This window comes from Saccopteryx bilineata, chromosome 3, assembly GCF_036850765.1.
Source record: "Saccopteryx bilineata isolate mSacBil1 chromosome 3, mSacBil1_pri_phased_curated, whole genome shotgun sequence".
Classification (NCBI taxonomy): domain Eukaryota; kingdom Metazoa; phylum Chordata; class Mammalia; order Chiroptera; family Emballonuridae; genus Saccopteryx; species Saccopteryx bilineata.
Genome location: NC_089492.1, coordinates 148,101,593 through 148,223,559, shown reverse-complemented (window position 1 = coordinate 148,223,559; position 121,967 = coordinate 148,101,593). Strand labels below are relative to the sequence as shown.

The window sequence follows — 121,967 nt, the reverse complement described above, 5'->3', positions numbered from 1 at the left end:
CTCCTGGGTTCCCATGAGGGTTCCAGTTTCCTGGGTGATGCCAAACGGCATGGCTCCCCTCAGATGCCAGGCCCCAGGGAAGACAACCTTGTCCTGCCTCTCTTGCGAAGGGGAGAAACGCGGAGCATGCTGTTCTCAGAGCAGCAGGCCAGCTCCTGCTCTGCCCGCCCGGCCAAAGACATAGGACCAGAACCTGCACACAAAGCAGAACTGCAAGGTCTGGGGCTCCGGGCCATGAGGCCCAAAGATGCCGTGGTTCGTCCAAGGTCAGAGGGTCAGAGCCATAATGCCGGTCTTCCACGCTGGCCTGGCCAACACAGAGACGGGCAGGGGCAGTCAGCTGAATGATAAGAAGCATGTTTGGCCTGACCTGTGGTGGCGCAGTGGATAGAGCGTCGACCTGGAAATGCTGAGGTCGCCGGTTCAAAACCCTGGGCTTGCCTGGTCAAGGCACATATGGGAGTTGATGCTTCCAGCTCCTCCCCCCTGTCTCTCTCTCTCTCTCTCTCTCTCTCTCTCTCTCTCTCTCTCTCTCTCTCTCTCCTCTCTAAAATGAATAAATAAAATAAAATAAAATAAAAAAAAAAGAAGCATGTTTACCGTTCTCTGTAAGTTTGCATGTGCAAGAGGTTTTGAGAGGGAAGAGTAAATTATTCCACTCAACTTTACACCTAAGGTTATACAATTTTTAAAAGAAAAAAATTTTTTAGTTTCATGATATGTTGCTGGGAGGAGAAAAGAAATAGGAAAGGCTGGGGTGGCCTTCATTCCACCCCCTCTCCCCACTTCCGCTTCCCCATCCCGTCTTCCTCCCCTCTTTTCTCCCCCACCGGATGGTGTGTGCCCCAGCACAGCTCATCCTGGTCCTGCTCCATTGGTCAGTGTCTCTCCAGCCTTCTTCTTCCCCAGCTCCTGATTCCAGACTTTGGCCTGAGGTCCTCTCCTCAGGCCATCAGGACCTGGCAGCCTGCCCCAGACATCTCCATCCTTACCATTCATTGCCTTTCTCGATGCCCTCCTGAACTCTGCTGATGTCTTTGCCATCTCTCGCTGCCCGCCTTGGTCCTGGGGCTCCTCCTGACCAGGGAAAAGAAGGCTTTCTGGTGAATTGACAGCCGGCAAGTTGACCTTAGTGGGATAAAGAGCCAGGGGAAGGCCTTTATCTTAACAAACTCTTAGCCAGCAGGTTAAACTAAGATCTCTCCCTCTCCCACTATCTCTAGCTTCATCTCTATCTCTAACTCTATCTTTATGTAGTGCTATCTCCATCTCTATCTATTTCTATATCTATTTCTTACACAGATGCACACACACACGCACGCACACACTGCACAGAAACCCCACAATATTGCCTATTTCCCATGGTTGTTCTGGGCTTCCTCCTCATCTCTCCAAAGCCAAGGGCACTAGCTCCTTTCCCTCTGCTCTAAATTTCCTGTCCTTAAAACCCCAAAATAGCCTGACCTGGCGGTGGCTCAGTGGATAGAGTGTCGGACTGGGACGCAGAGGACCCAGGTTTGAAACCCTGAGGTCACCAGCTTGAGTGTGGGCTCACTAGCATCAACCCAAGGTCGCTGGCTTGAGCAAGGGGTCACTCATTCTGCTATAGCCCCTCTGTCAAGGCACATATGAGAAAGCAATCAATGACCAATTGAGATGCCACAATAAAGAATAGATGCTTCTCATCTCTCTCCCTTCCTGTCTATCTGTCCCTATCTGTCCCTCTCTCTGTCTCTGTCACAAAGAAAAACAAACAAAAAACCCCAAAATACTGTAACTCTGACCCAAACCACGCAGCTTCTGCAAACTGCAGCAGGAAATAGAAGAGACATTTGTATTCACGTCCATGTGCTCCAAGCCTTCAGTACCCTGACCCTACAGGCACCAATGCCATGGGGTGAAGTGTCCAGGGGAACAGGGCTCAGTCCAGTGAGTGTTCTGGGCCCATTTTGGCCCTCTCTCACTAATGCCCAAAAGGCCAAACTTTTCAGAATTTGGTAACAGATTAAAATCCAAGCCAAAAACAACAGGAAGAGATGAGGGAGAGGAAAGCCAATGAAATGTTAAAATAAATTGAGCAATACTTGCATTCTCATTAGCAGGAAGATGTGAGATGAAGCACGTTATGTTATTAAGCATCCTCGCGATTCAGTAAACACAGCTGAATAAATTTATAAATATCAGCATTAAGCGAGATTTAACGGGAAGCTGTTTATCTTCTCCCTGTCAGGCAGGAGGCCACGCTCTCCAAGAGTCACTCTTCAGCCCAGCGTGTACTCCCCGCCTGGCCCAGGTAAGTTCCCCATAGGGCGGGGTTGCTGAGGAGGGCTGTGTAGGGAGAGTCTGAGTCCCAGTTCCCCCAGCAGTGCTGCGAGGGTCTGGGTGACTAAAGCACACTTTATAACCTCTCTGAGTGAAAACTCCTTCACTGCACACTGAGAGATCATCACCTAACTCAAAGGCTGCTGAGAGGACCACAGGAGCTACTACAAAAGCCTGGCTCCTAAGAGGGCACAGCAAACAGCTTCACTGCTCCCTTTACCTCCAGAGCTGGGCCCTGGGGCTTTGATAGAAAGAAGACAGGCTGTGGGCAAAGGGAAATGGCAACGCAGCCACAGGGGCTCACGGTCACGGGAGCCTGGTGTGCATCCTACTGGGCTGTGAACATAGACAGGTAGGGCTTTGTTCCTATCAGTCCATCTTGCCAAACTCTCTGTTTCTATCTGTTGTATCCTTATGTCCCTCTGATGCCAGAGCGCATGTGACAATGGCCCAATAAGACATTAAGTGGTGAGTATCAAGTGTCAGAGAACAGGGACTGAGAGACTTTATGTAACAGGAGAGGCCTGAACGTTAGGGAGATGGGACCCTGTACCTTTGTGATGCCTGCCCTCACCTGCAGCCTGGACCCCCTGTTTCTGGGCTCCGGGCACTCCCTGGCATTCCCTGAACACATGTCCTCTCCCGGAGCTGTCAGGGCCCTGTGCCTGGGCCTCAGGGATGCACACACACGTGCACACATACACAAATAAAATTAATTATACTAACTTTGAAATAAAATAACCCCATAGTCCTGGTCTGTCTCATTGCACATAAACAGCTGTACCAAGACAAGGCATAGTACAGGCCCCAACAGAGTCATAAATGCAAGGGTGGGCGAAAGTGGGGTTACAGTTGTGAGTACACAAAACACAGAGTCCATTTTTGTATTCTTTATTAGTTATTGTATTACTTATTTGTATTACAATTGTAAACCTAGTTTTGACCACCCCTGTATGTGACTGACACTGATTTTCTGCCCAACATCACTTCCTTTATTGAAAAAGGACATAAGATCCCAACAGAACATATACTTGGCACATATGTTCTGAGAACAGAACATATACTTGGCAACCCTAAACACTTCTTGTCTTCCCTCCTATCTTTGCTGAGCCCTCCAGACCCCAAGGATCAACCTAGAACAATATCCCTAAAGGTTTCCCGAGATGTCTTGCTGCTGGGCAGCATGTCTGCAGTCCTGTAGGTGGATGTCACAGGATGAAATGTGCAACGTGACTACACCCCGACATACTGAGGCTGGTGAGATCATAGAGGCCCCCTCTGCCTGTCCCAGGAATAGCTATCTGAGCCCAGTGTTATTCTTTCTAAAGAGGAGGTAAATAAAGGCAGGTAGCATGTAAGGGGACCACATAGGGGGTTTGGGAGAAGTCTCCCACGTCTCAGAATGGCTGCCTCCTTGTCAATGAACCAAAGGGGTTGAAGCAGGTCATCTCGACAGTCCATTCAACCCTGAATCTTAAACATCACCATTATTATGCTGTCTGGCTGTGCGGGGAATGGAGGTTCTGGGCAGCTTATCTGCAGAGAAGCAGCATCAACTGCTTATTTACAGATCCCTGAGTGCAAGTGGATTGGGTTTATGGCTGAGATTAACACCCAGGAAAATTCCATTACACCCTCATATTTACAGGGTACCAGCTATATGTGTGGCACTCTACCAGAGGCTCTGAGAGAAATGCAAAATAAAGTGCAAATCTTATATTCAAAATCAAACAGCACATGAGAGAGGAACCCTGGGCCTCCCTGGGACTGAAACTAAATTGTCTGCACTTTATGCCTTTGCTATTGTTGCTTTGAGAGTCTCCATCAATAGGGGCAGATGTAGCCCAGACTTCCCCCGTTCTCAACAGCCTGTGTGTAAGATGGGGTCACTGTCTTGGCAATAAGGCACATCTCACTAGATTGGCTCTGCCCACTCTTTTGGTGCCTCTTCATGTTCAAAGTGCCACAGTATTTCTGGATCATCTTGGAACAATTTCACAAGGACTTACATGGATGCTTGAAAAATAAAGATTGGGAGGATGGTGGTATTTGTATGAGTAATAGGAAATCCAGGAGGAGAAGCGAGTTGTTTCTTTGCTCAGGGGATGTGTGTGTGTGCGTGTGTGTGTGTGTGTGTGTGTGTGTGTGTGTAAAGAGGATATGTTACGCTTGAGATATGTTGCCTTTTAGGCTCTTCAGTGATTTCCAAGAGGCAGTGCTTGCCTTCAGCTTGGGAGACAGTCAGGCCAGAAAGAGATATTTGTTATCTACTTAGAAGAGAGCACTGGAGCGTGGAGGCTGGGAGCTGCCCAAAGGAGAGGGTGTTGAAAGAAGAGAACAGGAGCGAGTCCCCAGCACTCAAACGTACCTCACACTGGAGATGGGAGGGAAGGAGACGTCAGAGAAGGCACACCTGGGAGATGGGAGAATTACCGGTACACGCAGTGATGTGGATGCCTGCGGGAGGAGGAGACAAGGAACCATGGCAAATACTACAGTGCAGTCACAGGATAGGGACTGAGGAGCCATTGAATTTGGCATTGGTGACCTTCAGGGCACCCTGTGAGCAGCAAGGTGTGGAAAGAAACCTGATTACGAGAAGCCAAAGAATGAGCTGGCAGTAAGAATATTTAGGCAGTGTTATGGGCTCAGTTGTGTCCCCCCAAAAGATACGTGCAAGTCCTAACCCTATGACCTATGAATGTGACCTGATTTGGAAATAGGGTATTTACAGATGTAATCAGTTAGGATGTAGTCATTAGGATGGGCTTTTAATTTAATAATTTCAGAGCTGGATCCTGGAAATCACTTTTTGGACCCCTTCACTATAAAGATGAGGCAACAAAGGCCTGCATGGGAATTAGGGATGAGCAACTTACAATGGCTGGTTAGTGAAGGAGTCCTTTCTCAGTAATTAGTATTTTGTGATTTGTGTGTGTGTGTGTGTTTAGGAACAGTGTGAACACCAGGTGAAACCCTATTTTCTCAGTTACACACACCCATGGGAAATCACCTCATGATTGCAAGACAGGCGCTTCTCCCCCTGGTGGCATCTACATGAATTACAGGCAGAGTCCAGCCAGTAGAAAAAAACTGGGGAACAGTGTCTGGGGATCCCAGGACAAGTGCCCACACCTCCTTCACAGGCCCAGGCCAGCTTCTCAGGGACTTGTTTTTTCTTTGACTTAGTCCTCAGGGACTTGAGGAGTTTGTTGCCCCTTCCCCTCCCCATATCCCAGTTTGTGCTCCCCCTGCCCCAGCTCCCTTGTAAAAAATATAGGAACTAGGGAAAAAGTAACAAGAAACTGAAACTTGATCAGTGCTGATTCTGGTCTCCACTTCTTTGAAGACTGTGAATGGAAGGACCACTCCCTACACGCACACAGATATGAAATGCAGGGGTTGTATTTTCCTTCGGCTTCCGCCCCCACCCCTGCCATTCTTCCTACCTCCTGCCCAGGAAAGACTCTGTGACCCCTCTCTAAGGATGACCCCTCTTCTCAGCCAGAATGTCAGGCAAAGCAGAATAAAGCATTGACTGGACTCTGAGGGACATCCCTGATGTCCCCAGACCAGCTGCTGGGAGGATTCCTTCTGGGAATTGATCGCAATCACATCTAAAATGCCAAGAATGAATTGATGTGTGACTCACCACACCTCGATGCCAGCGTTAGAGGCCGGGTTAGAGCCTGAAGAAGTCAGTTTAGGACGAAAAAGAAAGAAGTTCTACTTCCTGCTCTAGTGCTGAAACCATTCTTGGAGCAGTCTGCTAACAGTACATTCTTATGACTGAGAGTAGAGCTTCTCAGAGCAGCTGGGGAGAATGAGTCTAATGCCAGTTATCTATTGCCATGTGACTAAGTACCACACACTTGGAACAACAGACATGGAACATCTGACACAATAGCTGAAGGTCAGGAACCAGGGGCTTCATAGCTCTGGGAGATTGTCCACAGCTGGTGGCTGTGGCTCAGGGTTTTTCATGAGGTTATAGGCAAGCTTTCAGCCAGGCCTATGGACATCTGAAGGCTTGACTGAGGCTAGACCATCCACATGCAAAATGTCTTTCTCACACATCTGTCACCTGGAGGCCCCAAATCTCTGTCATGTGGGCTTCTCCATGGGGATGCCTGAGTATCCTCATGACATGGCAGCTGGCTTCCCCTAAGACAAGTAACTGAAGAGACAGCAGGTCAGAGCCTCACCTTATAACCTAGCCTTGAAAGTGACATATCACTTCTGCTGTGTGCCAGTGGTCATATTACACCAACTCTGTTGTCATGTGGGAGGTGACCATACAAGGGTATGGCTATCAGGAGGCAGGGGTCATTTGGAGACCATCTCCGAGGCTTACTGCATTTGAGATGGTTAACCGAATGGAACTTGTCACTCTGATATATGCACTAAAACTAAAACTTGAATTATTAACACTGTTCATCAGTGGTTCATCCAAGCTCTCCTCTAATTGAGGCACCATGACTCTGAGATTTATGAAAACAAGTATTTTCTTGGGAAGAGTATGATGGTATTGATCCAAAGGCCCATCATTTACTAGCAAACACTGGGCTGTCAGGGGGAAGACAGTCTTCAGGAGAGGAAGCCTGGATATTCAGGGGTCTTGTCCAGGCTCCACTTGCCTGTCAGACAGTCTTCCCTAACCCCACTAGTCTCTGGAATCAGAGGGTCTGGGTCCAAATCCTGACCTCAACACTCAATCATTAGGTGATTTTGGGTACATTATTGAGCCAACCAGAGCCTCGCTTCGCTCACCTATGAAATAGATCAACGTTAACCTCGTCAATTGCTCATAAGGATGATAGGAGACAATGCTACTGAAAAGTGCTGTGCAGGTGGTAGTTTCTGCTATTGTCCAGGGCTATCTCTCTACCTCCCCCCATTCTGCATAGCACTCATAGCAAGGGAGATGGAGAAGGGAGGGCTCCTTCCATTCTAGGGCCTGTGGCTGAGAAAATGCTAATGAAAGACTGCCATCTTCCATTTGGCAGGGAAGGGGATAAGGTACTGAAAACACATCTCAGCACAAGTCCTCAGAGAACCTGTCCTCTCCTGGGCCTAGAATAGTGTTTCCTGAATGTCTGGGACCCTAGAGTCCCAGTTCCAGAGGCTTCACATAATCAAGTGAGAGGGCAGGTTGCCTGTTTTCCTCTGGAGATTTGCAGGAGGGGCTAATGCCATCTAGCCCTGGTATCGCCACTTGGGAAGAATACAGCACACAGCCAGCAAATAAGGGGTAGGAACCCCTTCCACATTGGGTGTATCTTTTTCCTCTTCTGTCTTTAACATGGAAAGCTGAGTCTAGTTCTGAGCCCATTCATTCATTCATTTATTCATTCACCTTCTTGAGACTAACCCACATTATCCAGTATTTGCTAATAAGTGATAGGCCCTTGGGTCTATATTATTATACTTTTCCCAAGAAAATATTCATTCATTCATTTCACTCATTCATTCATTCATTATTGGTTTTTCATTCTACATCACACACTGTGTGGATAAAATCACAGTAATCCTAGTACCCTACCCCATGGTGCCCATCTCCCAGTCTAAGGAAATGAAAAGGGATTTGTAGAAAGGAGGAGATAAACTGGCTCATAGAGGTCAGGATGTGGGTCTCCAGAAACCATCTGGGAAAAGGGACAACAACATAAGCAGAGATAAAGAAATGCTCTCTGCACCTCCTCTTCCTCATCTGAAAGAACTAAGCTGTTGATTCTGCTCTCGTCTCTGTGGACTTGAGACATTGGGGCAGCTGGAGGGCGGTGGGCATTGGCTAGGTGATGGAGGAGAAAGGGTGGGTAGAACACTGGGCAGGCTGGAGGAGGTCATGGAGAACACTCCAGGTCTGCTGAGGAAGCCAGGTTCTGCTGAGGTTGAGATGACTGGAGTCAGAAGCAAGACCCTGATCTAGAGTCTCTCAGGCCTGTGTCCTGCCTGCCCTTTCTCTAGAGCAGAAGCAGCTGGAAGGGAAAAAGGGTGGTCTCCTCAGGGAGTGTCCTTCCTCTCCTCCTGAGTGGGACAGGGTGGCCTGGGAGACCAGATGGCCTGTGTTTAGACCACTCATCTGACATGTGTGAATCTTCCTGATTTTCCTAAGCATCAGAGTCTATTTAAGGTGCTAATAAGAAGGGTCTGGTGCGACTGGCAGTTTGCATCCTGCCCTCCTATGAACCCCAGAGCTCCTCCAGGTGAATTCTTACAGACATTGCAGTTCTTGGTGTAATCTCCAGTATTTTGTCCTGTCAAGGTTTAGTTCCTTCCAGGAGTGACTTGTGACTCATCCTGAAATACCCAGGAACTCAGTTCAGTGTCCCACAAATGTAGGTCATTGGAAAACACCCGCCTTCTTCGTGGATGCAGACATGCACAGAAGACCTGCCCTGGCTTTGCAGGACCAATGAAGATGTGTCTGTAAAGCGCTTCTTGGAGGAGATCTGGGGTCTGAACCAGGTGGGGGCTGAGGAGCTGGAGACGCAACAGGCAGCTCTGCCCACCCCGCAGGTGCTTGGGGCACACAGGGACCGTAGCACTGCTCAGCAGGGCTGTCCTGGGATGTGAGGCAGCCACGCTCAGTGAACCTCCGGGCTCTTTCTGAACTAAGGCTGCATAAAGAAAAGGATCCCATTCAAACTAAGGCTAAATGTTTTTAATTAAAGGAAGGAGCCTGTGGACCAGCTGGTGTGAGGAGGGAACTGGAGCAGGTCACACTGTACTGCCAAGAGGGGTGAGGTGAGGAGCTGGGCCACAAGGTCACCCTTTCCTCAGGGCCCTGCTTAGTTGCCTCTCCTGCGCAGAGGAAAGACAGCCCACCTTTGTGTTGGCAGGAAGGCAGGGTGGGAGAAGAGAGAGCACTTCTGTGCTTTGGAATAGTTCTGACATGGCAGACTGGTCCAGCGCCCCAGAGACCCTCTCTCACACCGGTTTTGACATTGTCTGGTGGAAGCTTTTGGCCCCAAGTGACCTGGCAAAGTGAGAAATAAAATCAGGCTCAGAGGTGGATTATAGCCGGTTGAGGCCCCGGGCACAGAAGAAAATATTAGGCCCCTTAAAAAAGAGAGAGAAAGAGAAACAGGGAAAATAAAAATACATGTGAACCATATTTTTAAATAAATGAAAATATTATGTACCATTAATGTTAAAATTGCACATATGAAACCAAACTTGTTGTCATTAGAAAAGAGTGTAAAGTTGGGGTTTTACGGGGTACTTCAGAAGTCCAGGCCCAGGGCGCATGCCAGGTGCGTCCGCCGTTAAATCTGCCTCTGGTCAGGCTCCAAGTCCCAAGTGGCAGTGAGGCCCAAGGTAACATCTAGAGGAGCTTTTAGAGCCCAAAATACTTCATTTTATCATCCTCATTCCTAAAATTTATATAGCCTTTAACATCCCATCTCACAGGTGAGGCAACTGAGGCTTCCAAGCTATTGGAGAACACTGGCCTTCCTCATGAATGCAGACATGTACGGAGAACCTGCCTTTGCCTTGCAGGACCAGTGAAGATGTGTCTGTAAAGCACAGTTACTTGGGCAGGACCCACAGTAATGACAGCAGAGCCTTCAAGACCACCCAACTCTGAAGTCCAAGGTCTTGGGGCCTTTTTTTTTTCTTTTAGGGATAAGGGCAGCTAGGATGGTGCATGGTGGAAACAGTGTACACACAGCCCTTGGACAGCACATGTAAGTGGTGCTCAATAATTGTAACGCCCTCCCTCACCCAGACTTCCTTTCACGTGGTGGTGGTGGTGGTGGAGGTGGTGTGTGTGTGTGTGTGTGTGTGTGTGTGTGTGTATGGGGGGGTCCCTAAAGGATGATTCTGGGAAGACAAAACATGGAGCACAGAAATCACCTGTTGAGCCCCATGGGCCAGGCTTATAGGCAAGAGCATCTAGGTGTCCAGGTCCTGGATTTTGGACCAGCTTCTTTCCTGGAGGTGAGGTGAAAAGGTAAATGCTATTTACTATCTCCCTTTCTCTTGTGAAGAGGTATACTGAGAATCTGGCAAGGCAGAACCTCTGATGAGTGCCCAGCGCCCAGGTGGTCCTGTTTGACTGCAAATGCCTTGATTCTATGGCCAGCAAGCTGAATGCCACCTCATTGTGCCATCTCCATTAGAGTCACCTATAATGACAAAAATAAGTAACTCAAGCGGAGAGGTCGCTTACAGTCACTGAATGGCCTATAGAGTGAAACCCATCAGTGAGTTTTGCCTGAGGGTCTGCATAGTGCCAAGTGCTGTTTAACTCCTCACTAAAAAAAGGACAGTGACAGATGCATGCAGGTTGTATGGGGCCCTATGACAGACATTGTCATACCCATTTTATAGCTGAAGACACAAAGGCTCAGAGAAGTAAGGTGGTCCAGGGTCACTTAGCTTAAGGTAAAAAAGTTGGGACATTCTCCCTGACAGCTCAGTTTGCCTCGTTCCCAGGCTTTCTGAGATTGGAAGGGTTACCTGGAGTTCAGTGGCCAAATGTTTGCATAGTAGCCTGTGGGAGGATCAGTTCTGTTAAGGAATATCTCCTTCCCAGAATGGACTTAGTGTGAATTCCTGGAACCGGTCATGACAGTAGGAAAATCTTTGGATTTCTAGAAAAAATCAAAATCAGTGATCCACAGTGTTCACCACCCAAAGCAAATTTTGGAGGACAATCCTTTATGTCCAAGAGTCACATAGTAGTGGTCTTATGGTGTCTGCTGTTCCTCAGGCCTAAAGCCAAGACGGGCTCATTGTCTCCTTCTCCTGCTTACTTCTCCTTGGGTCTAGGACAACACACCCTCCTCCAGGGCCACTGGGACAACACTGTCCCCAGTTTGGGGCCCCTGTAAATCAGGGTTCCAAAAAGGTCTGGCAGTGATGGAATGGGGTGTGGCTTGGCAAGGGAACCTGCGTGTTTAGCACAATGACCTGATTGTGCTGCTTGTTCCAACTCAGCAGTGCTCAAATGGTCACATGTCTCCTGGGCAGCAGGTGCTGTGACCTTTGCCCAGAGTTCTGGAGCCTTCCGTGGCAGACTGAGTGCCAAAGAGGAGGAGGGTGGTCAGGCTACCTCCCACTGTTCTAGGATTTCAGAAGCTTATTTTATATCTTGATCAGAGTCTGAGCATACCTCCCTGCCCCTGATTTTATTCAGAGGGTCCTCAGCTGCCCAAAGCAAAGAAGACACAGGCAGACACCATCCCCTGGTTAATGCTAAGGCTACTGAGTTTCTGCTTCAACCACCAGTTGCCAAAAACCAATGAGGGGAGAGCACGGCTGAGACTTTGGCCCAGCGTTTGTCCTGTTATCTGCTGTGTGCCCAGTGCCTGGATGCATGCCATCACAGTGAGGTCATCGGGTTGTCCCCGCCATTCACATTCCTTCCATCAGACATCAGTCTTGCCAACACAAAGGTTTACCAAGCACCGCCTGTGTAACAGGCACTGCTCTAGGCACAGAGGACCCAGAAGTGAGCAAAACTGCCCTCAGGCCCCTTACTTACCTGAGAGGAAGCAGGTGATAAGTGCCATATTTTTCGCTTCATAAGATGCACCTGACCATAGACACACCTAGGGTTTTAAGGAGGAAAATAAGAAAAAAATATTCTGAACCAAATGGTGTGTTAAAATAAAATACCGTATTTTTTTGCTCCATAAGACACACAGGCATTTTCCCCCTTCACTTTTGGAGGGGGGAAAAGTGCATCTTATGGAGCGAAAAATACGGTAAGTGGCATATATAACAAGTCAGATGGTGGAGAGAAGTAAGTGGAGTTACAGGGGAAAGTGTATAACAGTGGGGCTGGAGGATCACTGAAAAAGTGAGTTGAACTAACACTTGGAGGTGAGGGGCGAGCACTAAGTCAATGGGAAAGAAGCAGCAGCTAAAGGTCTGGAATGGGAGCAAACCTGGTGGATGTGAAGACTGCAGAGGCTGGTGTGGTTGTAGCAGAATAAAGAGGGGAGAGGAGACAGACAAGGGGAGTGAGTGGTGTGTGTGCTAGAGCAGGACTTGGGAGGCAGGGGAAGAACCTGTCACATTCTTTGAGTGCTAGGGAGACGATATGAAATGGAATACACTAGCATTTCATGCCTGCCCTAATATATAGAATAATATATTGTATTATATACAGTATTATATATTATTATATGAGAGACACAATAGCAATACATAGGAATTCGCATAGTGTGTATCAGTCTATAGTATTATTGCAACCTATGGGGTTATAAAGTGCTTTCACACACAGGAGTTCACAAGAGCCAACCTAAGGAGATAAGAAGGAATCTGTCCTTTAGCACTGTGGATGGAAAATGAGAAAATATGTGGAGATCATGCTCTTTGTTCAGGGCACAGCTCTGGGAACTACTCCTCTGCACTGTGACCTGAGAGCCAGGACACTGTCCACCTCCCACCTCCATCTTTATAGAGTCAGGAACACCAAGGCCCAGGAAAGGTGAGTGACCTCCTTCTGGTCCTGAGCCTGGAACTCTAACCCCCTGGCTCTCAACCAAGACTTTTTAATATGTCTTGTGTAACTTTCCACCCCTCCCTCATCCTGGTCAGCCTCTCTCTGTCGCTTAGCATTGGGGGCTGCTGTCAGTGTTCAGGCCGGGGTGGTATATGAAATCTAAACCTTGGGCATCTTGACACCCATCCACCTCCCCATCCTGCCAGCTCATCTGTGCAGCCTGTGTCCCGGACAACACCGCCTTCTTCTTTTGCCTGAGCTGACCGCGAGCAGACAGAACTTCTGGGCCACTGGAAGAAGAGTGAGATCAATCAGCCTGCAGTGGCTACCGCCTGCGAGGACACAGGGAGATCGGGCAGAGCCAGCACTTCACGGCACTTATCCTTTACCTAGCAGACCCAGGATGACTTCGGAGGTCCAGGGCTGACTATGACAACATTTCCTGCACCATTGTCATCATCACTTCTCCTGCCCCCGTGCCTCCTCAGCCTGCAGGGAGTTACGGGAACACAGCTTCCCGGCTGCGGGCCGTCTCCACACTGCAGCCAGGAAAATTTTCTAAACCACATGTCTGGTGGTTCCCTTCCCCTGATGAAATCCCTTTACACACTCCTCTTCGCTTTTTAGGTTGTTTAGGGTGAAGTCCAAATTCCTTAACTTGCCTACGAGGACACTTGGGATCTAACCCTGCATACTCTCTCAGTCCCACCTCTCTGTCCCCACCATACCTGTGCACACATGCATCTGTGCACATGTGCGTGCATGCGTGCACACACACGCACACTCTGTCATTGCACTATCATGAATTCAGTTCCCTAAATGTGCCTGGTGTTCCCTGGCCACTGGACCTTCACACGTGGTGTTTTTTGCTTCCCATACCAGAATATTCTGTCTTCACTTCTTCCCATTCTTCTGTTTGCCTGGTTGGTTCCACTTCTTCCTTCAGACCTCTGCTTTGAGGTCCCTTATGAATAGTGAGGACAGTGAGGTGCCCTGCTCTGTGATGTGGGGGACGCCTCCACTGTGGGGGACGCCTCCACTGTCCACTTCAACCCTGTCACAGCATGGAGCACAACCCCTGCAAGAACTGGTCTGTTTGTTCCATGATGACGTGGCTCTGGTTCTGGTCACCACAGCGTTCCCAGGTCCTAGCAGAGTGCCCAGCACTTAGAAGATGTCCAATAAACATTTGTACAATGACATACGTGGAAAGGAAGGGAGGGAAGAGAAGAGGGAGTGAAGAGGAAGGAGAGAAGAGAGAAGGGCTCTGCTGGTGAGAAGGCCCTGGCATTATACTCCCGTCATAATGCAGAGTCAGATTGCACACCAGGCGAGCGCCCTGGGCCTGACTTCTGAAGGACCCCACAAAACCCCAACTTTACACTTTTTCTATTGTAAATGGCCCAATATTTTCTTCTGTGCCTGGGGCCTCAACTGACCTTAATCCACCTCTGCATAATGGCTCCAAATTCTAGTCCCAAACATTTCTTCATTTCTCAACAGTTTGCAAATCACTTTCACACTACCCTGATGATAGGGTGTGAATAATATATGCCTTTAAAAAACAACAACAACTGAGGAACCTGAGAATCAGAGTGGGCGAATGAATGACTTTCCTCGAGTCACACAGCTCAGAGCAGAGCTGTGTCACAAAGCCAGGTCTCTCTAACTTTGAGTTCACAGGATTCTCAGGTTCTGGAACAGAGAGACTAGGTCCCAAGCATGGGGATCTGGCTCTCTTTTGAATCCTGAAGGAGAGACTATAGTGCTAAACTCAGTCATCCAATTTGACCTGTGAAGGTGGCTTGGGGGTCTTGGGGGCCAAGGTCACCTTTTCTTTATTCTCTGGTTAGCCCTGGGCAGTCAAGGATGATCTTGGGGTAAAGGGTATGCCCCCAGCAAGACACCTGCCCTGAGTTTCTGTGTTCCGTGGTCACTGCCCGGAGGATTGCAGAACCTCACCGGCTCCTCTTCTAAGCTGCCCACCCTGCTTACCTGCAAAAGCAATGAAAAGAGAAGGTGGGCGAGGCTGAAAGAAAGCCCCTTGTCCTATTCTAGAGGTGCCCACCTTGTACTCCCACAATTCCATTTCTCATTTCCAACTTCTCCAGGAAGATATTCACACATGTGCACAGAGTTCATTGCAGAACAATTTTATATTAAAAAGATGAGCAATAAATATCCATAGAAATGGGAACAGTTACTTTTGAGATATTACATCCACAGTTTGGGTTCTGATGGAGAAGTTGAAAGGAACAAGCTGTATGTCCTGATGTACAAAGATGTTCAGGACATTGTAAAGGACCTAAAGCAACTTGCAGAGCAAGACTCTTGTGCGGGATGCTACTGTGCGTGCGGAACGCATGCCCTGAAAACACAGTCCTCGTTTCCATGGAACAGGGGAACAGACATAGGATATGAATAGGAAAGGTCTACAAGGGACAAATACCAAATAATAACAGGGTTACCTTAGGCTAAGGGCTGAAGAAAGGAGACATTTATCACCACTGTGAATTGTTTATGATGTATTATAAGCTAAACATAAATGAATAAAAACAGAGAGAAAACTGGTCCCAAAGACCAGTTTTCCCAAAGACCAGTTTTCTGGCTTCTCAAAGAATCAGAAAGTGGCAGTTAGGTCAAACATCACCTATCAGGGAGCTAATTCCTCATACCCCCACTCCCAAGAAGGATGTAGCATTCTGACCCCACCCCCTGGAGCTACAGAGCAAGATCTGGGAGGAGAGATCTCCGGCTGAAGAACTTGGTAGCCCCTCCAGGCAGAGAGCAGAATTTGGTCCACAAATATAGTTTTGGGAACTCTGAGGACAGCTGGGTGCGTGCCCACCCAGAGCTGGGGCCAGGGGAGTGCCCACCCAGAGCTGGGGTGAGGCCTGGGATCTGTTCTCTGGATGTCCAGGGAACCCACAAGTTCTGTTCTCCTCCAACTCTGTCCCCTGACCCCACTGTCACTTTTGGAAACCGTCACTATTTCCTGGTGCCCTGAGTATGGTAACAGTAATACCACCCCTAGGTCTTCGAGCAACACTCTGTCCTCTTTATCCCGTGGGGCTAATTTTACTTTCAATCATTAGCATTTATGAGCGCCCATGTGCTCTGAGCATTGGTCTGCTCAGCCATCCCAGTATAACACAAAGACCACCACTATCTCCATTGCTCAGTTTCAGAGAAGGCAGGTGTCACACAAGTCACACAGCAGGACATGCTTGAGCCAGGATTCCACCTTTGATGCCAGATGCCCAGCTCCTTGGTCAACAGTGACTACCGGTTGTGATGCCCACACTTTCCGCGCTATGGAAGGACAGGCGTGCCGGGACCCTCTCCAACGCGGCCCTCCCCTCCAGTGATCCTGAAGGAGGTGACTCTGCCAGGGTGCAGAAGTCACGGGGCAGATGGGCTCAAAGTCTGCAAGGTGACAGAGTCTGTGGACTAAGAGATCAGAAGCCATGAGGGCACAATGCACCGCGAGGCTCAAGGGCAGCAGCTCAGCACAAAAAGAGGAACTGCTGCTGCACGAGAGAGACGTGCCTGGAAGCGCAGCCTTCTCAAACAAAACTTAGGAAAAGGGACGAGCTTAAGGTTTGAGGGTCTGATGTAAAACGTGGTGCCCGCCACTGATAACATCGTGTTATACAGTCGAAACTTGCTAGGAAATTAAAACTTAAATGTCACCATTAAAAAAATGACAAGTCTGTGAGGTGATGAGGTGTCACTTAACTAGTGGAAGTGCTTTCACACTGTGGACACACATCAAGTCACCATGTTGTACACTTTCAATATCTTACAATTTTTAATACCTTATTTTATTTTCCAATTTTACTTTAATAAAGCTGAAAAATAACAACAACAACAAAAAACATACATGTGTATGAGTCACGCACTCTGCCTCAGAAGGCTGGGTGTCTAAGCTCTGCCAAGGACATGGGGACTCAGTTTGGGGCAGTGGCTGTGATTTTCTTTCATCCTTTCATTCACCTGTCCTCTCTGACAGCCTAGGGCACCCACATCTACTTGTCAAGGGTCAGGCTTCCTCTAACAATCCACTGGCTTCTCCTGAACCTAACAAAGAAAGTTATTTTTTTAGTTTGTTTTCTAATTGGTTCCAATAGCTTTCTTACAGCTATTACTACATCTGCGCTCTGGAAACATCCCATGGTGGGGAGAGGGGATGCTGGCTCAGGGTCCGGATGAGCCTGAATTCAGATCCTGGCTCTACCAGCACTGCAGGGACCCACGGCAACCTCTATATGTCCCAGTTGCCTCAACACTCAGCTTCCCTGGGTGTTGTGGAAAACAAATGAGGTTATATATACACAAGGCACTCGACAGCACGTGGCATTTAGCAATACTTAGTAAATAATGTAGAGATAGCTGCTCAGAGTTCCCTCAAGGTGAGGTGTGTCCATCCTCATATCGGCCAGCCATATAGCACCGAGCATGGCCCTCTCTCTGGGGCCCGGAGACAGAAACTGGGCATGAAGCCCTAACTCCTCGGGGCTCCTCCTCCCGATGCAGGCAGGTAGAGCCGCTGGTCTGCAGCAGAACACAAGATGTCTGACTCGGAAGAAAGCCTAGACCCAGGTCACAGTGTCAGATCTGGAGCCTTCTTTCTGGGGAAGCCACCAGGGTCCTGGGCCTTTCCTCAGGTCCCTGGACACTGCTGAGGATCAGGGGAGGGCAGGCTCTATTCTGTGGTTTGTGCCAAGAGCAGGAACCTCTGGCATCCCAAGGCCATGGAGAACAAAGCCAGGCCTGAGTCCGAGGAAGAGCCCTGTGCCGCCTGGGTTTTTTCCTTGGCACCTTCCCATGAACAACTGTCAGGAAGGCAGCCCACTCAGGTGCCCAGTGTTGGCCTGGGGGGATTCCTGAGCCCCCGGCGTGGGTACCGGGAGGGAGTAATTAGCTAAGGAGAGCAGAATTCCCAACATTTAGCAGGAGGCCTGGGTCACTAGTGCTCAATAGGACTTTGAGTCATCCACCCCCTCCCCCCCCCCATCCTCCCCCAGCTAAGATCCCTGGTGCTTATTTTTCTGGGGCTCTGTTTTCTCATTTGCAAAATAAGCTGCAAAAGGATCTAGCTCATCATTTATCACTTAAAAAAACAACAACAACAAACTACTATTACTAGAAAAAAAACTGCCCTGTGTTACCCACTGTCTACACTGCCCCTTCCCTCTCCTCACCTTCCCGCAGGCTCCCTCCCACTAAGCCTGGAACGGTGGTCTCCCCCAGCAGCTCAGGTCGCGGCCACCAAGGGGCAGCAGGTGGGCAAGGGGCTCCAGAGAGATGTGCCCAGGACACCTCTTTAACCTGAAACCAGCTGGACAAGTGCCACCAGTGGCTTTTTCCAAAGTGCTTTCCGCAACTGGTGGCCCTTTCCTTTCACCTGCCAGGACCTGTATTTCTATTTCTGGGTTTTGAAAGCCTGAAGGGAGGAGAGGAGGAGCATGAGATAATTAATGATTGATCCTCTGGCACAGCCCCCCCCCCCAGGCCTCAGGGCAGGTTGTGGCCATTTCCTGAGGTGTGGGGACAGGGTAGGAATCCTGTGTGGCTGTGGCACTCCTGGGCAGGTGCAAGGGTGGAGGGCACCCTGAGCATTTCTGTGTTCTGCAAACTGTGAAGTCATCAGGCTGGAGGCTCTGCCCTGTGAGGCCCCCCTGCCTGTTGCTATGCTCCCTCTTTCTGATCCCCTCAGGGACACCCAGCCCCCCCCCCAGCAGCCCCCACAGCCACCCCATACCCTTGGGCACTTACTGGCCCTTTCCAGCCAACAGGAAATCACCTGTCCATCACCCAAGGGCTCAGGTGGCCATTTGAAAAACTCACAGTGCTTTGGGGAAAGGATTAAAGGAATCGGCATCTACAGCAAAATTTTAGAGCAGTTTTAACTCTGCCCTCTTGGAAGTACTGCCCTGCCTTTGTTGTCTAATAATAATTAACTTTGTGCAGAGCTGCAACTTTCAAAGGGCTTTCACATCCATAATTCTATTCACCTCACAACAAAGCTAGGAGAGGGCCTCCCCTCCCCACTCCCCACTAGCACCTACATCCCAAAGAAGAGGACACTGAGGCTCCAGCAAAGGAAAGGGCCAGTTCCACAGAGCCAGGGCAGAACCACACACTTCTTCAGTCAAATTAGGAGTGGCCGTTTCCTTCTCAGAGGGTGTTTAGTCCCGGAGGTGTTTCCATGTGGTGGGGAGCAGAGCAGGTAACCAAAGAAAGTTTTGGGGGGCAGAAACCTTCTCCCAAGGCTGGCCTCTCCCAGGGTATGTGGGGCAAGGGGTACAGCCCCATGAGCCACGCTGGAGTTCAAGGGGCCAAGTGGCTTGAGCCAGGAGGTAGGAGTCCAGCTACACCATTAACACTTCCCAGTAGTCACTATAAACTTGGAGCTGCTTGCAAAAGACCCCAAACCACCTGCTTCCCAGCTCCGTCAGCTAGAAGACCAACTCATCCTGCTTTGCTGGGGACTTGGTTTTAGTGCCCAAAACCTACATCCAGAGAACAAACACCCTGGGTCTCGCCCATGACAAGCCTCACTACCAGCTCAGTGCATTTCAGCTGAGTCCTGGGGGGAAAAGGCCATCTTTTGAAGGCTCAGCAGATCAACTTAAATTTAAAAAAACAACAACAGAATACTCACTAGACTTAGGTAGTTGCCTGAGATGGATATTAAACTCTTTGAATGTTAAACCTGAAAGAATATTTGTAACTACAAAGAAACACTCAGATCTGTGGCCAGATCTGTCAAAATGTTAAAGGCAAGCCATAATTACTTTCTCTTCTCTATTTATTTATATATTAGCAACTAAATGAATTTTCTTGGAAAAACACTGGTTTAAAAAAGTTGTAACAAGGCTTAACCCACAGGTTGCTGGTTGACGATCTCGGACATGAAAGGCTTACGGGAATCATATCTGAGATGGGCTGGAGGAAAAGGTGTTGGTTCTAAATTTCCCATTGGCCTGAGAGTCCCTTAGTCACCAATGCAACATTTATCTCGAAATTTTAAGTAACATCAAAGGAAGGCTTGAGATTTTCATTCTTTTTTAAATTTATTTTTTATTTTTAAAATTTTTTCATTGATATGAGAGAGGGAGGAGGAGAGATAGAAAGAGGAAAGGAGAGGAAGGGAGCAAGAGAGAGAAGTATCAATTTGTTTCACTTAGTTGTTCCATTTAGTTGTTCTCTCACTGATTGCTTCTTGTATGTGCCCTGACCTGGGGTCGAACCTGTGACCTCTAGTGTGCCAGGTTGACGTTTTATCCACTGAGCCACGCCGCCAAGGTGAGATTTTCATTAACTAAGAGAATCATGGATTTTTAAAAGTCTGTGAAAAACCTGTAATGTTTTAAAATATATATATCTCAACCTCTTCGTTTTGCAGGGAAGGAGGCTGGCCCCAGGGAGTTGCAGTGCCGTTAATAATCATTTTCTTGGTCTTGGTAGAAAAGAATCAGGAAATGGCAGGCCTGCTTTCCCACTGATACCAAAAAGCTGGGTTTGCGCGGAGCTGGAGCTGCTGACTGACTCACTGGTTCCTCCTGCCTGTGGGCCACGCGCCCCAAGAGAGTGTCTGCAGAGCTGCCTCCTGTCACTTGTAGTTTGGGAAGGGATGCTTTTAAGGTGTGTGGAGGTAGGTTTTATACACTAAGTTTTCATATTGAAATGACTTTTTAAAGATGAGCTCACAAATGGGACAGGAATGTTTTGATGATTTACTGTTTTTTGTCCTTTGAGAACTTTTACCAATAAATGGGAGTGGAGGAGCTTGGTATGTTAAGCAGAACAGCATAGGCAAGGATAGATGCTTGAGTTCCACGGTCCCTGGTACCTCTTAGCCCCTCTGTTAGGTGGCCCCTGTGAGGTTTGCAGAACTGTTGGGATGAGGGCTTGTTGGGTTCACCCTGGAGCACAGCCTCCCAGGTGGGAGGGGAGCCTCTTGGGTGTCCATACTTCATAGCTCCCCGGCAGAAGCAGCAGGGCCAGCTGCCACACGGTGGTGGCAGCTACAATGAGGTCCACTTCCATCTCAACATCCTTCCAGCCTCTCTCCAGAGTCTGACCAGAGAAGTGGAGTGTCTGGACATGTGGAAACCACAGAGAAACTGTAAATAACAATTTTAAAGAAACTTTAAAAATAATAAAGCATCTACTATTTTTGTTTAGAGACATTCACAGATGTATGGGGTCCATTTGGGGTCATGCGTCTTCTTTTTCTTTATACAAAATGATTAATTTCTGTTAAACTGAGAAACAAAGAAGTCTGGGTGAGAGGAGAAGGTGGATTAATTTAAAAGGTAAAACTTTTTTTAAAATTAAAAACAATTGTGTGAATTCACACACACGCACACACACCTGAATAATCTCTGTCCATTCTGTCCCTTCACTTCCCTCTCATGCCAGCACCTCTGTCCTCTGTGTTACAGAGCAGCCCTTCCAGGCCACACAGCCCCTCCGGAACAGGGAGCACCCCTGTCCTCTCGGCTGTCACCCCGAGTCCAGGAGCCTTACCTGAGACTGGGGAAGCACCCAGACCTTGCCCCCCTCCGTGCACACACACAATGTTGCCTGTACTCTCTACCTCCCAGTTTTTGCCGCCACTCAGTGCTCCTCAATCTTATACAGGAGATCCTTCTTATCCACACCCAAGCCCTCACCTCCCCAAGGCTGCTGACCTCTGCAGACAAAGCCAGAGGTCAGCTCAGTCCTGTCCCTTTCTAACACCCTTCCATGTCGAAGTAAAATCTAGGCTCTCACTCCAGTCCTCTGAACTCTTCTCCTAAGTTCAAAATCCTCAGAAAGCAAGAAAGAGGGCTGGCACTGTGTGTGTGTTGGGAGAGAGCGAGGTCCAGCGAAATAGGTTATGTGACCACTGTCGTTAACCTAATAGTGTGAGGGTGTGGACCCCATCTGTTGGTAAGAAGGGAATGGCCTCAGGTGCTATTCAAGGTTCTGCCCTGGAAGAGGTCCACACCAGTGCTGAGAAGGTAAGCAGCTTCTACTTTCAGAAGCAGGTATAAACACGGAAGTTCTCTCCTATGGAAGAAAAGGCCCTTTGCAGGTGAGCAGACCAGGAGTGAGGAGGACAGTGTTGCAGAGCAGCCAAGCCTCTCACTTCTGGTGGTGGGTGACTCCAGGAAGACCCAGAGGCCCTCCTCTTTAGGCCCTGAGGTCTCCATCATCCACTTCTTAAATATTTCTAGGCCTGCTGAGTTAGGGCTCAGCTGCCTCCCTCTCCTCTCTCTGCTGGAAACAGAAGCTCCAGAGAATGTTTCTAACTCCTGAGTCCACTCAGCCATGTCCCCCTTGCAAAATCCTCCCCTTCTCGCACCCCCCTGCACCCAGCCAGCCAATCCGCGGGCTGCGAGCCTCTCCAGACCCTTGTCTCAGGGCCCTGGCGGGATAAAACCGGTGGCGATGCCTGGTAGATGGGAACAAACTTGGGACAGAGGAGAGACACGGGCCCTGCGCACCCTCGCAGAGGATCCAGGCACCGAGGGCCTGAGGCCGCCCACCAGGTAAGCTGCTCAGGGCTGGCTGAAAGCTGGCTCAGGGAGAGGGGTGATTCCATAAAGAAGAGGGTCCCAGGAGCCTTTTCCCTCCCAAGTTAAACTGGGTGAGGCTGGGGCGGCAGAGGAAGAAGGCACCTGGGCTGGAGTTGGGACTTTTTTCAGACCCCCAATCCCGGACCCTCCCGACCCACATGTATGTGTGCTAGGCCAGGCTGTTGGCCACACTTCGCCAAAAACCCTTCGACTCCTGCCACGCGGCGAAGGCCCGCGGAACAGGGCCTGGGAAGAGGTCTAAGGCAGTAGACACGCGCTTATGCCCCTTCTCCTGGGTCTGCAGGACAGCAGCGCCGCGGGCGCGTCAGGGACCTGCGTGAGGACTCCCTGAGCCCCGCGCGGGCCGCAAGCGATCATCGGCGATGCCTCACAACTCCATCAGATCCGGTAAGGACGAGCGTGGCCGGACCCGAGCCCCGCGTCGCCGTGCGTCCGTGCGTGCGCTCGGGTCGGGGGGCTGCGGGTGTGAATGCCGGGCTCGCTAGACCCCCTGCGCGGGGACGCAGCTGGGCGCCTCGGGCCTGGCTCGCTTCTGCTACCGCCTAGCTGCTCTCGGGGCCCTGAGATTCGCTTGGCCTGGCCGAGCTACTTCCGCAGGCCTTGGTTTCTGCCGACCACATGGAGTAGTGAAGAGCTCTCCTTGGGGTCAGAGAGGTGTCCCTCGAACCCACGACCACCTGGCATGGCCCGTGAGAGTGGGCTGCGCCCTACTGGACTTGTAGCTCCCCTGCCCCGACCACTAAACCCTTGTCTGGATGCACGCAGCTCCCCTAGATCCCCTGGTGGGACTGAGAGCCCCGCACACCTCTTATGCCAGCGGGAAAGGAGCCCATGGTCGGGATCCCGAGATTCGTGAGTGAGCTTGGGGGTTCGGACTCCTCCTGGCCGAGCACGGGGCAGGCGGGGAGCCGCGCGTGGGGTGTCCGGCTTGCGGGGACTGAGCTTTCCCGGTGCCTAACCTCTTCCCCACCGGCGTTCGGGCTCAGAGCCTTCAGAAGCCCTCGGGATCCCTGGCCGGGGCACCTGCTCTCCATCTCCTGGCCCAGGCAGGGGAGGGGTAGGGGCGAGGGGTTTGTGTGGGAAGGAGCCTTAGGACCAAGCTGGTGGGCGCGTTGGGCACTGCCGCCCCGCGCGCAGCAAGTGTGGACAGCGGGCAGAGGCGCGGCCCGGCCGCGGTGATGGATGGTGCCGGCTCGGCAACGGGGAAGGCGATTTATGGGGCCAGGGCGCAGCGCTATCGATTTGGTCCGGCGAAGTGAAATGAAATCAATATTTCAGATGAATTCTAGGCGAATATGAAGTCCGCTTGGCAAACGGGACATTTGTTATAATAAGGAGGGTCGGATCTGCGAGGCCCGCGGCTGAAATCTCTATTTAGCGAGAGCGCGGTGGTCCAGCGTCGCGCGCAGCCTCGGACCCCGGGGCCCAGGCCCCCTGATGTGGGGCGCCGGAAGGTTTCTTACTACGGTTTGCAGCGTGGCGGAGATCCACTCAGCAGCACCCCCCCCACTGCTATCCCTCCGCGGGAGCCGGGAGGAGACCCGCGTCTCCTCTCGCAGCCCCGGGGACCTAGCAGGGCTGCCAAGCACGCCTTGCCCAGCCGCACCCGGGCGCCGCGCGCACTCTCGGACCACTCCCTGAGGCCAGGACCATATTTTTGCCCCTTAGTCTTTAGCCAAATCAGGTACAGCACGGGGCGTCGCCCGCCTCAGGAGCAGGGCCGTCTCCGAGGCCGAGCGCGCGCCGGGCGCGGGATCTCACGCCGGGCTGATCCAGCAGCTTCCACTCCGCTCCCGGGGTAGCTGCAACCCGCGCCCTGCGACTTGCTCTTGACCTTTCTGGCGGTGGTAGGAGTGGGTGCTCTCGGACTCCGAATTTACTGCCCTGGACCAGACATTTTGAGAAATCAGAGGAAGTCGCAGTCCCTTGGGCTGGCTTGATTTTATTTTTTGCTACTTATTTTAATTCTAGACGCACTCATTAGAATAAATGGGAATAAAAGAAGGAAAGAAGAAAGGACACAATTTATCTTTATTTTAAATCAACAACATGCCCAGATGATGCGCAGATTCTCGTGAGCTCAGACACGATCGCCCTCGGTTTGGGGAGGGAGCCGTGCGCCCGGCCGGCGGCGGGCCGAGGCATTTTTCAGAGGGACTACCCTCCCCCCGCAACAAAAAGACCCAAACAAAGAAATAAAGCTGAGCAGGAGGGAAAATGAGAATTTCTCTTTTAGTTTAATTCACTGCTAATAAAACACGAGAGAACTGCCTAAAATGCAGCTCAGATGGTGCCAGGCTGCCCTGCTCTTCTCTAACCCTCTGCGGGCTGACCCGAGCGAGGACCGTCTTCCGGGGCAGTTTTTGCGTCGTTGCCCTGTGTGTAGAGCTCTATCCGTAAACGGATCCTTCCTGGTTTTTAAAGCCCATTTTCGCTTAGGTGTTGGTAGCTTCCTTCCGCCAACACTTTGGTTGCTGAGGGGCTTCATCTGGAGACCCCCCATTTAAGTTTCCTCAGGGACAGGACCTCACAGGAGCAGGGCGGACGCACGGGTTCCAGGGACCCGAAACTCGTGTTCCCGAGTGTCCAGCGCGCCTCTGCGCTCTGCCCCGGGCCCACCCTCGGCTACCTCTCGGCTGATGTCGCTTTGTAGAGAAGTATTAATATCTGTGTATATGTTTTGTACAGCTTTTTTTTTTTTTTTTTTTTTTTTTTTTCTGTAAGGATGTGGAGAGCTAATAGAGAATTATTGTAGTGTGCCCTGGGTAGCAATGGACTGAACGTTCCGTAAAACCCACTGTACATTTTGTAACATCGGGGATCAAAGAGCCTCTTAGGCAAAGACATTTTTTAAATATTCAAAGATGCATGGAAAATGATAAACGCCACACAGATATTAAACAATACTGTGTCAGCGAAGAAGAGAGTTTGGCAAAGCAAGCAGGGTTGTCATCAAAAGTTATGTGGAACAACTTGCTGCAACCCTGTCCCCCAGCTCCTGAAAATCAGTTATTCAAGTGATAAAATGAGACTTCAGATTTCGAAGTATCATATCTCCAACTCCCCAGATCTGAGCTGGGAAGCCCTGTGCCCTTCTCTGGGCTTTAGAAAGGAGGTAAACTGCCAAATACATTTGGGGAGTGTGTTTTCTTTCCAGGTTTCTAGTCTGGGTTAAAAATAAAGTCTTGGTCTGGAAGAGCATAAAGAGGTATTGGGGTTCCTCAATTCATCTTTGTTTCAAGAGGGTCCATCCTCCCACCCTCCTCAATGCAAGTTAATTAGGAGATAATTTAGCTACCTTGTGAATTAGTTTTAAGATAAGTATCTTTTCAAGCTTTGTCACTTTAATTGCTTCACTGATTGATAAGAAGTAATTATTTCTAATTGACACTTTTTGATGTCTATTGGAAGCATTTATTTGGGACTTTTTTTTGGAGTGGAAGGAAAGTTAATTAATTTTATCTGTCTATACCCAAAAGGATTCTGCCAAATTTTGCTGAAGAGGACAAAGGAAGGGAAGGAACAGCACAAAAATCAATCTCATGGAATTTTAACTGCTAGAGATATTTTTGATCAAAGGAGAGCATCTACTGTTATAATAGTATGTCAGAACTTTGTATTTAAGGCTTCATATCTCTCATTTTAATGGATACAAGTTATATGGGTTTGTTTTCTGTGGGTATGCAGTGTTCACATCTCTTTATATGCTGACTTCATTTTGGAGGTTATTCTGCTTTGTAATTAATTTTTGTGAAAAGTAAAATCCATAGCACTCAGTATGCTTTGAATAAATGGGATTATTTTTATAAGTGCTAGTTATAAGAAAGATTTACTAATAGCCATCCTTGTTCTGTAATTATTGATGGAATTGAGTATAAAGGTGAAACTTACGGTGACATGCCTTTTCATACCTAAACCTCGGAGTAAACAGTTTAATCATTCATGCCCTCCAGAATGTTACTGTGAAAAAGAAAGAAGGAAAGGAATTAAGAAAGAATGGAAGGAAGGAAGGAAGGAAGGAAGGAAGGAAGGAAGGAAGGAAGGAAGGAAGGAAGGAAGGAAAGGAGGGAGGGAGGGAGGGAGGGAGGGAGGGAGGGAGGGAGGGAGGGAGGAGCTGAAAGGAGGCAGTGGAGGTCGGCAAAGGGAGAAGGTGGCTGGAAAATAAAAAGATAAGAACTTATTTCAGAAACGAAGGTAGCCAGGTGCATGGAACCATGGCCATTCAATACAAGAAAATTGAAATTCTACTTTAAAACACATCCATTTGAACACAGTTTCTACCATTGCCCTTGTCCTTACGCAACTCCTAACTCTAACCCCCACAGGACCCTCCTCTTTTTTAAGCATAAAAGAGGCAAGATCTTTGGGAGTCAGCTGGTTTGGATCTTTCCTGTCTAGATGTCAAAGTGCTGATCTGTGTCCGTGAAAAGGGAGCAGAAACTATGCATTGAGCTCTGGGAGCTTATAAAGAGATTTGCGTGTTTATTTTATTATTAAAGCTCCCGTGGTCCTTATTCCTAGTGTGTACCCACAATCTTTTCGTGGATAGACTTATGACTCACTGACACAGGAGGATTTTTCCATGCGTGCATGTCTGAGAGCGGCACAATCTAACCAGGTGCCCTCCTGTCAGGCTAATTTCAGCCAGTGCCTTTTTCAATCATTTATTTGTAAAGTCTTGCTTGCTTTTAATGATGTTTCTTCCGGATCACATGGAGCTACAAGAATGAGGAAACATTTTAGATGAAAAAGAAATTTAAGATGTACAAATAGCAGATAATATCACATACCAACCTCACTATTAGTGAAACTGAAAAATATATAAATAATGCAAAAAAAATCAGCAAGGGAGAGCTTAGTAATGGAAAATTCCCCTGCAATTAAACGAAACAGTAATTCAGTGGAGATATGCCTGAATGAATTAGCATTTATTAATTGGTTCTCATAAAAACAATGTATGTGTGTATGGTTGCAATTGTGTTTAAAGTATCTATTTTTCATAAGGAAAGTTTCTCAAATATTTATTTCAAATTATGTAGTGATCACATTCTATTTTTACAAAAAGTCCCAGTTCTCTCACTGGTGAATTTTAGTGAGTGTAGAGATAGGGACAGGAGCCCCCATTCAGAGGAGAAGAATGAAGCTGCCTTGCTTATCTTGGGACATTTCCAAGTGTGAAACCAGGTTGTTGGCAGAGTCTGCTATGCTTAAAGACATTAAACCTGTCCAGTGAACTCCTAGGTGGCTCATCCACTCTGGGGTAGAACTATCTGAGGCAGAGGAGCTGCTCCAGTGGTTGTCCCCCCCACCCCACCCCCACACACACCAACCTGCACCAGCTTTCTCCCTGCTCAGGCAGCAACTGCAGTGTGTAATCTCAGGAGGAGCCTGCCCGGCTGGACTGTGCAGGGATGTGTTTACTCTCTCTCACCACAGTTGGTCTGTCTTCATTTCTAAGCATTTTAAAGCTGCTGCACTTATCAATCCAAAAGGTGCAGTGCTCCCAGTTGAGCAAAGAAAGCTTTGAGCTCTGTGCTTCTGAGTACACAAGGAGCCAAAGGATAAAAGAAACAATTTTCTTTACAAAGAAAAAGATGATTTTAACAGGAGGGGGCAGGGGAAAGTGCCCCCATTCACGACTGCACTTTGATTTTGTTTTGAGACTTGAGGAAAGGTGGAGTCACCCAGCCCCCACTTCCTTCAGGGATAGAACTCAAGAATGTAAAACACCTTCTAAAGAGAGGAGAATGCAGCCAACTCTCAGCGTTCTTGGGGAAGTGATTCTTTCTGGGTTCACAGTGAAGCGCCTTAGCCCAGGTTTTTTGGAGAGAAAGCTAAAGATATTCTGCCCGGGGATGCACCGTGACTGTTTCCAGCAGAGAGGCTGGGTTCTCTTTGAGGGAAGGGGTACAGAGAGCCCCAATCCAAGGGTTTTCATTCCTGAACACTCCCAGGCCAATCTCAGCTCATCCAGGGCGTGGTCAGAAACCCTGGGTGGAGTTCCTGGGTCCGGTTAGGCAGAGGCATCCAACCTTCCTGATGTGTCTGTAGCCATGCCACTTTTAAGTAGACTTTTTTTTGAGAGTAAGTTAAATAAAGTTGGAGGCAGTGAAACAAAGGAAGGGCCTAGAATAAAAGGAGCAACAAGACAGCCTAGATGGAGCTGCTTTGGCTCACTGGAGAGTCAGAGAAAAGGGGGCCTTGGTGACAGGTCGAGGGGTTGGCCCAGGACGAGCTGCCGCTGTTCACTGCTCCCTGGTTGCAAGTCTCCTGAGGAGCCTTAGAGTTTAGGAGACACACCCCTGTGAGGGGAGTAAAGGGGAAGGAAAGGTGCAGGCATGCTCCTGGGAGGGAGAGAGCCACTTTTAAGTAGATCTTTGAGTTTTTATAATTATTTCCTCAGGTCCAGAGTTAGAGAGCCACTTTTAAGTAGATCTTTGAGTTTTTATAATTATTTTCTCAGGCCAACTAGCTTGTTTGGGTTTCTGAAAGCCCCAGCCAGGTATGGACACAGCAAAATAATGTCTCTTACATGGGCCCTGCACCAGAACAACCTTCACAGGCAGTTTCTATTTTACATGCACAACTCATGTCACTGAGTCTGGACTTTACAGTGACTGCAGCCCCCTCTCCAGGAGTCTGCTTCCTGAAGCATGTTTCCCTGGGCAGGGGGGTATTTGGGTCCGGTTTCCGTGCTGGCTCTTGAGTATCCTCCTATAATCACAAACACCGCATAAGATGCCAAGTATGATGAAGGCTCAGCACAGCCAGCCCCAAGCCACTCCAGCTTTGCCCATACCACTCATATCTAAAGAAAGAGCTGAGTGTGCTCTGGCACCAGTGAGCCCTCATCAGCAAACATGAGTGTGATTGTTACCTTCGAGGCTGCCTTAGGTATGGGATTCAGGACTCTGCAGGTGCGAACTGTTGCTGACACTCTTGCCGCTCAGACAGGCTGATAGGACTCAGCTCCCGTTTTCACTGTCCCTTTCTCAGAGTCCAGCTTATCACTGGTAAGTCTACTGAGGACTGGGCCAGAGCCCTTGGTGAGAGGGCACAAAGGTCAGTACGACAGTGGTGGCAGTGGGCAGGGCCTTGGGTGTCTCAGCTTATTTGCCTCTTCAGTGTCTCCAACTCTCCGGCTCAGTTAAAAAAAAGGGGGGCTACTCTTTTTAATCTAGTTCTCAGTCTTCCTATCCGCAAAATGGGATATGTGGTCTCTAGCTAGACATCACCCCTGAAGGTCCCTCTTAAGAAGGAAGGGAAGGATTAACCAGCAGGAAAGGCAGAGAGAGGGGATTTCTTTGAATGCATCCCCCCCAGGGCTGCTACGTAGCAGCTATCCACTGGGCACCTTAATAAATTACAGGCCAAAAAGGAATTTACAGCCTGACCTGTGGTGGCACAGTGGATAGAGTGTTGACCTGGAGCCCTGAGGTCACCAGTTCAAAATCCCGGGGTTGCCTGGTCAAGGCACATGTGGGAGTTGATGCTTCCTGGTCCTCCCCCTCTTCTCTCTCTCTCTCTCTTTCCCCACTTCTCTAAAATGAATAAGTAAAAAGTTTTTTAAAAAGGAAGTTTATCCTGGGCACCTCTAATCCATACTTGGCCTCCCTATTGGGTCCATTTCAGAAACAAATGGCCCAGTGGGTGTAATGGTATGGTGAATCAGCTTCAGAGTTACTGAGAAGGCCTGTCCATGGAGTCAGGGTCATCACTGGGCCCCCGCCATGGGCAGCGAGCATTGGGCACTTGAGGCTCAGTTTCTCCACTCCAGTTCACAACCTAGTGGTGTGCTCTTTCGGGACCTCGTGTAACATTGACAGGAAAGAGATTTATTTTAATGTTTCACTTCTTCACTGTAGAGAGTGGGCTGGTGGTGTTTCTCAGGTGAATACTATTCTGTAGTTCAAGCAGCTTGAGGAAAAAAATTATTTTCTCTCTTTTTTTAAACTTTTTTTTCTCCTACGTCAGCCACAAGGCTCATCAGCTTTGTCTTCCATTCTGTTCTCCTAAGTGGCCTTGGAGTGACCTGAGTACTTAGTGCTCATTAGTCCCCTGGGACATATTGTCGCTGTCAGACCAGCATAGCACAGAGGTCAGGGAGCTGGCTGCGTGATGCATCTGAGAGGGAAACAGCTTAATCTGCTGTCATCACGGGAACTGTGTTTGCACAGACCCTGGGCCTGTGTGCTGCGTTCTCAGCTTCCCCTGGAGGAGCCTGGTTATTCCAGGGTAAACTCAGACTGTGAGGTGACAAGAGGGCGACTTTTGACATCACAGTGAAGCAGATCCTGTGGCAGCTTCCCCATATCTGCAGGATCAAGAGGGGCTGGCCTGGGAGGCTTTGACCTTGACCTGACCTTGCTGCTTTCTCCCTGTGTGACCTGAAGCAAGTCAACTATCTCTCTGGCCTTGAATTTCCTCATCTGTATAAAACATGAAGACGGTTCCAGGCCTCGAGGAAGAACTGAAAGTTAGACCCATATCCTCGCCTGGCTCACAGCAGTAACTCAGGAACTGTCCCCTGCTCCATACAGTGGTCACCAGGGAGGACAGTCTCCCTGGTGTCTCCTCCAGGACAGGTCCCCACACCCCACATTTTCTTAATATTTTCTGTGAAACTTTCCATGAATAACTTGAAACCCAGTGTCAAAATTTGGTTTCAGTTAAATTTTAGGATAGGTAATTTAACATTCCATGCAGACAAAATAAATGACCCCCTGCCCAGGGGTCTGGACTAAGTGAAAGGTCATGTGGCGAGTGCTGGGGCCGAGCCTGTGGCCAGGATCAGCGGCTGCTGCAGCCCAGTTGGAAAAGCACTTCTTGTTTCATTTAACCAGAAACCCAGTCACAGGGGAAGCACCCAGGCTGGTGATAGAATGGGCTGTTTGTAGACTTTATGTTGGAATCCAGAACATTCTAGGGGGTTAGTAGAATTGGTCTTGGAGGAGAGATGAGCTGAAAAGGGTGTGCAGATTTCTGTGTGAAACTAAGACAGGACCATAAGAAGACTTGTTCTGAACTGACATAGAACCATATAGTTCTTTACTTTTTAAATGAAAATTCACTGATCTTCTGTCTTCTTTTCTCTGCCTCCCCACCCCCATCTTATTTTTTTTTCTTTTTTAAGTGAGAGGAGGGGAGATAGAAAGACAGACTCCTGCATGCATCCCGACCAGGATCCTCCTGGCAATCCCTGTCTGAGGCCTATGCTGGAATCAACTGAGCTATCCTCAGTGCCTAGGGTCAATGCTTAAATCTATCAAGCCACTGGCTGTGGGAGGAGAAGAGAGAAAGAAGGGAGAGAAGGAGGGGTGGGGGAGAAGCAGATGGTCGCTTCTCCTGTGTGTCCTGACTGGGGATTGAACTCAGGATGTCCTTACACTGGGCCGATGCTCTATCCACTGAGCAAACCGTCCAAGGCCATGTTTTTCTACTTTGTGTAATACTAATCTAGCTTTCACACGCTACAAACCCTGGTTGACATTTAAAAGTCTGTGATTGGCTGAGCACCAGATCACTGGCCCTGGCTCTATGTCATTCCTCAGCACTGGGATGGCCCTGAGTACTGTCACAATGGGGTGGTTTGGAATGGAGCGACCTCCTACTTGTCCTTGGTGTCTGGCTGTGACGTCTAGGTGGGAACCAGGAGAAGGAATGAGGCTATGGGGGTGGGGGTGGAGCAGGAGAGATGCTGGGCTCAGGTTAGGAGCCAGCTGGAATCCGAGGGCCAGGGGTTAGGTGAATTCAACAGGCCACCCGCTGTGTGCAGGGTGTCATGTCAGCAATGGTGGTATTTGCCGCCAGGTTGTCAAGGTAGGTGGCTGGATGAGAAGCTCCTTCATAACCAGGAGCTAGAGTCTTGTGATTCCCTCTAAAGTGGACAAACTACCACCACAAGGGGAAGGAATCAGAATACACAAGTCATTGGGGGGACGAGGACTGGGAACTAACACCCTGGTTGGTGGGCACACCAAAGCCATTTGTCTGAACAGTCACTCAGTACAACCATGCTGTTGCCAATACCAGATAAACCTCATCCAGCTTTGAGACTGGTGGGTCCTGGGGAGCTCACTGTTCCAGAAAGGCAGCGGTGAGTCTGTAGGATCAGCTGTCTCCACTATGGTCTCCACAGCTCTAGACAGAGGGTGGCTGGTCAATGCCCGGCAAAACATTGCAGAGCTGTAAGAGACGGGAGACGGGCTCCCTTCTGCAAAATGCTTGCTGGACACTCCGGGGCAAAACCCCTTGCCTTCAGAGGTCTGCAGATTGTAGGGACCCCCTTCTGAACCTCCCGTCTCCTTGACGGTCCTTATGTTCTGTGATGACATGACACTGTCCACACCACGGGGATCCCTTGAGAACCCCTCTTCTACTGGCCAAAGCTGTCTGGACAGGTGCCTCTCACTGGGCCTCAGACATACCCTTTTAAAGGTGGGACCGGCTCCTAGGAGTCTAACGACTACTCATTTGCTGTCCTCAGGGCCTGGTTGATCCTGTTGGCTGGAAGGTGTCTATCTCTCTGAGGGATCTGATGCCAGGAGCACATCGTACCCCTGCCCACACTGCTCTCCATCCCCTCATCACTGTCTGTACCACAGTGTAGATACAAATGTGCCCAGCCTCTTACTGTTTGTGTGTGTTTGCCATTTCCCGTGTCAATGTGCCTGTCTTGAGGCCCGGGAGCCCATCTTCCCCCTTGTTGACTGGGCCTTTGGAGTTGGAGACATCTAGTTTTTCATCCCCTTCAACCACATATACCTGTGTGACCTCACTAGTAAAGGGGACTTGGAGCTTTTTCCTCTGTAGGCTGCTGAGGAATAACTGAGCTCCTGTTTGTGAAATGCTGAGCCCTGGGTTTCCCACATCCCGGCATCCATGACCCCGTTCCTCCTCCCTGCTCCTCAGAGCCCTGGCCACTGCATTTTTATGGCCCGTTTTGTTTGCTCCGTGGCATGGGAATGTTGACCTCTGCAGCTCTCACCTTGTATACTTGAGCTGCCTGGGTGCCCGGGAGGGTGCGCTTCACACGTCCGAGGAGCTTCAGAGGTTCTCCTTACACCCATGGTCCACTGGACCCAGAATGGGGGCCAGGCCTGAGGGGCTCCCGGACAAGGAAGTGGACATACAGACAGACCTGCCTTGTCTAGCCCCACAGGCTTTGAGGCAGAGCAGGGCTTTACACTGACAGCCAGGGGGGTGGAGTGGGGCTGGCCCGGCCGAGGGAGGGCTGATTGCTGCCTACTCTGAGAGCACTGACCTGGGGGATGAAAAGTGGCCTCTGTTGATATGGACTAGTGAAGCTTGTACACGCACACAGATGCTCACATACACATATACACATTTGTGTGCATACATATGCATGCACATACACACATGCAGAAATACACATGCACACAACACAGATGCACACATACACACGTATGCACACATAGACACAACACATTCTCATACACACAAGTGTAGAGACACACATACACACATGTACAGTCAAGGCTGGGACTACAGTGAGGAACAAGGAGCCCAGGCTGCAAAATGTAGGAGGCTCTTGCTCGCCAGCTCAGGCGAGGGCAGAGCCCGTCTGAGAGCGAGGGCCTCCTTACGATTCGATTCATATCCTGGATGCCTGCTGTCCTTGCCCGGGTCCCCTGTGTATCACACACACTCGCATACACATAGACATACTCTCACATACACGCATGCACAATACTCACCCCTCTCACATGAATACACTATGAAGGAGCTTTTACAGAGTGCATGTATTCAGAATGCTGTCCTAGCTCTGTGGTGATAATCATGAAGGCCAGAGAAACCCCTGCTCTCACAAACCCTGAGAGATGAGGTCCTGAAATCACAGGGGCAGTTGATGAGTCTGGGTTGAGTCCACAACTGCTGAGAAGGCTCCCATCATGGACATGGTAGGGAAAGTGGGGTCCAAGATACTGGGGAATCTGCTCCATGCTGTGGATCAGATCTGGTCAGTTTAGTCATGAAGTCACTGATTTGTGACCTCCTTCTTCTTGCTTGGCTTTGAAGCCCAAGCAGAGGAACTTGGGAGTGCAGGCACACCTCCCCAACCCCCCACTTAACTTACAAGACATGGGTGGTCCTGGGGCCCCTACAGAGACTTTGTTCTTAGATGAGACCCGGGAACATTCATTTGCACAGTTCACTTGTCTGGCCAGTGTCAAATCTGCTAGCAATGATTGCTCTCAGGGGTTTGTGGTGGCTCTTCCTAGATGGAGACAGAATCATTTAGTAAATATGCAGCAGCAGCAGGACTTGCCTGCTCTAGAAGCTGGCCTCTTGTTCCCCTAAAAATGACGACACTGAGGCGGTGTGGCCTGCCACTGACTGACTCCTCTACACGGACCAAGAGATGTGTTCTCTAACATTCTGCCCTCAAGAATTGTCAGGAGCTCGGCCCTGAGCCTGTCCTCACCCAGCAGCCCTGTGAACATACCTCTGCTCATGAACTCCTGCTGGAAACGTGAGCGTGGTCTGTCACGGGGACACACATGCTGGTAGCAATACCAAAATGAACTGATTACTACAAACTATATGGTGTCATCATGAATGCTGCATACATTTGGTCAACAAATGTTTATATAAGTTGCATAAGTCAGTGACTATCAGTGTTTCTTGCAGAGCGGGCAGGGATGCTCGTGGAACGAAACTGAACAATAGTGACAGAGAAAAGTACACTTGTGAAAAAAACTTTCATGTTAAAGGTGAAATTTTGTTTGATTAAAGGCCACAACCTCATATCCTCCTTGGGACCTCAGATCTGATTGAGCAGCACGTCGTAGTTTTCGTTTCCACCGTGTTGAGCTACCCTCTGGGGACTTTTTTGCAGAACACTGGGCATCGCCCTGTAGGTGCCTGTCTCTTGACCAGTGCCAGAACAGCTGGTGTGGATGTAAGCTGGCATTGTCTGATGTACATACAATGGTTGTACTGCTCAATGCTGTGAAATGATGAGATCTACACGACTGTGTCAGAAGCAGCATTTCTAGCATGGAGAGTTCACCCTGTACCATCCAAGAAAGAGCCACACCCCCTAGCCCCTCCTCTCACCTTTCCTTTTCCTGAAAACATCCCTCCTTTTCGGGCACATGGTACAGAGCATGGGTTAGTCCCGTAAGGAATACAGGGGCTTTGTGGTGTTGTACAGACACAGATAGGAAAGGTGGGCTGCTGGGCCTGTGTCTCCTGTTACTCAGTGTTCCTCACCCATCACACCTCATGCAAGCCATTCCTCTGTTTTAGCTTCCCTGGTACAAACCTGGAGCCCTGACACCTCTTTCAATATTTCCTCTGAAGATCCTGTCACTCTGATGTCCTCTTTCTAGCCTCCTATCTTAGTTAGCTCAGTACATCACTACAAAACACCACAGACTGATTGGTTACAGAACACTTATTTTTCACAGTTCTGGATGCTGGAAGTTCAAGCAGGGTGCTAGTAAGGTCAGGATTCCTTCCTGGTTTGCAGACAGTCACCTTCTCTCTGTGCCCTCACATGGTCTTTCCTCAATGCATGTGCCTGGAGAGAGCTTGTTGTCTTTTCCTCCCTTCCTTCCTTCCTTCCTTCCTTCTTCCTTCCTTCCTTCCTTCCTTCCTTCCTTCCTTCCTTCCTTCCTTCCTTCCTTCCTTCTTCCCTTTTTTAGGTTAGAGGAGGGGAGAGGGTAAGGCAGACACCTGCATGCACCCTGACTGGGATCCACCTGGTAATCCCATCTGGAGCCAATACTTAAGTACTGAGCTACATTTAGTGTCTGAGGCTGATGCGTTCTAATGGAGCTATCCTCAGCACCTGGGGCCATGTTCAAACCAATTGAGCCATTGGTTGAAGGAAGGGAAAAGGGAGAAAATGAAGAGAGGGAGGGGAAGAGAAGCATATGGTCATTTCTCCTGTGTGCCCTGACCAGGAATCAAACCCAGGATGTCCATACACTGGGTTGACACTTTATCCACTGAGCCACCTGTCAGAGCCCCTTCCTTTTCTTTTTTCTTTTTTGTTTTTTTCTATTTTTCTGAAGTGAGAAGCGGGGAGGCAGAGAGACAGACTCCCACATGCGCCTGACCAGGATCCACCTGGTATACCCACTAGGAAGCGATGCTGTGCCCATCTAGGGTGTTCCTCTGTTGTAAGTGGAGCCATTCTAGCATCTGAGGCAGAGGCCATGGAGTCATCCTCAGCACCCGGGCCAACTTTGCTTCAATGGAGCCCTGGCTGCGGGAGGGGAAGAGAGAGACAGAAAGAAAGGAGAGGAAGAAGGGTGGAGAAGCAGATGGTTGCTTCTCCTGTGTGCCCTGACCAGGAATTGAACCCAGGACTTCCACATGCCAGGCCGATGCTCTACCACTGAGCCAACCAGCCAGGGCCCCACCTTCCTTTTTTTATTAGGGCTAATCTCATCATGGGGCCTGACCCTCATGACTTCATCTAACTCTGCTCACCTCCCAAAGGCCCTACCTCCAAACACCACCATGTTGGGAATGAAGGGCTTCAACATGTAGGTTTGGGGGTGGGGGACATGAACATTCATCCCAGAATACCACCCACAGAAATCATGATTTATTTTTCTCCTTCTTGGTCCACTATCCAAAAACACGCCTTTACCCAGCCCTCTGTGTTGTACGACGACCCATTCTCCTCTCCTCCTGGTCTCTTTCTACCTGCATCGGTGTTTAGTGTGGAACCTATGCCTGGACCACCTCCAGTTTCACTGCAGCTCCTAAAGAAGTACCTGGTGTCCCTCAGTCTCTGCCTCTGAGTTCCAGCACGCCTGCACTAGCCCCAGGTGGTCCCTCATGGCACCAATGCTTAGTCGCCTGTTCTCACGACATGCTCTAACCCAGCCATGCACTGCCTGGCCACACAGGCTTCGAGTTACACCAGATCACTTCAAAGGGCATTATTACACTAATATTTGGTTCAGTATGTAAATATCTACTGTTTTGGAATGGCAGAGATGGTATTAGGCTTTGAGTTACAGAACTCAAAAGATCGTGCTTCTGCCTTTGCGCTGACATTCTGGAGAGGGAAGAAAGGCTTTAGTGCAGGTGGACACCTAATGGTAACGGTAATGGTAATGGCCGAGGGAGCAGCAGAGGGTAGTGCCTTGGGCTGTAGGGGCTGGGGAGGGCTGCTCTGAGTTGGGGCAGGACTTCATCAGGTGAGCTGAAGATGGGCCAACAGGATCAAAGATATGGAGTTCTGTCAGAGTGTGCAGTTCCAGGGACCAGAGTTGGCTCTGGTGCAGGAGATAGCAGTGGACAGACAGGTGGGGTTCAGGCAAACTGTAGGCTTTGACAGGAGAAGGTGCAGGCGTTCATTCTGACCTGCCATCAGGGAGCCTGGCTCGTGTGCACTTGGGAGGTGAACTTCCATCCTCACCTGGCTGGACTGTACACATGCACCCACCTCTTCTGTCCCGGGTTCTGTCTGCTTTACTAAGTGGAACAGCCGTGGTCACAGTCTGTGGGAGCTCAAGGGTTTGCATTATCAGAATGTTCTCACTTCTCTCCTCTCCCAGCCCTGTTCCAGAGAATCTCAGCCTGGTGATTTTCCAAAATAATCCTAGAGTCTTGGTGGCACTTCCCTTCAATCCAATTATTAACTGGCATTTGTGGACAAACCACTGGCGTGTAATTGAGAAGTGACCTCTTTACTTACTACCTCTATTCCCCACTGTTTCTGTATGCAAACTCATGTTCCAGCCAACTAGTCTTTGTTTCCAAAATACTCCGTGCACATTCCCACTCCAGCCTTGGCCATTCAATGACAGCTGCCTGGAATAGCAACCCTACTCCCACTCCATAACAAAACTTGGTCAGGTACCACCTCCTTAACCAGAATCCTCTCTGATACCTGACCTGGGCAAGTCTGACCCAACTGGGGAGCTTTCTGGTGGACACCGGGCATCAACTTGACAAGGTGGTCAGTCAGTTTTAGGAAAGAGCATCTGTAAGAACCAGCAGGTTGGAAATATAACACCCCAAACAGTGTCTGGCACAGAGAAAATAGAAAGTAGGTGCCTAATAAATGTTTGTACAGTGTTGCTCAGTGTGGTCTCTAGTCTAGTACCAGAGCTTCCCGGGGCTCCATCCGGAACCAGCAACTTCACACGCTCCTGGCGATTCTGTGGAAGGTCAGCGTTGAAAAGCACAGACCAAAGGCAGACCCTTGAGGCCCAATCCGAGATCTTCCCTGTGTGGAGCTCCCATGTGGCCCGCTGGGGAGACAGCCCTGCTCCCTGCACAACACCCTGCTTATTGGAGATTTACAGATGTCAATCAGGTGCAGATGTAGCCTCAGGTCTGCTCCTAAATGGCCATTTAACCCTCACGTTATCATCTTTATGTATAAAACGGGGCTCAAAATGCCAGTCCCCTATCACTCACAGAGTGTGAAAGCCAAGGCACCGTTGATATTTGTTGAACTGAAATAAATTTAAGAACTGGTTACCTGACAGCACTTTGAAAGGGCTCTGCAAATATTAGATGAGTTCATAACCAACTTCAGAAACTTCCTAGAAGTCCTAGCGGACTCAGGGAGTCCAGCATGGGGAAGGCTCTGTGTGGTAAATGCTGTTGCTCTTGCATTGAAGAAGCATCTATCACGTGATGGAGGGGCCAGGACGGACACCAGAGCAGTGGCTCTGTGGGCAGGGTGTGGTGTCAGACAGCAGGCGCGAGTACAGAGGGTCTCATGTTAGAGAGCATTTGCTCTTGGCCTGACTGCCCGAGCTTGCCTTATACTGAAAGGTCACTTGGAGTGGCAGACAGATACCTAAAGAAAGGAGCCCAGGGGCTCCTCGAGACTGCTGTGTCCAGTTCAGAGTTAGAACTCTGTTTATCTGTACAAGGGCTGCCACAACAAAATACCACCAATTGATCATTTAAACACCAGACATTTATTATCTCATGATTCTGGAGGCTGGAAGTCTGAGATCAGGTGAGGCAGGTTGGTTCCTTCTGAGATTGTCACAGAGAATCTGTTCCACGCTCCTGTAGCTTGTGGGGGTTTCCTGGCATCTTTGAATGATCCTTGATGTGTGGCAGCATAACTTCAATCTTCACTTGGCATTCTCCCTGTGTCCAAATTTTACTTTTTTTAAAGGACATTTTATAAGGACACAGTCACATAGGATTAGAGCCCACCCTAATAACTCATCTTCACTTGATCATCGGCAAGGACCCTATTTCCAAACAAGGTCACATTCTGATGTGCTGGGGGCTAGGATTTCAACATATAAGATTTGGGGGACATGGTTCAACCTACAGAACTGACTGTTGCATGTTCTTTGTCGAGCTCAGCCCACCACCTAGCTCTGACCCAGATGCTCAGAAGTTTGGGTCCAAGTGAAACCAAACTTGCTATAGAAGCTCCAGTTTGGAAATGACAGAGGAGGACAAGGTGACATATGTCCTCTAGATTATAACATCTACAGTCATTGGGTTTATAATCTTTATACAACATCAGGGTGGTTAACTCTTTCAAAGACTGGCAAAGAGTTGCTGGCAGACTGGCACTGGGTTTATAGACCACTAATTGAAACCCACTGATCTAGAACCTTGCTTGTTGTGCCCACCCCAGCACTCCCACAGAGAAGGGAACCTGCTTCTCAAGCCCAGGGCCCATAAGAAGAGAACCTTAGATCTCGGCTTACCACTTAAGAAAATAAAAATGGCAAGAAAACAAGTTGATAAGAGGACCAGAAAATCAGGGCATGCCATGGTCTAGAACCCATTCTGCACAATCCCTACCACCTTCTTTCTTTACTGTCTGCCAAGGTGGCCCTAGCCAAGATGCTAGGGTTTCAAAGGGCCTCCTGGGATATGGAGTGAATGGGAACTTAGGTCAGAAAGCATGAGTGCTGTCCTGGCTCTGTTATGAAGGGAATCTGTGACATTAGATGGGCCATCTCCCCTTCCTGGCCAAGGACACTTTCAGATGTGCCCCATGATTCTGGTGCATGTATACGTCAACACTGTATTAACCAGAGCATCTCGCCTGCCATCACGTGGGTCACACAGCTGCCCATGGGTTCGTGGTACATGGTGTGCTGCTTTTCCTCATCTCCTGTGAGGGAGCGAGCTCAGGCCACTCTTGGCAGTGGTCTGTGTGGAGGAATTGCCCAAGTTCCTCTGCTGAGCTCTCTGCGTTCTGTTCCTGACCTGAGGGCCATCCTGGGGTTGCAAAGGTTAGGACTGGACATTCCCCTTAAGCCAGATGTGGAAACCAAAGCAGAGACAGGCCAGGTCAGCATGGGCAGGACTCTCACCTCCTAGTTCTCAGCGCCTGAGTTTCCTCCCCTGAAACTGCAAGCCCAGGCTGTGTCTGCTCCCCTGATCCCCTCCACCCCTCCAGTTTTCTTAAGCAGCAATGAGCAGCTTTTAGAGTGTCATCCACTTTGTTGCAGTTCTGGGAATCTGCCTTCGACAGGTGTGGAAACCACAGATACACAGTTTTGTTATGGATTTTGCTCGGATGTCAAGCTTGAAACAGCAGTTCTTCTTCATTTGTTCCTAGCTGTTTCTCTCCTCAGGAGAGCCAGCTCCACCCCCTGCCCTGAATGCTCTCTCTTCTCATTCACAGCTACACACACACCCACAAACACACTCAGACACACACAGATACAGACACTCACAAATATGCAGATACACACACTCACGAACACACTTATAGGCACACTCTTACACATTCACATGCACACAGACACACTCCCACAGTCATGTACACACAGACACACACAGACACACACTCACACACACCACCATTATCCCCAGGACTGTAGAGAAGTGACTAGTGAGGTGCATGTGAGTGGATTTAGAGCTCTCGGGTTCTATGTGTCAGGGGTTACGCATGTGTAAGTTTCTCAAGGGCAAGGACTGTGTCTTCTCCTCAGGAACCACTTCCCTTCACCCCCCTCCCACAGCCTGGAATGTTATTAGACACAGAGTGGGTGCTCATTGAATTGAAATCTAATGAACTGAAAATTGCCTTAATATAGATCCATTTTTTAGAAAACAGCATTAGTGTCCACAGGCCTCTGACCCCAGATGGAGTGAATTCACAGACTCCAGGCTCCTCAGTGAGTGTGCAACTGCCTCCCACATCTCTACTCTCTCCCAGGTGCAGGGCCTGGTCCTCACTGCGCGGGACCCAGAGTCTGGGGCATCTGGATGCTCAGTGGGAAGGGGCTGAGGCAAATGACCTCCAGTGAACACTGGACGTTCAGTTTAGTCAATTAATTAAAATTTTCAGTGTGTATTTACTGACCACCTACTGAATGGATGTCAACCCTGGGCAATTACCAGAGGAGCTTTTTAAAATACAGATTTGGGGCCACCGCCTAGAGATTTTGGTTGATCTGACCAGAGGTGGAAGTGACCACCCGACTGACTGATTCTGCTGACAGCAGCCAGGGTAGTGGCCATCCTCCCTGCACGGCAGGCTCCTGCGGTCAGACAGGACGCTGCTCCTGCCCCTGAGGAGCCAGGCATCTAGATCTCAAGGACAGGCAGCGCACTGGCCGAGAAAGACCGCAGTGACGAGATTGGGATGGAGGGCTGGACAGGGCAGCTGGTGGGGAGACAGTGGGGCCGGGGGAGGTCCAGGAAGGCTTCCATTCTGGGGAGCACATGGGCCAGAGTGCACGGTGAGGAGTAGCCACCCTCAAAGCCCCATCCAGAGGGACACCTAGCCGCCTCAGGAAAGGGAGGGAGTGTGTCTCCAGTTTGGGAAATGAAGGAAGTGGAGTGACGGTGAATAATCTTGGTCATAGGGAAAAAGCAGCCCATCCTCTGCTTGGCCTACTGACATAATTTATAGGACCTAGAGAGCTTGCATAGCCTCTAGAAATCTTTGAGACAGCCCCAGTGGGAACATAGCCAAAGAGCCCTTGGCTGTGGTGGCCCTTCAGGGCACAGAGCAGTTCATGTGTGTCCTGCTGGCCTCGCATTGCCAAGTCCTGTGGTCCTGCCGCGGCCACAAGGCGGGCCCCTCCCTGAGCAGCGGTATCCTTAGGGGCTTACACGTCTATTGACATGTGCAGCAGCCCCATCATCAGAAATCCACTGGACATGGTCCATCCTGAGAGGGAGGGGACAGGGTTAATCTGAGGGCTGGGGCAGCCTTGCAACCATGAGGTGAAGCCAACCAGATTAATAGAGGAGGGGGGGGATAGACCATTAGGAAGACAAAGAGAAAATCATGCTGGAGCAATAGAAAGGGAAATCTAATACCAACTAGGGAAAAATAAATGGAGATTAGGGCAAACAAATTAGCTTTAATGGGTTCAATGCTAATACAAGAATAACAGTGAGCTGTGAATGTCTTTGAGGGGAAGATGGGATAAGGAACCTGAGCAGTCATGCAGGCAACAAAGACAGCAGCAGGGCAGGGCGGGGACAGGCTGAAGGAGCAGAGAGAAGGGAAGTGTCAGGGTGAACGGGTGGGAGACATAGGGGAGGGGATGCCATGTTCCACCAAACAGGACTGTGGCAGGAGGAGGAGAGGAGAAAGGGTGCAGGGCAATCAGCAGCAATGGCCGATGGCAATAAAAGTGAGGCAACTGGAAGAGACTGAGGACAGACGAATAAAACCTGAGCAAAGGCTGGGGGGCAGGGCAGTACAGGGTAACAAACCGATGTGGAAGAAAGGGAGAAATACAACCAACTGGGTTTGGTCTCTGCCTAAAGAAAATCATAAAAAGGGAAAATTAGGCCCCTACAAAATGAAAATCTGGTGAGGATAGTGAAGTGGGTTTTGGAATGCACCCACGCTTGGTGGTGACATGAAGTCACATTTGCTCTAGAGAAGGGGCTGACTGTCCTGGAACAGCCACGCTCCAGGCAAGCGCATGGAAGGGGCTGAGCCTGGACCTCTGCCTGGCCCCTTCATGAGGAAGCAGCCTTGGGCAAGTTAGGAAGCATCTCCTCATCTGGAAAGTGGGGATAATGTGCTACCCCCTTAATGGCTCGTCCGAGAGAATTACACGAAAAGATGTGCTCACCTGGCTCCAGCAAAAGCTTTTCCCACCACCTGGCTACAGGCGTTATTCTTAATTACTGACTCACAGGGGGCTGAATGAGGACAGTGGCCTTGCTCACTTCCTTCCTCCCACTTTCCTCTTCTTTAGGTCCAGCCCTGGTAAAATACCAGCCATTGGGTTCTTTCCCAGCTAGAGGCGAATGCAGAGGATTAGCATATCCACCTTGTCTGCTGGCCTCTGCCTCACCAGCTCTCTCACTGTTGGGGCTAGAACCTCCCATCCTCTGGGCTGACCTAAGGAAGAGCATCCAAGGAACCAAACTTCTTAGCCTGTTGTTCCCAGGGCCTTGGGCTACCCTCGGACTGGCAAGGACTTCAGAGTATGGGTGGCGAGGAGCTGGAGCTGGTCCTCATAGTCTCACCACCCAGGGCCCCTTGGGCTGCAATAAAGTGTACAGAGGGCACCTGAGGAACCAGCCAATAGATGTGAACTGTAAGGCTCTTCGCTACAGCCTGACAATGACCCATTTAATGTTGACAACGAAGGCCTGGTGGAAGAGCCAAAAAGCAGGCTTCTGAAGTCGTCCCCAGGCTCTGCAGGGGGCAAATCTCTCTGTTCCCGGTGGCAATATATGCACCCACCTCTCTAAAGAACTCGTGTCTAAAAGTGTGTTGCCTTTGGAAGACAGACAGTTCTGCTCGGGGCAAATGCGTGGGCTCTACAAGCTTGTTTTGGACCTGCTTCCTTCCCTCTGTTCTTCCCTCCTTCCTTCCTTCACTTCAATAATTAACTCAATCAGCATTCACTGGGCACCTACTGTGCATTATACTGGGTATTAGGGTTTCCCAGATAAAGCAGTCACATCAACCCTTGAGGGGCACAGTGTACGCAACAGGACACAGCCGGTACAAATACAAATATCTGCTGCATGTCCTAGTAGAGAGTATGCCTTGGCATGTTTAAAAGAATGTACCAGAGACAAAAAACAAGAAAGGTGGAGGCCTTCCTGTAGGCGGTAGCTTCTTGGACTAGTTCAGGTATAAGTATGAATCGATCAGGAGAAGGTAAGGAAGAGGCACTCCGGCACAGAGGACATAAACAGGGACACGGGAGGACTCAAATGTTGTAGAAGAAGAACAGTAGGTCATCCTGTGTGGCTAGGGCATCATATTCAAGTCTCAGACAGGTAGGAAATGAGGTAAGCCAGGGTCAGCTCCTGTGGGCACCTTCCTCCAGATTTAGTAGCTTAGACTTCTCCATGCAAGTCGGGGCTGTGCCCCCAGAAGTTTTCTTAAACATGGGAGTGACATGGTCAGACTTGGGTTTTACATGTCCTGCTCCCCAGGTGAGGGTCATATCTGCAAGGTTGGGTGCTGAGACCAGTGAGTCCAGGTGACCGGTTAACCCCTGCTTACCCTCATCCTACTCTGTACATCACTTAGATGTTCTTTGGTTGCCTGGAAGGAATTCTATCTTTTGCCCTCCTGCCAGTATTTTTAATACAGTGCCCTGCTGTGTCCTTCTTAGCACCCACCCAAATCATGTTGTACATTTATTTGTGGGCATCACTATTCCTACCCTGGGAGCTTCACAAGGCAGGGTCAATTCCATGTCAGAAGTTCTAGTTAAGTGCTTGGCAAGGGATAGGTGCTCAATAACACATGTCAAGTGGGTAAACAAGAGCTTAGATGTGTGCACACTGGGGATGGTAGGACAGAACTGGTTAGGCAAATATTTAGGAGGTAGAAACATCATGGTTTGGTGAGAGCTCTGTATGAGGAGAAGGGAAGCTAAGGGCAGTTTGGTAATTCATGTGGCTGATATTTCTTGAACACCTAATATTATTTAATGATGAACAAAACATAGTCCTGCCCACATGGGGCTTTCAGTGTGGTGGGAGAAGACACTGACCCCTCATACACACAATCATACAAATAAATGTAAAATTAAAGTATGCCTGACCTGTGGTGGCGCAGTGGATAAAGCGTCGACCTGGAAATGCTGAGGTCGCCGGTTCGAAACCCTGGGCTTGCCTGGTCAAGGCACATATGGGAGTTGATGCTTCCAGCTCCTCCCCCCTTCTCTCTCTCCTCTCTCTCTCTCTCTCTCTGTCTCTCTCTCTCCCTCTCTCTCTCCTCTCTAAAAATGAATAAATAAAATAAATAAAAATTAAAATAAAATAAAATGTGGTTGATGTCATTCAAGAAAGGTAATAGGTGCTATGAGAACATCTGAACAGAAGCCTTATCCTGCTCTACAGAATGAGGTGCAAGCAGAGCCACCTGGAGGAAGTGACCCTGTGCTGAACTGCTCAGGGCGGGCAGGAGTGGACCAGATAAGAGGGGAGACAAGACTTCCAGGGAGGGAACACACAGGACAGCTCTAGAGGAAGAACCTCTTTGGCAGCAAAGAGGACATTTCTGATAGGAAGTTGAAAATAAAAGTGAAGGAAGGATCTGAGCTGGAGGTACCAAGGCCGCCCACAGTGCCAGCAGGACATCCATAGCAGGTCAAACAACGAGAGTGGGCGGATCACTGAGCACGACTTCAGGGGAGTGCAGCACCCGATTGGAGAAAAGCCTGGAGGGGGGAGAGAGAATGGGACAAACAGGGGCGGAGAATTTCATTAAAAAAAAAAAACAAGTCTGAAGGTCTAAAGAACCAGAAGAGAGTATTACCATGGGAACCTCTTCAAGAGGGAAAGGACAGCACCCGCCCCACCATCCATGGTTGTGTTTGAGCACGTGCTCAGTCTGAGGCACATGGTGAGGTGGTTGCTGGACAGCAAAGGAGGAAGTAGGAGCAAGTTGGAAGACTTTCCGAGAAATCTGGTTGAAACGATAGGAAGCAAATGTTTCATAGTCAAGAGGAGGGTCGTGTGTGTGTGTGTGTGTGTGTGTGTGTGTGTGTGTGTGTGTGTTGTGGGCAGGGCCTGGGAGGCAGCAGAAATGGATTTGCACTTGTAAGTAAGGACTTAGTCAAAAGGGAGAGGTAAATGGTATAAAAGGAATGGGAGCCTAGTTTATAGAGTATGGTTCCAGAACAGACAGAGGGGAGGGGTCAGTGAGAAAAGGCTGCTGTCTTCTCTTGGTTCCTTTGGAGCAGGACAAGCACAGAGACAACAGCCACGCAGCCAGCTGGGGCTGAAGCCAGATGCAGGTGCTGCTGTCAGCATTCCAGCCCCTTGGTCCTCATTCGAGGCCTTGGTGCCCTGGTAACTCACCACTTCGTGGAGGAGGGAGGGATCCAGGGTGCAGACTTGGGGTGGAAGGTGGGACAGAGGTTGGAACACTGGGTTTACTCCAGAAAGGTATCAAGCCAAGGGGAGCAGCTGGCAGGTCACAGTGAGAGAGCACAGCATGCAAGTGAGAGTGCTGGGGAGACCGCACCGCCAGGCTGGCCGAGACGGGTTAGCGTCGGCATGGCCACTCCTTTGTGGAGGGATGTGGGCACAGCATGATTTAAAGAACACACACCTCCCATTATAGTCCTGCCAAGGCACCAACTCTCATCATAACACCCTTCGAGGTGAAGGCAAAAGTCCCAAAGCAGCTAGATGGAAATTTTTACAGCACAAATATTGTACCATTGTCACTTTAGGACTGGACAGAGGCGTGAGGAACCAGACAGCAGGTACCAGAAGACAGTAACTGAGTTTGGGATTCAGGCCTTCCTGGTGGGGAACCACTTACCAGCCATCACAGCACCCCTCGCGTTTCTGAAGCATTTGTCTATCACATGTATTTTACTGAAGCATTAATTAAAATTTTGTGACAGGCGCTTGGTATACAAGAGGAGAACGCATAAAGCAATGTAAAGAGATAACTTTGCATTGTTCAGTGCTGTAACAGAGACTTGTGCAAAGCACTCAGGAAAACTGTCCCCACACCTTAAGGACTTGGGTGTTGGTGACTATAGCAAGAATTTTGAGCAATGAGCCTATCTTTCCCTTCTACCATCCGTACTCCTCAAAGCCTGTAAAGGGTGATGAAGTTACCAAAAGAATCCCCAAACTGGTGGTTACAGAATAGTTATAGGGATATAAATTACAGCTAGGGAACACAGTCAGTAATATTATAATAACTATGTATGGAGCCAAGTGGGTACTGGAAATATCGGGTTGAGGGCTTTCTATAATAATTGTCTAACTATGCTGTACATCTGAAACTAATACAGGATAATATTGAATGGAAACTGTAATTAACAAATAAAACCAAGAAGAAGGTCTTGGGACTGAGATTTCCCCAAATGATCACTTTTGTAAAGGATACATTTCTGGAGAGCAGGTTTCACTTGGAGCTTTGCAGACCTCCAGAGGCACTCACTATAGGTCCTTTCCGGCTCCAGAAAGTTGGCACCGCCTTGTCTGAGAACCTTCACACCCAGAACTGCTGTGTCAGCTGGGCATCTTGTCTTCTTCCTCCACATCTGCCATTCTGCACCCATGACCCTCCAGACCATGGAAAGGGTCTCTGTTGAGAAAGCTTCAAGCCTCTACCTGGCCCACACCTCCTCCCAGGTCCAATCAGGGGCCCCCACTCATTTTTGGCTTCCAGCCTCAAAGCCCACCCATCCACAGCCACGTTGAAAGGTGGTCAGCACAGTGGGTGCTGTGGCCCTTCAGTGCAGGAAGGCTGCACCCACCTCTGGGCATTTGGTGTGACTCTCCCAAAGGAGTCCACTCCCCCGCACCGGACACAGGAGGGACAAACGTCCTTCCATCACAGGGAACCAGCTCCAACCCTCAGACCACAGGGTATCTCCCCTGCGGCTGTTGGCACTTCCCCAGCTCTCCTGCCTGCTGCCCCCCAGCTGCAGCCCCGCTGTCACCTCCTGAGTGCCAAGACCCTGTGCTTGCACTTTTTCCCTGTGCAGACTTCTTCACCTGGTGACTTATGGACTCGCTAGCATCTGGACTTAACCTCTCTCAAATTCAGTGAGAGGAGGAAAGGCAGAGAGACAGACTCCCACATGCATCCAGAGCCACCCTGCAAACCCACAGGGGTGATGTTCTGCCCATCTGGGGCCATGCTCACAAACCAAGCTCTTTTTTAGCGCCTGAGGCAGAGGCAACGGAGCCATCCTCAGAGTCAAGGCTGCAGGAGGAGAAGAAAGAGAGAGAGAGAAGCGAGAGGGGAAAGGCTGGAGAAGTAGATAGCTGCTTCTCCTGTGTGCACTGTCCGGGAATCGAACCCAGGACATCCACATGCAGGGCCGATGCTCTACCACTGAGCCAACCATCCAAGGCCACCCCAGGGGTTCTCAACAGGGTCTGTACAGCCCAGCCCAGCAGCACAGTCCCACCTAGGAACTTCTTAGAGACATGGGTTCTTGGTTTCATCCCAGACCTACTGATTCAGAAACTGGGGGCATTGGGCCCAAAAGCCTGTGTTTTAACCAGTCCCCCCAGTTGATTCTGATGCACACTCAAATTTGAGAACCACTGCCCCAGTCTTAGGGTGAAGGTTGGGCCATAACATGCAGCCATGTAAATATTAAAAATTAGCAAAATTTGACACTTACATCAAGATTCTCAGCCCCATCTCCTTATGGTAGCTGTTAGAGGTCAGCAGCAGGTGCAGTAGGAGATTCTATGTAGCTCCATTCAACAAATGAAAACACTGAGATTGAAACAAAACGCAACTTTCTCAAGTGATAAAGTTAAAACGGCAAAGTCAATGCAGGAATCCAGCCTAACTCTCCGAATAACAACACAAAGGCACTCAGAAGCCACTAAAATAAAACAAAGCACCAGAAAATTCAGAATCTGGAGGCATAAACTTATCTTTCCCTTAACACCCCTGCTGGCTGAGCCAGTAAATAACCTTTCAGGAGGGGTCCTGGGGGCCTTGAGGTTTTAAGAATCCTGGTCAGCTCTTCAAGGTCAAGGACAATAACTCACACAGCTTTAATGGAGAAAAGGGGTAGTTTTCTTTTCAATCAAAATACCCAATTCATACCACCCAAAAATGGCATTTGGTTTTTTAAACCAGCTGCCTATCTAGAGATGAAGAACCCGACGTGTAGGAGGTCTCTCTTGCAAATACTGAGGTACTAGCACAAACACCTAAGCCTGAGTCAGTGACCGAGAGCCCAGTTCTGGGCAATGAGGACAAAGCTGGACACTCAAGGGCTTGTCTGGGTTTGAGTGGCCATCTGGCACCCCCTTGTGTTCAGTGTCTGGATCCCCAAAGAGCCAAAAGACAACCAGAATGGAGTGAGGGTCAAATGGCTGCAGCCATTCTCAAGGGGAGGGGCTGTGACCAGTGAGGAGCCAGCGGAAGGGCTCAGGAGTGGGCATGAACCACTCCTCTACCTTCTAGGCGGCCCTGATGCTCCTCTAGATTTCTTCCTGGTCCTAGTGGACAAGCACTTGGGGACAAGATGTCTAGAAGGGGAAAGTTGGAAGTTGTGCCCAAGCTCACCAGGAAAATGGGTCATCGTGTCCCTCTTGCCAGGTGTTTGGCCAGCGGGCTTTTCCTCCTGACGTTGTGCCCGGGCCAGAGGCTTTTGGCTTTTTTTTTATTCCAAGGAAACTGACTGTTGTGCTGAAGACAGCTTGGGCCCCAAGGAGACATTGCACAGCAGTTCTGAATGTGCTAAGTCAGTGGGTGTTAATGGGCACGATGTGCCCAGCGGAGGCACTTCCCACCTCAGCCATAAATAGTCCCTAACAGGCTCACACAGAAGGCCTGACTGCTCTTCCTCCCTGCCTGCCTGCTCCCTCACCTCCACCCAGCGTCCACCATCACCGCTGATCACCATGTCCTGCCCAGTGAGGAAAGATGTCTTAATGCCCAGGCCATGGCCCCTCAACACAGAACTACAGGGCCAGTGTTGGCTTCTAGGGTCGGCCCTGGTCGTAGAGCAGGGCTCACACCAGAAAGCAGCGTGGTGGGAACCTTAGCCCTTGGTGCGCCTTGGCTCTTCATCATACAAGCTGAGTCACATAAGTCGTATGAATCAAGCCACTAAAACTCTCTAAGCCTCAGTGTCTTCATCAGACTAATGGTGCTCTCAGCCCTGAAATGAACCCAACTTGCTCTGGGGGTTGATCATTCTAACTAAAAAGCCCCTTCTCACCTCTCAGACTTCACCTGGGGTTGCATGGCCCGGGCTGGTTTGCCTTTTCTCCCTGTGCTCAGCTCACACTCTTGTCTTCAGTCTCAGCTTAAACTCTCGGAGCCCTTCTGTGGTCTTCTGAGCTTGGGGTCAGTCCCCTCCAAGGGTTCCATACCTTCTTCATGTCCCTGGCCCGAGCAGTGGTCATGTTGTATTAATGGGCTGTTGGCATTCTAGGCCCCACTTTAATAACCTTCACGAGGCCACATCTGCCTTATTCACCTTGGCATCCTCAGGGCCTGGCGCAGCCCCCGCCACGTAGTAGGCACACAATAAATGTGTGTCTGAATAGGTGGGTGGGCTCGCAGTGAACCAGGCTGCCCCACCTGGCATTGACCACTGTGCTGGGACTATTGTCTTCTCAGGCCATGGCGGGCTGAACCAGCTGGGAGGGGCCTTTGTGAATGGCAGACCCCTGCCGGAAGTGGTGCGGCAGCGCATCGTGGACCTGGCCCACCAGGGTGTGAGGCCCTGCGACATCTCCCGCCAGCTCCGTGTCAGCCATGGCTGTGTCAGCAAGATCCTTGGCAGGTAAGCACGAAGTTCTTCACACACCACCTCCCCACAGGGCTGGTCTCTGCACCCTCCAACCTCATAGCCACCCTCTCTCCCAGGGACTCATATCTCAGGACCTGGACAGGTGTGGGGGTGTCTCTGGGCTCCCCTGTGATGGTTTTCTGTTGTGTTCCTGACCTTTCTTCTTTCCATCTTTATCCATTTCTTTTGTTTCTCTCTCTTCCTTTTCTCCTCAGCTCATGTCTCATTTTCTAAAGGTGTTTTTGCTCCTATAGCAGGTCCTCCCCCTGCTGAGACCAAAGAGACAGAGCCACTAGGGAAGGGGCGCACTATTAGAGGTAGCTTCCGAGGCCGAACCCCTGCATGAGGGATTTCCAAGTTTGTACTTCAAACTGTAACTCCCAGAGCACTTGCAATAGAAGCACAGGGCTGCTAGATGGAATGCATATTCCTAGGCCCCACCCTCTCAGGCAGCCGGGCCCAGATGCTGTGAGCTTTATGAGATAACCAGGTGACTCTGCACACTAGAGTCACCAGGGAAACATTAATTAATTAATAAAACAATGGAGGTCTAGTCCTTAGCCCATACCCGTTAAAGCAGAACTTTAGGGGAAGGACTCCAGGTTTGGTATTATACCAGCCCCTCAAGTGATTCTTGTTTGAAACCCAGAATGAGAACCCTCTACTAAAGGTTCAGGAGGAACCAGCAGCAGCATCCAGGCTGATGTAGCCACAGAACCTGATCAGAGGCAGAGAGTTGGGAGCTTCGAGTAGGGAGGGTATCTGCCGCCCTTTCCCAACCCACAGGATTCAGAAGGAGCTCTGATTTAAGGAGGCAAAGGGACTGTCACTAAACTGTGGGAAGCTCTGGCCTCCTGACTGAAGTGGTCAGGGAAGAGTGGGGCCCCTTCAGGGGTCATGGAGGGGAGCCTGGGGTGGGTGAGTATCCCAGAAAGGAAGTGGCCCCTGGATGGTGGCAACAGATGGAGTTTAAAGAGCAGATGCTATCCCATGGCAGGGGATAACAGAGAGTTTCAGGACAATCAGGTGGATATCCTGAGATAGGTCACTGACGTGCTGAAGCAGCTGGCTGGGGTGAAGGGTGAGGAGGAGAGGAGACTCTGGGAGAGTAGGCTCAGCTTGAGGATCTGGATGTGGCCAGAGATCCAGGCAGGGCTGGGACTCCAGAGTTCATGAGGAGTGGCTTCAACCTGAACTACATAACCTGGTAGAAAACCCGTGCCTGTTGTGGGTTGGGGGGTGGGAGCAAAGGTAAACCAGCAGACAAGGCAGAGGCCCCAGTGGCCTCAGTTGGCCTCCTGGGGAGGCGTAAAAACCGGAATTGGCCAAAGAGAAGGGCGAGTCAAGCTGTAACCAAGAGAAGACGGGCTGAGGAAACCACCACTGTGAACCTGAGCACCTACGGAAACTTTCCTTTCCTTAGGAGGGAATCTTTTGTGCCCAGTCAGGTGGCCCCTGCAGGCACTCACACTAGCCAGAGGGAAAGGAAAGACAGAAGCCAGGAGTTTTGGGGTCAGAGTCTCAGCAGAATGTCTGATCAGGCAGCAGTACAAACCTGCACATGCAGGGAAATAGCACTCGAAGGTCAAGTGATTGAGGCCAGCCCTGGGGGCATGTTCTACCCTGGGCCCCTCCCCAGAAGCCTGAGAGCAGAAGAGGGTCTCTGGCTAAGTCCATGCCCGGGGACCCACCTGCCTACTGGGTAATCTTTGGGTTGTCTATTGGAGTAGGTACTACGAGACTGGCAGCATCCGGCCTGGGGTGATAGGTGGCTCCAAGCCCAAGGTGGCTACCCCCAAGGTGGTGGAGAAGATTGGGGACTACAAGCGACAGAACCCTACCATGTTTGCTTGGGAAATCCGAGATCGGCTCCTGGCTGAGGGCGTCTGTGACAATGACACTGTGCCTAGTGTCAGCTCCATCAACAGGTGAGAGACAGCCAGAAGCCTGAGGCCTTGGGGGATTATGAGAGGAAGTCCCTGGTTTATGGAGTAGAGCTGGGAAGGGGCCTCAGAGTCAGGCAGGAAGCTCCTGGGCACAGGGCAGGTTTCACACCTCCTTGCCTCCTCAGGGTCACAGGCATCCTCATTCCCTACCTGGCTGTACTTTATGCAGTTTCCTTCCTTACACACATCACTTTTCATTCAATAAAAGAATCTTTTTGAATTGATCCTTTCTTAAGCCACAAGACCTCTAACTTGGCCCTCATTCAGGCTAAACTCCCTTGTTAAGCTATTAGTTACTCACTCTGTATATTAATCAGTCCTTTGCTCACTCACTCATTTGTTCATTCATATACACAGAATTCACTGTTATATGCTAGGCCCTGGGGATATGATCCTTGTCCTGGCAGAGCTTAGTCTAGTGGGAAGAGACACACTATTCAAGTACCCACACAACTGTAAAAATGAAGCTCTAACCCTGCTGAGGAGAGGAACACGAGGATGTGTGAGCTGTCACTGGGCAATTTGGTTTAGGGAAGTTATGAGAAGATGCCCTTGAGTATGAAGCAATGAATAAGATTTAATTAGCTGAAAAGGGGAGTGCAAAGAAAGCACATGCAAAGGCCCTGTGGCTAATAGGATCTTATACCAGAAGCTGAAAGAAAGCCAGTAGATAGGGAGGAGGGGAGCAGGAAGCAGGCTGGGGAGGGGGGCTATCAGCAGAAGTTGCCCTTTAGGGACTAGAGGCCAGGGTACATGCTCTTGCCTCTGACCTTTGAGCAATGAAAAGCCCTTGGCAGTTATAAGCAGCAGACTGACTTGCATTTCAGAAAGTCCAGTCTGCTGCAATTGTGAGAAGGGACTAGAAAGGTCAAGAGTGGATGGGGCGGCCAGTGAATGACCTGGAGGGAGAGCCTGGGTGGTGGTGCACACTGAAGTGCTGGCGGTGAGATGCAGAGAGGGATAAAAGCTGAGGAGGTTATGAGGTCAGAACCCAGCACCTGAGAATGGTTTGATAGTGGGGGTGAAGAGGAGGAGGCAGGGGTTAAACCCCACCTGTATTTATGCCTTGAGTGACTGACAGCACTGCGCATGAAATGGGGTGAGGAGTACGGTCATGAGTTTGACGTGGACAGGTTGAATTTGAGGGGCTTTTAACACACGCAAGTGGGATTTCAAAAAAGTGAGTAGATCTGGGGCAGCCACTGGCCCGACTCCTCCTCTTCTCCCCACTGGCCTTTCTTTTCTTCCTCACAGAATCATCCGGACCAAAGTGCAGCAACCATTCAATCTCCCCATGGACAGCTGCGTGGCCACCAAGGCGCTGAGCCCAGGACACACGCTGAGTGAGTGTTGAGGGGCCTGCAGACACACTTCCTTGCATAAACACGCCAATCTGCACACACACACTTGCCCACATGGCCTGCCCTCTGTGTGGACCAGGCCCTTCAGTGGGAACAAAGCCTTGCCGGATGTCCAGGGACGAGTCACTGAGATATTTAGGAAACACATCATGTGGCCTTGACTTTAGAACTCCTCCCAGCAGCATCCCTACTCCTCCATGGTAGTGGCAGGGGCTCTTAGAGGTATCCTTCCCATATCTTGACCCTGTCCTTTTCGTGGCCTGCAGTCCCCAGCTCGGCTGTTACTCCCCCGGAGTCCCCCCAGTCCGACTCCCTGGGCTCTACCTACTCCATCAACGGGCTACTGGGGATTGCCCAGCCCAGTGGTGACAGCAAGAGGAAGATGGATGACAGTGAGTGGGGTACCCAGGGGGTGGGCTGGGAGCAAGGGGGCAGTTTGTCCCAGATCTGACAGCAGAAGCTCCCCTTTGGCCCAGGATTTGTAGTGTTGACAACTCCAGGCTTGCAGCACAGGGCCTGTCTCTGAGACAGCCATGCCCTGAGGCCCTGGACCGGGTCCTTTCCCTCTGCAGCTCAGTCTGCTCCTTCACTCTGGCCTTGGGGCGGGTAGATGGGTCCCCTGAGAGCTTTCTCCCTGCCCGGGGACGCCAGGTGACCAGGACAGCTGCCGGCTGAGCCTCGACTCCCAGAGCAGCAGCAGCGGGCCCCGCAAGCACCTCCGCACGGACGCCTTCAGCCAGCACCACCTCGAGCCACTAGAGTGCCCCTTTGAGCGACAGCACTACCCTGAGGCCTATGCCTCCCCCAGCCACACCAAAGGCGAGCAGGTGAGAAGCAGGGTGTGGAAGTGAGCTGCAGTGGGCTGGGGCCAAGCCAGGCACCATTTCTGAAGACCTGACCCGCCTGCAGTTCTGCCAACAAGCAGCCAGAAGCTGCTTCGATGGCTCAGGGCGTGAGCTTTATGCAGCTCCAGGCCCGAAACATCTGCTGTTCCACCAGATGCTGGCACTTCCTCCTTCTCCTCCCAGCCCTCTTACCTTCCCTCACCCATTCTGAGTTCAGCCTTTTCAGGGGAGCCGCACAGCCAGGTGGTGCCACCCCCCTGCCCTCAGTGCCTCCCAGCCCACAGGGTCAGGTCCCACAGCTCTAAAGCTGCAGCCCAAAGCCTTCACACCATGACCTCAAGCAACACTTCCAGTCCCACCTCCGGCCATTCATACCTGCACACCCCATGACCCTGCATTACTCATACTCCCGAGCATGCACTCTCATTCACACCTCTCTGCTCCGGCACATCGTGTGCCTCTGTGAAGAATGCCTTTCCTCCCACTTCCCTGCCTGGAAAAATACCGCCCGGCCATTATGACTCAGCTCAAGCATCACTCTGCCCATGAATCCTCCCCCACCCCAGTGTGTGTTCCTTCTCTCGCCTGTTCCTGCACCTCAGCCTGCCACTCCTGGTCACCTCTCACACTGGAACGCAGTTGTCCAGTGGCCAGAGGTATAACGACACAGTGGGCAGCATTTTGGAGCACCTTTATATAGTCTCTACCAACGAGCACAGGTCCTGTTATGACAAATGCTCAGTAAGGTGGGGTGAGTAAACCATATGAGAAATCCCAGCAATCAATTGCAAGTTCCAAGGGCATTCTCCTTTCCAGCACTCAGGACAGGGGGCGGTTTATAGTGGGCTGGCTTCTGTGAGGGTGGCAAAGACAGCAGCCATCTCCCCTCGGCCCAGCGAAGCTCTACCACTCTGACACAACCTCCAGGATGCTGCCTCTGGTCATTTTTATCTATCAACACTCACGTGTTGCCCCCCCACCCCCAACTCAGCCCCTCGGCCAGCTGAAGAGTTTTAGGGCCGCGTCTGCTCTCCCTCTTTGCTCACGCTGTTATTGTGAGCAAAGCCTTATGAAAGTTCTGAGCAAGACATTGGTGATGATGCCACCAATCAGCTGAACCATTGCCAGTGGCCATCTGGGCAGCTGGGCCCATGCCAGCTCCGCAGCTGGGTAGGCAATCTGTGTCAGCGATTTTATCAGCCTGGGCCGTGGCAACCACGAGGGGTGCAGAGAAAGCAGGCCATCAGCAGACCTGGAGACAGGGCTGGGTGCTCAGCGAGAGTCAGCACATGGCTCCTGAGGGAGTGGGGGCAGCAGTGGGAGCCTGCTCTGTTCCAAGGAGCTTGTACAGCCCAGTGCGCAAGCGCCAGCTGTCCTGGCAGAGTGGAAGAACACTGTCTGTCGCCGAGACCCTGGGCACCTGCTGGGCTACAGAGCTATTTCTTAGCTTCATCCTGAGCTCCACAAGGGACACTGCTTGATCACAAGGAGACCGAGACTGCACCATGCTGGCGCACCTGCACAGGGAATCATTAGAGAAAGTCAGAGCTAGAGGGACCTTGGGACCACAGAGCCCAGGGTCTTCAATTGTGTGGAGAGATGCCAGGGCCAAGGAGGATTGGGAGGGCTTGGGGAGCAAGAGGCCCTGGTGTCACTCAGACTGGCCCCCTGTGTTAGAGGCGGTGTTTCTAGGTAAGGTCTTATGTGAAGACTGGAAAAAAAAGTTTGAAAGCCATGGAACTGCTCCCAGCCCTCATCCTTCAGGCAGGACACTGAGCCTAGCCTTTCCGTCTGCGGGCCCCCTCCCCCAGCGAGTCGCCTGCTGGTCATGCAATCACCTGGTTTCTGGTGGGGCAGCGAGAGCCCAGCCTGCTGAGGTGCCTTTCCCGCCCTTGGTGATGACATTGCTGCCAAAGGAGCACCTGTGTTCTCTCACCTGGAACGGCAAGGCCCCCTGGCCTGGGCAGCTGAGAGAGGCACAGGTCAGGATGGGGCAAAGCCATGCCATCGTTTCTGTAAAATCGAAAAGGGAGAGAGTGTTGGACAGAATCGTCATGTGGCCTCGTCTCTGTTCCTATGTCACTGCCAGGCTTAGTCAGGCATCCCTGCGGCTCTCGCTCCTCTGTTTTCAAGTGCACAGAGAAGCGGATCCACAGAAGTGAAAGGCAGGATGACAGAGACCGAGAACTTGGCAGCTCCTGACTCCAGATAACTGAAATAACAACATCTGCGGTAGCTATTTACAGATCACGTGCTTTCCCAGGCTCTCTGTGCTAAATGCTCCGTATGTAGATAACATCTACAATTCTAACGTCAGCCTCGTGAAGCAGATCCTACTGCCCCTGTTATACAGGTGAGAAAATCAAGGCTCAGAAAGGTCAGGACACTATAGCTGCCTGGATGATGGTCCAGAACCAGGACTCACCCAAGTTCTAAAGTACTGTGCTGCTCTGCAACCCAATTCAAGTTCGGTCCCTGTAAAAAATCGAGTCATCACTGAGATGTGTAAGCCATTCTGTGCATTGTCACTAAAATATCTGGCTATATAGGTTTGGTTTACTTTTCTTTTTTCACTAAGTTTCCTAGAATTTGGAGTAGCTATAGGATTTTAAATAGGTATTTAGGTAAGGAATCAACACATTCACAAGGCATTTTAAACTTGCTTTATCCTCTTTAGAGACTAGGTATTTTGTTCAATTTCATTGAGCCACGCTGTAACCAACTCCACCTGGCCTTGAGGCTGGCCCCTCAGAATTGTGGAACCAGCCCCAACAAGTCAGTGATTGCTCCGCACGATAACGGTGCCCTGGTGGCCTCCAGGATTGACTGTGGCTCCTAGAGGTGCCTGACATGCAACCGGAAAGTGCTGTGGCTGCTTGGAGAGCCAGCCTGATGAAGTCATGGAAGCAACAGCCTTAGTGCGCTTTACATAACCAGGGAGCATTCCTGGAGTGCAGTTTTGCACAGTTCACATAGTGCGTTTGTGATGTGTGTGACCCTCACGTGGGGAACAGGTGTGCGCTGTGCTTGCTGCCTCGTCTTCTGGTGGGAGGGGTCATGGTAAGGAGTAGTGTGTGCACCCTTGAATTGCACAACTTCTTTCTGGAGGGAACCCCTTAGGAGATGGCCCTGCTTGTGGCAGTAAAGGCCAGGGAGGGTCTAACAGGAGGCCTTAATAAAGAAAACCCCAAGTATTAAATAAAGAACTTTTCAAACAGTAATAACCCAAGTATCATCTTCAAGCTGAACCTGAGCATTTCTGTGTGCTTGGATATGGAGAAAGAGAAAGGAAATTCACCTGTTCTTGTGGGGAGCCACCTCTGCCGAGTTACTGAAGGAGATAATACCTGGGGCAGGGATGGGAGTCCCCAGTGTGGACCCTGTTTCGTGAAGACTTCAGGGTTTCGGGGTCTCTACAGAGAAAGCAGATGCAACCTTGCGTGCCCACATCACAGAGCTGCCAAGGGAGTGGATCAGAATAACAGAGGTGAAGCTCTTTGCAGATATAAGAAGCGGTGATTATGGGATCCCAGTTTAGGGTAGCGGCTGGGATCATGGCCCTGGACCCCTTGGGTTTAATCCTGGCTCTGCCCCATATGGGAGAGCGACAAATTTCCTGACCTTTTTTGCACCCACATTTCTTATCTGGAGAGGAATAAATGAGCTGAGTGAAGCAACTGCACAGCTCTGTGGGCAGAAGACTCCATCCGCATCTTGTCCTTGGTGGGTTCACATTGTGTGAGCAGATGAGGCAGAGGACCCCTGTCCAGCCAAGGTGAGGAGATGCTCCATCTGGTGCCTGCTCTCAAGTGCCCGGCTGGCTGCAGAGGGGAGCTGTGAGCTGGGATTAAGAGAACAGCTAGGTTGTGATTCGGAGTATAAGAACCAATTAAACACACTAAGCGGGGTCAGGAGTGAGCAGAAGAAGGACACATGAGGGAGTGTTTTCTGAGATATGGCTGCAGTTAAGGCTTGCCCCAGGGGCCTTTCTGCTGACTTTTCTCTGTTCTCCAGGGCCTCTACCCGCTGCCCCTGCTCAACAGCACCTTGGACGATGGGAAGGCCACCCTGACCCCTTCCAACACACCCTTGGGGCGCAACCTCTCGACTCACCAGACTTACCCCGTGGTGACAGGTAGGATGCCTAGAATTTCCTGGGCCATGTGGCCCTACCTGCCAGGTTGGGCTGGAAGGCAGGCGAAGGCAGGGCATGGCTGGCGTGAGGAGGAAGGTGTTAGGGCCCTGGATCTAAAAAGGACAGAGGGCTGTACTGGCTGGGCCTCCAGGTGGGTCACAAGGGTCTTACCCTCTGCTCAGCCCCTGTTCTGCCTGCGAATCCCCTCCAGAGGGGCAGTCGCACCAGCCCTCAGTCTGCACTGGCAGAGGCATGGCAGTGGTGGGCTTCTCCCCACCGCACTTGGCCGCGGAGCACCCAGCCCAGCCCAACCCGACCCCGCACCCCCATCTCATGGCTTGGTTATGCATGCTTCCACCGACATCTCACCCTCTCTCCTTGTCTCCCTCCCCGGCAGATCCTCACTCACCCTTCGCCATAAAGCAGGAAAGCCCCGAGGTGTCCAGTTCTAGCTCCACCCCTTCCTCTTTATCTAGCTCCGCCTTTTTGGACCTGCAGCAAGTCGGCTCTGGGGTCCCAGCGGGAGCCTCGGTCCCACCCTTCAATGCCTTTCCCCACGCTGCCTCCGTGTATGGGCAGCTCGCGGGCCAGGCCCTCCTCTCAGGTACGACAGGGAGGTCCGGGCCTGCTGCCTTCACGGGGGTGGGAGGGGCCCTCAGGGCCAGTCCCGCGGGTCCAAGGGGTCCAATCCCCTCTCTGGCCTTCAAGTCCTGTCCACCACCAGCCTCTTTCCAAATTCCTCCAGCTACTGTTGGAGGAGCCAGGATGTGGATCTCCATGCAACGAAGTCAGGCCACAGGGAGCAGGCACCCTGGGGTGCCTGGAAGTGGGGTGCTTGGCAGATTTCCAGAATTTTCCCCGAGGCTCCATAGAAAAGCAGGGACCTTGAGGTCAGGAGTCAGGTGCTGTGAAGTGGTAAACACTTAGTCTGAGTAAAAAATTAATTAGTTAAAAAGAGGAAAAAAAATTGACAAAACTTTGGAGGAAAAAAGTCATTTGGACCAGACTCTTAAAGAGGACAGAGGGCCAGTGATAGGTGGTCTTCACAGTGTAGCTCCCGGTGTGCATGCTTCACCATGTCACCCTTGAAGGACACTCAGCATAGTGACTCACCCACCTCGGAGTCTCATCTCAAAGCATGCAGAGCTGGAAGCACCTGAGGGGTGTCTAGAGAAAATCCTCTTATTACTGAGGTGAGGCAGGCCAGGGAGTGGGCCTGGCGGGGGCCCTGATTAGGTATGAGTATCGGCAGGTGAGGGCTCGGCCTAGTGTGCCCTGGGCATCAGACCTGGCGGGGCCAGTCTCCCTGGCAGAAGGCCATCGGACATCTAGCCAGGGCCAGAGCACTGGCAGAAAGAGTGAGGTGCTTGGCTTGGGCAGGGAAGGCCTCTGGTGGAGTGAGGATGGGGTGCAGAGTCCTGTGACAGGCCTCAGAGAGCTGAAGGGCCTCCGCAGTGATGAGGCTGTTTTAGGTGTGAACCAAGAGGCAAGGGAGAAGAAGAAGGGGACACCTGTCTGACCAGTGGTTTTCCAATGTGCTGGGGGCCTCCCAACTCTCTCTTGAAATGGAAGTTTTTGCAGAAGTCAGATCCCAAGCCAGACAACTGAAGAGTGGCTCTGCTTGGAGCCAGGCCCTCCCCCTGAGTCCTTGTGGAGGAAAACTACTGCTCCAGAGAGCAAGACCTTCCCCTCCCAGAGGACAATAGGTCATATTACCCAAGGTCATCCACCTTCTCCTGTAATGATGCTACTCTTCTGTTGGTTGGGCCCCTGGGATTTTTCCCTGTGCACCTCCACATCTGTTGTGGGAGGTCATCTTAGAAGAGATGGACAGAGAGGTAGAAGGTTAATAAAGGAAGCCAGTGTGTGGGAAGCAAGGAAGAAAATGTTGACTCAGAGCTCAGAATTTCAAAGGAGGGCAAAGTCAGTGGAGATGGGTCATTTGTTTTGACCAAAGTGATGAAAGGAGAAAACCTGTGAGCTAGGCAGAGTGATGTCAGCCAGAGAAAATGGGCCAGGGAGGGCCGGGGAGGGAAGGGAAGCAGGAGAGACTCCCGTGCACTGTGGGTGAGCCGCCACCGCTGCACAGGCCAGCCCGCCTCGTGTGCATGGCAGGCCGAGGCCACGAAGGCCACAGCGAGATAAGGAATGAGGATGTGACCAGGCATATGAGGATGGGGAGCAGGACCAAGAAGAGAGGGGGAAGGACAGATTTCTCAAAGTACAGCTGAGTGTTGGTTGATACAAAGTGTAGCTGGAACAGCCCAGGACAAACTCTGTGCCTGAAAGCCTCCACATTTTCTCCTCTCCCTGTCTGTCGGGACTTCAAGCACCTCTGTCAACATGCAATCAAGTCAGGGGGTGCTTCACCTTCTATCAGTTCTTAGTTTAGTGACATGCCTACTCTCCACAGCAGCTGCAGGACAGTCACCGTGGGGCAGAGCATCTAATGGCCTATGCCAGGGGTCATTCCGGCAGTAAATGCATGGCTTTATGTACCCTTCAGGCTGATGGCCCCGAGCCAGGACCAGGGGATGCTGAGATGTGAGGTGTGAGCCCCAGGAAGGCTGATGGTGTCCAAAGGGCCCAGGCAGCACGGTCAGGGGCTTTGAGAAGAGCAAGTGGTGCCCGGGCTCCAGGGACTGGGTGCAGGCAGGTTACCAAGAGTAGGATGCAAGGCACAGTTCACAGTTCTGCAGTTCACAGAGCTGGGCCAGCCCTGTGGCCCGGGCACAGGCCTGTGATGGCGAGTGTCCATACCAAACCCAGGGCATTGTCCTGGAGCTCCTTAAAGAATGTCCATGTGTGGCTCCTAGTCAAGACTGGACCTGAGCACCTGCCATGTGGCTGAGCCATGGTAAGTGGACTGGGGGGCCACATGGGAAAAGGAAAGGTCGGGGGTCAGCAGGAGAAGGATCTCAAGGGTGGGGAACTAGAAACTTAGTCAAGGGAAGAAAAGGTGAATTTGAAAGAAAGGAAAGGAAGTCTGGACCAAAGGGAGGAGAGGAAGATAGTGAGTGTTGATTCCATGGCCGGCTCAGCCCCCGCCGACACGGACCCTCCTGCAGCCCCTCCTGCTCCACAGCTCACCCCCTTCCTAACACTCAGGCTCTGCCTGTCCTCTGGCTCTAGGCTTCCCTAGACCAGCCAAGAACAAAGCAGCATCAGGATCTGGGAAACGTAGGATCGCTCCCACATTCCCCCCAGTTCCTTTCAGGTGTCCCATCTGGGGTCCCCACACACTTGCCAGGAAAGATCTGGGGGCACCTGGTCCTGGCTGCTCCAGGGATCACTTGAGCTCAGCTGGTCAGAAGGCTCTGAGTTTGGTTTTATCATCAAAGAGTCCATTACCCACCTCCATCCTTTTGTGCAAAATTATATTTAGTCCTGCCAGAGAGATTTCTGGATCGCCATAAATTCTCCTTGCTATCAGAGCAAGATAAGAATTGAAAAAGGTCAGGTCGAGAGCAGACATCAAAGGGGGCAAATAAAATTGTCTGAAACCTTCTCTGCCCCCTGAATTCCTCCGCACCATGGTTCTGATTCTGCTATCTACCAATATTTATATTCACCAATATATCTGGGGTGCTAGTGTTTTCTTCTAAAACCCCACTTCACGGCAAGTCAATGTGGACCTATGCCTGTGCCAGCTGCTGAAAAATAAGACCATATTGGAAGTATGTTTGAGTGCGGAGGGGACGGAATTACAAACCAAAGATAAACGTATGATGAAGAGGCATAACAACAAATAAGTGGATGAAAGGGCGTGGTCTGACTGTGATGGAAGGTCTCTGCCTCACGGCTTCTGTGGTTTTATTTCTAAGAATTTGGCAAGGCTCTTGGCTTTGGGGGAAGAAACCATGTGTTTAAGGAATTGAAGCAAGAGTTTTGTGGGACTGATAGGAGAGTTTACGGGAACACAGTCTGGGAGAGGGCTCTCCTGAAGAGATGAAGTCTTACCGGCTTGCCCAGATGGCCAAGGACATGGGAGGAGGCCTTCAGGGTCTGCTCCAGCACCGGTTCAGAAATCTTTGTCCTGCTGAAAGGAAATTAGGAGACTAAGGAGAGACAGAAATTAAAATCTCACATTACAGGAGAATGAGACTGATGAATTTAATTTCCAAGAGTCATCTGGGGGCTAGTTCTCATGTCGGGGGGCCCAGAGGGCAATTGTGACTGAATTAAGTGGTGGCTCAAGGGGAGCATGTGCCCTGGTGCTCTGCCCATGATGCTGCTCAAGAAGGGGCAGGGGCAGGAGATGGAAGGGATGGGACGAGGGCAGCCAGAAGGGGCAGCCCTGGAGAGCACCGAGGCCAGTCCAAGGCCGAGACCCACCTCCTCTCCCCGGCCCCATCATTGTAGACGCAGGTGCAGCCTCAGAACCCTGCTCACCACAGTGCACAGGAAGCCTCTGTGATCTGTCAGAAAGTAGGGTGAACCCGCCTCACCATCTGTCATCCATCCCAGCTCCTTGCGAGGCTGACTGGAAGAGACAGCTCTCTAAGAACACTTCATTTCTCTGTGTTCCAGCCACACCTTGGCCTGGATCTAAGCCTCCTCCTTGGGAGGAGAAGTAAGGAAACAGGAGGAGAGAAGGCCGCAGGCCACCACTACCTCTCCCATCACTTTCCCACTCAGGCCACCTGGCCACCCTCTGTGCCCTTGCAGACACCATGTCACTCCTTCGCTCTCGTGGGCTCATGGCCGGCACTTGGTCCAAGGGCTGAGGGCTGCGTGTAAGGGCTGACCATATTGCAGTCTTCTCTGAAGAAAGATAAGATTGTACCTCAGTATATCTTCTGCGTTCTTCTCCTACTACTTCTAAATATGCTAAAATTCCCCTTTCCTCCCCTATGTTTCTCATCCTTCACTTGTTTGGACCCTGTGTCAAGTGCACTAAACCCAGCTATACAATTCCAGTGGGTTCCACTCTGTCTGGTCCAGCACCAAGTACAGCTGGACATGGTACTAGAGGTCAAACAAATTAGGGCTGGTGTTTACTTTTATCAACACATTTACACAGTTTCACTGATAACTCATTTCAAATAGGATTTAGTCTATAAAGGTTCCTTTGACATGTAACAACTTACAGAATGTGTTCATTGCACTGATCAGTGTTTACCTAGTGCATGAAGGCCTGGCTCTGGGTTACACAGGTAACATTATAGTAATAGTGATAAGGTGCATAAAGCCACCCTTCTTTTACTGCCATTTTGCACGTGAAAGGACTGAGGCTTTGTGGTAGTAGGCGGCTGGTCTAAGAACTCCCGATACATGAACCACAAAAGCAGCATAAGAACTGGGGTCCTCAGATTCCTAGACCCTTCCTTCCAGAGAAAGAGCAGGAGTCCAGCAGGCCTGGTACTGTTTGTTGACCCCTTACGCTTGGTTCCCAGCACCCGTCCTAGTTTATGCCTCATCTTGACTTAGTGCCTGGCCTTGCTAATTTAGTATTCTTGCTTCCTGTTCCATCCCCAAGAGGTCAAAAAAGTGCCTGGTACATCGTTCTCATTCACAAGTATTTGTTGAATGAACTGCTTACCCTCAGAAACTCTCCGGAAAGGTGAGGGGGAGTTAGTTACTGAGATTTTGGCAAGTATAGAGTTCCATGGATGTACCTTCCCTTCCATCATTACCTGAAGGGCTGAGGTATGAAGGACCTAGAGGGACCAACGAGAAGGAAGTTAGACAGACGGTGCCATAGAGGGGATGGACTTGGTAAGTTGGATGACAGGGACTCACAGGGGTTCAAATGAGTTTTAGGAAAGAAGCAGCCCCCAGTGTGGAAGAGGCATTGGGTAAAATGGTCACAATCTAACATAGTTGTTCTCAACCAGAGGCAGTTTTGCAAACAGAGGACATATGGCAATATTAGGGACATTTCTGGTTGTCACACTGGGTGGGAACTGCTCCTGGAATCCAGTGGATAGAGGCCAGGGACAGTCCTGAACATCTACAATGCAGAGGACAGCCACACACAGCAAGGAATCCAGCCCTAAATGTCAGTAGTGCTGAGGTTGAGAAACCTTGAAATATCACCAAGAGCTCATTGACCAAATAATTCATCCTTCAAACTGGCATTTTGAGAGTTAAGTGGGCGTTAGTAATAAATACGCTGTGGTCATAACCTGGGCAGACCAGCACGCAGCGCCACCTTGCCAGGATCCTTGGTGAGGGAGGCTCATCTGGGCCTGCAGGTCATAAGAAGGGGCAATGGGCAAGGGGCATGGGCTGTTGGCACAGGGTGCAGAAGGAAAGAAGCTCACCAGGTCAGGTGGCATCTCCAAAATGAGAAAGTTTGTCCTTCCTGAAGAGGACAGGGGGAGCTGGGGACCTCACAGAGCTATTTCAAGGTCACCAGGGCAAGGGCTTTACCCACAGATACAGATTAACAAAGAGATGGGTGTCTGTTTTGCTGAAAATGTGTTTTTTAGGACCAGAATTGGCAGATGTAGAGTGCGTGGTCATGTGTAAATGCTAAATACCTGTCAGCCCCCGTCTCCTTTGTAGGTTGGGGATAGCTGGTAGATTTCATGTCCCTTGTAACTCTGATAGGTTGTATTCATCTGTCAGGCCAGGAGAAGGAGGACCACCCCTCGTCCTGGCTCAGTGGGAAAAGAGTGCAATGTCTGTCATGGGTTCAAAAAAGGATAGTAGTGGGCTAGTAGGCCACAGTGTGCCATCCTACGTATGGCCTTGTTCTTGGTTCTGCTCAGAGCTGGGGCTGAAAGAGTGTGAGCTCTGAATCCAGTGACCTCTAGCGCACTTATTTGGGCCAGCTGTGCTGCTGCTCTGCTGGATGCTGAGGGGAACAACGAAGACCAAGAAGACAGCCCCAGCCTCCCTCCACTACCATGACATTTATGAGTGAATAATATTCACGCGGACAAAATCCTTGGAGAACAGGAACAATGCAGGACTGCAACAGTGGCGTTCCCTCCGTTCTGGGGCCTGCATGCTGCAGCGGACACGAGGGAGCAGTGGGTCTGGGGGAGGGCTTGGGAGAGCCTGGCATGGCCGGAGGGCAAGCTTGCTGATTCTCCAGGAAGCAAGACAGTAAGTACAGGGGCTTCCTATTGCCCAACTGATGGCTCCTTGCTGTGTTTTTTCAGGGCGAGAGATGGTGGGGCCCACGCTGCCCGGATACCCACCCCACATTCCCACCAGCGGGCAGGGCAGTTATGCCTCTTCTGCCATCGCAGGCATGGTGGCAGGTAAGGGGATGGGCTGCGCAGGGCGGGGAGTGTTGCAAAGAGGAAGTGTTGGCCACAGGTGCAGCAAGAGGAAGGGTGTGTCCTACATGTAGACTTCCCGACAGGCACGGAAGAATGGACCAGAGGCGCATCTCCTTGTAAATGTCTGAAGAAGGGGCTTCAGTGCAGTCCTGCCTCCTTACCTCTCCCCAGCCCGGCTTTCTTCTTCCCAGATGCTCCCACATTACCATCATGATGATCAGGGCATGGCTAAGGCAGACAGGTGCTCATGTCCCAGACCTGCCACTCCTTCCATCCATTCAGGGAGCCCTGCTGAAGGGTGGCTGGGGTTGCAAAACACTGGCAGCTAAACATAAGCCAAGCCTTTAACCCGTGGTCTCCCAGTTATTTAATTGGTGAGTTGCAGTTTACCTTTCTGTAACATCTGAATATGAGTGGTGTAGGTGATGATGATGATGAAATATAGCCCCCCTCACACCCCACATTCACTTATCCCTGCATGGGCGGCACCCACATTCTAGATACTCCAAAGGTACTGCAGAGTGTGAGATGGCTGGGAGCATTTCTCCATCGTCATTTGGACTGTCTTGGAATGCTGGCCGTCAGTCAGTCATCTGGGTCTCTTTGTCTACCAGCATGGCCATCATCACCCAATGGTGACCCAGGGTGTCAAGGTCTGGACAAAGGAGGAAAACAAGGAGAGTCTCTTTGGGCAAGTGTCTCTCTTAGGAATCATACAGGAAGGATAGGAAGAGTAAACTCAAAACATTTCCACTGCCCAAAGGTCTGAGGACCTGGAGCTTCTGGAAGGGGCTGCATCAGGGCCTCTGTGACCCCATGCCACCCTTGGGTCAGGTGCCCCAGCCAACCCCACCTTCACTCAGGCCTGCTTCCCTGCCCCCTGGCTAGGTTGTCTTTGCCAGCCACCCACTCTGGTGCCCTGTGTGAGGCAGGGGGCTGGGCTTTCCTGGGCAGAGGGAGGGGAGAGGAAACCGAGGGAGGGAAGGAGGCTCTATGCTCCCTGGGAACCTGCTGAGCTGGCACTTGTTGCTGCTTGGTTACCGTGGCAATGTGCTTAATGCAGCGTTGAAAATACAGAATACTGACTCCTCTCTCCCTCCTGGCCCCAGACTCCCTCCCTCCCTCCCTTCCTCTTCTGGAGCGTGAAATGAGATTGGTCAAGATAAAAAAGGAAAAGATTCGGTTATTTTTTTAAGAGTGTGGATAATGGGGCCTCTCAATCAAAAACCCAGGCTCCAGTCGGCTCCCCCTCTCCCCTCCCAACCTCTCCACCTTCCTCTGCCGCCTGCTTAGAGGGGAGGAAGAAGCAAAAGCCCAGGGCTTTTCTCTTAATTATGAATCATCCCCGGGGGCATGCCCAGGGCAAGGGGTTCCTGCGGCCCAGAGTCTGACCTGTGAGGTAGCTGGAAGGCTTGGGCCTCTCATCAAAAGCCCTAAAGTTGTTTCCAGAAAGACTTCATCCTGTGTGGGTGTTGTGGACAAAAAAAAAAAAAAAAAAAAAAGACCACAACCACAGCACCCACTGCAAAGTGAATTGCGAAAAGGAGGGGTCTTGTCTTGTGGATCCATTGGCCCCCAGTAAGTTACATGAAGGTCTGGTTTTCAGAAAACACAGTGCTTTTTGTTTCACCTGATTTCTAGGAACTCCAAGATGCAAATAATTTTTTTTAGAATTTTTTGTAGAAAAATTATTTGTCCATCTTTTACCGGTGGCCACAATCTCCCAGTGACAATAAGGATTCTTTCCATTAAAATCAATAAACCTTGGCCTGGTTTGAATAGAAAGCTCCTTTGAATAGAGCATTGTTCCAGGCACAGAGATTGCTGGTTCGATCCTTGGTGGGGCGCATACAGGAACAGATCATTGTTTCTCTCTGTCTCTCTCTCTCGCTTCTTCTCTCACTAAAATTAATAAATATATATATATATATATATATATATATATATATATATATATATATATATATTTTAAGTGAGAGGAAGTGAAATAGAGAAACAGACTCCCACATGTGCCCCAACCAGGGTCCACCTGGCAGCCCCAATCTGGGGCCAATGCTCTGCCCATATGGAGTCATGCTTACAACCAAGCTATTTTTAGTGCCTGAAGCAGGGCTCAAAGGAGCCATCCTCAGTGCCTGGGGCCAACGTGCTCAAATCAATTGAGCCATGCCTACAGAAGGGAAAGAGAGAGAATTAGAGAGAAGGAGGAGGAAGAGTGGGGGGAAAGCAGTTGGTTGCCTCTCCTGTGTGCCCGGAGCAGGAATTAAACCCGGGTCTTCCACACACCAGGTTGATGTTCTACGGCTGAGCCAGCGGGCTAGGGCAAAAAAATATTTTTTTTAAAAATTAAAATTAATAAACCTTCATTAAGCACCTACTATGTACTACATATATAGTAAATGCTTCAGGCAAGGCATGGTAATGACAGTCTTCAATCAGTTGTGAAAGAAAGGAAGAGATAATTTATAATGTGTGCCTGGCCATTCAAAGATATAACTTTATTTTTTCACTTATCTTTACCATAAGCCTGGGAAGCTGGTATTATCCTAGTTTTATAAAGATAAGGAAACAAGCTTCAAAAAGCAAAGTGACGTGCTCAGGGTTATAACCATACTAAGTCACTGAGTTGTTCAAAAACAGGTATTTTGATTTCAAACATATGGCTGCATCAACCATACCACACTGCTTCTCATCCTTCTATTTATCCACCCATCCATCATTTCATCTTCCCATCCTTCCAGCCATCAATTTATCTATCTGTCCATCCATTCTCCATCCTTGTATCTATTCTTCCTTTCATCCATCCATCCATCTATCTTTCCATCCACCATTCTTTCACTGTACTAGAAATAATGACACCAGCTATAGGAGAGCAACACAGGAATAGGACAGGACACAGATTTCTCTTGTTTTGCCTTCTTTTTTTTTTTTAAGTGAGAGGAGAGGGGAGAGAGAAGGAGACAGACTCTCACATGCAGAAGCGGATTTAACAGTGGGTGCACCAGACCCGTGCCCTGGTCTCTGACTTCTGAAGGGCCCCACAAAACCCCAACTTTACACTTTTTTCTAATGTAAGGGGCCCAATATTTTCTTCTGCACCTGGGGCCTCAACTGACCTTAATCTACTTCTGCCCAAATGTGCCTTGACCAGGATCCACTTGGCAACCCCTGCCTGGGGCCGATGCTTGAATCAACTGAGCTATCCTCAATGCCAGAGGCTGACACTCAGACCAATGAAGCCCCTAGTTATGAGAGGGGAAGAGTGTGAGGAGGGGCAGAGGAAGGGGAAGAGAAGCAAATGATTGCTTCTCATGTGTGCCCTGACTGGGGATCAAATCTGGGATGTCCACATGCTGCACCAACACTTTATCCACTGAATCAACTGGCCAGGGCTGTTTTGCCTTCTAATTATTATTTTTGTCCCTGCCCCATTAACATAATTAATGATGCTCATACCAGTTCTGGAGCTGAACCAAAAGCTCCAGAGATAGTTTGATCTATCCATTCATCCATCCTTCTATTTATCCATCCATCATCTATCTTTCCGTCCTTACATACATTCATTTATCTATCTATCCATCCATTCTTCCATCATTGTATTCATTCTTCCATCATCCATCCATCCATCCATCCATCCATCCATCCATCCATGCTTCCATCCTTCCATTCATCCATCTTTTCATCTATCCATCTTTCCATTAACTATCCTTTCTATTGTTCACCCTTTCAACCATTTATCCATCCATCCATCCATGACATTTTACTTGACAAATACTGGTTGAGGATCTATGGCATAGATTGCTGGGGATTTAGCAGTGAACAAGACCATTCTGTTTTTGGAGTTTGCAACCTAATATTGGAGAAAAAAATACAAAAACAAATCAACAAATGAATAGACAAGATAGTTTTTAAAAGATTTTATTTATTGATTTTAGAGATAGAGAAAGTGAGAGAGGGGAGAGTGGGAAACACAAACTTGTAGCTTCTCATATGTGCCTTGACCAGGAAAGCCCAGCATTTTGAACTGGTGACCTCAGCATGCCAGGTTGACGCTTTATTCACTGCGCCAGCACAGGTCGGGCACAAGATCATTTTAGATAGCAGTAAGTGCTGTAAAGAGAACAAGATGAGATGGTGTGACACAGAGCCACAGGGAAAGTGTATACTACTTTAGATTGGGTAATCAGGGTAGCCTCTCTGAGAAGGAGTTCAAAGTGGTCAGCCTAGTGACAAAGGGGCAGACCATCCCCCAGCATAGAGGACAGCAAGTGCAGAGGCCCCAAGACAAGAACTAGTTTAGCGTGGCTACACACAGAAAGGGGCATGAGTGAGCTGGGAAAGGACTGTGCAGTGAGGAGTAGGGCTGTGTCTGGGTCAGATTTTAGGAGTGCTGGGGCTGCTGGGAAAACTGATCATAGGCAGGAAGAAGAGGCACGGAGACCAAGGAGGAGATTGTAGTACCTGACATAGTGGCCTTGGGCTGGGGAGGCAGCAGTGAAGGAGGAAGACAGACACTGAGCACATGTGCTATTGATTATCAACGCTGGTTGGTTGTAGGACTCCAAACACTGAGGAAACAAGGATCACCTCTAGATTTAGGACTTGGGGAACTGCATGGCTGGAGGTGGCAAGTAAACACGGGGGAGACCAGGAGAGGAAGAGGTAGCGTGTGCGGCAGGTAGAAATCAAGAGTTCTACGAGGCCAGACTAGGATAGAGACACCTCTTAGGGACCCAGTTCAGTAAATCAGGAGGCACAATGTATGTCTGAAGTCAGCAACCCATCCTGATGAGTGTTTACATTTCAACCATTGTTCACAGTAGTTATTTAATGCCAAAAATTAGGTAGTATCACAGGAAAGAGAATGTGGATGGAAATTTATAGGAGGCTCACACTTCCAGCCCTGGGGCTCTTCAACATTGAGAGTTCTCACAGAGAAGGAACCAGAAGAGTGAGGTGGAGAGGCCAGTGAGTCAGAATGCAAACCCCGAGAGAGGGGTTGGTGGGTGAGTCAACGTCAGCTGAGAGTTAAGGGGTGGTGGACATAGAAGTGAAATCTGGAATGATCAGGTAGAGGCTGTGGGGATACAAGAGGTCAACTGGATTGGAGGGGATTGTGGAGGTGAAGGCAGAGACCATGGAGTGGAGAGGGGGCTGGGAGCTGTAGAGGGATGTGGGGTAGGAGGAGGATTTTTAGAAGAGAAGGTAACAGAGCATGTTTGCTGGCTAGAGGGAGTGATGATTAGAAAGGGAGAACTACTGAAGCGGAAAGGAGAAGGGACCCATTACAGGGGCCAAGTCCTTGCGACTGTAAGTGGGGTGGGATGCAGAGCAAAGGGCATGGCTGACCTCTGGCGGGTGCAGGGACGTTGACAGATCTGGTGGTGGGTGGCTGCAACCACCTCCAAGCCCCATCCCTATAGCAGCCTCCCTGTACCTGAAACAGATAGGTGCTTGCACACCTGAGTCCAATGAGTGAATACATGTGTGAGTGTGTGGATGAGTAAGTGACAAAACAACAGGGCAAATACATTGCATTTTCCACTGCTCTTCCTTGTCCCTCAGAGCCAGCAGCGTTGGCACTGGGTGAGGTAGGGGTAGAGGCATGAGGGCCCTTGCTGTGTAGCCAGCATTGAATTGGCTTCCTCCCTGGGTGCAGTGAAACCAGGGGCTACACTAGAGGAAACAGGGCGGTTCGCATTGTAGGTGCAAGAAAGGGCTGGAGCAGGGTGGGGTCGCTTCCGGGCAGGCTCTCATGGTACAGTGGCCTTGGGCTGATGTCCTCCCTCTCTGGGTAGCAGTCTCTTCACTTGGGAAATAAACAGTTGGATTAGGATCATTCCTTAGTTTTCTTTCTTTCTCCTCCCACCCCTTTGCTCTTTTTCTCCCTCTTTCTTCCCTGACTCCTTCCCTCTCCCCTTCTGCATGTATTTTTTATGAACCTGATTTGAGTTGCACCTAGTCTCACCCCTAAGGAACTTGCGGTGTTGCTGCCCACAGCCAGCTGACACCCTCTGACTCCTCCTCCTCTTCCTTCTCCTCTTCCTCCTCCTCCTCCTCCTCCTCTTCCTCTTCCTCCTCACTTCTATCCCTCTTGTACAAGTGCCTCCTCCTTCTCCTTCTCCTCTCCTTCCTTCTCTTTCTCCTCCTCCTCCTCACTTCTATCTCTCTTGTACAAGTGCCTCCTCCTTCTCCTTCTCTTCTCCTTCCTCCTCTTTCTCCTCCTCCTCCTCACTTCTATCCCTCTTGTACAAATGCCTCCTCCTTCTCCTCTTCCTCCTCCTCCTCATTTCTATCCCTTTTGTACAAGTGCCTCCTCCTCCTCCTCCTCATCCTCCTCACTTCTATCCCTCTTGTGCAAGTGCCTCCTCCTTCTCCTCATCCTCTTCCTCCTCCTCTTCCTCCTCACTTCTATCCCTCTTGTACAAGTGCCTCCTCCTTCTCCTCATCCTCTTCCTCCTCCTCCTCCTCCTCACTTCTATCCCTCTTGTACAAGTGCCTCCTCCTTCTCCTCATCCTCTTCCTCCTCCTCCTCATCCTCCTCTTCCTCCTCACTTCTATCCCTCTTGTACAAGTGCCTCCTCCTTCTCCTCATCCTCTTCCTCCTCCTCTTCCTCCTCACTTCTATCCCTCTTGTACAAGTGCCTCCTCCTTCTCCTCATCCTCTTCCTCCTCCTCCTCCTCCTCCTCCTCCTCACTTCTATCCCTCTTGTACAAGTGCCTCCTCCTTCTCCTCATCCTCTTCCTCCTCCTCCTCATCCTCCTCTTCCTCCTCACTTCTATCCCTCTTGTACAAGTGCCTCCTCCTTCTCCTCATCCTCTTCCTCCTCTTCTTCCTCCTCACTTCTATCCCTCTTGTACAAGTGCCTCCTCCTTCTCCTCATCCTCTTCCTCCTCTTCTTCCTCCTCACTTCTATCCCTCTTGTACAAGTGCCTCCTCCTTCTCCTCATCCTCTTCCTCCTCCTCCTCCTCACTTCTATCCCTCTTGTACAAGTGCCTCCTCCTTCTCCTCATCCTCTTCCTCCTCCTCCTCCTCACTTCTATCCCTCTTGTACAAGTGCCTCCTCCTTCTCCTCATCCTCTTCCTCCTCCTCCTCATCCTCACTTCTATCCCTCTTGTACAAGTTCCTCCTCCTTCTCCTCATCCTCTTCCTCCTCCTCCTCCTCCTCACTTCTATCCCTCTTGTACAAGTGCCTCCTCCTTCTCCTCATCCTCTTCCTCCTCCTCCTCATCCTCCTCTTCCTCCTCACTTCTATCCCTCTTGTACAAGTGCCTCCTCCTTCTCCTCATCCTCTTCCTCCTCCTCTTCCTCCTCACTTCTATCCCTCTTGTACAAGTGCCTCCTCCTTCTCCTCATCCTCTTCCTCCTCCTCCTCCTCACTTCTATCCCTCTTGTACAAGTGCCTCCTCCTTCTCCTCATCCTCTTCCTCCTCCTCCTCCTCCTCACTTCTATCCCTCTTGTACAAGTGCCTCCTCCTTCTCCTCCTCCTCTTCCTCCTCCTCCTCCTCACTTCTATCCCTCTTGTACAAGTGCCTCCTCCTTCTCCTCATCCTCTTCCTCCTCCTCCTCATCCTCCTCTTCCTCCTCACTTCTATCCCTCTTGTACAAGTACCTCCTCCTTCTCCTCATCCTCTTCCTCCTCCTCCTCCTCCTCCTCCTCACTTCTATCCCTCTTGTACAAGTGCCTCCTCCTTCTCCTCATCCTCTTCCTCCTCCTCCTCCTCACTTCTATCCCTCTTGTACAAGTGCCTCCTCCTTCTCCTCATCCTCTTCCTCCTCCTCCTCCTCACTTCTATCCCTCTTGTACAAGTGCCTCCTCCTTCTCCTCATCCTCTTCCTCCTCCTCCTCCTCCTCACTTCTATCCCTCTTGTACAAGTGCCTCCTCCTTCTCCTCATCCTCTTCCTCCTCCTCCTCCTCACTTCTATCCCTCTTGTACAAGTGCCTCCTCCTTCTCCTCATCCTCTTCCTCCTCCTCCTCATCTTCCTCCTCCTCACTTCTATCCCTCTTGTACAAGTGCCTCCTCCGTCTCCGGCGGGGAAGCAGCCCACTGATCCCAGCCCAGCTGTGGAAGCTTTATTTTAGCATCCTCTTACTTAATGGGGAAAGCATAAAAGCTAGCATTCCTTGAGTGTTTCTTACACACCAAGCATGGTGCTAAGCAACTAATATACATTATCTTAGTCCTCAAAAAACCCCAAGAGGTAAGAACAACAATGTGCCCCATTTTGCAGAGGAGGAAACCGAACCTCAGAGAAGTTAAGTAACTTGCCCAAGGTGACACAGCCAGGAAGTGTGAGGTGGCATTTGAGACCAGGCTCGGCAGTGCCAAGCCTCCCTTTAAGGGTCTGGGAAGGAGACCAGGAGCCACCAAGGTGCTTGGTCCCCAACAGCAACCTAGTTCTGAAAGGCAGTTGGACACTGATGGGATCTTGGGGTTGGCAGGAGCCTGGTTCTATCGTGGGGGTCCTAAGAGCAGAAAAGGATTACCTGAAATTTAGAGCGAAGAGCCCCGAAGTTAAATTCTGCTCTGCCACTTACTAAGGTGTGACCTGAGCAACCACTTCACTGGCTCCCCCGGCCCCCTCCCTGTGCGTGGGCAGCACTGGCGGGAGCTTCCCGGGAGGGCTGGGAGGATATGGGATGTAGCCTGTGCAGAAATAGCAGTAGTGTCTGTCTGCTTGACTTTGTGGTTATTCAAGGGCATTCTTAAGTAATTTCTTCTGTAAATATTTTTGTAAAGCCAAGAATCCACCCACGGAGAGAAGTGATCTGTTATTCTGTATAAATTCATGCACCGAGTTTGCTTGGAGTGGCAGAATTGGGATGGGACAACAAACCCTCAGAGCAGGTCCCAGGACAGATTCCTCCAGAGGCTGATGTCTCCAGGGCTTCCCCAGCCTCTCCTTCCCTCCTCCTCAGCTCCCCAAGCCCCACATCCCCCTCGCCCTCAAGCATACCCAGGGAGGCTGAGCCGCTCAGCATACTGACTGATTCCGTCAATGGCGTCCCTCTTGCTCCCTACCCTGGGGACCCTCCTGCAGAAGACCCTCCACAGAAGGTCTGGGGAGTAGAAGTGGTTGGAACCTGGGCCCTGGACTCACAGCTCCCAGACTCCACTGAACCCTCTGGTTGTGTGAGCAGAAGCAAATCCCTAGACCTTAGTTCTTCACCTGGAAAATGGGCATAATAAGAACAAGCCGTGCACACCCTCTCCCCACCCCAGCCCCACACCTGTGCTCCATCTGACCCCTCACCTGTGTGCCTCCAACAGGAAGTGAATACTCTGGCAATGCCTACGGCCACACCCCCTACTCCTCCTACAGCGAGGCCTGGCGCTTCCCCAACTCCAGCTTGCTGAGTAAGTCCCTCCGGGCCCCCAGGCCCTCTGCTGTGCAGGGCAGGTGGGGTGCAAGGCAGGGCCAAAGTCATCTTCAGCCTGGGAGGCCCCGGTTAGACGAGGGCCAGGTGTTATTCAGAATTCGAGCAGGAAGGCAGTATGCCAGGTTGTGGCCAGGTTATTTGGGGAAGGAGGCAGAAAGAAGATGTATCTGCACCATTCTCTTTCCCCCTGCCTGAGGCCGTGTCTATGAGATCCTTCTTTTGAGTAGGATCCAGGGCGCAGGCGTTGAGAGGGCCAAGGTGGGTTAAGAAGGATCAGAGTGGATGCCCCGCTGTCAGGGGCTCAGTCCAGCAGCAGCCAATACTGTGGGTGTCCACACAGTGCCTGCAGCCCCTGCCTGGAAGTGTGCTGGCAGCACCGAGTCCCATCTGTTGCCCACATTAGCCATCTAGGTGGCTCACGATGCAGCAGCAGACCCTTCCCAGAAGCCCTCTGTTCCACCACAGCCCTGAGGTTGGCTTGAGGTGCGGACAGCCTTCAAACTCAGGTCCAGAGAGTGCCCTGCAGACTATCTGCACCCTCTCGCCTGGGCCTGGAGTGCCCTGCGGGGAGAGTGTCTGCACCCTCTGGCCTGGCCCCATAAATGAGGCCAGGAAACCAAGCCCCATAAATGAGGCACTGGAGGTAGCCCACTCGGTCTCCCTGAGTGATGACCTTGAGCCAGCCTGGGCCAGGGAGGAGCAATGGTGCGAGTGTGGCCGGCCCCGCAGGCATCATCGCGGGCCTGAGAGGACCATCTGCTTCCCAAGACTCCCCTCTCCTCCCGTTACTTCCTGGGACTCCAGAAATGGCTGGGAGGGTGGCTGACCAGGGCTCTCTGTTGGCCACATGACTTCCACTCCACGCCACCTTTCTGTGCAGCTTAGCCAGAGAGGCTAAGGGCGCTGGGAGCGGAGATGTGCAGTCACCTCCCTGCAGAGCCACCCCATGGGGGCCCACAAATGCACAGCCCCCTGGGCCGGTCAAGACTTTAACTTCTCTGGTTTGGAGGAGAAAGATTCTGTGACCTCGCACAGTTTGGACAAAGCTGAGGGACCCCAGTGACTGCCCCCCATGTGTGTGGTTCTCGGGGTTCCAGATGTAACTGCTTGCTGTCACCCTCTCTCTGAAACGAGGGTGTTGAAGGTCACAGTAATCATGGTGGGAGGAACAAGAAGCCACCTTCTCATTCTGGCCAGAAACTCAAAGGTGAGGTCAGAGAAGGAGGAAAGAGACTGGAGAGCAGTTAATCTTTGATGATCAGATAGGCCAGGGGAATAAATGATTAACCTGTGCTGTCTTTAAGGTTAGCAGATGCCAGGGAGGCTATGGTGCAATTTCCCCTTCTGACCAGCAGTGTTGTTTGTTTGTTTTTTGATGTGTGCAGGTTCCCCATATTATTACAGTTCCACATCAAGGCCGAGCGCTCCACCCACCACTGCCACGGCCTTTGACCATCTGTAGTCGCCATGGGGACAGTGGGAACGCCGGAGCAGCAGGAGGACTGGGTCTGGGACAGGCCCCAGAGAGCCACAGAGAGGAATCTTTATTTATTACATGAAAGTAACCACAAGTTCAGCCTCGCAGGTCACACTCCCTGTGTGGTTGACTTAATGAACCATGAAACACTGGACGGCGTTGGAGAAGGCCAGACTGTCCTCCAGATTCCTCTGTGAGGGCAGCAGTCCCAGGAGGAGATGTCCTATCCTGAGACACCAAACTGGAGGAGCGGAGGAGCGTGGCGAGCAGAGGGAGCAGCGGGGAGCTTGCAGGGATGGCAGATGGGGCCACAGCAGACATCAAGCCCCGGGTGCCTCGGTGGCTCCACCATCAACGCGCTCGCTTTAGAGATCCTGGGTGGTTAGCACTTCCATCCAGCTCATGAGTCACAGCCGGTGCGAAAGCTGTCCCCAGAGCCACCCTGAGGATCACTCCCACTGAGCTGCCCCAGAGTTGACGCTTACCTTCCACCCTTTGACCAACCCTGTCAGCCCCTCCTGCTCCTCCCTCTCAGCCACGGGCTGAGGGCTGGGCCCAGTCACCAGGCAGCTCCACCCAGCGGTTAGGGGACTTCCTTCTGCCTGCTGCTGCGATGCTGTGGCACCCAGCTTCTGTTCATTGTCAAGTGCAGCTCACCCCAGAAACCAGCCTCTCACAGCTGCAGACAGACATTCCCAAGGGCCTGGTGCAGAGCAGGCAGAGCTGCTGGGACCCCGTCCCTCCCCACAGCCCTGCCTGGGCCTGAGCCCCTGCTCCGAGGAGGCCTGCTGCCACCCGAGCCAAGCCAGAAGCAAGATGCGGGTTCCCGCGGCACCTGCAGCTCCTGCCCCCCGGCCTGACTGTAAATACCGTCAATGCAGCTCTGCGTGGGTCGGGCTCCCTCTGTCCACCCAGACCGTGGCCTCTCAGTGAATTGTCTCCCTGCCATGTTGGGCTTTTCTCCTCAGTGCTTCTTTCTTTTTTAAAGACCACCACCATTGCCGCTAGACCCAATAAACCATTACTCTGTTCCAGGCTTCAGGGTTGACTGGGGCAGAGGCACTGGCACGGGCTTTGTCCCAGGAACCTCAGGCCCAGTGGACAGTGAGCTCACTTTGGGGCTGGGGTTGCAGAAGGCCATCTAATGCTCAGGAGCCCCGACTCAGCCCTCGTGTTCTCGCTCCGCCCTAACACATTTACTGACAGGCACAGCACCTGGCCCATGCTTTACTGTCTCCAGCTCTGAGTAAGTGCGAGAATAAGATAAGCACACAGCACAGTCCCGGGCCAGTCGCAGACTTCCCGTAAGTGTTGCTGTTGTTAGCAGAAGCCAGAGTTAGTGGGGAGGTTAGTGACCCCTGTGGGCATAATTGTCCATAAGAGTACCCCTGTGACCCCGTGGTATGAGGGGAGGGCCGTACAAAGACGTGTGCTGGGAGCTGCTGACCCAGGCACAGTGTGGAGGCCTCAGATCAGTGAAGGTGGGACCAGCCCCATTTTACATGTGGGCAGACTGAGGCTCAGAAAAAATGAAACCAGAGGGGGGAGGCGATGGATTCAGTCATGTTCTTTGATCGTAAGTTCAGCACTTTCACCCAACACCATGGAGCCCTGTCTGGCTGCCAGAGTGTCTTAGACTCAGGGAAGCCCTGGAGAGGTGTGGGTGACAGTGCCAAGAAGTAGGGAGACGCCCGCGGGGACACTACCTTTTTTTTTTGTATTTTTCTGAAGTTGGAAACAGGGAGGCAGTCAGACAGACTCCCACATGCGCCCAACCGGGATCCACCCGGCACGCCCACCAGGGGGAAATGCTCTGCCCATCTGGGGCGTCGCTCTGTTGCAACCAGAGCCATTCTAGCACCTGAGGCAGAGGCCATAGAGCCATCCTCAGCACCCGGGCAAACTTTGCTCCAATGGAGCCTTGGCTGCAGGGGGGGGGGGGGGGGACAGAGAGGAAGGAGAGGGGGAGGGGTGGAGAAGCAGATGGGTGCCTCTCCTGTGTGCCCTGGCCGGGAATTGAACCCGGGACTCCTGCACATCAGGCCGACGCTCTAACACTGAGCCAACCGGCCAGGGCCGACACCACCTTTTGAGCAATGTTGGAGAACAAGGGAGCATGTACCATGGTGGTTGCAAGGGCTCAGACCCCAACAGGGTGCCTAGTCTGCCAACAGCTCTCTGCTGCCTACTTGGACCATCTCTATGTAAGACCCTGGAATGTGCAGGGATGTGTGGTGGACTCAACAGCTGGACAGACAGCAGCTGAGGCTGAGTCAGATGAAAGAGGGTTCCTTACCCCACACACCCAGCATCTGGGGACTCCGAGGCTGGGAGGGCAGAGGCTAAGGGACAGGAGAGGCCAGGGATGCTCACCAAAGATGGCATGGAGCCACAGGTCGGGGGGCGCTTCCATGGAAGAAACCAGGCCCATCTCTTCCCAGGGGACCTGAGATGAGGCTTGTCCTTCAATGGCAGGGCTCTCTCTCCCTCTGGCTACAAGCCTGGCACTGGGACTGAACCCTATATATCTGAGATTCCTCGTGATCCTGAACATCTGGGCTCCTGAAGCCCTAAGACAGCCCCTGGCTCTGGGGCCATAGTAAGCTCCCAGCCAAGATTCCCTTTGAGAGACTGGGTGCAAGGGAGCCTTCTGGGCCATCAGAACACTCGTGCCTCTGGCTGACCTCTCCAACCCCCGAATGACAAAGGCACGGGGCTGTGTGTGCTGTGAGTGACTATGGTTCCGACCTGCCTTCCTTTCTCTGAGGTGGGACACTGCCCAGAGGAGTGCCGGTGAGTGTGGGGCTAAACGCAGTGGGTCAGATATTCTGTTCATGGTCAAACCATGGGTCCCTTTGTGGACTTGGGAAATGCAGTCATTAATGTATTGGAAGAGAAACGACTTGAGGTGCTTGCTGTTGGGAGAAGCTGAAGTGGCACATGAGGGCACAAGAAAAAGATCTGAGGAGAAAGCAAGGAGGACAGAGGGGACCGCAGATGCTGAGCTGGAAGCCACTTTCTTGGGACTGTGGTGGCAGGGAGGGAAGAATCATGCAGCTCGCGGCAAGGGGCTGGTTGACTGCACAGCAAGGTCAGTCCTTGGTTCTCTGAAGACATATTGGACCAGTGTGTTGGCAAAAGAATTTAGGGGGCAGCATGGGCCTGAGGCATCCCCACGGCATGGAAGGCCCAGCCTCACCCACATCCCCCCTCACCCCACACACCAGAACAGTCCCTTTTCTGCCTGTGTGGACAGGCCGCCTCCACTTTACACACTGTCTCCCTGGCCGTCACACCCATTGTTCCTCTCTAGGCCCCTGCCCTCCTTGCACCAGCTGGGCAGACCCTGTACAGTGGGAGACAGAGCAGCTCAAACCTTACCTGGGCCTGCCAGGTGGGAGCACAGCCCATCTTTCTAAGGTGGGCTGCAGCTGCTGAGACTCTCTGCTTTGCAGGCTGGGTACGGGGGCAGTTGGGAGTCCTACTTCCGAGTCCAGCTGCTCCCCTCCCCTCTCCAATATTCCTGCTGTAAGTTCTTACTAAAGAACATGAATTTCCTGCTCCTCCTTGCCAGGGACACACTGGGCCCTGGACAGCCTCAGGCAGGGAGTGGGCACTGCGGCCCGCAGAGGGGCCTGCTGAGGGTCCCCCTCTCCTCCTGCTTCCTCCCCTCGCACATCCTTCCTACACATGCACCAGGTCTTCCTGAGGTGACTCCTGGGGTCCTTGTCCTGGGGTGGCTGACACCCAGTGGCTTGAGGAGTCCCTCCTGCCCTCCATCCCCCACTTACCTGCCCCTCCCCCACCTCCCATTACCCTCAGAAGTCATGACAATCCATCACAGAACTAGTGTCTTTCTGTTTGCAAAACTTGTCCACATCCATGTTCCACATCTGATTCAGGACATTAGACCCCGTTTGCATTTGGAAAACTGAGAGCAAGAGATGACCTTTTCAAGGTCATTCAGAGGAGCTGGGACTACAGCTGAATCTTCACCCTCACCTAAGCCCTCCAATGTCTGGACTGGCCAGGCTCCAGCGAGGCCTGAGGCTTTTGGCTTTCGGGGAGGGGCAGCTCCTCACTCCCAGCACTGTGCGCAGGCCTGGACGAGTGCCCGGAGGAGTGCCAGGTCCACCCTGCTTCCTGCTGTCCTTGGCCCCAAGCCTCCCCTCTCCAGCCTTTAGGTCACAAAGCACTTCCACCTGAAGGTCTGATGTTCCTGTGTCCCAGGCTGGGTCTTCTTCACACAGGAGTGGCCAGCTAAGCTGACCTCGGCTGTGATTCTGGTCAAAACAAGGGTCTCCCGTCCCACAAAAGGGACTGACTTCCTCTCTTTCACCTCCTTCTCTTTCCTTTTCCCTCTTTTAATTTCCTATTCCAGTCCCTCTTCTGCGGTGTCCGAAGCAATCATTCCTTTTGCCACAGTCAGAGAGAGCCTGTGTCTCCCGGGTGTGGGGAGGGCCCAGAGGCCTGGCACATGATCAGGAATGCCCCTCCATCCCCTTCTCTTGGCTTCTTGTTGTTCTCATTACCTTCTTCTCTTCCTCTGGCTCCCTTGGGGACTGAAGACTCCAAACTGGGGGCCATTACTTGCTGGTGGCGGAGACCCCTCCCTGCCCCCTCACACATGCACACACTACTATTAACCCACCCTGTCTCTAAGCCTCTCCAACAGCGCCAGGGCCTGCTCCCTGGAAGAAGCTGAGCTTCAGGCAAGGCCGGGCCTTCCAGTCAGCATCCTCTGTGGACATCACCCTCTCTCCTACTCTTTCTGGGCTGCAGACACCACATCCCAGCTGAGGAGGGGCTTCCTGGGGATATGGGGCAGGGGCGGGTGTCCTGGGGGTGGGAAGTGGGCGCTGGGTGCCGAGGGAGGTGGGCCCAGCTCCTCCATCTGTGCCCGTGGCAGCCGGCCAGGCTGGGGAGTGAGGCGCTGCCTGCGGCTCTCCCGGGGAAATGTCATTTCCCGCGAGTGAAGCAGACTGTGCAGCGTGGAAATTGGCTCTTTTCTGAGCGAGCTCGGCTGCTGTGGAGTTGGCGGGCTGGGCCGCGGGAAGCCGTGCTGGCCCCTGGAGTGCTCTGGGAGCAGCCATGTGCTGAGAACTCATTAGGGATAAATCACACCAGCACCAGCAAGGAGCCAACACCCCCACCATGCCCAGGACCCCCCACTTCCACCTCATCCCCCAAGCCAAGGCACCTCCCCTGTCACAGAGCCTGGGCCATGTGTCGAAGTCAGACACAAGACACCTGAAACCCAGGAGCCAGCCTGGAGGAGAGACTATGCACTTACAAATAAATTTTGCTTTGTTTGTTTGCTTTTTTGGAGGGTAGGTGGTCATTGGTAGCAACTTAACTGACAGCAAAGGCCATGCTAGGAGCCTGGACGGGGAGCTCACCATCCTGCCACCTCCTATCCCACCACCCTCGCCGCCTTTCACACCTTCTCCTGCTTCCTGGGCCCCAGAGGGGAGGCCCAGCTGTGCCCCATAGCCCCCTACATCTACCCCCTGAGAGATGAGAGGCCCAATCTAGCCCCCTGGTCCCCAGGGGCCTCAGGGCAGCAGACAGGAAGTGTCCGCGGGGATGAGCACCATCTGAACAGAAACTCATCACCCACTGGAGGGAAGGAGGAAGGGCAGCTCCTGATGGACCGTGGAGGGGTTACTCCGCCTGCCATTCCTGGGACTGAGCTGGGGGTCATTGGAGCCTGCTAGTTATTGTCATCACAACCAGCCCTGGGCGTAAGGTCATCATCTTTGTTCTCCATCCCGGTGCTCCAGCGCCTGGGCCTGGACCCTGTCACCCCTCACACACGCACACACTGAGCCTTCTGGGACCCTCAGTTTCCTCAGCTGTGAAGTGTGAGCTCAGACCAGGATGACTTCCAGCCTGAGTGCTGTGACTCCACAGTCACCTGGGTCAGTGAGAGGCAAGGCAGCCTCATCTGACTGTTCAGGTATGAAGCCCGCTTTCTCCCAGGTTCCCAAGGTAATTTTCCTCTAAACCATAGGCAAAAACCATGTTCTCACATTTGGAATCCGGCTCTGTGAGGGGTGGGGGTGAGGGCTCTGGGGTCCTCCTGCCTCAGCAGCCGCCGGGCTATAGCCAGGTGCCTGTAGGTTTCCAGCAGCGCAGACACAAGGGTCCACTGGCCATAGTTCACACAGGCCAGGCATGAGAATTCACATTCATTCATTCAGAACCCTTTCAGAAGCCACCTACTATGTGCCAGACCCTGTCACAGGCACCCAGAAGAAAATAAGATGAGCCCAATTGGATTACCCTTCCACTACCACAAAAAAATAAATCAAAAACAGAACAAAAAATCCTCGGAGCTTAGAAATGAGACTCATGAAAGTCACTCACAGAGCAAAGTGAGAGAGGGATGACAGGCATCAGAGGAGCAACAGAAAGTGCTGTTAGGGGTCAGGTGATATTTGCAAAGCCCCTCCTGCCCCAAGAAGCACCATCAGGAACCAACCACGAGCCCTAAGCCCAGAGTCAACCACTCCTCCCGGGAAAGGGCTCCCCACCACCCCCCTGTTTCTGTGTCACAAGGAGGGTGAGCGGGGTGGTAAGCAAGGCGAAGCAAAATGTACCATCCTTCCCACCCCTCTTCCACTCCACTGCAGCCGCTGCCGTGGGCACCCAGAGAAGTGCCTGACCCCGAGGGCCTGGGCCTTCCTCAGAACTGCTGCTTTGCTCAGAAGCTAGTGGGGACCGGGAGTGGGTGTCCCGGGCCTTAAAACAGACCAGACGCTGCCCCTCCCTACATGATCTGGGCTGGTCCCCCTTCTTCCCACTGCGGTACCTTTCTCATGAGGCTGGGACCAGCCCAGCCATTTGACCAAGATCCAAGGAGCTGGAGGGAAGAGAGGGGGATGAGGGTCCTGGGCGGACAGGGTGGGAGTGAAGCCCAGGCCAGGAGGCCGGGGCGTGGAGGTGGAGGCTGCACGGCTGTGAGTTCTAGGTGTTGGCTCTTCCTCCCTATCACCTCCGGCTCAGGGGTGGTGACAGTGGTACAGGACCGGGACAGGCTTTGCCTCTCTGATGTCTTCCTCCATCTACATTCCCTGTAGCTCTGCTTGGAGGGTGGAGGGAGGGCCTGGGGACTGAAACCCAGTGGAGGGGAGCAGGTGCTTTCCCAGGCAGCCTGCCCAGGGTGGGAGCTGGGGGTGGGCCCAGACCCCAGCCAAGGCTCAGGGCCCATCTGAGCATGTCACCCGCTAAGGAGGAGCTGAGACGGGGGAGGGGAGGGCGGGGAGGTGAATAAATAATAGGAAATAAAACTTCATGAAGCAGAAAATAAAAGGCAGATTATACAGATGTGGCAATTTGAAGGATCATTGCCTCTGTCCTCTTTTTAACTGCTGCATCTGGAGCTTTGAAGCAGCTTACCCTCTCCCTCCGCCTGGCTGGAGGCCCCCCCGGGCCAAGGCACGCTTGGGGACAGCACCTCCACCACTGAGCTGCTGGCATCTCCTAGTCCCATGAGATGCTGCCAGGCCCTACACGGGCCCGCAGCGCCAGAGTGGGTCCAAGGTGGGCCGGCGAGGCCCTGAGCAGGTGCGCCGTGGCTGTGTTTGTGTGAGGGAGGGGCGCGTCCCGGAGACAGCAGAGTGTGGGTGAGGACGGGGTGGGCTATGGGCAGTGTGGACAGGGCAGGCATGACAGAACGGAGCCTGGATGGTGAGGAACAGGGTGAGGATTTGAGTGGCAGGAGGGTACTTGCTAAGGGGTTGGCTGAGGCCTAGCTGGATGGAGGTGTCTGGGCCTCTTTATCTTCGTGCAGGCGGCTTCTCTCGTCCTCATCAAAATTCATTTGTTAAGCCCCAGTTTGACACTGTGCCAGGTGCTATCTAAATAGACATGGTCCTTGCCCTTAAGGAATTTACAGCCTAAGACACACACACACTGACATTTTGTTTATCTTGTTTTAAATATTAATGTATTCCCCACCTTGTCCTAGAAAGGGCTAGAGACAGCTCACAGGAAATGCACGCAGCGAGTGAGTAAAACAGGAAGAAGAAACAAAGCATTGGGATCCAGGAGACATGCAGCAAGTGGTCTGTGGCCTGAGTGGCCACTGTGGAGCAGTACGTGGACCTTGAGTCTCTTAGTGGCCAGGTGAAAGGCCTGCCCAGTCACTCATCTGGTCTATTTGCTGGACAAGAGTCATGCCCGTTCTGCATGTCTCTCCCAACCCTGCCCATCACACAAGACAGGGACAAAGAAATCAGAACAGAATCTTCTACCTGACACCAGAGGTGAGGTGAAGACCTGCCTGGTCTGTCTCCTCACCATCCTGGTGTGTTGTCTTTCAAAGCAATGGGCAAACCCGCATGGCGTTCTTATAACAAACAGGGAGTCAGGAGGAGATGAGGCTAAGTTCAGACTGAGGTATAATCAGCACATCCGTACAGAAATTGATCGCCTCCAAGAAGACTCGTTGAGGAGTCACGTCCTGCAGATAGAACTCCAGGTCTGAAGTTCAGAGAAGAGATGAGGCAGAAGGCTTAGATCAGGAGAATTCCCAGGAATTTCCCAGGCCCGGCAGGCAGCCTGACCTTGTAGAAAGGCTGAGTTCAAGGGTGGAGGAACCAGAGGAGGAAGAAGATAAACATGCAAGTAGAAGAGAACAGGGAGCACAGGCGTGCAGGGTCCGAGGTGAGGTAGAGCTGGAGGCTCACGGTTTTCTGCCCCAGGTGTCAGGCCCTCGGCAGAGCTCTGCGGATGCAGTGGATGCCAGACTGCCTGACCCCCCTTCTGGAAGTTTCTGTTCTCCTGGGAGCAGAGAGGGGAAAGGTGGGGAGGGTGGAGAGGGATACAGGGAGTCACAGACCAGCTGTGATGGGGAATAACTGGGAAGGACTCAGGGAAGCTTCTCTTCCCCTCTTAGTAAGACTTAGAATTTCTCCACAGCTGGTCCCAGTCCCATCCTTTGGGGAGTGTGCCTCCACCTCACCCCACTCCCATCTCAGAGGCAGGTTCTGATTACCTGAAGCCCTTGGCCCCACTGATTGGCTCAGAGATGAGCCATGGCCCAGGCAGGCTGCTCACAGAGACTATTCCTGGACTTGAGTTTGCACTCTCCAAGGAGCAGATATGCTCTGTGTGCTGGATCTGCACCTAGAAAGGGGGGGGGGGGGCTCTTGGGAGCTGTTGGGCCATCTTGGTACCAGCCTCTTAAGCCTGGAGGTGGAGCCCAGGGAGCTCCCCTAATCCAGATACAGATCACCAAGTTATGGGAGCCATTCAATGTCCTTTCCTGCTAAAGTCCATTTGACTCAAGACTTGTGACTTGTATCATTCAGGCAGGAAGAGCCGTGTGCAAAGGCCCAGCCTCACAGAGGACTCACATGAATGTGGGCAGAGCCCGAGCCCAGCCCAGAGGAGGGTGGGTCCGTGAAGCGAGGCCAGAGAGGCTGAGGCTGCGTACTAATAGCTAATTTGCTCTGGTTTTCTTCGGCACCAGGCATTGTTCTCAGGTGTTTACGTGCGTAACTTCACTTAACCCTCTAAAGACCCTGTGAGGAAGCAGTGATATTCCACTTTATAAAGTAGCAAATGGGAACACAGGAGGCCAGGTAACTGTCCCCTGGTCAGATAAGGGAGAGCTGGGACTTGCTCTCAGGCAGTCGACTCCAGGACCTATGCCAAGGCCATGTCTTGTGCAGGTCAGACAGGTCATGTGGCCCACGGACCAAAGATTATTGAGGGGAGGAGAATGAAGGTTAAGAAGACACTGAACTGGATGATTGGGGTCACCAATGGCATTTAGGGAGGGGTAGGGTGGAAACCAGTTTGCAATGTGTGTATGGGAGCCAGTAGCCAGGTAAGTGAGGGAAACATCTGGATCGGCATTTTTTTCTGATGGTGATGCTTGAATGTGTTTGCAAGGCAAGATAATGAAGGGGGTATAGATTAGGCCCTAGGATCCAGCCAGGACCCCTGAGGGAGACAGGTCATGGTGGGCAGAGTAGCAGGTGGGTTATGTGTGGGCTCAGGGGAGGGGTCAGTCTCAGGAATGCAGAGAGTACCTTTCCCTCCAGGGAAGGGAGGAGGAAGGGACAGGTGAACGTTTGAGCTACAGTTCATGGTGAGGGACACAGCTTTCAGAAGAGGGGAGACTAGTGGGTGCCTCAGGGTTGCAGGGAGCTGGGCTGCAGAGTGTGTGTGTGTGTGGGGGAAGCACAGTGTAAGGCAGGGAGGGCTGAGGCCAGATCCTGAAGGACCTCCCATGAAGCCCCGGAGTGTGGTTTTAACAGCAAAGGGACACGCTCACAGCTTGGAGATAGCCTGGGAGCCTTGATTTAAGAAGTCAGGATGGCCTGAGTGATTACAGCCAACCAGCAGGGTCTCAATATGGCCTGCAGATGCTCTGGGCTATTGGTGCAGCTCTTCTGTAAGTTTGAAGTGAAAAATAAAAGGAGGAAAGGAAGACAATGGCCTGGAACCTTGTGACATGACAATACCACATCTGGCCCTCCTCCTCCCTCGCTCTCCCAACCACCCCCCTGTGCCCCAAGTCCTCACAGGTCTGCTGAGTGCCATGCTGTTCCTGACGGCTCCCCACACTGCCCTCTGCTCTCTTCTGGAACCTGCGCCCTCCCCTCCTGCAGAGATAGACAAGCCATGGCCCATGGGGAAGGAGGGTGAGGAATCAAGGCAGACGTAGGCCTGTGAGTCTGACCTGCCCCACACCCAGAATTGAGGCTGTTTTCACTTTTGTGGTCTCCTGGAACAATTTTGTAGAGAGCTCTAGGCTGTCCCCATAAGGTTCCAGAAACCTTTTCCCTGTCAGCTGCAAGATGATGTCAAAGTCCTTAAACTTTGCACGGTAGAGACATGTCTGAATGTGGGAGGCCTAGCCTGGACCACTCCTGGTTCTGGCGATAGCAAGACACTGACTTCCTGCTACTAGTGAGCCCAGTGCTGCAGCAGACACCTGGGCCAAGAAGCCAGGAAGATGCAAGCCTGCCCCCCCGTGACCACCTTCCATAACTGCAGCCCAACAACCCAGTCTCCAGCCCACAGGCCTCAGGCAGTGTGGTCTGGGCACCGTCCCCTGGTTCTGCAGACCTCGTGTGCCCAACTGAAAGGGAGGTGCCAGTTCTACATTAGCTGAGAAGTAACAAGTGTTACATACGTGCGCACGTGCAGACAAACCTCTGCCTTTCATTTTGGTTTTAGAAATACGGATACGTGTTCAGTGAGGTCAAATTGCCTGACCTGCGGTGGCGCAGTGGATAAAGCGTCGACCTGGAAATGCTGAGGTCGCCGGTTCGAAACCCTGGGCTTGCCTGGTCAAGGCACATATGGGAGTTGATGCTTCCAGCTCCTCTCCCCCTTCTCTCTCTCTCTCTCTCCTCTTTAAAATGAATAAATAAAATAAAAAATAAAATAAGAAAAGTGAGGTCAAATAACTCATTCAAGGCCACCTAGCTTGAATGTCAGTCCTGAGCCAAGTCACGTCCACCTGACACCAGGCTTCTACCTCAATAACATGGGACAATCGGACTTGGCTGTGCTATTCCCTGCATTGCACAGCAGTCACCCAGGGGCCTAAGGGGTGCACGTCCACACCCGGGCTCTAAACCTACTGAATCAAAGCCCTGGGCCAGGTGGGAAGGGGTCTTCAGCTCGCCTCCACCGCAAGAGTGTCTCTGTGCTGACAGCTGGGAGCCACAGGGCAGAAATGTTACCTCTGGGAAAGTCAGGGACATGTTCCATTTATTTCTGAGTTCCTTAGTACTGGCCCATGAAATATGGCCAATATTATTTGTGAAATAAATAAATAATGAGTGGGTGAACACATGATTCTGAGGTCCCCCCAGTGACAGTTAGTAAATGTGTGAGTCCTGCACACAAACAGAGTGTTCTACACACATGCCAACACACACACATACACATATGTACACACAGACACATACGGGCGCACGGACACCCTCGCAGACATTCATACGCCTGCGGGAAGGAGGGGACACAGCCTGACAAACGGCAGGTGGCCCCAGCTGCCCTTCCCCTCCCACACACACTCATGTGCACCTCTGTCTTCACTGGCCTGTATTTATTGCACACCCATTGGGTGTATGGCTCAGCACCAAGCCCTGATCAGACACCTCTGGTGGCCCCCAAGGGCCAGCCCCACTTGGGGGAGTTCCAGGCCACAGGGCTGGTTACAAGCATGGACTCCGGGAAGAGGAAGCCCGCCCGGCAGGAAGGCTGGGCAGGCAGTGCATCAGCCAGCAGGCAGCGAGCGGGCAGCACAGAGGCCCCTCTTGGCGGGCAGCCTGTGGGGATACTTGGCTGAACAGAGACAATGGTGGCTGCTCCTCCAGCCCAGCCTCCTTTCCATGGGCACAGCCTCAGATCCGTGACTGTCCCGAACTGCCCTCCCACCCCTACCCCAAGAACAGACCCAGGTGGGAGCAGCCAGATGGCAGCTCAAGGGGACTTCCCAGGGAGGGTGGCGTCCAGCAGGGGCCTGGAGCTTAGAGGCCGGAAGTGTGGGAAGGGATCCAGACCTCCACAGGGATCTTCAAACTCTCCTCAGTGCAGCTCCTGCTGAGAGCCCCCAGCACCACCTGCCCTCAGACCCCCGGGGGGTGGGGCTTCTTCCTGCCTCCCCTTGCCCAGGCATCCCCAGAGCTCTGGAGCTCCCACCACTCTAGGGCCGCTGGCTCTGCTCTGTTGATTACCAATTGGGCGTAGGGGGCGGGGCACTCTCTCTTGCCTGGTGCAGAACCCACTGGAGGGAAGAGGAGACAGAGGCACAGGCCTCCCTGGCCCTGTCGCCTGCCTGCCCTGGCTTGAAGGCTGCTGGCAGGGGCCTGGGTGACCCTGCTCCCTCGCTCACAGGAGGCCGGCTGGGGTCTTCCAGGGCCTCTCCCAGCAGGTATCCCAGAGCAAAACCATCCCCAGGGCATGACTGCCCGGAAGCCTCTGCTGTCCCAGGCTCTCTCCTGGAAGCTCACTGAGTTCTGATCCTGGAACAACTGAACTTCCCCAACTCCAGGCAATGGGGCACCCTGGGTTTTTGAGGAGAGGAGAGTGACACGGAACTCTGAAAGTGGAGCCAAATCTCTGTCCTCCCTCTTTCTTCAGGAGTGGCCAGGGACTGGGGCGGCCAAGGATCTGCCATGGGGTGAGGGGGTTGGCAGAGCAGTATTTGGAAAGCTCAGAGAGACAGGTTGTCCTCCAGCAGTGGAAGAGGGGCCTTATCTCATCATGAGGCCACTAAAATGGGCTCCCCACAGGGCATCCCAGGCCACCCCAGAGCAGGGGGTCAAGATCTGTGATGTGACATGCTTCATAGCTGATGGCGGTTCCGCTTGGGGATAATCTTTCGGTAGGTTCTGCGCTCTGAGATGTTACGCTTCACCTTGGCCGTATTGGGGGCCTCATCCTGGTGCAGAGATGGGCTCGAGTGGGACTTCTTCAGGCTGGGCTTGGGCTCCTGGGTGCTGCCAGCTTCCCTCCCCAACTGCTTTTCCCACAGGTCCAGGTCATCTGAGGGGCAGTGCAGACGGGCCACCAGCAGCTGCACGTACATCTCATAGCGGGTTTTCTGCAACACACAGGCACCCCACCTCAGCACTGCCTGGCTTAGGTGGGGAGGATGCTGGAACCATGAGGGATATACAGTTTACATGTCTGAAGCTATGGCAACAAAAATTTTTACAGAGAGAGGGTTGAACCAATAGCTAGCATCTGTATTGCACCTGCAACCAACCATCACAGGACAGGAGCAGCATGCTAGAGCCCTGCCATGTCTGGAAGGTGTTACAGAGCACTGGACAGCCAAGCTGTCCTAACAGCCGACACTGTGTCGTGCAGTACCTGTCCTCGCCCAGACGCCGAAAGATCTGTGACCCTGTGGGCAGCACTGCACACAAACAGCTCACATCTGCGCTGAACCCAAGTTGAGTCTGAACAGCATTTTAACAAGTCGGCATCTGGAAATCATGATGCTAACAGCCCCCCATCTGCTCAGCACTCCGGAGGCCCCTGTGATCTGCACCTCCAGACAGGGTTCTATTTGCTCAGTGCTTGCCTACCCTTCATCCAGGAGGCTCTCAGCTCAGCCTGGGAGCGGGGTGGGGTACACATTGCTTTCCCTGCTTACAAAGAGGGACAGGGGGCCTGGGAGGGCCAGTGGCTGCTAAAGAGCCTGCCGGCCACTGGCGGGAGAGGCTGGGATTCTGCAGGCAGACCTAGGTCCTGTCGGCCACCCCCGGGCCTCTGGGAAATGCTGTACTCACAGCCATAGATGCAACATCGAGCCAGAGGGATGGCTGGGAAGGGACAGGGCAGCACAGGGGCCCAGAGCACAGCCAGCAGGCAGCACCGACTCTCATTCCTCTCGTCTCTGCCTTTGGACATCTCTGACCCCTTGTCGTCCCACTGGCCCTCACCTACCCTGGCTGCTCAGCTCCTGGAATGTGCACCGATGTCAGGCCAGAGCAGAATTTGGGTGAGTGGGTGCGGGGTTAAAACATTTTGGATCGATCATAGAGCCTAAGACCATAAATGATGGGAGCAGCATGCATATTTACCAGGTTCAGTCAAGTAATTTGATTTTTCCATGCCTCAGTTTCCTCATCTATAAAATGATGAGGAAACTGAGGCATAGTCCTACCCCAGAGTTGTTAGATAATTCATGCAGGTAATACAAGCTCCACAGGTACAGCCTATTATTATTATTAGCTAAGTATTAGGAGAAATAATTCATCCAAAATACTTTTTCCTTTAACATAGAAAAAGCCAAATATACTCTTAAGAGAAAAAAATTATAAAAATAGAGTTTCAGACAAGTGACTTGTCTGTATCCCAGAACACAAGCACACACACCCTGCACCCCTGCACAAGCAAGCCTGTGCAGACAGGGCATACAAACACCTCGCTGTCCCTGAGCAACGGGTGAGCAGAGGCTGCAGGGCCAGATGCGGCCACCAGGCGGCGAGTGTGAGTCAGCGCCTCACCTCATACTCCAGATACTCCTTCCGCAGGCGGTATTCTTCCAGCTCCCGGCTTCGGCCCCGCCGCTCAGGTAAGTTCCTCTGTAGATCCAGCAGGTCATCCGAGGCAGCGTCAAGGCAGTTCTCGTGGGATCGATGCTGCTCTTCCTAGTTGCAAGAGACAGTGGGGGAGCAATCCCGAGCTCCCTCTTCTTCGAACCCAGGTGCACAACTCCATCCCCATTCCCGGGTCCAAGTGTGCAGCAGCCCCCTCTCCCCGCTCCCACCCCTCCTAGGCCAGGTGCGCAGCTCCACGATGATGCCATCTCCGCTCTTGTCCTCCTTGTGCACAACCCCCGCCCGCCCTGCTGCACCCGCCCCTCCTCAAGGCCGTACCAGGGAGCTCTGGGCAGGGCCCACGGGCAGGATGGGCCGCACGAATCTGCGCTGGGAGCCCACCGCGGCCGGGAAGGGCGGCGCCGAGTGCGTGGCGGCGGCCAGATTGATGCGGGCTATCCAGGAACTCATCTCTTTGCCAGTGCTGGGGGCAGAGAGGACGTGGGTCGCCAGGGCTCCAGAGCCGGTCCCGTCGCCCGTCCCACCCTCCACCTTCTGTGTTCTCACAGCAGTCGAGCCTCCCAGGACTCAGCCTCAAAGCAGAAGCCCTCCTGCTAGCAGAATGGTTGACCTCTGCTGGTGTTCTTTTCTCATTCATCAAAGAGAAAAACCCAGGAAGGCAGCAGATTTTAAATCAAATGCCAAAAACATGATAATGTTAGTGACTTCCTGGAATCCTCTGTTCAGAACTGGGAGGCTGATCTGGACTTAGAAGGAAGAGATGAAATTTGGCAAAGTGGGCCACAGCGAGGGCAGGGAAGCAGGAAACCCAGGTGTGCATCTAAGGTTTGCTGCTCAAGATGGGAGTTCTCATCAGAGCAGGGCCAGCAGCTGCTAGAGGTGAGCAGGGCGCAGGGGACAGAAAGCTGGGGCCCCTCTGCTTGTCTTCCAGCCCAGACTCACGGTGCCTGGAAGAGGTAGAGGCGCCAGTCGGCAGTGCGCAGCTGGAAGACGTGAGGCTTCTTGGTGTAGTGGGTGGCTGGCGTGGCCAGCGAGTGGTGCACCCCCACAGGCTCGTCCACCATCTGCCCCACCAGACTCTCCCCCTCAGGGCCACGGTCCTCTCCCTGCCACAGGGCACAGTGGCTCAGAAAAGAGGTCTTCATGAACTGCTCATCATCCCAACCATTTTGGGCCTTTCCCTGTTCCCTACCCTGCCCATCAGAGTGTGGACCCTTCCTACCTTCAGGAAGTAGAGGGCCATCCCTCGAAGCAAGGTGTGGAACATCTTCCAGCCACGTTTGCCCCATGGTGCTGCTCCAGGAATAGAACACACAGGTGGTGGGGCACCCCCCAGACACACTCAGTCATACCCAGGCCCCCCTCTCTTCATCCCTCTCACCAGCTCAGCAATTCACCACCTCCAGGTGCACATATGCATGCAGAAGTACAGACACACAAAACAGTCACAAAACAGGCACGTACCATGCCTCACACAACTGTTGACAAACAACAAATTTGACATTCAGACAGACCATCCTCTCTCCTTACACACTACCATAAGCACACCCCCAACTCAGACATCTTTCTGGAGCCTGCAAGATGACCTTGACTTTATGAACCCTTCCAGAGAGGCAGCCATACACAGGGCTTGTGGGATGCTAGTTTCCTGGCTGGCCCCCATCTGATTTGGGATTCCTGCTCTAAAGCTCTAACTATCTGCAATGAGGCCCAAATGCAGAACCGGGCAATTTTGCCCCAAATGCAATGCACCTCTCAGCATTCTCTTTCACACACCCCACATTTGGAGCACACCGTGCCTGCTCCTTTCTCTATGGGGCATGCCCTCTGCCCAACTTCAAATGCCCAGGCCCTCCAAGGTTCAGCTTAAATATCATCACTTCGCAGGAACCTTAACCCTCTTGTCTCCCACATCTCACCCCCAAAACTAAACCCCAAACCTTGCCCTCCACACCCCGGACTTGATCTAGTCCTCCCCACACCACTCAGGCACCGATACGCTTGTCTGATTTCTACTGTGGCACGGGGGCTGTGGGAGCAGGAATATTGGGTCCTTCTTGTGTGTGCGCCCCACCTTTCTGGCGAGTGGCTTACACAGCACCAGGCACAGTCACTTCAAGCAGGAACGTGGGCAGCCTGTCCTCAACCTGTGCACACGGCAGTACATGCCGCTGAGCAGAGCCACTCTGCATGCCCTACACACAGAGACACACAGACACAGAAGCACAGACACAGACACAGACAGGCCCGCACAGCAGCAGACACCCACTCTTCTTGCCATCCACGTCGTGATGCATCTTCCGGGCCAGGATGCCCTGCTTATAGGTGGGCACCGTGGGGTCCTGGGCCAGCTGGAGGAAAGGGTTGTTCACCTTGCCAGCCTGAGCTGACGGCCGGGCCTTCTCAGTTCTGGCTGTGTCTTCCTCGTCCCTGAATGGGAAGAATCAGGCTGAGGTGCTGGCTGGGCTGAGGCCACCAGGAGGCACTCCAGCTTTAACAACCCCACCCTTTCCCCCTCTCTGGGAGCCACACCTCAGGACACCCCTGAGAGGAGTCCTTCAAAGCCAACCCATCAGTTCCTGTCATCCCCAAATCCCCCACCTCTGGTTCCTCCAGGTGTTACCTGGGCCTGTCCACCCTCTGAGACTGGCCCAGGGCCCTGAACTTGTCCCTCTCTCAGGTGGGCTGGACAGGGGGTGGTAAAAGAAGGACAGGCCCAGTAGGGAGGGGTGCAGGGAGGGGAAGGTGCTCTCACTTACATGGCCCACTCGAGCTTCTCACTTCGAATAGACCAGTATAGGGCCTAAAACAGAGGCAAACAGGTGGACAGGGGAGCCTCAGGCTGCAAGGCCCAAACTCCACCTGACAGAGACAGGGTGGGGCGTGCTGCAGTCCGCGCTTCTACCCCCAACACAGCCACCCGCCTTCCTTGAATGGAAAGGCCCCATGCCTGCATCCATGCACATAGGCAACCATTTATGGGGTGTCTGTCATGTGTTGGACATTGTGCTAGAAACTGGAGACAAGGTGACCACAGCTGTCCTAATCCCTGCCTGAGCTCAACGAGGCCTGAACTTGTTCTCTCCAAGGGAAAAGAATCATCCACATGCCATCCTGCTCGGAGGCCAATAATCATAAGGAGGTGAGTAACTGAGGTGCTGAACTTTGAAATGATGTAACAAGGAATATTCATGTAGGTGTATCCTGCCAGCATCGTGTAGCCCTGGGCATACCTTCAGGTGCCTGACACATAGTACATTCTCGGTAAATGTTCACTGAATAGACAAGCTAGCACATGCTGTAATTGCTAGCGAAGAGCATAATGTGGGCCAGGCAGTGTGCTGAGCACCTGACAGCCTTTATGTCATCATGGTAACAACACTGTAAGTGGTTCTTCCCAGGAGGAACCCGAATGGCCAGGGTTCAGTTGTTCAAGACAAGAATTCAATCCCTGGATCACCTGGCTCCCGGCTCTAGGCTTTCTCTTTTTGAAGTTTCACCTTTGTTCGCTCAGAGAATCAAACCCCAGTAATTCTCAGATTTCACAGGTCTTAGAATCATCTGCAAGATTAATAACCATTTTGGGGGCCCCAGAGTTTGGTTCGGTAGGTCCAGGGAGGGGGCTGGGAATTTGCACAGCTAACAAATCCCACGGTGACACTTAGTCCTGTCAGTCAGCAGGCTCTGTTCCCCTGGAGGATCCCTGGGCAGAGCCGGCCCACGCTCAGCATTCCCCTTGGGCCCAGGAAGCAGGCTGCAGGCCCCAGCAGGGAGCCGTCCCCCAGCAGCCCTCGCACTGCACCTTCAGCAGCTCCTTGGGGAAGTTTCCGCCGTCCTGCAGGCCGTTCAGGTTGGTTATGAACTCCTGGCAGCTCATGCTCTTCCCAATGTTCTGTGGCCATGGAGAGAGAGGGACAGCTGGCACGCCCTCCACCCGATAGGATCATGCCCAGACAGCCACTCGGGAGCCTTCCCTGGCCCCATCCCAAACTTCCGGTCTCCATTCCCCTTGACTGCCCCCTCCCCCGCCCCTGCTCAGCCCCAGGTCTCCCCCGCTTGCTCACCGGTCCGTGCAGGTCTGTGTTAAGGAGCATGATGGCGCAGGTCAGGGTGTGTACGGAATCTGCCCCGAGAGAGTGAGTGGAGAGAAAGCGCTGGGACCTGACTCTGCTTTTCCTCTGCCCACATGGGGCAGGTGGTCCACAAATGCTTCAGGTTCTCCTGGCCCCTATACACCCTCACCAGCTGCCACCCAGGGAACTCCAGAGCCAGCCCGGGGATGTGCTATGCCACCCGCTCCGGGACCCCAAGGTGCCCTGCCCTCCTACCTACTGTGGGGAAGAGCCCAGGGTTGCAGCGATGGAAGCGTCTGGAGAACTGGTACAGGACTCGCTCCCGCTCCTGCGTCTCCCCGCTGAGCACCAGGGCCTGGAGGAAGCCCCTGGAAGGAGGGCCAAGATCAGGACGGAGCCCAGGCTGGGCCCAGGGTTCGGGCTACATTCTGGCCCTGGCCACCCTTCCTTCCCAGAGAGGGCCCAAGGCATTACCTGAGGGCACGGTCCAGGCTCTGGCCACCAAACTGGAAGAAAGACAGGTACTCCTGAGCCACAGCCCTGCTGAAGTCATTGCTGTGGAGGAAAGCGGCGATAAAGCCTGGCTGAAGGTCTGGGCACGGGTCATAGGTGCAGAGCGAACCCAGGGCCTGCACACATCCCAGGGCCTGAGAAGTGAGGCTGAGGGCCCTGAGCAAGGCCCCCAGCTGGCCCCTGGGTCCAGAGAGGGCAAGGACAGCCAGGTCTGATCTATAGTGGCACCCACCTCATGCTGGATGGGAAGGGCCTGTGCAGATAGGGCAGGGAGGCAAAGTGGCCTGTCTAGTGGCTCTAAGCTTGGTCAGAGATGTGGAGAAGGGGTGACACCAGTGTGACAGCGAGAAAGAGGAAGGCATGGAGAGGGTACAGGGATGGGGGTGCAACTAGGACAGGAACAGTGGGGTGAGAGGTCAGCAGTGGACTGGAGGGACAAAGGGACAGGTAGGGACAGCCACTGGAGCAAGCCTGCCCTGCCTCACCCAAGAGCCCTGGCTCAGGCTCAGAGCCCCTTACTTCTTCCGCAGGTGCACAGCCACTTCGGACTTCCGGAAACCCTCCAGGCGATAGAGCCGCGACGCCAGGTCCCAGGCCTGCCTGTCGGTCCTGACGCCTTTAGCCAGCTTGTCTGTAGCCTGCGGGCTCTGGTCCTCCTCTGGGGACTTCACTTGGGGCCCGGGGCTGTCAGGAAGCCTGGAAGGGTCCATGGGTGTGCTCAGACTTGCACTGGGACAGAAGCATTCTGAGTCAAGTCTAGGGGAGCCCTCAGAGTGCCTACCCCACTCCCCACCCTCCAGCTCCAGCTCCAGCTTCCAATACTAGATCTGGAACCAAGAAAGACACTTGGATGAGGTACGACCAGGAAGGTAAACTGGTTTTCTGAATGGCGAAGGCTGAGGAGTCAGCTGGTTCCGTCTCTCCCTTGTACTGTGGGAGATGGCACGGAGAGACCTGTCATGAGTGACTGCAGGCCGGCGCCCCCCCACAGACTCAGATCTGGCACACAGTACCACAGAGTCACCACGGCCTGTCTCTGCCCGGCCCTTCTGGTTCCCCTGCAGCCTCACAACCCAGTGCAGGGCATCCTCATCGCTGAATGCTCACTATCCAAGTAGCCACAGTTAGGGATTGTGCAGGGCAACAGAACTCGTCGTAATGTGAACATTTCACTTATAAACTACCCTCTCTCCACACAAGAGGTTCATCTCTGGCCCAACTGGGTCCGTCTTTGCTGGTAACCTCACAGCATCCTGAGGCTCAGACACAACTCAACAGGGCAGGGCAAACATAATGAAAACCAACTGAAAAGTAAAATTACAAATCTTGAAAAACCCTTCAGGAAGGCCGTAAGAATCACAGGGAAAGCCACGACAGGGAGGAGCCAGGAGAGTCAGTCTGTGAATAACTGAAGAGCAGGAAACACAAATGACACACTCATCCCCTCTAAAGAGAACTGTCTGGGCGATTAGCTGACGATGCCCTAAGATACCTTTACAAAAATGATCTTGTCAATTAGTGTCATTCTTAAAAGGATATCTAGACAGGGACACTTGGGGGGCACTATGCAAATATAAACTGTCAGGGGATTGTATACTTTAAATGAGTGAATTGTGTCTCATTACAGCTGTTAATAAAATAAAATAAACCTCCATGATCTCACTGGGAAAGTCAAGTGTGAGTTAAAGATACACAGTTGTCCGTAAAGTCATGGTGCACTTTTGACCGGTCACAGGAAAACAACAAAAGGTAGAAATGTGAAATCTGCACCAAATAAAAGGAAAACCCTCCCAGTTTCTGTAGGATGATGTGGCAGCATGTGCGCATGCGCAGATGATGATGTAACACCGTGTATACAGTGGAGCAGCCCACGGCCATGCCAGTTGAGATGTGGTCACTACAGAGGAAAGTTCAGTGTGTTCTGCGACTCTCTAAATTCGAATCCGTGACCAAAGTGCAACGTGAATATCGGCGCGTTTATAACGAAGTGCGACCACATAGAAATAACATTACTCAGTGGGATAAGCAAGTTTGGTGGAGAAACCCCGTTCTGGTAGGCCATCAGTCAGTGACGAGTCTGTAGAGGCTATACGGGATAGCTACCTAAGGAGCCCTAAAAAATCTGTGCGTGAGCCCACATTGAACTTCACTGAGTAAGTATGAAACTAGGAGAGTTTTCCTTTATTTGGTGCAGATTTCACATTTCTATCATCTTTTGTTGCTTTCCTGTGACCGGTCAAAAGTGCACCATGACTTTGCAGACACACTGTATATTGGGCCAGCAAGCTTGCACCAGGAGAATTAAACCTCTTATACTGTGTGAAATATAAGATTAAATAAACTTATTTATGCAATATTTTGTATCACTTATCAAGAAAGCCACAATTAAACCTTTTCTTATTTACTGCAAAAGTATGGTTCTCACTTTAGATGGACTTAATTTATTTTGGGCTAAAGAAACTTTAATTTTGGTACAAGGAACCCTCTGTTTAGATACTGAGAGACACCCCAATCACCCAGCCTCTGAACATCTCCACATTCAGCAGTTTTCCAGATGCACAATGAAAGGGGCTCTTTGGTCCTGAAGCTGATGGGTTCTGTGGCCATCACCCAGGGACACTGAGATGGGAATGGGGCGGACCCTGCAGTCAGTGCAACTCCGGGTCCATGACCTGATCCGTCACCACTTCCTCCTGGTCTCTTCAACATGACCCCTTGTTAGCCCCCCAGAGAACAAAGCCCTTTCCCGCGTGGGGAGCCCCTGGGCTGATTCTTCATGCAGCACCCAGAGGGACGGAACTAGGCCGGTTACACACTTGGCCTGTCCCCACCTCTGGCCACAGTTCTGTGGTTACTCCATCCTGCTGTGCCCCAGGCCTATCCCTTGGTCCCAATCAAACCTCGTCATGGTGCTCTGGCCTATCCCAAGGGCTGAGACAGCTCCCTGGGCCCAGGCGCTTAGATGAGTTCCTTTCTTCCAGATGCCTCCTCATATTCAAAGCATGTGTAATCCCACATCACGTGCTCTGCCCTCCCACACCGCACACCTGTCTGGCACGACTCCCATCTCTCTGCACACATAGCCCTGGTCAGTTTTCCAAGACACTGCCTCCGCCTCTCCTGCTGTCCACCCTTGAACAGGTCTCTTGGGGCCCTGACTGAACACATGCAAGTCCACCTCAGGTGTACAACTGTCTGCTCTTCAGTTTCTGGTGCTTCCAGCCCCTCTGTCTTCCTCAGAACCCTGCTGGTGCCCGGGCATATGATCCTGGCTTAAGTGACATCAGTGTGCTAAATACCAGTGCTAAATACTTCTCATGCTCCCAGACTAGGGGACTCCTATACACAGCTATAAGTAGGAGGGCCAGTGCCACACTTACCCTCCTGTGGAAGTCAGACCGACAGCGAGCGGGACAGCTCCGGCATCGGCAGTGCCCCTGGGGCCCTTGCTCTCCACTTCCTCCTCTGGGTCCTGGGCCTCTTCGGCCTCCTCTCTCTCCAAGGAACTTGGCTTTGGCCCAGCTCTCTCCAGGAGAGCAGGGAGTGAGACAACTAGTGTCGATGTGGGGGAAATGCCACTGGTGTGGCAGCTCTGGGGCCGCGGGCTGCCTTCCCGGGAGGACACGGGGCTAGGCCTGGGTGCGGGAACTCTGCTCTCAGAGTCAGGGCTGCTGGGCTCCGGCGAAGAGGTTGAGCCCCACCAGGGGACAGGGGCTGGGGTGCAGGGAGCAGACTCCTGGGAACACTCAGCATCTCTACCACCTGGAGACGAGCAGGACTGAGCTGGCAAGGGGTGAGTAGCAGGCTGAGTGCCAACGGGCCCGGCAGAGCAGGCCCGTCCTCTGCTCCTCCCAGGTTCCCTCCCTGGGGATGGGCAGCATGCCCTGCTCCTCCTTTGGGCAGTGACCTCCAATGTGCAGAGGCAGAGGGCATAGGGCTCCCAGAACTCCAGCCCTGAGGCAATCAGGGCTCAGGACTGATAAACCAATATGACCCAGGCATCAAAAATGCTAGGTCTCTTGTTCATTTTTCTTCATTTACTCTATGAGATCAGTGTTTAAAACCCCGGTCCTGATGATATCAGAGGAAGAAGCAGGATGTAATCCCAAATCTGTCTGGCTCTAACACGATACAATGGGACCCTTAAGGACACCCATGGATCCAAGAATGACCTTTGTCCCACTCTAGATGCCAAAGCTGTCCACCCCTCAGTATCCCAGATCCCACCCTAGATCTCACCTCTGTCCTGGGAGATAAGAGGCACCTGAGGCCAGGAAGGACTCTGTTCTGTCTGCCAGCCCTCAGGACCGGGCAGAGCCTGTTGAGAGGCACAGGGTGTTCATGAGCCCTGGAGGCCCTGACAGGTTAAGGGGGAGTCCAGGCATGGAGAGGGGGTGGAAGGAGGAGAGGAAAATCACTACGAATTCAGGGCCCCTCTCACTCAGCCTGGGCCCTGTGTTCAGAGCAGGAATACTGGATGGGAGAAGAACCACATCCTAGGAGTGCTGGTACTGAGCTTGGGAAACCACTGGCTTCATGTTCCTCCTGCTCAGATGAAGAAGGTGAGGCATAGAGAGGGCAAGTTACTTGCCGAAGGTTGCACAGGATGGGTGGAAGGGCTGGCGTCAGATCTGATATATCCTGTTTCCCAGGTCAGTGCTTTGTCCGCACAGGATGGTATAGGATCAAGACTGTCTGCCAGAGAAGTCTTAGAGAAGAAAAGGAGAGGACAGTGATCTGACCTGGGGAACTAACTGTTCCCAGGCCTTCCCACACCCAGAAGCTCCCTGGACCCCAGGTCCATGTCCACTGACTTGTAGCCGTCTCTGCCCGTCCTCCTCCCCCCACAGTCCACCAGATGGCCCTGCTTCCTACCAGCCCAAGGAGGGGTTGTGTTATAGGGAGGGTGACAGTTGCCAGACACTAGGCAGGGTCTGCCATCCCAGGGAGGAGCACACTGCAAGCCCCGCGGACGAGGGCAGGGCTCCCGAGCTTCCCTCCGATGACCCCAGAGACCCAGGGCCAGGCCAGCCTGTGCCAGGACCCAGCTTGTGGGGGGCAGGGTTCAGCAGCACCCGGGCCCTCTGCTCTCACAGTAATAGGTCTCGACAGGACCTGAGAGATGAGAGTTACAACCCTGCTCTGTCACCTGAAGTCTCCTTATCTTGTTAGCAGAGGCCTCCCTGGGAAAACTGCTCCCTACTCTCACACACTTGTCCCCATAACTTGTCCTTGTTGGTATCAACGACCGCTGCCATTGTAAATGGGCCTGACCATCGACACTGGGCGGGGAGGAGGAATCAAAGATGTTGGGCTGAAAGTAACAAAATGCTGAAATCTCTAAGAAAAGACGAGATGGGACTCTTAACAGAAATCTCTCACCGGGGCAGCGGTGCTTGGCAGCTGCCCCTGCAGCTACAGTCCGGAATGTGCTGGAGGTGGGGTGTCTGAGCCAGGCCAGGACGGGCTGAGCTGGAGGAGCCGCCCACTCCCCAGGGAGCCCAGACACCACCCTCAGAGTGGGCAAGACTGAGACCCTGTGGACGTAATGCCCAGCACGTTCAGTTGACATCATGCCATCCGTAAAATTACCATAATTCTAATGGCCACACTGGCCCTGCCCTCCTGTTACATGGCCCCAGGAGGCCCAAAGGTTCTGGCATCCCATGAGTCTTCTGGGCCCGATGACCATAGAGTGAGGCCCACCCTTCCACGTCGGCTCCCAGGGCCCCACTTACCTCGCGCGTCCCCCAGCCTGGAGGTGCTGCAGGAGCCTGGCTGGTGGCGTCTGGTGTGGCCCAGGAGGAGAAGTGCAGTTTGTAGGTGGGCATGGGGAGCGGAGGGGTGGTGTGCCCGCTGGAATCAGCTGTGCTGTCCTCCCAGCTGGGCTCTCCTCCCAGCCCCCACGGCACCCTGCCTCCCAGGAGAGGGGGCTGCAGGGTCTGTGGGCTCTGAGGCATCACAGCGCAGGAGTCTGGGGACCCCCAGGAGAAGCACGCTGCAGGTGCACTGGTGTCTGAGCAAGGGCTCTCCAAGAAGAGGGGGTTGTCAAAGAACACACTCTCCTCCTTAGGACCCCACTCTGGGGAGGAGCCCGGCGTCCCCTCCCCTGGCCACACGGTGGCCAGGCGCTCTCCCTCAGGGCTGCGGCTGTCTTCCCCCAAGGCCTCCTCCACGGGTGGGCTGGGGTGGAGGCCTGAACCCAGGGGGCTTGCCAGGCTGGAGGAGAAAGGGGGCAGCTCCACAGGGGCCTTGGGGATGCAAGACCGCAGGTCAGCCCGGAGCCCCTCAGTCTTCTCCAGCTCCTCCTCCAGGTCCAGGACACACATCTGGGCCTGCAGGATACTCGCCCAGAACACCACCTGGGCCGAGGTGCTCTGGCTCTGCCTTGGGCTTCCCTGGGAAGACCTGTTCCCCAGGCCCTCAGGCTCTGCGCTGGAGCCCCTGGGCACAGCATCTCCTGTGGCAGACTCAGAAGGGCTGGACGCCCAGGTCTGTTCCCGGAGGGGTTCGTGTGGGTCCGGATGGCTGCACAATTCCCTCGGGTACACTCCTGGGTGAGGCGGACGGTTGTCTCCCAAACAGATGTTGAGAAATTCCACAGGTTTGGGGTGTTCAGAGAGTCTGTCGTCACCCATCATCTGCAGAGTGCAAGTGTGTGGGAGCCCCCAGAAGTGTCCACCTTTACAATCCCATTGTCTGGATTAGGGGGCACACTGGCCAGGGGGCAGCGGGAATCCACTCTGCCCTGGAAGTGCCCAAACAAATGCAGGTCAGCAAAGGGCTCCCAGCTCATGTCCAGTGTGTCAGTGTTTGGGAGTACCTGCCGTGTGCACGGCCCTGGCTGCCCTCCACAGCCCTCTGACCACCCATCTCACCTGCCTGCCCCAAAGATGCCATCTGTGCGCCGAAGGAGGCCTGAGTGGCTTAGCTGAAAAGAATGGACTGGCTAAATCATACCCTCCTCTCCGGGATCGGACTGGAGAATGAAACTGCCCCAGAATAGCATAAAACCCATGGCAATCCAAAAGCAACATGTGAACCAAAGCAGGTGGCAGTTAAGATACCCAGACAAGTCACAGAAAAGGGAACTACTCTCAAGGGAGAAGCAGGCACCTAGGAGAGAAGGCCATAGCCTGCCTCGTGTCCCCTCCCTGAGGCCTGTCTTTGGGGCCTGCATCCTTCATGAGACTGGCCGGCTGCTCCTTGTGCAGCTAGGCCAGGTAGAAGCAAGTCCAGGCGCTCACTAAGCTCTCAGCTGGGCCTCTGCTTCACCCACTGGACAGACCAGGCTCCACAGAGGGGGAGGCTGGGGCCATGCAACCTGTCTGCCTGGGGCTGCACCACACCTGCTCAGAGCTACCCTGTGCATCCGCCACACCAGCCGCATCAGCGCTAGCTGGGGGAACGGGGGCGCGGGGGACGCTCATCCGCCGCAGCCTATCTTGCGGGCAGTGAAGGAGAGGCTGCTTCTTCAGAACTGTCTTGTTTTATCCCCTGGCCACTGTGGAAAACGTAACTGGGCTGTCTCTGCCTTGTACTGGCTCTCCCGTAGTGTGAGGTTAAGCGCACAGGCCCTCAGGACACGCAGCACAGTATGAGATGTAGCCCGGCCTCATCCCAGCTTCTCTCACTTTCCCTTTGCCTCAGACCCTCACTCATATGGTATATTTCTATCTTGAAGACTGTGTGTGCCTGTAAACTGTACTGAAGTATTTGGTGGGACAAATGTATAAACACATCCACGCTCACAACCTGCAATGTGTGTGAGCCCACCTCACACACCCCATAAATGGGAGGACCCAGAGCTGAAGACCAAGGTCAGATGGGAGCCTGATGTTTAGGCAGTGTTCTTCAACAGCCAGTTGAAAACCACTGGTTTAAGGCCCTTTAGAACGCACGGCTTGGGCTGTGCTTTTCAGGGGGATGCTTGAGGGAGATCAGGTAGAACCCCCACGAATTTCAATGTCTTATTCCTCTTGAAACCCTCCTCCCTCAAACACCAACCCCCCTCAGAAACAGTCCCCTTTTGGGTTTTCACCTCTCCTGCTGTCACAGGCCCACACTGCTCCCTTTTAGCAAGATTATGCAATTGCAGGATGATGGTCTCAGGATCCTGATATTTGAGTCCCAGGAAAGGCCCCCATCCAGTCTTTGGGGCTCACTGACTGCTGGGCTCTTGGCCACCCCTCAGTAAACAATGACCACCCCTTTCTCATTCTCAGTTGTGGATGTGATGCTCTGAATCAAACTGCTTGGAACTCGCTTTGCCTTTTCCTTGATTCCCGAGTCTCCCAACCTTTTAGCTCAGCCTTCAGGGGTCATTCCAGGCTTTTCTCTCCAACCCACATCCCCACCCCTTCCCCAGGCTACGGGGCTCCCTAAGCCCTGGTTATCCCACTCCCCAAGCAGCTGTTTTCTGCTTTCTGTCCTCTCCTCTGAGGGTAAGAGACCCGCTGTGATACTATTTCCAAGGGGTCAGGAGGAGTGAGCCTCAGGACCCAAGGTCTGAACTCTGGCAGCCTCTGTGGACTCCCTATCTAGGCCCACCTGGTGGGGAGTGATTAAGAGGACCAGGAGGTGGAACACCCCCACTACAGCCTCTGAGCAACAGGCCCCTTGGGCACCAGAAACACTAAGAAGACAGTTCCAAACTAAGGGAGGGGGTGGGCAGAGGGGAAGAGAAGGGAGAAAAGCACCTGGTTTACTGGGACCTGAACACACATCCCCAGGGCCCTGCCCAGGCCCCCTGGCCCTCCCTCCTTGCCCAGGCCTGTCTATCTGTGGGAGCTGTCCCCTCCTGAACCCTCATTCCTCCAAACCCTACACCTGCATCGGAATGTGTCCAGCATAGGAGCGCGCCTGTGGGCACCAGAGAATTTTGCCCCAATCATCTCACACCTCTGCTGTCACTAGTGAGCTCACTTGACAAGAAATTTCAAATGCCAACAACAGAATGGAGATGATGGGCAGAGTGAGAGAAAAAGGAGCCCTGTAACTTTTTATATGGAGTCCCACATGTCCGTCTTTGCAAACACGTACCGTACAGTATTTTTTGCTCCATAAGATGCACTTTTCCGCCCCCAAAGTGGAGGGGAAATGCCTGTGTATCTTACGGAGCGAAAAATACGGCATTTTATTATATCTTTTAACACATTTGGTTCAGATTTTTTTTTCTCTTATTTTCCTCCTTAAAACCTCCTAGGTGTGTCTTTATGGTCAGGTATAAGTACACAAAGCAGCCACACAGGTCAATGTTAATTCCACACTGGACGCTGGATTGGCTGCCCCAGAAGAAACCAGGTGTCCCTTGAAAGACTCAGAGGGAAAAGGTCCAAGACCAAAAAGAAGAGAGTCCAGGGGCCTGAGCAGTCTGAGGGTCCTGGGGGAGGTGGTGAGCCTGGGGACGGGGAAGCCCAAGGCCATGGCGAGAAACATGGAGACAGACAGACTGACAGCAATTGGTGGAAGACAGGCATGTGGTTTGATGGGGCCACGCGTCTGAACCAATGGGACTCAGCCTGCTCTGCTCTGCCCCTCAGAGCACTCACCCAATGTGTTCTAGCTCCTCCCTTTCCCAGAATGTAAGTGCCATGAAGGCAGGTCCTTGCCCAGGGCTGTCTCACTAGGGACATGCTGGGTGACCAAATCACCTCAGTTATTGCTGATGTCACGCTCACTCCCCCCTACAAAATTTGAGGTGAGAGGCATGGTTGTGTTTCCATTTAAGCAGATTAGAAACATAAAGTTTAATGTTGACTGACCACCTGTGAGACCTGGGGTTACAAGGCCAGGTGGGTGGGTTCCAGTTGGGGACACAGCTGCGTGGCAAGTCTGCCACATTTAGCAAATACATATATAGGATGCTCATCCCCCCCCATTCCCAATATTTGGGACATACTTATACTGAAAATGTATTCATTCTTTACCTGACACACAAACATCACCGGGCACCCTGTTTCACCTGGCATCCCTGCCCCTCAAGGAGGCGCCAGGAGTGCGTGGAGCCCTACAACATGCCAGCTTCCACACCGTGCTTCACCCCGAGCTCCTGTCAGCCACTCCACAAGAGGGACACCCCCCTACGAGTGGAGAAGCTAGGCTCTGAGTTTCAGAAGTGTGCAGAGAGCTCAGTGGGGAAGTGGAGTTGGGCTCTGAACCCAGGTCTGCAGCTCTCTCGACATCACTCTCTTCCCAAAGTCAACTAACTCCTCTGGCATTCACAAAACCCTGTGAGCAGTCACTCCATTCACCCGTTCCCACTGTCCAGAGCAAGGCCTGCTGGACTCAGAGGTGGTACTCCAGAGGGGTGTGTGAGAACAAGGAAGGAGAGATGGCAGGGTAGGAGGGAGGGACACATTCTCAACAGGTCACTGGAGGCCTGGGAGCCTGAGCTGGGAGAAGATTCAGTATCATGTGACCTTATGACCTGAAAGCCAGGCGGCCCAGGAGCCAACAACTTCCTCCCAGGAAGCCCAACACCCTGAGGGCAGAGCTGTCCCTGGGTGCTCCTGCTAGGCCAGCAGCCAGACACTCAAGTGTGTCCTCAGCTCCCAGGAGCAGCTGGACAGCGAAGAGACAGGAGGACCCACTCAGTCTTCTTGTTTGTGCTCTCCACCTGTGGAAAGGACTCGGCAATTGTGGATTTAAGAAAGAAATGATCTATCTATCTATCTATCTATCTATCATCATCATGAATCTATTTACCTATCTATATCTAGCTAGCTAGCTATTTCTCTATCATCTATCTATCTCACTTAGTCTCTATGTCTATCTCCCATTCCACCTTTCTCTCCTTTCATTTCTTCTCCCTGAATGTAGGGGTGGAATGGCAATACCTCAAGGGTGAGGTGACTTATGGCCATCAAGGCAGCCTCACCAGTCACCTGGGTAGGAGTAGCCTGACCCAGCAAGTTTCAAGGCTCAATGGGGACGACCAGCCCATTATGGGGTGGCAGGATGGTACCTCTCAGGCAGAGGCAGGCCTGGCCCCCTGCATCTAGAATCTTCTTGGTTTACTATTTTTTCACCCTGGCATTTAGTGAAATCCCTTGTATTGCTTGTCTCAGGTATCCTCAGAGCAGAGGAGGGAGCAGTCTGCCACAGGCCTCAAAGGTGGGTTTGTCACCTCTGAAATAAAGTGGCCCTTCATTTTTCTAAGCACCGTGATGGCTCAAGAAGTTTGAGGATAAGTCCTGAGAGAACTGAAATGGCTGCCTGGGACCCACGAAAACGCTCAAGTTCCAGGGGACAGCGAGGGGAGGGCAAGCTATGGAGGACGAGCACCTTCCGCTGTGACTGGGCTCCCCGCTCGCTGGGAGCACAGGCAACTGCATTCATCTCAGGGGATTCTCATCGCGAGGGGTCTCTGGAGAACTCCACAGGAGCTATGCCCACCCCCGCTGATGGGGGTGAAGGACACAGCCTAGCTGGGGGACCAAGAGGATGTGGTGCTCGCTGCTGGCTCCACTCCACCCCGCACTGCAAGGCTGCTTCTGTTGATGTTGGGACAGGAGGGAACCCAGTCGGCGGCTGGACTATGCTTTTTGAGAGTGGGTGCTTTTCTGCCCCTGCTTGGGCACACAGCCTACCCCTGCCTGCAGGAGGCCAGGACAGCCTGCGCTGAGGGAGAGCTGCACGCACCACACCTGGGGCTCACAGACTGGACTGGCTCAAGTCCCGACTATAGCTGATCAGCCACTGACTGTCAGGAACTCCACCTGCTTCCTTATCTGTCAAATAAAGAAATAAGATGGAGAAAGCTACTCCACAGTCCGTTATAAAACAGAAAAAAGTCTGAGCGCCAGCCCTGGGCCTGGGTCAGTGTTCAGAAGTACCATGTCCTGCCTGAACTCCGTGGCTTTGAAGGTTCATTGAGAAGTGAAACAAACAGCCTTGCTGACAGCAGGGCCCAGTGGGCACCCTGGCTCACAGTCTCCTCCAGAACTAGCCCCTCACCTCCTTTCTGAATTGTGTGGGCCTCTCTCCCTTTAAGTTGCCACTTAGAAAACATTTTTTCCTTTTGCCCTGGATGTTTTTTCCTTCCTATGGAAAAAGTAAAGGCCCAGGCCTGTCCAGGGATTGAGGAAATGGCCAGCACTGTCCCCTGGCAGGGGTCAGGTCCAAAATGTTGTCCCCCAGGGCAGGAGCCAAGAGTGGAGTCCTCATCTGGAGCTGCAGGACTGATGCCCCTGTCTGAACCTGGGGACTGAGCACTGCGAGACACTTTTAGCACAGGACCCACTTCCTGCCCACACAAGGAACCCTCATGCAAATATGCAGAGAAAGGGGGGGAGGAGGATGGAGGGATGGAGAGGGGGTTGGAGGGAGGAAGGGTGGAGAACAAGCATCCAGGGGTGCTGAGGACTCAGTGGTGGGGTCAGTGAAACCTCAGGCAGGGAGCAAGAATGGAGAGGCCGAGAGGATGGGGCAGAGCGCAGACAGGCCCCAGGGCCTCTGCTGCCTGGGAAGGGCGGGGAGCGCTAGGAGGCCACCAGGCAGGCCTCCGCGCCCCCTCTTGGATAAACAGCTCAGCAGCTAGGCTCTGCTCCCTGAGCTGCGTGGTTCCTTATCTGTAGATGCCCCGGGAGGTTGGGGGGGGGGCAGGTCCATCTGGAGCCCATCCTCAAACCTGCGTGAAGGCCACACAGCCCTGACGGGGCTACTACCTGATGACAGGTGGCCCTGCCCAGACTTTCGGCAGAGGAGCCAGCGTCTCTGGCTCTAGAACCAGGGGCAGGGTGAGGGGTGTCCCTGCAGGAGCTGGCTTCACCATGTGCGCACAGCTGCACCTGCAAGGCCTCAGAGTGCCCACGCAGGGACATGGAGAGTGACATGGCTTCTGCCGCTCATCTGGTCAGCAGGTGTAAACAGAGCTGGCCTAGCAAACTAGCAAGTCGGGTCCCTGCCTGCAACCAGCCTCTCTGGGTGGGGCTGGGAGTCCCCTAAGAGCTGAGTCTGAGCTCCTGCAGGGACCACACCCAAGGCTGCCCCTGCCCCAAATGCCAGCCTGCCTGGCCTACTTCCCTCAAAGGTCGAGGAGGGTCAGGCTTACCTGAGGCCTCAGACTTCAAGATCACCCACTGGGCACGCAGCCTCAGCAGTCACCATGCACCCCAGAGGTTTCCTCCCCCCACATTCACTACTGCAGACCCCAAGGGGCTCCAGCGGAGCCACGACAGGAAGCAGAGAAAGGGCCAGGTGCAGAGGAGAGGGCGAGAGAGGAAGGGGACCAAGAGAAGAAATTAGAAAGGTGGGGGTACAGCCCAGGCCAGGCCCACAGCAGGTGCACAGTAGGGCCCACGGCACCCTCCTTTCTGCCCACCTGCCCCAGCCACTGCTATCATGGCACAAATGTCTCTCAAATTCTCTGCTCCCCCGATCTGGCCCAGGCCCACCCCAGGCAGGCCCACCTTGCTCACCTCCAAAGGGCCCAGGAAAGGACCAAAAGACCTGTGGGCCTGGCTCCACCGGAGCAGTTCCTGCTGTAGTGAGTGGTGATTGTGGTGGCTGGAGCTTCCGACTTCCGCTCCCCTCACCCCCAGACACTCTCACCCCTCCCATTCTGCTCCCCCAGCCGCCCAGGGCTCCCCAGTTCTCTACACCTCACATTTCCTGCCCAGAAGACAGAGGCCTCCACTCCCAGGCCCAATGCCTCCCGGCCCCTTACCCATGCCCATGCCCCCCACTCAGCCCAGAGAGAATCACTCCCCCACCTCGGGCCTAGGAGAGAGAAAGGAGAAGGTGCAGGCCTGGACTGTGAGCAGGCCCCACCCCTTCCGGCCTGTGGTCTGCCAGCAGGTTCTCATCTCTGCCCTGCTCTCAGTTCCTGCAGGGCACCCGCTGGGACACAGGGGCCCCGGCTCAGGCAACTGTTCTTTTCTGTTTTTGACAATCGACATTTTGACTTTTGTCACCTGATACAATTGTCTCATAGTCACAGTGTTCCCCAATAGTACTTCAGCCACTGCTCACTATACTCATTATATAGGATAGGAGACAGGCTCAGAGAGGTAACGCCACTGCCCAGGGCTGCACAGCTGGGACGTCACACAGCTGGGTTAGAGCTCAGAGCCTCTGACCACATGAACCATGGTTACTCCCCACACTGAATTCCTGACACGCTTCCGTGGCAAACAGGCCACAGGTGTACACTGTATGAGACCATGATGGGTAGGGAGGGCACATCACTGTACTGTTCTTGTCTCTCTCTGCACGATCTACTTCTCCAGCCTCAACTACCACCAACTTGTCGGCAAAGAGTTCTGAGACCCCTGCAGCACCGCAGCACCAGTCCTGCCAACCCTAACTGCCCAGGAGACTCCTCAACTCGCACATCGCCTTCCGACCAGCCGCACAGCCCGCAGTCCGGAGGACAGGGCAGCGGCTCCAGCCCTGCAGCAGCTGCACCCCATGGCGAGGGTCCACAGCCACATGCTTCCCAGGCCTTTCTCCGCCACATGCTAGGAACCCAGGAGCCTGGAATCCTCTGCCTCCCAGGCCTGCATGGCCTCTTTTTTCCATGGGGGCATTGCCTTGCTACTCCACGCAGCCCTAGGCCTGGGGTGGGGGCAGGCAGGACTTGGACCTGTGGGCAAGGAGGAAACCAGGAAGGGAAGGTGGCTGTGGTGGGGGCAGAAGGCTGGGGGTGGGTTCTCTGGCAGTGACCACCTTCCCAGCAGGCTGTGGATCCTAATGGTTATGGTGGGAGGTAGAACAGGACACTCTGTACGTGACAGTTCGTCGGCTGTGGTTATAACCTGGAATCATCCCCGTGTCAGATGGGGCCACTGTTCTTTCTGGGATGGAAACGACTAGAGGCACATCAAACTCGGTGGCACAAACCTGGTTCATTACTGCTCCCAACCCCAGCCGCTGCTTCTCCTGCTGTATCTGGGCTCTGACAACACTGCCCCACAGGTAAGCAGGAAGCCTAGTGACCTAGGCTGAAATGCAAGCCCTCCCCTCCAGCTCAGCCTCACAGGGTCTCTGGTATGTGGCCACTGCTCCACCAGCACCTCCTCCACGTGGTCACCTATGTGAGATGCTGCAGACCCATAGGAAGAAAACACAGTCGCTGTCCACAGGGAGTATCCAGTCCCAGCAGAGACAAAACAAAGAGGTGGACCAATAAATAATCAATGCCTGATTACGAACTGTGCTAAGTGCTGCCAAGGGAGAGAGTAGGGAGGAGTGAGAGAACAGGGGTGAGCTCCCGGTAGGGAGGCAGGTCTGGCCTGAAGTAGCCGGCACAGGGAGAGCGGGGGAGCTGGGGCAGGTGTCTTCAGCCAGCCGCAGGGGGCTGCACTTCCACTTCCTCACCTGAGGCCAGGAAGGACAGCAAGAGCCGGCCTGGGCAGAAGACGGGGCTAGAGTGGCAGGGCCGGGTCCTGAGGGGTCCCCTGTGGTGAGCAGGGCACAAGGTCAGAAGGAAGTAACAGGGCAGGGAGCATTTCTGTGCAGTGTTCAAGATCGTCGGTGGCGGAGCGGAGAAGACAGTCAGAGGTTCAGTGACAGTGCCAGCAGGGGGGCCAGGAGGTGCTCTGTGGCTGTCCAGGGGAGGTGGGCTGTGGTTTGGAGGACATGAATGTGGTAGAGAAGAGGACACAGAGAACTTGGGGTATCACTGAATGACTGGCAGGATCTGCCGCTTAGGAGATGAGAGGTGTAGAGGCCAGAGGAGTCGGGGGTGACTGCTGGGCTTCTGGCTGGAGCAACTCCATGGGTGATAGCGACACCTGCTGAAATGGGACAGAATCAGGGAGATGAAGCTTAGGGGAGAAATTCGGGAGTTTATTTTTTTTAAATATCAGGTTTGTGACACACTCAAGCTGGCATTGAAAGCACACCTCGAGTGGGGACGAAGCCAGCACGTGTGCCACCAGCAGAGAGCGTCCTGGCTAGGGCTGGGGCCGCCCAGGAGAAGGCTTCACTGGCAAGGGGATGAGAGAAACATGAACAGTGTTGTCACCAGGGATGAGAAAGGAGAGAAATCGAGAAAAGGAAGTGGCTGGTTCTAGCAAAGTCTACTGCAAAGTCTAGGAGTATATGCAGTAAAAGTGACCACTGAAGGTGGACACAGAGAGGCCAGAGACAGGAGGATAGAGGGTAGGAAGCGATGGAAGTAGAGCCAGGTGGCTATAAAGTGAGGACAGGGTCAGCTTCCCACCCCCTCCGCTCCAGCCTCTTCCCCCAGCCCAGTGGTCCTCAGCTCTCTGCGGCTGGAGTGAGGCTGGGCAGGAGAGCCCCACTGGTCGATCTCATCCCCTTTACTGCGAACTTCTCAAGGGCCAGGACTGACGGTGCCGGGTTGTGCAGTGCCCGGCGCTCCACAAGCACGTGATGAGTGAGTACACACGCTGTCATCTCCTCTCCCCTGACCACTTCCAGATGAGCCCGGGGGAGGGAACCCGCCCCTCCTCTCCTCCACAGTGACAGGTGTGTGTATCTGGGGCTGGGGACACGGCTGGGGTGGCTCCCGTGTGCAGCAAGCTTCAAGAAGAGACTCCCAGACTCCTGCAGCCACCAGCTCTGCTCCATTCTCTAGAACTTTCTTCTCCTTCCCAAGACTGCCAGGAGCAAGGCTCTGGCTGGGGGACCCCTGGGTGCCAGCAAGGATGAAGGGGGTGAGGACCTATGATTTCTGTGCAGTGTTTAAGATGAGGGCATGAAAGGGAAACTGGTTCATGCCCCAGAACCTCTGCCATGAGTGTGCTCTGATCCACTGCATCTCCCCCTCACTCCTGGGGTTCTCTACCTGGTCACCGTCCTCCTCCCCAGGGCCCAGAGGACATAGTCTCTGGACTTGGCCATGGCTGTGGGTGGGTAGCCCTGCCTGGCAGCCCTTCCTGCCTCCTTCGAGGTGAGCGACTTCCTGTTTGCCCACAAAGAAAGCCACTCAGCACAGGTTGGGAGGAGGCATTTCAGAACTGAGAGCACAGGGGAGCGAAGCCTAACCCCCAGGAGAGGAGCTCTGGCGATTTTGGCACAAGGTCTGCCCTCCAAGAGGCTGCAAAGAAAGGGAACGGGTACCTGGCCTGTAACTACCCTTTACCAAAAGTCCCATGTGCTGACTGACGTACACCACGCCCTTTACAAACAGCATCTCCAATCCCTGAGTCCAGACGGGCGAGGGTGTCACTATCTCCATGCTACAGAATGGAGGAGGAGACTGAGGGTCAGAGCAGTTACTCAGGCTGGAGTTGAACCCAAGATTGCTGAACCCAGCAAATCCATGTTCTGCTACACCCACTGCCCTCTGCAGCTGAGAGGTATGTAGGAGCAGGCTTTCTTTCCAAGCTGACAGTGCTACTGACAGTGCAGCCTGAACTCATTGCCCCCAACTCAGAGCTTAAAACTTTAGAGCTGATAGAGCTTACTATGGTCTTTCCAAGGGCAGCAGCTCCCGGGAAGGGTGACAGCCAGGCCAGAAGCACCTCCATGGCTTCCGTGTCCCTGAGTGTGTGGGAGGCCCGTAGTAAGGCAGCCACACACTGCTTCCTACAGAAAAGACGCAGCCCTTCCAGCTCTCGGGCCTCAAGGAGGAGACTGGAGGATACCTGCCTCCCAGCATTGCTCTGCCAGTCAGAGGCTACAGTCCCATGTCTTGCTTAACTGTGGACTCCCTGGGGAGGGAGCAGCGCTGGGAGTTAGGGCTAAGGGACGGTGTCCAGTGACTGAGACTATGGCCTGAGGCAAAGGCGCCCTTAATACCTTGGTCTTAAAACGGGAGCTAGATATGTCTCAGGGCAGGGCAAGGAGGAAAGGGCCTTGGCCCAGTGGGAACACCACCGCCAGCCTCCCAGGACACGCTGGGCACTAGTGTTGCTCTGAGTTTCTTGGAGTGGGCAGGAAATGACTGTTCTTGGACCCAGCTGCCTAATCCCTGGTAGGCCCAGTAACCTGCCAAAGCTGTCCTGCCTATACCTCAGACAGACGCCCAAGCCACATCTCCCGGGCCAACCTCTCTCCTAGGCTCCCTTCTCAGCTCCCTCCCGACTCAGTGTGTCTTAGATCAGTACTATCTGTAGCCACTTGTCATGGGTCTGTCCTCATGTACCAGTGACTAGAACTTTACAGTCATTCGCCTCTGTCCCTAAGCCCCTTTGGCACCCAGAAGGCACTTGAAAACATCTGCTGAAACACATGTGCATGCAGCTACTCACATGGCAAGGGTGCTCACCCATCAACACTGCAACTGGGGACTAGATAAGTAGATGGTGGCAAAGCCATAGGGCCATATGGGAACCTCAGCAGCCTGTCTACCTCGTTTCTGTAGAGTATTTAATGAAGTGGGAAGATGTTAACAGTATACCATTAAGTAAGCAAACTGTTGCTATATTCAGTATAATCTCAATTTTTAAAAATTTGTTTGTGTATTTAGACAATACCAAAACATCAGTTGATGGTGGCTATCTGTCCGTGTGTGGTAGCATGGTGAAGTTCTTTATACTTTTTGGCATGTATAGAATTTTAAAAAATAAATATGTATCATGTCAATCATCAGTAAGAATAATAAAAGTATTAGTAAGTTAAATTTGTTGAATTAAATAATGATTATATATATCTGTTCACTTTGAAGGCTGAAGTTTCTTTACCAACCTCTGTCCTGATCACCTGTGACCACTGAGGCCCCGTGGGGCAGGAGAGGGTCTGTGACCACTGAGGCCCCGTGGGACAGGAGAGGGCAGGAGAGGGTCTGTGACCACTGAGGCCCCGTGGGACAGGAGAGGGCAGGAGAGGGTCTGTGACCACTGAGGCCCCGTGGGACAGGAGAGGGCAGGAGAGGGTCTGTGACCACTGAGGCCCCGTGGGACAGGGGAGGGCAGGAGAGGGTCTGTGACCACTGAGGCCCCGTGGGACAGGAGAGGGCAGGAGAGGGTCTGTGACCACTGAGGCCCCGTGGGACAGGGGAGGGCAGGAGAGGGTCTGTGACCACTGAGGCCCCGTGGGACAGGGGAGGGCAGGAGAGGGTCTGTGACCACTGAGGCCCCGTGGGACAGGGGAGGGCAGGAGAGGGTCTGTGACCACTGAGGCCCCGTGGGACAGGGGAGGGCAGGAGAGGGTCTGTGACCACCTCTCAGGTGGCTGCCCGTGTGACCTCTTTCATGCTGGTTTGGGGATCCCCTTGGAACTCCACAGATTATTTTGAGGTAAAGATATCTGAGATTCGCCACATGCTAAAAGCAGCCTCCTCAGAGCTTTCTTTATCTGATAAAAAACCAAAACGAAACAGCAGCTCCGGGAACTAGGTTGCCATATGTTCCTTCTTCCAGGGAAGATGCAGTGAAACCCCCAATCCCTTCTTTAGGGGGGTTTACAACCAGAAGGATGGAAAGACCACTCATACCTGTAAACTCAAACCTTTCCAGACATTCTCACCCCTCATTTGTCCTAAAACCCCAGTTATGTGTCCTATAGATGCCTATTTGTCTTCCCATAGAAGCCTTTTTCACCCCCATTCCCCCCACTGGGGGTGTGAGTCTCTAGCAGCACGACAACCAGTTCTTTCTTTGATTGGTCCCATGTGCAAGTCACTAAATCTAAGAGGGTAGAGGAAGTTGTCCCTCTCCGACGTAGCAGAGAGTGCCTCCTCCACGCCTCCGCGAATCAAAGGCTGGGTTTGCCTCAGTAGATATGCAGGTCCAGGATGAACATTAGAAAGAGTTAAGCATTTATCTGAATTGCATTAAAAAATAATTGATACAGCAAACCTATGATTGTGTAGATGTTATTGCTTAGGACCACGCTAAAGTAGATAATACCTACTTTATGTTTTTTTTTCAAGTTACCATATGTATAGACAAGGAAATATACTAAATAAAATATTATAGGTGGAAAACTATGTCAAAAACTGTGACAAGCATTTGTTCTTCTGGAGGAAGAATAGAGTCTTCCTAATAATGCTCATCAGCTGTGATCTGTCACTAAGTGCTGAACTGGACGTCAGGCTCACACTTAGCAGGAGAGCAAGGCTCCGGTGCTGGGTAAACAGAAGCGGGTATGCTGGCTGACACAGTGACACAGTGAAGGAGGGAGGCAGAACTCAGAGCAGGGCATTTCCTGGGTCACCAGAAGGGTTGCGCATTCCCCTGGGGATGCTCAAGCCTACCCTGCCTGTAGCAACTAAGCGCTGGGTCCACTGCCCTCTCTGTGCCAGCAGGAGCCCATCCACACTGTATACTCTATAGTCACTGGCAGGCTGGGGCCGGAACAGCACAGGGGCCTCCGAGCTCAGCCTGAGGAAGAATGCCCCTCACACTGACCTGTGCTTCAGGAGCCCACTTCTCTCCTGTCTGCCTCATCACTCCTATGCATCCTCCCAGGCCCCACTAGGAGAAGCCAGGAAGGCAGGGACCCCTTCTTGGACATCCTTGTTTATACTCATCCCCCACCCCTGCACAGAATCCCTACAGAGAGGATGTTTTCCCTGAGGTTGTCTGGCCAGGGAAGGGCTGAGTCGGAAAGTGCATGCAGCCTCCCAGGCTGGTTGGGCCTGTCCATCCACTTCTCCAGCCCCAGGCTCTATCCTGCTGGGCCTTTTCTGCCCTTCTTCACTCTCTCCATGGGTGACCTTACCCACTCCCACCCTTTCACCTTCTGCCCACTCACTGAACTGTTTACAAACCTCTCCCAGCCTAGAGGGGCTCTCACTGCCAGTGGGGATCCTCCAGCAGAATGGACAGGACTTCAGATTTGGCAGCGTGTCCGACAGCATGGAAACATGTCCCTGAGTGCACACCCCCACCCTAGGTCCAGCCTGCCCCCCTCCCCTGGTCCTATGTGGGGCACCACATACCCAGTTTCCCAAGTTAGCAACCTTGACACTAGCCTAGACCCCCATGCCCCCTCCGGTGCTCAGGCCTGCTGGTTCCCACTCCTCAGTGGCTCCACCCTCACACAGAGCCTGAGTCTCTCTGTCTGCAGAACTGCAGGAACCTCCTGCCTCTCATGTCCACATCCATTGGTCCATTCCAATTCTCGTAGAGATCATTTCTGTCCTGAAAACATTCACCAGCTGATCCCATCTCCCACCCCCTACTGCCTCACCCTATTGTCTTTAGGGAAAGCCCAGCCCTGGAAATTGAGACACCCAGTCTCTCCTGGAGCACACACTCACACCCTGAATGTGACCCCAGTATTGGGCCTCCTTGAATATTTCCAGTACTTTTATATGCTGGTGTGTCTGTACGCTGCCTCTTGCTCAGCTCTGTTCCCTTCCCCATCCTCCTTCTCATCTATCAACTCTTCCTCTTCCTCCAAGGTGCACCCCCAAAGTGCCATTTCTCCAAACCACCTTTCTAGACCAAGTCAATAAGAATCAACTGTTATGATGAGTCCAAACTAATTCCAACCATGAAAAGCTGTGCAGCCACCAAATTCACACCGTTGTCAGAGAGCTTTCTAGAAAACTGTATCAGGTTTAAAAGGTGAAAATAACTTGTGGCACAATGCAATGCATATAGTTTAAAATACATGTATATATAATTAGACATTGCATATTTCTCTAAAATATAAATACATCCAAATCCTCCCTGGCTGGTAGGCTCAGTGGTTGAGCGTCGGCCTGGTGTGCAGGAGGCCCAGGTTCAATTCCCGGCCAGGGCACACAGGAGAAGCGCCCATCTGCTTCTCCACCCTTCCCTCTCTGTCTCTCTCTTCCCCTCCCACAGCCGAGGCTCCATTGGAGCAAAGTTGGCCCGGGCGCTGGGGATGGCTCTGTGGCCTCTGCCTCAGGCGCTAGAATGGCTCTGGTTGCAACAAAGCAATGCCCCAGATGGGCAGAGCATCGCCCCCTGGTGGGCATGCCAGGTGGATCCTGGTTGGGCACATGCGGGAGTCTGTCTGACTGCCTCCCCATTTCCAACTTTAGAAAAATACAAATATATCCAAATCTGAGGATAAACATGTCCTTATAACTGCATCCCAGTGGCCACTGCCCTTGAGGGTAAAGAAAGGCAGTGAGGGGCAGTCAGTAGGGTCAGAGATGGAATGATTATAATTCAATAATGAAAAACAAGACAATAATCCAATTTAAACCAAAGGCCAAAGACATAAACAATCCACAGAATGAGGAAGACAAATACTATAGCTTAAAACATATGTGAGACTCACAACGCAACTCACAAAGAACCATCTATTAAACCACATCATGATGCCATTGTTTTTCTGTCAAATTGTCAAGAACAGAAAGTTAATAACACACCAACTGATGGAGCCACAGGAAACAGTCTCAGAACTAAGTTTCCCAGGCTGGCAGCACCTTCTACTGAAACAGATGCAGAAGTGAATGAAGACATAGGTACAAGCATGCTTCATGTATTACTGTCTGTCACTACAAACAAACAAAAACGGAGAAAAGAACCCAGAAAGCCAGAGAGGGCCACTAGGTGGATGCAGGGTTTCCACTCTGTGAATATTGCATTGGTTATTCAATGAGGATGGAGGACATCAGTATGTCCTGACTCAGAACAGTAAGTGTATTAAAGTATAAGTTTAAAAAAGTACAGACCTGAGTCTTATTACAATTTGTGTAAGAAAGAGAGAGAGAGAGAGAGAAAAGGGAAGTTTGTATATACATATGCTTGATTTAGAGTAGAATGTCTCTCTACAAGTGTTCTCAAGAAACTGAAGAGAACTGGGGATCAAAGGACAGGAAAGGAAGGATGATGTTTTACTGTGTACCTGAATAGCTGTTAGAATTAACATTTGTAAAAATATTTTAACATGTGCAAGTATTACCTTAAAAAGAAGGAAAGAAGTGGAATGAACTCATATCCCTACTGTCTCTCCCTAACCACCCTTACTGGTAAGACAACCATCTTCACTGTGACAAACATTTGGTTAGCCAAACCTCTCTAAGCACGTGGCTTCTATACTCACCAGCTGTCTTACTCTCTGGGCCTCAGTTTTCTCATCCGTGAAACAGGCACAGTGATAGTACACCCTGCACAGGCTCACTGTGAGGATGATGTGTGTTTGTACAAAGGAAAGCCTGGCACACAGTACATGCTCAATAAATGTCCATTATTATATACTCTCCTATTTTCCTTTGAAAGACAATTATTGAGATCACCTAATTAGTTTAACAATGAAAGGTTATTGGAATTTTTCTAAAATTTCCACCCATTTCCAGCTTCCAGAGTTTGTATTGATTGAAAAATGAAGACTGCCCCCAGTTTAGCTTTCTCTGTGTGGTCCATGGTGTTTGGGTGAAAGCTGGGTGTGGGAAAAGCAAGTGATCCATCTCCGGCCAGACACACATGGTGACTTGCCTGTCTGCTGCTGGGGTAAACAACCTAGCTGACCCTGAGTTTGCTTGGGAACAACATCTGCTTTCTTGGGTACCTCTAGTCATCAGGCTGACCCTCCCTTCCCCTAAGGAAAGGCTCCGAGGCCTACTGGCCTTTTTCCTGGTTCTCCAGCACAGTCAGCTAGACCAGCAGGCTCACACCTCAGGGGCCTCTGCATGTGCTAGTCCCTCTGCCCGGAAGATTCTTCCCCCAGTCACAGTCATGCCTTATCTACCTCCATGTCTCCAAATTTCATCCCCTACACACTGCCTGTCCTGACGTCTCTACTAAACACAGCAGCCCCATCAACTTTAAGCCATTCTGCTCTTCATAACATTCACCTGACTTGACATTAAAATTGCTGTTCTTATTTATTATCATTTCTCCCCACCAGAAAATAAGCTCTGTGAGGGAAAGGATCATCCCATTCATTGCTGTATCCTTAACACCTGAAATAGTGTCTAGAACAAATGGGTCTCCCATGGTGCTTGTTGAATGAACGAACAAATCAGAGAGGAGACACAGAGTATGTTTTCTGGGGAAGCTTGAATCTCTGCCTAAGCCTCCCAACAGGAAATGTACTCTTAGGACTCAGAGAGGGGCAACCCCCCACTCTTCCACCCTCTACTGCTCACTCATCCTTACAAGAAGCTCCTACGTCCTGCTCACAGTAATGAGGCATACTACCCTCTGTCTCGATCTTTGGGCCTGAAATGGTGCCATCTTCCCACGTCACTCAGATGTCTGCCCGCTGCCTTTCCCAGCTGAGGGTCAATTTCTCCTACCTGCCCCACTGCCATGCCTACCTCCACCTTGTTTTGTTTTTACAGCACTTACCACTCTGAAATAATGGGTAATCTGCAGATTCTTGGTCAATATTTGTTGAATGAATGAGGGAGTTCTTCATACCCTCCACAAAGAAGAAATGCCAAGTTTGGAAGAAAAGAATGAATCAACACTATCCACTGTCTACACTTGGTCTGGGTGGTTCTTATGTAGAGGGTTTAACAGACAGATACCCAATTAGTTGCTAATTATATTCAATCAACTCTGAGCCAGGGGTTAGGGCCAGATTAGTAAGGTTGAAGGGCAGTTCAGGTTTTCACTTTGATGCTGGCCTCCTGACCTGGTCATTGGCCCAGAGGTCTCCTTAAGCTAACTGACCAGAGCAGCAAAATCCATCTTGTAGCCTGGAGAAACAGTATGGGACTCAAACTGCTGCCCATGGTCCTCCTGAAAGGACCAGCTAGACTCAGTTCTGGGCCAGAAAAGAACCCCAGAGGGGAAGTGAGTTTGTCAGATGAGCAGGCACTGTTTACCTTCCCAGGAATCTGTCCAATGCCTCTGGCCAGACACGCCCAGAAGGGAAAGCTGGGTTCTCCTCCATCCAGCTCTCCCTGGGGGCTGACTGTAGGGACAGGCCTCTACCATGCTGGGGCCCTCAGAGGGTTGGTTATGGCCGCCAGGGCCACTGCGGCACTAGACAGACAGCACAGTGGAGGTAATAGGGGCATGGGAGCCGGAGGAAAGTCCTCCGGGCCATCCAGTTCTATCCAACATTGAATGGCCTTAGCGACTGCTTCTGCTCAGCCCGATTCACCTAGCCCAGCAGGAGGAGCCGGTG

The 121,967-nt window shown here is 52.2% G+C and overlaps 2 protein-coding genes and 1 non-coding gene across 8 annotated transcripts; 1 reads left to right on the top strand and 2 right to left on the bottom strand.

Annotated features, from left to right (window-relative positions):
* The first annotated feature begins 22,168 nt into the window (after positions 1-22,168).
* PAX8 (paired box 8) lies at positions 22,169-79,310 on the top strand. Of its 6 annotated transcripts, none has more exons than XM_066267694.1 (12): positions 22,169-22,326; positions 22,658-22,761; positions 50,867-51,032; positions 52,766-52,966; positions 54,239-54,327; positions 54,612-54,737; positions 54,997-55,172; positions 59,205-59,325; positions 59,802-59,929; positions 66,438-66,539; positions 75,839-75,925; positions 77,334-79,310. In XM_066267694.1, the coding sequence occupies exons 2-11, from the start codon at positions 22,737-22,739 to the stop codon at positions 75,923-75,925; spliced, it is 1,221 nt and encodes a 406-aa protein (XP_066123791.1). In that variant the 5' UTR covers positions 22,169-22,326; positions 22,658-22,736; the 3' UTR covers positions 77,334-79,310. The 6 variants fall into 6 exon arrangements, with proteins under 6 accessions (XP_066123791.1, XP_066123788.1, XP_066123793.1 ...); XM_066267691.1 differs by having other exon boundaries at positions 59,723-59,929; XM_066267693.1 differs by having other exon boundaries at positions 22,180-22,326; positions 52,769-52,966; positions 59,723-59,929; positions 77,334-79,309.
* A 116-nt stretch (positions 79,311-79,426) lies between these two features.
* On the bottom strand, positions 79,427-79,502 carry TRNAI-GAU (transfer RNA isoleucine (anticodon GAU)). The gene has a single exon. It is a non-coding gene; the product is annotated as a tRNA-Ile (tRNA).
* Positions 79,503-89,483: 9,981 nt separating this feature from the next.
* On the bottom strand, positions 89,484-103,731 carry PSD4 (pleckstrin and Sec7 domain containing 4). Its single transcript, XM_066267690.1, has 16 exons — positions 102,791-103,731; positions 101,649-101,760; positions 101,292-101,378; positions 100,433-100,814; positions 97,572-97,748; positions 97,014-97,094; positions 96,795-96,907; positions 96,531-96,589; positions 96,269-96,358; positions 95,226-95,269; positions 94,736-94,896; positions 93,689-93,759; positions 93,409-93,572; positions 92,785-92,929; positions 92,413-92,556; positions 89,484-90,998 (listed from the first exon to the last, which is right to left on the bottom strand). The coding sequence occupies exons 1-16, from the start codon at positions 103,691-103,693 to the stop codon at positions 90,741-90,743; spliced, it is 2,991 nt and encodes a 996-aa protein (XP_066123787.1). The 5' UTR covers positions 103,694-103,731; the 3' UTR covers positions 89,484-90,740.
* Between the last annotated feature and the right edge of the window lie 18,236 nt (positions 103,732-121,967).

Excerpts from the sequence above, each read along its gene's own strand:
- PAX8 (XM_066267691.1), top strand. The coding sequence starts at position 22,737 with ATGCCTCACAACTCCATCAGATCCG. Across the intron at positions 51,033-52,765 it reads GTCAGCAAGATCCTTGGCAG|TAGGTACTACGAGACTGGCA; the intron begins GTAAGCACGAAG and ends TGTCTATTGGAG. Across the intron at positions 54,328-54,611 it reads GAGCCCAGGACACACGCTGA|TCCCCAGCTCGGCTGTTACT; the intron begins GTGAGTGTTGAG and ends CGTGGCCTGCAG.
- PSD4 (XM_066267690.1), bottom strand. The coding sequence starts at position 103,693 with ATGATGGGTGACGACAGACTCTCTGAACACCCCAAACCTGTGGAATTT. Across the intron at positions 93,760-94,735 it reads CGACGTGGATGGCAAGAAGA|CACCATGGGGCAAACGTGGC; the intron begins GTGGGTGTCTGC and ends TTCCTGGAGCAG. Across the intron at positions 93,573-93,688 it reads TGGCCCTCTACTTCCTGAAG|GGAGAGGACCGTGGCCCTGA; the intron begins GTAGGAAGGGTC and ends GCCCTGTGGCAG.